This window comes from Meles meles, chromosome 2, assembly GCF_922984935.1.
Source record: "Meles meles chromosome 2, mMelMel3.1 paternal haplotype, whole genome shotgun sequence".
NCBI classification, from domain to species: domain Eukaryota; kingdom Metazoa; phylum Chordata; class Mammalia; order Carnivora; family Mustelidae; genus Meles; species Meles meles.
In genome coordinates, this window is record NC_060067.1 from 25,096,743 (window position 1) to 25,240,921 (window position 144,179).

General features: G+C 44.7%; 1 protein-coding gene across 4 annotated transcripts; it reads right to left on the reverse strand.

Moving 5' to 3' along the window:
• Nucleotides 1-7,821: 7,821 nt before the first annotated feature.
• Nucleotides 7,822-92,943, reverse strand: KIT (KIT proto-oncogene, receptor tyrosine kinase). Of its 4 annotated transcripts, none has more exons than XM_045997700.1 (21): nucleotides 92,794-92,943; nucleotides 56,526-56,795; nucleotides 53,472-53,753; nucleotides 51,795-51,931; nucleotides 47,091-47,259; nucleotides 42,594-42,783; nucleotides 39,606-39,721; nucleotides 25,425-25,539; nucleotides 23,613-23,794; nucleotides 22,050-22,156; nucleotides 21,829-21,955; nucleotides 21,444-21,548; nucleotides 21,247-21,357; nucleotides 19,891-20,041; nucleotides 17,693-17,784; nucleotides 17,071-17,198; nucleotides 15,867-15,989; nucleotides 11,994-12,105; nucleotides 11,780-11,879; nucleotides 11,287-11,392; nucleotides 7,822-10,158 (listed from the first exon to the last, which is right to left on the reverse strand). In XM_045997700.1, exons 1-21 carry the CDS (start codon nucleotides 92,858-92,860, stop codon nucleotides 10,030-10,032), a joined length of 2,919 nt encoding a protein of 972 aa, XP_045853656.1. In that variant the 5' UTR covers nucleotides 92,861-92,943; the 3' UTR covers nucleotides 7,822-10,029. The 4 variants fall into 4 exon arrangements, with proteins under 4 accessions (XP_045853656.1, XP_045853654.1, XP_045853655.1 ...); XM_045997698.1 differs by having other exon boundaries at nucleotides 23,601-23,794; XM_045997699.1 differs by having other exon boundaries at nucleotides 47,091-47,262.
• Between the last annotated feature and the right edge of the window lie 51,236 nt (nucleotides 92,944-144,179).

A 144,179-nucleotide genomic window follows, 5' to 3' on the forward strand; every position in this document is an offset into this window, starting at 1 on the left:
TCCCTGTTACCTTTAGACATTATGCATTTCAGAGACCTGGGTGAAATGATCACCAACATGTGTGCTGAGCCCCTGTTCCTCTTCCCCTGTCTGAAAAAGTCGTCTCCTTTTGCAAAGTTTCTACCTGAAAGGCTCATCAGCCTGGGAGGAAAGAAGGCCATTAGGACGGGATGCTCCTGTCTAGCGATCATCACGGGGAAGACCCCTTCTTGGATCACAGGCCAGGACAAAATGCAAGTCCCTTACTGACCCAGGTAGTCGATCTCGATCAAAACAGGACAATAAATACACAGAGAGGCAGTCTGACATAGTGTTCAGAACCCAAACTCTGAGACTAGACTCCCTGGATTCAAATCCTGCCCCAGCCACGTACTAGCTACGTGGCCTTGGTCACATTACCGGACCTCTCTGTGCCTTTGTTTCCTCAACCATTAAAGAGTAACTTTATGGTTGTCGAGAGGATAGATTTGTTCATGTATGCAAAGCACTCAGGACAGAGTAAACACTGTGCACACGTGCGCCATGAGAGTTAGCCCAGACGCTCCGTTTCTCATACCCATGTCCGCGCAGGCGTACATCAATGACAGCCTTCTTTTTCACTGAATCTCTTTGAGGTCTCTGTATCCTTCTGAACAAAGCCCCTCCACGTGGTTGTTAACTGATTAGCTCGCCAAATGAAAACTATTCTCACATCATATGATAATGTCAACTAGAACATTTAGAGGTAAGCAGTAGAGAAAGTTCACCCATCAGGTTACCCATCCTAATCTTCTACACTGAACACTCCACAAAAGTAAAAATGTATTCTTATTAGAGGCAAATGATGCCCTATGAGGGAGATTCGGCACCCAAGCCAGGCAGCCTGCTGTGTGGACACAAATGTGTTCAGTTGCCCGAGAATGCTTATTCATACCCTGAGATGGGCAGCCATGAAAACGTCCTTTTGCCTGTCCTCATTCTTCATTTGCTAGAGAATCAGAGCGGCTGCTAAGCCACAGACCACAAAGAAAAAGGTCAGTCTCATAAAATACACTGCAGTCCTGCTGATGTGCTCGAAAAAGCACGCACACTTCAAAGCCAACCATGGACGGAGACACATGGGAGAACCACTCGAGAACATTAATTTCAACGGGGAACGTTGACCCCGAGGACCCAGCCCTTGTGAGGTTAAACCCCTCATAGAAGAACCCACATCATAAAAGCTGTATTTAACCAACAAAAGTGGAATCAACAGTGAAGGAGACATATGGGTAACAGATTGTTAATTTATGACCAACAATAACAACTGTTTGAAACAAAGGCAAAGTGGAATTTGCACCCCCCACTCTCACTGAACTGAAATTCTTGATTTGCCCTCTCTAATGCTTCTCTCTGTACTCTCTGCACTTTAGATCCCAACCCCTCTGCAAACCCAACATTTTGTTTTTCTCACGAGGCTCAAATGAACAAGACTCTTCTTTGAAACATAAAGGGAAAAATGTTCCTGGAGGATATGGGGGAAGTTCACGTGGCACCTAAGGGAGTGGATAGATAATTCTGGAGCCTCACATTAATTTTTACTTCAACCACCATTCTCACCAACATTTAGAAGAGTTGGTAATGAGTAGCAAAGCAATTGATTTGATTTCTTTACCTTTTCTTAGTTTTAGAAGGTGAATGAAATGGCCAAAAGATCATTGAAAGCCCAGAAAAGGACAAGAAAGGACTTGCCCATATACCAACTAGACTGGTGACCTTACTGTTTAAAATCCTAGGATTTGGGGGTCAAACAGACTAGTGCTTGCCTCTTGGTTCTAGTGCTCTTAAACACGAAGTTTATGGCAAGACCATGAGCCCCTGAAAGGCAAAGGTTTTTTTCATCTTTTTTATTTTTTAAGGTTTATTTATTTATTTGAGAGAGAGAGAGAGCATGAGTGGGGGAGGAGGGACAAAGGGAGAAGCAGACAAGCAGACCCCCTGCTGAGTAGGGAGCCCAATGTGGGGCTTCATCCCAGGACCCCAGCATCATGACCTGAGCCAAAGGCAGATGCTTAACTGACTGAGTCAGCCAGATGCCCTAGTTTTTTCATCTTTTTTTTTTTTTAAGATTTTATTTATTAGAGAGAGAGATCACAAGTAGGCAGAGACACAGGCAGAGAGAGGGAGGGAAGCAGGCTCCCCGCTGAGCAGAGAGCCCGATGTGGGGCTCGATTCCAGGACCCTGAGATCATGACCCGAGCTGAAGGCCGAGGTTTAACCCACCGAGCCAACCAGGTGCCCTGTTTTTTCATCTTTAAATGGAGAGAAATAATAGCTACCTCCTGGTTGTAAATATGTGTAGAATAGCCAATATAGATCCAGGTATATGGTAAACATTCAATAGCTATCTTCATCATTATCATCGTCATCATCATCACTGATAATGATCCAAGCAAGGTAACCTATCCATTATCACTGTTATATGACCAAAACATCTAGAAAGATCCCAGAGACAGTAAGTGAGACTCAGTGAGTATATGTGTGCTTTAAGATTGGATGTGTGGTATCATCTCACGAGGCAAGAATAATTGGAAATCAATTTGCTGAAATTATATTAGTATCTTTTTTTAAAGATTTTATTTATGTATTTGACAGAGATCACAAGTAGACAGACAGGCAGAGGGAGAGGAGGAAGCAGGCTCCCTGCTGAGCAGAAAGCCCAATGCAGGGTTCGATCCCAGGACCCTGGGATCATGACCTGAGCTGTAGGCAGAGGCTTTAACCCACTGAGCCACCCAGGTGCCCCTATATTAATATCTATTAACTACAAACAGGTATGAGAGAAATGGCAGGGGGATGATGGCAATGTTCTGAAACTGCCTCATAAAGATGAATGCACAACTTTCTAAGTTTAATAAAATCACTGAATTATACACTTACAATGAGTGGATTTTATGATATGTTAATTATACCTCAATAAAAATGCTAAAACAAATTCTCCACGGACAGGAGCTGAAGAGGAATTCAGATAACAGGAAGAACAGAAACCACCTTGCATGCAGTACAGCAGAGAAAGACAAAAAGAAGGAAAATATGAAAGTTGGATTAAGAGACAGAACAAAGTTAAGGGTCTCTGTGGTACACTGAACTAGAATTCCGGAAGGAGAGAAACATGACATCACAGGCAGAGGCAACTTAAAAAGGGCTGAGGACATCCCAATATTGATGAAAGACACCAGTCCACAGATTCTAGAAGCCAAAGAATCCCTAATAAGATAAATGGAAAGAAATTCAAGTTAAGACACACTACAAGGCCCAAAGACAAGGAGGCAATGTTAGAATAAACAAAGAAAGAGCGATAACTGTCTCCAAAAGAACAAAGTGTCTTACTTCTCAATAGCAGCGATGGAAACAAAACAAGAGTGGAAATAAATGGGCTGAGATGAATATGCTGAATATAACTGCCATTCTTAAATTCTATTTCCAGTGAAAACACTGTTCAGGGATGAGCGACGCTTAGGTGGCTCAATTGGTTGAGAGACTGACTCTCGATTTTGGCTCAGGTCATGATCTCAGGGTCCTGAGATGGAACATTGGGCTTCGCATCAGCAGGGAATCTGCTTTGCTCTCTCTCCCTCTGTCCCTCCCCCTGCTTGCACACCTTCTCTCTAAATAAATATTTTTTTAAAAAAAGGAAGGTGAGGTAACGCATTTAGACACCAAAAACTAAGATTTGCCACCTACAGACCTTCATGAAAATAAAATTCCTCCTGTTTTGTTTTTGTTTTTCCTATCACTGAAACTCTACATTCTTTCCCTGGGTTGGGCCTTGAATAGCCAACAATTAATTAAGTGCAATCCCTAACTTCAAGATGTCCCAAATCTAGGCAAGAGTTATTAGATTTAACAAACAAAATACAAGATACCTGGTTTAGTTTGTACTTCCGATAAATGATATTTAGTTATCTGTGTGTCCCAAATAGGACACAGGACATTTAACTGGATATCATCTGTTTTACCTGACAACCACTATTGAGGGGAGGGAGGTCAGAGAGAACACTGGAAATTGTGAGCTTGTAGGTGACATCCACATCCCAGGGTGGGGACTGGATGAGACTGACCAGAGCTTGGTAAGACCACGTCAGGTGAAAGAAGACAGTAAAGGACCAGACCCAGCGTTCCAACCTTCAAAGGGTGATGACAGAAAACAGAAGAGGAGGGCAGGCCAGAAGGCAAGTTCCAAAAAGAGGGAGTTTTCCATCATATGAGGCTGCAGTCATTCAAGTATTGAGTGTCTGCTACAGACCAGGTAGTGTTCTAGACACTATTCTAAATAATAGATACATTGAAAAGGATGCCCTGAAATTTGCACTTTGGAGATCATATTCTTAAAGTTTTTAGAGAGCCAAATTTACTACTCTAGTGAGGCCCTGGTCACCTGCTACAATATGGTGGGGTTTGGAGGCCCTTCTGTTATGGATTGAATTACGTCTCACCAAATTCTTGACATCGTAACGGTAACTAGCCCCCAGTACCTCAGAATGTGACCTTACTTGGAAATCAAGTCATTGTAGATGCAATTAGTTAAGATAAGGTCATAGGGGAGTCGGGTGGGCCTTTAACCAACATGACTGCTATCCTTGTAGAAAGAGAAAATTTGGACACAGACATACACATGGAGGGAGAACACCATATGAAGAACGCAGTCTACAAGCCAAGGAATGCTTAAGATGGCCAGCAATCACCAGAAGTTAGGAGAGAGACTGGGACAGATTCTCTTGCAGTGCTCAGAGGAACCAACCCTGCCAACACCTTGTTCTCAGACATCTGGTCTCCAGAACTGAGACAAGACATCTCTGTTGTTTCCATCCCCCAGTGTGCAGTGCTTTGTTACAGCAGCCCCACAAGACTAATACTTCCCTGCACAAAAACTCTCTTGAATGCTGACCAGCTAATACTTCCTGCTACAGCCCAACTGGCCCCAAGCCCCCTCTTTGGGGGGAGGTGTTCCCCCATGCAGACGTCTGCTGCCCCCACTGACCCTCTCCCAAGGTCAAGCCTGGAATGGGGGAGGTCTTCTGTCTGCAGTTTCTTGTCCTTCCAGCCCAGGGACTTGTCGGCAGCTTCAGTGCCTTTCCCCATTCCAACCAAGTAAAGAGAACGTCTGCCACTTTCCCTCCCTCCTCACCCTTCCCCACCCCCCTTTTAGCTACTCATCTCCTTGTTCCCACAAAGCAGCTGTGCATGCCTCAACAAGTCTGCCCAAAAGATCTTTCCTAGCTCCCCTTGCCCCTTCTCCCCAAAGCCTCACCCCTAGTGTGTGTAAAATGAAGCCCCGCCTCCCGGGTCCCACTCTGGGTAAAAGTTTCATTTTCTACGATTTCCTGTCTTTCCAGGCCCCATGTCTTCCCAGACGGTTCTCTCTTATGGGGTGCTTAATTATTCATTCAAAAGTATTAATTAATCACTCAAGAAGCACTGTGCTAGAAGCTTCAGGAGTGTCTGAGACAGAGAACCACCTGTGTCTCATGGAAGTCGAAACGTGGTAATCATCTACATGTGACAGGATGACTCTCCTTAGGCTAACTCCAAAGATTTGCATGGGCTTCCTGAAGAAGTCTGGGATTTCTAAGATGTCATCTTGGTTCCATGAGAGTGATAGATACAAATGTGTCTATGAGGACATGGAGTGGGGGATGCCCGCATGGGAAGACCATGGTATTTGCTACCACCAAAGTAGACTCTGGTCTCCGTGTCTATCTACTAAGTGAACTTAGACAAGTCTTAACCTCGCACAGCAATTGAACGTCTAACTGCTTGGGCAAGTATTTTAACAAGTAAATGATAACCAATAAAATGAGCAATCCTAGCGCATATAGGTATTTTAGGTTACCTGATTTTAAGACTAGATAGAGTGGGGGTGGGGAGGAGATATGAGAACCAAAATAATTACAGGACAAGGGAGAAGAGGTTTTAAGAGCAGTAAGAAGTACAGGTACAGAATGCCATGGGAATTGAAAGGCAGCTTCCAGCTGAGATCATCTCCCTGGTCTTGAAAGGTGGAGGCAGAAAGTGGGGGCATATTCATGGGTCTACGGTAATGTAAGAGAAGGAAAGCTTGATCAAGAATAGGGAGCCCTGAGGTGCCTGGGTGGCTCAGTGGATTAAAGCTTCTGCCTTTGGCTCAGGTCATGGTCCCAGGGTCCTGGGATCGAGCCCTGCATCGGGCTCTCTGCTCAGCGGGGAGCCTGCTTCCCCCCTCTCTGCCTACTTGATCTCTGTCAAATAAATACATAAAATCTTTAAAAAAAAAAAAAAAAAAGAACAGGGAGCCCTGAATTCTGGGCTAAAGACTCAGGATTTTAGTAAAACACGGAAATCTCTGAACAAAGTCAAGTTTCCCAGCAAACTAGTGTAATACTGTTTGCATTTAGGAGAGAAACCACTGGAAGCAAATTCTGACTGTACGGTTCCACATAGGATACCAACTGGGTTATGCTGGTACAGGAGCATCTTCTTTGTTCCTAGTAAGCCTAACTAGCCATGAAAAAGTTACCATTTGTGAGCACTGTTTATGTATTAGGCATATGAGATGGTCTTGACAGCTTCGTATTAGTACGTTCAGGCAGATCATGCCATTATTCAAGAGCCAGTCTGCTCAGTATCACAGAGCAGTAAGTGGTCGAGACAAGGCTGGACCCAGGAAATGAACCCTGTTTGGGCCAGGACACCAAGCATCCCGAAGCTAGGTGGGCCAGTGAGGGAACTAACTATGGGCTAATAATGCAGCGACCATTGACTGCTTTTAACTCAAGATTTCACACACATGAGCAAGTCTCAATGACACGGAAAACCTTCAGAAAGAAAGGACTTCTTTGTTTTTGGTCAATTAGCACTCATTCCTGTCTGTAATACAGTAACGGAAAACGCTGGGCCGACATGGGGTTGTTTTTCACAGACTCTTGAAGTGTTCCTGGCCACATGATTCCTCCTGATGGCAAAAGGATTCCTCTTCATTACAGATCACAACTCTCACCCCTCCTTCCCTTTCCTTTCTGGAGATACTTCTTTGGCAGGTATAGATACGTCAATAAGGAAAATCAAAACTCAGGGTGTTTCATGAGCCTAACTCCTCTGTAATAGGATTCCGTGGTTCAGGGTTGTTGTTTCCAGGTGGGAAGATTCTCAGGCCTTCGGCAGGTTCCGCTGGTCTGGACGGTACTTCCTCATCACAAAGGATGCTCCAGCCACAAGAAACGACTCAACTAATGGGCACACATCACCTTCCTCCAAGCAAGTGATAGGCTCAACTCTTCCAGAAGCAAGGGAGAGTAACCGTTAAAGGGTAGAGCAGGAACACCTCGGGATGGACTAAGCTCTCTTCAAAATCCAAGCCAACAAGAACACAAACCACTTTCTGGGGAGCCCTCATATCAACCCTGCAGATTACAATTCATTTGTAGACAATCTTTTCTAGGAAGAAACACGCCAGTTATATTAAGACTAAACCACATGAAATTGCGATTTAGCTATCATTTTGCCCAAAAAAACAGTCATTTCACATAAATCAACCTAATAATAATCGTAGCAAGGTGTAGTGTTCTCAAAATGTTTCCTGTATTTCTTTTTCAATTTAAATGGAGACCTTGGGTTGTAAAAATAAATGAGAGAATACAGCACATACTAAATTCTTCATAAATATCTGTTGAATCGTCAAGTATATAAAGCCTAGTGATCTGATGGTCTCGCTTGTATCTAGGGCATACTAGGAACAAACTTTCTAATGTCAGAGTGAATGCACTTTAATGCTTCAAAGTTGAGTTTCACCAAAGCTTGAAGAAATAATAAAAAAATTCCACTTGATTTATATATGTACATTTTTATTAGAATTCTTCAGAACTGTCAACAATTGGACAACATAACGGGAGGAAAAAAACACATGGAACACCAACATCCTTTAAACCTGCACCGCTTACATATTTACACATAATGTTACTGTATATATAAAAAATATTTTCAAGGACTCATGGGCTTGGGAATATTCAAAAGACATTATTGCTACATTTCAATATTTACAAAAAAGCCATAAAACAATTTCAAACAGTAAGCAACGGCAAAGAAACATCCAATGTAAAAAAAAATTATAAAAATATAAACTTTCAAGAATATCCAAGACAAAACTCTCAGTGAGGTGCCCCTGAAGTACCTAGACATCTACAACGAACCACCACTTTTCCTACTATAATCAAAGGCAAGAGAAACACAAAGGAAATGTTCCGACAGAGGATGGCAAACAGCGACAATCTCTCAGGTGACAACAAAACCCCAAAATCTGTTACCTTTGGAAAGGTGCGAGAGCATACAACTCCAGTGCAAATGGTAACTTCCAGATAAATGACCACAGTTCTCTAAGCGGAGTCTAAGGGACCCAGGAGGGGGAACCATGTAGGCAGCACACCCGAATCTCGCGAGACAACATACAAACCTTGGCGCACACCCATGGACCTCTGACAGTTGGGTAGAGTTCTCAAAAAAAAAAAAAAAAAGGGGGGGGGTGAACTCCAAGAATAACATTCAGGCTACAGCCTAAAGGGTAACATTTAAATATGCTTTAGCAGGAGAGCAGCCTTAGGTCTAAGGAACGGGTACAGTATGCTGAGTATAAACACCAGGATGCTTGAGGTGTCGGTGGCTTGCAAATAAATAAGTACATAAGCACTCTGCTTCCTATTAGACGCTACGTGAGCTTTGGGGAAGCTCCTCTAGACAGCGAGGTGCAGAGAAACAAGCAGTGAAGATGATGAAGGCCAAGCTACTTCTGGAGTGCTGAAGGACCCTCTTGGGCTGGAGGCAAAAAAAAAACCCAAGATATTTGTCTACAAGCATGTGCGCGCGTGCACACACACCACACACACATACACACACACACACACACACACACAGGTACTGGCCTGGCGTCCGGGACATGCCTGCAGAGGAGGCTGAATCTATATTTAATTCCGGCTACCGAAGAATCCAGACTAACACAGCACTGTTCAGTCCCTCCCGCGGGAGTCACGCAGTAAACCAGTCACTTTTTCCAACGGCATCGAAGCCATCAAGCACAATGCCTTTCTGAAGCTGGTAGGTTTGCTCTGGAGAATCTGGGGAGCAAGGTTCGTAGGCTACAAAAGGGAATTTTTGTTAAGATTGTGCTTGGCAATTATGGTTTCTTTTTCTTTCGAAACAAAACAAAACACTGTTTCCTTCCAACTCGTCTGGCTCTTCATCTATTTCTAAGCACATCAGACCTGAGCCAGGGTCGCATCCAGAAACAACACCTTGGGGGACGTCCCCCCGCAAGTATACGACCATGTACAACGTGTAGATGAGTATATACAAATGCCGGCTGGGAGGCCTCCTCTCCGACTCAGCGTCCTAACAGCAAACTCTATTTACAAACCCGGTCAGGAGGACAAAGACTTGTGCCCGGGTTTTGATTCACACACGGGGAGCACTTTTCCATGGCCTTGGTCTCACTCCCAGCATAAAATACTAGATTGCTTATGCCTAGATATTCATAGACTTCTGCCCTTTGTTCTAAGAACATTCCATTTTCCACATCAAGCCATCAGGTCTCAGCTTCTCATCTTGCAGCATCACCGTATCATCAAGGATGGTTAGGAGGCCCGCAGGCGACCACTGTCACTTATACAAATAAACAATCGGTGATGCTTTTCAAACTGAAATCAGAGAAGCCTTGGAAAGGACTCAGGGTGCCCAGCCCAGCCCACCCTCCCTTGCTCCAAGTCTGTTATTATTATTATTATTTTTTCATTAATGGGGGCTGCCTGGCTCTGGGGAGGAGAAGATACAGTTGGAACTCTTACAACGGGATGCTGGCTGGTGACAAAAATCACCAGCCACTCGAGTGTGCGTGTCAAGATGGGATTACAGTGGCGTGTCCACTACTCTGGGACAGGATGCAAGCCGAAAGAGAACAAAAACAACAAGTATAGAAACCAAAAGAGCAGGGATCATTCCTGTTGGGGAGGACCCCCCCCCCCCACCCCCGCTGGCATGCCTCCTGCGTCAGACATCTTCGTGCACCAGCAGAGGCTGGGTGGAGGACGCGCTGCTGCCCACGGAGTTGATCCGCACGGAATGGTCCACCACGGGCCGCTCCTGGTGGGGGCTGCCGTTCGCTAGGTTGGAATAAATCTGAGGAACACAAGTCCACAGTTAATACGCCGGTCCCCGTGACGAACATGGCGACAGAGGGACACGTTGGCAGCTTCGGGATCACAAGCAACTTACAAAGCCTCTTCAAAAAGAGAGGGGATGGATGGGACTTCCATGGCCAAAAATGCCGATCATAGTGACAAAAGGAAACATAAGCTCTGTTTGATCCCTCATTTCCCCCAAGGTCTGAACCGTAAGAAGTGATGGCAATTAAAAAAAAAAAAAAGTACTTTTCAGTTGGGATGTATCTGGGAACAAGGACTACCTAACCTATTAAAAAGGGTTTCTAAACCTCTCTGGCCAACTATAACCCAGTGGCTGAGGTCATCTGCTGGGACACCGGTGGCCCTTCCAGGGGCTTCTGCTGAGACGTAAACATGTGAGTGGGAAATGCTGTTTACTTTGAAACGTGCTCTGACACCCAGAAGTGCTAGCTTGAACCCAAAAATATCAGTGGTATACTCTTAGAAAGGATAGCTCCAAGCACACAATCCATTAAAAAAGCAGCTTAAAAAAAAATCTGAGTTAAAGCAAGGATCACTAATTCTTCCTTAAGAGCAGGAGAAGAAATGGCGGCTTTGAGTTCAGAATCCCCCCCGCCCAACCCACCCCCCCCACCTCCTCAAATCACTGGCAGGGATCTCTCAACCTCAAACAGCTCTTCATTCTATATGGCTTGTGGGCATGACAGCTAGCTGCCATTTTCTGGCTATGCCTGTTTGAGCAGAAGGCTTATTTCCCTGCCGTAACAGCTGTCTCTTCTATGCTTTTATTCTAGTTCCCATTACCCCAACTGTCCAAAGGCTGAATGGCCCCAACATGTGAGACAGAGAACACGCCGACCCCATGACCAGCATCTGCGGCGGGGGAGGAAACACGGCAAATCCGTACGGCAGCATCTGCCTCCACGCTTTGCTGACAAAGCCTTCCCCTTTTTCCTCCTCATCCCACATCTTTGTGCTCAGAACGGGGGTCAGGCAGAAAGAACTTGTTGCCCCTGCTTTCCTTGCCCACCCACAGTCCAGTATGCCACCTAAGCCAAGGAGAGAAGGGATGAGCCCGAGAAGGAAGCACCTAGGACCAAGAGCGGGGGCCGAGTATACTCACGTGATTGGAGCTATCCGAAATCTGCTTCTCGATTAGCTGCACGATCTGCTTGAACGTTGGCCTTTTCAGGGGATCAGCATCCCAGCAAGTCTTCATGATGTCATACCTGCGAAGCAAGGGCCATTTCCTATCACTCAATGCCCTTGGCCTGGCTTCTCAGTGTACGCTATGTGACCATCTCAAAAATCATTCCAGGGCCGTGCACCTGGGCATACTGAATGGCGAGGGCATGAAATAAAACACTGGGCCTGTGGAAGATTGCTGAAGCTTTCTGCGTTATTTGGTGACAAGAGATTATGAAAATAAGCTACAAAAATGACACCTGATCAGGAGCCATCAAAAGGAACCAGGAGACGCTGATACTCAGACCGTTCTGGTAAAACACTGTTGCACCCCTCTACCCCCAATACACACACACCCACCCGGGTTTCTGTCTTTGAAAAGGAAAACAAAAGGGGAAGCAGGACCTGAAGGAAAACCTCTCAACCCTTACATTTCAGCAGGTGCGTGCTCAGGGCTGAGCATTCGGAACCCTTCCTTGATCATCTTGTAGAACTTAGAATCGACGGGCATCCCAGGGTAGGGGCTGCTTCCTGAGGCACAACCGGTTTACAAATCAGTGTTACTAATAAGCAAGCAGGACGCTGATAACAATCTTAAAGAAGATGCTCAGAGTCTAACCAAGGTGCCTCTGAAAAGCGCTTTACCTAAAGAGAATAGCTCCCACAGAAAAATCCCATAGGACCAGACATCACTCTCGAATGTGTACACACAGTTAAAAATGCTTTCCGGTGCCATCCACTTCACAGGCAGCCGAGCCTAGAATGCAAGCACAACACATTTGGCGATGTTAATTAATAAGTTCAAAAAAAAAAGAATAGAAAATATTCCTACAGTCATCGCTCCTGCTGAGGGGGTGAGGGTGAGAAGGTGACTGCCATCTTGGTAAAAGACGAAGGCCTTTTACCCTGCAACCTCAGACGACTGCCCCTACTTCTGAAATATTTGGTTCACAGAGTACTATCTACATTTTCTTTTTTTTAAGATTTTATTTTGACAGAGAGATCACAGTAGGCAGGCAGAGAGAGAGGGGGGAAGCAGGCTCCCTGCTGAGCAGAGAGCCCGAATGTGGGGCTCGATCCCAGGAACCTGAGATCATGACCCGAGCCAAAGGCAGAGGCTTTAACCCACTGAGCCACCCAGGTGCCCCTACTATCTACATTTTCAAGAAGGGGGCATTGAGGGGTGCCTGGGTTGCGGCAAGAAGGAGGGCTACACCAGCGATGGTAAGAAAATGGAAAAGCAGAAGAACTGGGTCCTGGCGTTCCACACCAGCCCCAGTCTGCTGCTAACCACGCTTCTTTTCCTTTTCTTTGGGGTTTTCGGTCATTTTAAACCCAAATGATCCTTTATGAATACGCTGGAAATGTCCCTTAAGTATCTGTAATTAAGTCTCAATATGTTCTTCTGTAAAGCAAAAACAGTGCTTTCAATTTCATGAGCTGTTTTGTGGGTTAAGTGAGCTCATGTGGGCCGAAGTGCTTAGCACAGCACCACTGATTCACTAATCTTACAACAGTCGCCTTGTATAAGCAAGCGCACAAGGAACAGTAGCGGCTTCCGGAGACCATCATGGTTCCCAGGCAGAGAGCAGCACATCTGGGCTTCAACTTCAACAGCTGAGGTTCACATCCTGAACCCTTTCCGTGAAAATCAAGCTAAACTTGCTGGGACTATTCCTCTTACAGACATTCTGGATTCTTCGATCTTAGTCTACCATAAACGACTAGATCAATCCTTCTCTTAATCCATTTAGGATTGAAAACTGGGAAGACAATTTTTAATCTAGTGTTGAAGTACTTTAGCCAGCAGGAAAAAAAGCAAGCAAGCAAGCCTTCTAGTATTCCCTCCCCAAATTTATGCTAAAGCTCCGATGGGGGCTTTCGATTTATTTATTTTTTAAGATTTTATTTATTTATTTGACACAGGGAGAGAGAGCACAAGCAGGAGGAGTGGCAGGCAGATGGAGAGGGGAGGCAGGCTCCCCAAGGAGCAAGGGAGCCCCATGTGGGGCTTGATCCCAGGACCCTGGGAGCATGACCTGAGTCGAAGGCAGACGCTTAACCAACTGAGCCCCCCGGGTTAGCTCTACTACAGGGTGTCCTGGATTCAGGGGCCTATGAACTTGGAAGGGAGAAAGAATGACATTCTTGTTTTCACCAACTTCTATATGAAGTTTAGCATTTCCTTCAGTTGTGAATGAAGGCAGTAACATCCAGTGATCGTAGCTGTTCCTGTGACTTTGTCACCAGCAGGAACCACAGACACTTTCATCATCATCATGTTCCCATCACCACCAGTCAGAAATTACAGCAGTGTTGAGACCCACGCCCAGCATGGGTTGCTCCACATAACAACGCAGCACAGGACATTAAAAATGGGCTTTTTAATTGTGTGAGAACTATATTCCAAATGAACTGTGTTTCTTGATAATCCTACAGATTTTATGTTAGACATTTAAGACAATGTCCTGACAAGGGTTCCAACTGGCCTCACCGGGCTATGGGAGGGGCCAGGGCAGAAAAAATGACTCAGAACCTATGTGGAGTGGAAGAACTTTCTGAGAAGCTGACACAGGGAGACGACACATGGCTAAGATGTAGTCAACTTGGGGCGGTAACACGTCGTGTGAGCCTAGTGAAGAGAGATCTGTAACTGGTTAGCTCGACGGGCCCGAGTTGGAGCCCTCAGTCTAGAAGTCTGGTGGGACCTAACCCACCCTTGTGCATTCCAGCTAAGGTCCCCAACCAGTAACAACTTATTAGGAAGCTGAGGCATAACCGCTGTCATGATTATTTATACTCCAAATCAGACATCTACAAAGAACAGAAGAAAAGCGCTGTTGGGGCGCGTGGGTGGCTCAGTGGGTTAAAGCCTCTGCCTTTGGCTCAGGTTATGATCTCAGGGTCCTGGGATCGAGCCCCGTGTCCGGCTCTCTGCGCAGCAGGGAGTCTGCTTCCCTTTCTGCCTACTTGTGATCTCTCTCTGTCAAATAAATAAAATCTTTAAAAAAAAAAAAAAGAAGAGAAGCGCTGTATTAGGAACAATATGGCTGTCACTGTCCTAAGCACGTCGCCAAGATGAACTCATTTAATCCTCACAACTTTATGAGGCAGGTGACAGGATCATGCCCAATAGGAAGGAAAAAAAGCAAGGTTGAGAGACGCTGGGTAATTCTCGCCAAATATCCCGCCACTAAATGACGGAACCAGATGCGAACTTGGCAAGACTGGGTCCAGAACCCGCTGCTTTCCTCCTCATGCCCTTCTGTGAATATTCAAAGGCCCAGATAAGGAACCACCCCTTGTTCCTTCTTCCAATAGTGCATGCACCAGGATGGAGAGAACTTGGTTCCATTAACCCTCATAATGATGAAACTTAGTCTTAGAAGAGCTTTATTAGAAATACATCTTTGAGGGGGCGTCTGGCTGGCTCAGTCAGTTAAGCATCTGCCTTTGGCTTGGGTCATGATCCCAGGGTCCTGGGATCCAACCTTGCATCGGGCTCCCTGCTCAGCGGGGAGCCTGCTTTTCCCTGTTCTCTGCCTGCTACCCCCTGCTGCTCGTGCTCGCACTCTCTCTCTAATAAATAAATAATCTTAAAAAAAAAAAAATACACAGTTTGATCAGGACGTAAAGCCAGCAACATTTCTACAAAACCAAGTCAAGTACAGCCTACCCATAGAGATGCTATGGTGATGGAGGAGAAAATACTACATTATCATAAGGGACAGAAATAACTACTTCCAGGAATAAATCTGGACTAGGGAAATGGGCCTGGGCAAACAGACATACAAGAATGTGTGCACAGGACTCGATGGCTTCCCATAGTAATGGGATGCTGCTTTGGAGATCACGGGCTCTGGCTTCAGGCTTTACTGACCTGTGACAGCTCTTAGAGAGGAGATTTATTACTAAAACATATAAAACATACTGAGCTTTCGTTTTTCCAACTCTGAAAATGTGAGGACATGGCAGGGGGTTGTTCTGATGATATAGTGAGAACTGGCAGGGAAATAAAGCACTTTGAAATAAAATCACTATGTTCTCTAACCCAATTATTACTTATGAACCTATTTAATATGCTCGCTATTGATGAGAAGATCAACATTCTACATACCTAATTCTGAACGTGATCTTAGATTTTAATCTTTTTCACATAGCATGTCAATCTCCAAATAAAATTGCCCTGCTGTGACCTTCAGGCCCACATTCGTTTCACTTGAACAAACTAGAGTTCATTGCTATTCTCAGGCTACAATGAAAATTAAGGCTATTTCTGTTTCTTTCACATGCCCCATAATTACACAATTAGAATTAGGAATTCTATTATCGGAATGTTAGTTGTAGTAATGTTCAGCATACCATGCAAATTTTGCTGAAGTACACTTAATTTGACTGCTAAAATGCATGATATCTCAAAGGTAGGATTTGCATTAGGAAACTCATAAAAAGCAATTCTTAGAAAAACTTGCAACTAAAATCCTTCACTGGACTGTCAAGCAGAGAGTGGGTACTCACGTTTCCTTTGACCACATAATTAGAATCATTCTTGATGTCTCTGGCTAGACCAAAATCACAAATCTTTGTGATTCGACCATGAGTAAGGAGGATATTTCTAGCAGCCAAGTCTCTGTGAATACACTATTAGGAGAATGGGAGAGAAAAGAAAACCATTTACATTTATTTTAAACTCTTCAAGAATGAAAACTATGTCCAACACATTCTAGAATGCTGCTCTGTCACACAAATCGAGTACCTCGGCTTTCCAATGAAACTATTCGGTGCACCAAAAATAAAGATCCAAATTATGCTTTGAATGATGTTCAGAATTTGTGTTTCACATCGTTAGGACCTTAATTACGATAATCACTTTCCAAACCAACTCAAATGGATTTTTTTTTCCTCCTTAAGACTGCTTTCATTCATAGAAAAATACGTTATAAATAGTCCTATCATATTTCTTAAGCTGAAAACTCATTCTGCATGCCTCTCTCTGAAGGTCCTTTTATAGTTTTTAAAACGTCTTTGCAACTCCGATTCGATGTTTCCCAAGGACACAGGGAAGGGGTTCTTTATTGCAGCCATCCCGTATCACACTCTTTCCGTTTGGTCACTGTTGGGAAATGTCACTGATGACACTGAAGGGTGGGATCCGTTACCTCCTGCTAGTCTGCTAGTCCCATTTGCTAAGGAATTCCCCTCACCCTTCCAGAGACTATGTTCCTTGCTTTGGTTCCATCATTCTTTTCCCATCCTTATCTTTTCCCCAAATACTTATTATTCTCTGATTCCTTATTCCGCCTCCCACTTTCATGAACCCACACCATAGCTGAGGCCTTTCAATAAAACCCAAGTGCGTGCTTCACCAAGCCCAGCACCTGCCATGAGGCAACCCCTCCTTTTGCCGATAAAATCATGATCTATTTTCTAGGAGCAGCTCTCGGATCCTGAAAGCCAAAATTTTTAAATGAATTCATTGCATAAAAAAAAATTTTCATAGAAAGCTCATTTAGACAGGCCTGCACTTTGAAGCTTATAAATGAGAATAGGAATTCCAAAGAGAGAGCAGTTGGAACATGAAGAAACTGAATTTCCTCTGTTGTGGGTTACCACACTTCCAAAGGACACTGTGTATTCTAACCTGGGCTCTAAAAGGCTCGGTGGGGGCTGGGGGCAGGGGCTGGGGGCGGGGCGTTCTGCTCAGAGAACCACGCCGACTTACGTTCTTGGAGGCGAGGAAGGCCATGCCCTTGGCCACCTGGTAAGAAAAGCTCAACAAGTCCTCCAGGTCTAGAGCCAACTCGTCATCTTCCATGATAGCGGGAGTCACATCTCTTTCTATGTATGAGCCTGTCAGGAGAAGGAGGACTTTCTTAGCAATTAAACCTCAGAGCTTGGAAAACAGAAGACAGCGACAAGGATACCAAGGCTGGTAATGAAGGAGCTGAGGTGACTATGCAGGCAAGTCACCTGCCCCGCGTTGACGAAAGGTAAGTGCCCAAACTAGTATTCACTATCTGGGGCTTCAGGTGAGAAAGATGGTGAATAAATATAAAAATCTATTTTTTGATATGCAAAATACGTATCTGATACACAGATATAGTATATATATAACATATAATAAAATGTTATTTTCATATATACAGTGAGACACTCCTATACAGTAACGAATGCTCTGACCCCAATACCCACGTGGAACCCTAACTGCCACTGACCGGTGGCACTGGGCATTGGGCCCTACTGGAAAAGAGAACCAATCACTACGGGGCAAACTGGTACATTTCACCATGGTATGAGAAATCCTGCGTAAATGAAGTTGTTTTTATTGTTTGATAGGTACACACCTATTCTTGCTGATCTCCTTTTGTCCGCCTTGGTCGGCACAACATAGGAAACTCCGGGTTTCATGTCCATGTATTCATTAGTACTGTCATTGCTGTGAGAGATGAAACATCCTACCATCAAATCAGGACAGAATAAAACGGGAGATGGGGAGTACCCACGGGGCAGGCTCTATCTCCCCACCACCTTTTTTACATAAGAGGCTGATTCTGTTCAAAGAAAGTATCGCCAAGTTTGAATGCAGAAAATCTTGCTTGTAAGATAGGAGTTTTTAATATTCAACATTAGGGTCCAACGCCCGGGAATGAGACTATCTTTTTTGTGTTCAATCATTGATGGGACTCGGGTTAGAAATTTCCCATCTCTTGACACCAGGGATTTAATGGGAAACAGAGAGCCAAAAACATTATCCCCCATTTCCTCAAACTCTCTAAATTAGCCCCAAGAGACAAGATGAAAGAGACAAGAAAGATACAAAGACCAAGAGCTTCCGAGATGTAGGATTGCCGGGGGGGGGGGGGGGGGGTGTAAGGCAGGGATCGTTAACATATAGCGACTGATGGAAGAAGGTTTGAAAAAACCAAGTTTAGTTCAGATAAACACCAATAATTTGGATGATTTTCTGAACCATCTGGACCTCTTGAATCTGCAACATTTGGCTGGAAAGTCTTCAAGATTTCTAGTACTTCCTGCTTCTGATTAGCATAGAAACACTATGACAACAATCTCCTTCGGAGTATGCTGGTGGTTCCAGTCCCATATGGGATCCCAAAACACAAAGAACACCACATCGGATTGAACAATTTGGGCCATTATTTCAGAAAGTTGAGAAACAGATATGGGGCCAAGGTTTCAGAAATAAGGCAAAGTGGCTCATTTACTCACACAAAGAGCATATGCTCTGGAGAAACTAACAAAAGGTGGTTTGTTTCGTATTTTACTCCCACTTGACACCACCCAAGTCTATAGGACTTTTAAGAAAAGGTAAAATAAAAAGGCTTCATCTGGGGTTTAAAACTCTAGCCAGGGGTACAGCAAAGAGCTTTAAGAGGTAACTGCCCATCAGTAATAGTTGCTAAGGTCTTCTCGAGGGCCTGGAGTGAAGTTTAAGAAATAAAGTCCTGCCGTCTCAAAATGCAGGGGACAGAATGAACAAAAAGGAGGAGAAACCCTCCAAACAACTTCAGAAATACAAAGTATAAGGGACTGGGCATGATGAAAAGGATTTCTGTTGGGTGGGGTGATCTAAGAAATCTTCCTCAAAGGTGGCTCTAACCTTTGGAAAGAACAGGCCAGGCACAGCAGAAAAGAATGTTATTCTGACTGTAAGCCACACTAGTTGTTCTTAAAGGAATCTGAAGCTCTTTATCCACCATTCAAATTCAGAACAATATTAAAGATGAAAGTGATGAAAATAAGGTACAGAATTGTTAAAAATGTGCTGGAATCACTGTGCCTTTTTATAGCATGAGGAGTTTAAAAAAAAAAGGGCAAGGTATACAGAAATAATTCAGAGGTAGATGGTGAGAAACCCATGTGCTGAGATATGTTCAGAGCTCTCTTGCCACTCTGTTAAGTTTTCAAGAAATTTACCAAGACAACTTGACAGGCTTTAACATTTTCCCTATAAGCAGCGTCTCACTGTAGAGATACATAAAGTAGCAAGCCCAACATAATAAACAAAATGACACGTAAGAATAGAGCCATGGGCGCCTGGGTGGCTCAGTGGGTTAAAGACTTTGCCTCCGGCTCAGGTCATGATTCCAGGGTCCTGGGATCGAGCCCCACATCGGGCTCTCTGCTCGACAGAGAGCCTGCTTCTCCCTTCCCTCTCTCTCTCTGCTTACTTGTGATCTGTCTGTCAAATAAATAAAATACTAAAAAAAAAAAAAGAATAGAGCCATGATAAGAGAAGCAGGTATAGAATTCATTCCACCGAACAGAATTAACACTTACAAAAAAATGAAAGATGCATCAAAAAAAAAAAAATCAATAAAAAAATCTAAGTTTAACACTACTTAAATCTTTACAAACACTATTCAAACTTTCCAAATTGTTGATGACACCTAAATGATTTAATAATTCTGATCTGGCGCTTCAAAGTACCTCTGTTCGTTTGTTTAAAGAATCAACCTTGATTGCAAACCCTTATGACCCCACGAACTGCCTATCAACAGCTATTTATGTAAATCAGTCTTACCACGAAGACTCCTTTGAATGCAGAAGGTTCTTATAAAGTGCCACTTCGGCGTGATCTTCCTGCTTTGAGCAAATAAATGAATCACGTTTTCTTCGCAAAAAATTCAAAAGATCACCATAGCAACAGTATTCAGTAATGACCAGGGTGGGCCCTGCAGGCATATAAAGGAAGGTTAAAAAGAGGTGAGTTATAGAAACAATACCCATAAATACACTCAGGGGTGATCATAACCGTTCTCATTCCGGTTCATTGCTAAGCCTACCGAGAACCAGCGTTCTGGGGAGCACAGCTCTCCAGGTAAGCCTCCTTGGACCTGATGTCCTAAGTGACGTCCGTCTCGGGGGGGCCCAGCACGACTGCCATGGTCACACACAAGAGAAGTTACTGCTTTCGACATTATACTCTTATCAAATTTCCTGCATGAATCCTTTGAGTCGCTTGTTTGTAGCGGAGCTTCACGCGTTCTCAATGTCATTATGGAAATGACGAAGGGCACAAAGTGCGGCATAACAGGAAAACCAACGGCACAGAACAGCCAGCTGAGACGAGCCCCAGGGGGCGGGCGAGCACCTGAGTGGCAGAGCGTCACCTGCCTCCTCAGTGCGACCTGTCGCCAGGGTTTTGCATGCGGTGAAGATGCCTCACGCTGCCGCTCTCAAGAGCAAAGGCAACAAACCGACTTGGGCAGAAACTTCCGTGAACAAGTCATGATGTGGAAGCCACGTGTATGGGGGCTGTTTTAAGAAATTCTCTAAGCCGTCAACTTGACCGTGAATCCCTATACATTCTCGAGGAAGAGCTCGTGTTACACCTCTTTGCTCCTTTAAGACCAAAATGTGAAACATCACAGACCTCCTTGATGGAAGGCTCTGCTTCAGAATCGCTTTCAACTGGAAATTCAAGTTTTCTACAGAAGTGAAGTGTTCGCCTCATCTGGTGTGTATTTGAGAACTGGTAGGCTTCAAAGTCTATCTTTGATTACCGTACGCAAATGAACAGTAACCCTTTAGTGACTGACTACGATTTGGCAAACTATCAAGCTTGCAAAAGAAGAGCTTTCTGGGTGAGAGGAGAGACGTTCTCAAGATACTCAAGAGGGCCCTGTGGATGCAACGTCTATGACAGTAACCAGGGTGTGTCCTGGGCTGTCCCACCCCATGACGATAAAACTAAAAGACACATTCTTAAGAACAACAGCTTTTGGGGGGAAGGGATGTGAAATCTAGCAAGAGGTAGCAACCTGGGTGAAAATCTGGCAAGAGTATGATATAATCAAGCACTGCTGAAATCATATTAAAATCTCCCCTCTTTTGATAACTGGAAAGATAATAAAAGTTCATTTGGTCACAGTCTTACCTCCAACGGTGCACGCCCCAAGAAGATTCACGATATTCATGTGATTACCGAGGTAACTCAAGACTTTGAGCTCAGACATTAGGGCTTCTCGTTCAGTTAAATGGGCACTTGCTGAAATTAGAAAAATGTTTCATTTCAGCAAAAAGCAAACCCCGCAAGCCAATGCCGAGGGCATGGAGGAGCCTGGGAAAACTTACGTTTGAGCATCTTAACGGCGACAGTCATGGCGGCATCCGACTTAATGAGGCCATATGCGGTAGCCTCAACCACTTTCCCAAAGGCCCCGGCACCCAGAGTTTTTCCTGCAGAGAAGAAGAGAGTAAATGGTGGTGGTGGCACCAAAGGACCATCTGGGTAATTTCAAAGTCAACAATTAAGGAATTGTTAAGGAATTAAGGACAAGTCTGTCTAGAGACATTTCTCCATCAATGCACTTTATGCGAAACCTATCAAAAGCAGTGAAATGTCACAGAAAACAGTCACTGGTCTCGAATGAAAAGAACAAAGGAAGCTAGTGGGGTTCCTAAGTCATTGTCATGTGCACACAAAAAGGTTACATGGAAAGCCCATGTTCATACTGACCAAAACTCAGCCTGTTTCTGGGAAACTCCCATTTATGATCATAAGGAAGTTGTGTTGGGTCTATGTAAACATAATTGTTTCCGTTTATCTCCTCAACAACCTTCCACTGTACTTCATACATGGGTTTCTGGTCGGGGGAAGAAAGGGAGAGATACACCATCTTTTAATGATTATGTTTCAATCACTGCAGCCTTTAGGGTGGAGAACAAATGAAGGATTACCTGTAAATATTTGTAGGTAAGAATCATCACGATAATGCACATCATACCAGCTGCGATCACAAAACCAATCAGCAAAGGTGTGAACAGGGTGTGGGGATGGATTTGTTCTAAAATGAAAGGGGAATGTGGAATCACAACCTATTAGCAGGGATGGCTCATCAACCACAACCGCCTAACCCCAAACTCACCCATCCCCCCACTTCCTTACAGCCCATGGGCAAGGTTCAAAGCCAAGCACATCTCATCAGCTCCTTGCCTTGCTAATATCACCTTATTCTTATGATTCAAAGGAATCTTTTGAAATAACCACTTGAAACCAGACTGCTGTGGAAGCTGAGATTTCTATAGCACAAGAAGAATTTTATGCTGTTTTGTCCATAAAAAGCAGCATTTGATGAACTTTGTACTTCAACCAAATTCCTGCCTCAGACAACCTTAAGAAGTTTCCTTTGTGGATAGTTTCTATTTTCTTCTTTATGCTTTCCTGTATTGTCCAAATTTCCTATACTGAGCAAGAATTTCTTCTACAACCAAGAAAACATGTTTAAAGTGTTCTTTTCACTGGCAGTCCAAGGAAAAAAATCTGGATGAAGAACAATGTAAGATTCTTCCCCTCATTACTCAAAAACTGGAAGTGTACCACTCACTGGCACACACCTTCGCCAGTTCGAGAAAACAAAAACTACGCCCCACACGGGTGGGTGTCCGGTTTCTTTGTCCTCTAACTTCATACCAATTCATCAATTTGCCCACAAGGATCATTTAACTTATGTTAGGAGAGCTAGTCCTCATGAGTCAAATTTTACAGACATTAAAAAAACAACTCAAAAAAAAAAGAAAGAAAGAAAGAAAGAAAGAGCTCAGTGACATAACTTCATAAAAGGCAGTGTTCACTTTCGGACATAGTGTCTGGCAATGTGTTAAAATGCCTGATTTTCAATAACTAAAATCTTAAATTGAATTTAATTTTGGGGCGCCTGGGTGGCTCAGCAGATTAAAGCTTCTGCCTTCGGCTCAGGTCACGATCCTAGGGTCCTGGGATGGAGCTCCGCGTCGGGCTCCATGCTCAGTGGGGGACCTGCTTCCCTTCCTCTCTCTCTGCCTGCCTCTCTGCCTACTTGTGATCTCTGTCAAATAAATAAATAAAATCTGTTAAAAATAAATAAATAGAATTTTAATTTTTAAGTGGCCTTAATTCTCATTATATTTGGCTATAAGGCATATACACTTCCCTATTTTCTCTCTGTACCCCTTTTTTAAAGAGAATGACTGGAAATATGCAATTCACTACACACACATACACACACACATGCACGCATACATACATATGGGCGCACACACGTAAATGCATACGTGTGTGGTTAAGATCACTGCATACGTGTTATCAATGAACTAGTACAGAATGGAACTTAGTGAGTTTGATGACAGCATGGGACAATGTCGAGATTACCAGAAATGACATGGCCATTGATGGAATGGACTTAAAATCATGACTGATATGGTAGGCAGAGCCTAAACATCCCCTTAAAATTGGATTAAAAAGAAATATACCTTTGCTGTTACCTTTAAATGCAAAGTTAAAAAAGGCAGAACTCCTGCCCACATTGTTGTAAGCCCTACACTCGACCGTGCCGTTGTGTTTGAATGCGCTATAATCAATGGAGCTCTGAACCACGAGTTTTCCAGATGGTGAGACAGAGGAGTTTTGCAACTGCACATCCATTGGCCCAACAGGAAGGGAACATCTAGAGGGAAGAAAAGAACAAAAAAATCAATCGCTCAATCACACACACTCGACCTGGCATACTTTCACAACAAAGCTAGCGGGTCATCATCAGAAATTTCCTCTTACAACCAAGAGTGTGAGGACGGATGTGCCCTTCCTGGATGCCGTGATCAAAAAGGGCATGGTGGAAAAGAAGAAACAGGGAGTGAGACAGGAGTCTTAATCAAATACCTGTTCTGGAGACCAGATACTTAAAACTCTCCAGGACTCAGTTCCTGCAGCTAGAAGATGGGGATGGTAAGACCCACGTTAGAGGGTAACTGAAAGGGCTGGAAATAATGAAAGAAAAGATGGCTGGCACACAGTAGACCTGATAAAGTCACTGTGAAAGGAGACAAGAGGGCTGAAGAAAAGACCCAAGAGGAGGCAAGAGTTCAAGTCTACAAGGATGAAGACAGGGCGGCTCCCAACACCCCAGCAGTTGAGATCCTGAGCCAGGTTTTATGGAGGAGACAGAGGCTAGACCACCGGCTTGTACTCCAAGTGGCAAAGCCCATCAGGGGCAGGGCCCAGAGGACCCCATTTTAAATTATGTCCCTCATATACCTAACACTTTTCCAGTCCCTTACCTCACTTTATTTTCCTCGTTAGCACTTAACTGTTTATTTCGTCTTCTGCTCACCTCTACCCCTTAGATATGAACTCACAAAGCAGGGACTCAGGTGCGTTTTGCTCACTAGACCAGCGTCTGGCATACAGCTGGCGCTCCATAAGTGTTTGCTGTATGGGCAACAGTGACTGCTGAGGTAGCCTTCACGGTACAGGCTTTTCCAGGGCTCTCGAGTCCTTCTCACTGTTTCCCAAAGGAAACATTCTACTAAAACTCTGCGGAAAACAACAATCCTATGTAACCTCCTCCAAGTTGTTGTGATAAAAAGGAAGACTCCATGAAAAAATAAAATTTCTATTATTATCCTGACTATTCAATTGTGATGTTACACTAGGCTTTTAAAGCCTGAACACAAAATAGCATCTGATGGATAAAAACAGCCAGGGTGACCCCATTTTCATCTTCAGGTAATGTGAAAGGACAATTTGAGGCTTAAGTGCAGACCGGGAGGGAGAGAAAGCACAATGCCAGACGTGTTCTGCTCAGGGGCTGGGCGCCTCATCAAGGAGAAAACCTTTTAAAAACATGGAGCTTACAAATGCCGGACGTATGTTGTAACTGCACGATCATTACTTTTTGGTAACTTGGCAATTAACTTCTGAGGCAATTTTTTTTCATGATAACTACAGCAGCATTTCCCACACACATTGCCTCTTGTGTATAGAATGGAAATCTAATTACTCTGTCCTGGAAAATTGCTTTATCTACCTGCAGGCTAGAAATTGCATGATAAATCCAAAAGATAACCACCAAAAGAAGAGAAGTCACTCAGTAATCATTTTTCAGCAAACCAAATTAACGTCTACCACAAAAAACACAGCAATTATGCCCCCCCCAAAAGCCACATGTATAGAAAAATATAATCAAACAAATATAATCAAACAAATTTTAAAAAGAATCTGAAAATCTATCCGACACGCAACTACACTATAGCCCTTCCCTCACGCGTGTCAAGGAGTACCCAAAACAATCCTCTCACCTCGGCTCGGTTCCTGGACAAAAATACCAATCTACTGTGGGCTCTGGGAATCCAGATACCACACACTGGAGCATGCCATTCACGAGACTTTCATGACTCAGGATTTCTGGTTTGGCTGCAGGAAGAGAGAAACGGCCATTCGTCAGGCTGCTGGAAAACTTCATCACAACTCCCCCTGTACACACACACACACACACGCGCACGCATGCACGCACACACACACACACAGTTTTCGAATCTTCAGAACTTTCCTTGAGGCTGAAGAGGACGACCCTGTGGGAACACGTTCAAGGGGGTAGAAATCGGCAGCTGTGAGTGGAAGGCACAGGGAGGCAGAGGTGAGGATCAGACCAGGAAAGGCTTTCACAGTTAGAGATGCCCGGCCCCAGTGTAGACGGTCTACAATGCAGATATGGGGGTCCCTGAGAACTTCCTGTTTGGGGACGATGGAAGTGGGGTTCGTAGGACCCCTGGCCGGGTTTCTGTCTCCAGTGAGGCAGAATCTGAAAGACTGCTTCTAACCCAAACTTTAGGATTCCAGACTGTTGTGAAGGTGGAAATCCTGTTTAAGATTCCTGCCATCAGAATTTCAAATGACTGAATCTGCCACAGGAATTTCAAGTTATGGTGCAGACTGGAGTGGATAAAATTAAGAGGACTTACAGGAAAAGAGAAGCGCCCCCTCCCCCGCCATCCCCTCCTACAGGAATGTCCTTTCTGGGGTGGGGAGGGGCAGAAGGGAGTGGCTGGAAATAAAAGAAGTGAATCACCCTATTTAGAGAAGGCAAAACACAAGCGTGAAATACAATATGGGCTTTTAACTCCAAATTTGTATTTCAAATGCAAAATATGGACAGAAAATTATAACAGGAAACCAGCCCAAGAGTTTTATTCATACGCACATCTAAACCTGTGTACAATCACGGAAAAGCTAAGTTGTATCAGCAGGAATGCTCTAATTTGACATTTCTGGGTAATGACAATAATCAACAGGTATTCAATCAAGAGTGCCTGAAGCACTGCGAATTCCTGAGATTATTTTCTAAAGGGAAAGGAAAATGAACTTAATAATTCAGTTGTTCTTTTTTCTTTTTTAAAGATTTTATTTATTTATTTATTTGAGAGAGAGGGAACACATAAGCAGGGGAGCAGCAGGCAGAAAGAGAGGGAGAAGCAGACTCCCCGCTGAGCAGGGAGCCTGGGACTGGATCCCAGGACCCCGGGATCATGACATGAGCCAAAGGCAGAGGCTTAACCGACTGAGCCACAGGCGCCCTATTACGTTCAGCTGTTCTACTGGAAATATACCTGAAGTTTTCTAACCCTTTAAGAGTAAGTAAGCTAAGTTGTAGAATCTGTCAGCAGGGGCGGGGATGTGCTTGCCCCGAGTCCTCAGTCCAGCATCAGGACAGAACTCTGGGACCTGCACGCAGGGCAGGCGCACCTGTACACGGGCTCCCACGCTCGCCAATTCTCTGCCCTCCATCAAGTCTCCTCATGTGTGATACGCGAGCAACAACAGTACCATCTCACAGAGATACTACGAGAATTCAATGAGATCGAGTGCACGAAGAAGCAGGATTCTCAGACAGGAAACAGATTTATTCATTATTAATTTATTAACGATTCAGTTACTATTTTCTATTCAGAGTACCTCCCTTTGGTTAATCAAGTCTGCTACCAATTAAATTAACTGTCTTTGCCCCTCTGAATATTCTCTTCAGTGATCTAAAAACGGCTTAAGATGGGGTGAGAATTAATGTGCTCGTGTTTTAACCCGATGCACCGGGACTCTGACCTCGCTCGTGTTGCAACGGATAGGAAAACCGGAGGTGGTGAGAAGGCAGGACTGACAGATCAGAGGCTTAGGGGCTGATTTCTTCAAAGCAAGGGGGGGGCACTGTAGAACAGCCTCTCAGCACCTCACCTCCTTGCAGGCAAAATGGCTTGGCGGGGAGCAGAGTCCACACGCGTGGCACGCCCACCTGTCACGGAGCCTGGCCCTGGGGACAGCCAGGCCATTTGGCTCACACACACACACACACAAGAGCAGCACTGCAAAGCGATCTCAAGGTAGGAGCACCCTTGAGAGTTTGGATGCAATGCCAGCTTTCACAAATAGAGCAAGAAGACGAGCCACCGTCTTGCGAAAGCATCCATCTGGCAAGTCTCATTTAATTATCATGGGCAACTGTGTGATGGGGCTGAAAAGTAGGACAGAACACAAAAAAACAGTGGAACTTTAGGAGAATGCTATTTGCTGAGGACGGCAGGCGCCATAAGGCAGGTCTCTCTGTGACTCTTCTCAAGTGTCACCTCCTCTTCCAAGCCATCCTCAACTCTCCAAAGCCAAGTGGGTCGGTCTCTCCTCCCTATTCCCGCAGCGCGTGAGAGCGCCTGACCCTCTTATACAACATCCTGGTCTGCCTCCTCCATCAGACTCTATGTTCTCCAGGGAAGAACCCCATTTTACCACTGGTACCTCGGAGTAGAGTCTGACCTGGGGCAGAAACAGGGTAAGAGCTGTCTGAACGATGAAGTCCCCTCCAAAGAACCAAGATCCTCAGAGTTGAAGGAATTCTATCAGAATCCCAAGAAGGGACCTGGGAGAAGAGCCTGATGGCGACTTTGCTGGGTAGGGACGCGATTTCCACTTTTCTATCAGTGGGCCATCAGACTGCCACAAGTCTACCTGGTCATGTGACTTTTGCTTAAACACCGACATTAATGGGGAGAGGGGGGTGGGTCAACACAGAGATGCCGAAGATAACTGGAAAGGACACAGATGGGAATCAAGGTCCTAAGACTGATTCCCTCATATCGACATTCCCTCCTAATGCCACACAAGAGATTTTTCAGAGTGGAATTAAATATAAACTCAATAGGAAAAAAAGAAAGCTGAAGGGGTACCTTAAGATGTTAACAATGGTTACCCCCGGGTACTCAGGTTATGGATAGTTTCTATTCTATTCTTTTGACTTATTTTCTAATTTTTTTTTACCATGAACATGCAGCTAGCTAATAATGAACCAATAAAACATTTTTTAATTAAAAAACTTGGACCAGCTCAAAATTACATAATCAGTTACATTTCGCTCTGGCTGTAAGTGCTCCAGATCCAAGCCTTCCAGCGTGACACCTGGTAGCAGTTACACAAGGGCCAGCCCTGGCGAGTGGTGCGGTCCGGCTGGCCTACTTGTTCCCGAGTGCTGGTTAACTGGGCAGGTTTTTAAGTTACTGTCTCGGGCCAGTTGTAACCCGAGGCTAGCAGAGCAGCTTCTGTCCTGTTGGTCCTTAGCCTGGCCAACCAAGCTCAGAAAGTCTTTAAACCTTAATGTGCATTCGAAGGACTAAGAAAAAAAATTAAAACAGACATCCGTGCCCCACCGTCCCCAATTCCAGAGATCCCAGAGATACAGAACGCTGAGGATCTGACCCAGCAATGTGCCTTTTTACCGTACCTACAAAAGACCCTGATCAGGGTGGGGACAAGGGTGAGGCAAGAGAAGCACGTAGGGTGTGGAATCTGAGAAGGCACCCACCCTCCTCAAGGTCTTACAAATACAGGGCTGGCACCGTGAGTGAGCACCTCCTTAACTTTACACCCCAGGCGCCTCACCCTAATCCCAGCCGAGTCCCTAACATCGGTGATGACAGACCTCGTTTTGAAAAGGCTAAATTACATGAGTACGGTTTCAGCTGTACATGGCAAGTTGCACTATGAAAATGTTTAATGCATAAAGAATGAGCTAGGTACAAATCTGATTCCTAAAAATGAAAATCTGGGCTCATCTGCATTTTGTAAGTGCCTCAATGCACTGTGTAAGGCATTAAATATGCATTTTGCTTTTAAAGATACATAACTCTGCCACTCTCCAGGTTAAATCTGAGCTGTGGTTTTGGAGATATTCTGCAATCAGCACTATACCAAATGACACATTCCCCTAATTCCTCCCAAGTTGGAGGTTCAGATAAGCCTAAGAGGTGCATGAGTTATGTATTTCCTGCGGAGATTAAGAAAATAGCCTTTTCTCCTTTCAAAGCATTGTGGACCTGAGTCATTCCAGTGTCTCCAACAACACTGATCAACTCGTAGGCTGATTTTAGAGTGCTTATGACTCCACAGAGAATTTATGGCTCATGCAATTAAAAATCCTAACCATTTGCCGATTTACCCCCAAAGATATGTGATCTTGAAAAATATTCCTTTTCGCCACCATCAGGTCCATACGGAAGGCAAGAACAAAACAAATTTTTAAGAACACAGCACAGATAATGAGAGCTGGGGCGGGGGTGGAAAGAGAGGCACAAGGAACGGAGGGAAGGAAAGCATTTCTGAGCAGAGCTCCTCTCGCCCCTGACCACCTCGACCAGCTCCTGCCGTAAATGCACACTTGCCCACGCGCTATAATCAGCAAAGAACACAGACTGCAGTCTCCTAACAATAAAACACTAAACGAGGAGGGATCGTGAGGATGCATTTTGTTTTTACAACTGAGGGTCGGCGGGCGTTTAACAGACGCACAGCAATGCTCTGCAGCAACTGGTCACGATCCGGGCCTGCGTCGATAAAGGAACTTAAATCAGCTGCAACAGGCGTACAAAAAAATGCAGGTTGACTTTTACTTATATAAAAGTATACTTTAAAAAAAAATCCCCAGAATAGATATTTTGAAAATGCATTTTGTTTATACACATTCCTTTTGGTTTTTGTTTGTTTGGTTTTTTTTTTTGTCTTAAAGATTGCCAGGAGGGGGTGCCTGGGTGGCTCAGTCGGTTCGGCTCTTGGTTTTCCAGGAGATTCAGCCCCGCAGCACGGAGCCTACTTAAGATTCTTTCCCTCTCCCTCTCCCACTCCCTGACACCCCTCTCTCCCTCCCTTAAGAAAAAAAAAAAAATTGCCAGAAACTGGCATATGGGCACTTTGGTAGAGTTTAACAAATGAAACAAAACTTCAACTACAATCACCTGTATCCAGCTGTCTTTAACAGGAGTGTTTACCATTAAAAACAAACAAACAAACAAAACCCCACCCTCCCAATGAAGTGATATTCTAAACTAGGGGTAAGCTAACTTTCATTGTAAAGGCTGAAGCAGTAAATAATTCAGGCTCTGTGGGCCTTAGGGTCTAGGGTCTCTCCTGCACATATTCGACTGTTCACTGTATACCACAAATGTAGCCAGACATGCAAACCAATGTGCACAGCTGTGTTCAATAAACTTTACTTATGGACACTGACATTTGAATTTTATTTTCATGTCTCACAAAAATCCTCTGATTTCTTTTTTCAACCATTCAAAAAAAAGGTCTTAGTCTAGGCGCCCTTCAAAAACAGGCCGCAGGCGGAATCTGGACCCAGGACTATTCTGTCTATAGAGCCATTAAAGATCTCCCAGTCCTGAGATTACATTAAAACAGTAAAGGGAGGGGCGCCTGGGTGGCTCAGTGGGTTGAAGCCTCTGCCTTCGGCTCAGGTATGATCCCAGGGATCAAGCCCCGCATTGGGCTCCCTGCTCAGCAGGAAGCCTACTTCTCCCGATCTCCCTCCCCCTGCTTGTGTTCCCTCTCTCGCTGTGTCTCTGTCAAATAAATACATAAAATCTTAAAAAGTCACCATGCATGATTTCCAGGGGCACCACGGAATGGATGCACGTGACCCAAACAGGTGGAGAACGGATATGGACACACAACATGGAGGGCAGCCATGGGTTAAATGCTAGTTTTCTACTCAGGAAAAGCAGTGAATCCATTCTGTGACATGATTCAAAAATGGAGGATAAGGGTTATGGACATAAAATACTTGGAAGAATTCTGCATCTCTTCTTGGGTTAATTTAAATTTACACTAAATTATAGGTGAACCTGTGCACACGTATCCACCAAGGGGGCTAATTTGATGTAAAAATCTATCTAGCTCCACTGGAAAGGAAACTTCCAAATTGTCCAGGTTCCACTCACAGGAAGGAAAGTCCTCATACTCTTTTTAGGAAACGATGCCCCAAGTTCAGGGTCAAATCCTAGCAAAAGTTGACCTGGTTACAGAACTTAAACCTGTTTCTCCTGCTTTGCTGCCATAAACGTGAAACATGGGCCAGACCACATCAACAAAGGGCTCACCATCTAGACAGGTCACCTGTCGTCAAACAGGCTCAGGGTTTTACTAGATCCCCCCAAATCAGCAACACCAGACCACCTTTTCTCATGACACACGAAGGAAGAAGAATACCGACACATTTCCTAAGTGTTCTTCAGAATGTAAGAGAATCCAATTCTACTTTAAAAGTAGGCTGCCATGAGATCCCTTTTTTTCTTTCAACTCAAATGTCTCCCGCAATTCTTGTAGCCACAGAGATCTTCATTAGGAGGAAGAGATATGAAAGGGTCACATCAAAACAACACTCATAACTCCCGAGCAATTGAACAACAAAAACTCATTTCAAATTCAGTAATAGAGAATAAAAACAGAGCTCAGATCCTGTCAGGTATCACCAATGAACACACACTACCTATAAAAAGATTAATGTAAAAAGACAAGTGCCTATTTTTACATGGATTAGCAACCCCAGGAAGAAGATCTGAAAATTATTCCTTAATTTAGAACTGTCCCAAAAGCCAGTACAGTGTATCTTCTGTGACATATGTTTGAGACATGGGAGCATGGAAGATAATGACAGATGATAACCTTATTTGTTGCCAGGCACTTAGGCAAGGTCGCTCAGTTGAGATTAAACAAGATAATTATAAACCTTAAATAAGCATCTGATGGGTTTCTTTAAAACCCCAGTCACATCATTTGCGACCCAATCCGTACTCCACAATGTTTCAAAACTGTGCCAGATGTGGGGTAAGAAAAATTATGCACAATCCATGCAATGAGATACCAAAATGAGGTTGCAAAAGAATATTCCGTATCATGGAAAGGTGTGCACAATGCATTCAGCACCAAAACACAAACTAATGAAGCAATATGACCTCATTGTTGTTTCAAAAAAAAAAAAAAGTTTAAAAAAATGCTCAGGAAGAACATATACAGTAAGGGATATATTAGGAATAATAATCTATAAAATGTAAATACTTTAAGAGGTACAATTAAAACTTGCTTATTTTTGCTTATTTCCACTTCCTATCCCTCACGTTAACATTTTTATAATAAGAAAAAATTGTTTTAAGAACATATGTATATAAATGTTTGCACAAACCAAGCTACATTTCTGGTTACTATGATAGCTTTATAGCAAATTTTCCAAGGCAAGTAAATAAATCAGAAAGGAGTTCTAGTCGGCACTGATTGTATTTTAATGTTTAAGAATTCCAATAATTTGGGGGTGCCTGGGTGGCTCAGTCGGTTGACCATCCAACTCTTGATTTCAGCTCTGATCATGATCCTGGGGTCGTGGGCTCGAAGCCCTGCATGGGGCTTTACTCTGGGCTGGGTGTGGAGCCTCTTGGGGCTTGCTCTCTCTCTCCCTCCGTCCCTCCCCACTGCTTGCGCTCTCCCTTTCTCCTAAAAAAAAAAAAAAAAATTCCAATAATTTAAGAGTAGATATAATAGAATCCATCTTGTAGAAAAAAAAAACCCACTGAAAATCAAAGCCTCTCAAGCAAAACTCAACAGTGGTGTGTGAGTCGTAAGCCTTAAAATGTTTAGCCTCTAACTCAAATATGGTTTGGACACCCAAGTATCTGGAAGGTCCTATCAGCCCTAAAAAAAAGGGAGACAGAAGGTAGAAAACATTCCTACCATCCGAAGAGGCAAAGTTCTAGTAACTATGCTCTCATCTCATGGTGATCCTAAAAGGCACAGACCCAAAGCCCCCAGACTAAGCCATCCTTGAGGGCCACCCCACACTACCATCTAAACCTGGGTGAAGATCCCTGAGACCTCCAGCCAGGTATGTGACCGAGAGGGCTGGCTGGCAGGCAGTCCAAGCCGTTTCTCCACTAGGCCGACTTGACAGAACGCCCTCCCCTTCCGCAAAAGTACTCCTTTGTTTGCAAGGTGTTACCCTTCAAGGGTGGCTTCTCCTTAGAAGGAGAGCTTAGCCACCCACACCTAGATTGAACTACCACCAAAAATGCATAAAAGGCAGCCCAAAGTCTCCCAAAGTCTGCAAATGCGGTCCAAGAGAAACTTTCTCATCAAGAGACCTCATTCTGGGTGACTTATCACTTGGACGGATGCGGGTACACACTGTGCGGTCTATAAATAATTGCTCATACCAGACCGGATATTAATTACATGATATGGTGATTTAGAAATGATGCATTATTTAGCATTTCCTCAAATCGTTTCAACCCCCTTTGAACACTCTGAAGTAGAGTCGGTGACTTTGAGGGTTAATCTGGTGCAGTTCAGCAGTCATTTTGGATGGCCAGTCTAGGTTAACATTAGTGTTCCACGTAAGCCCAACAGTGCAGGCAAGCCCCGGGTTCTTGGTATCTTGCTCGTCCCTCCTACCTTCCTGTTACCACAGCTGAGCACCACAGTCCTCTGACTCAACCCGCTAGCTCTGTCGTTAAAGGGTAGACCTTTAAGACTGAGGAGAGACCTATTTATGACCCCGAGAGACCATGTACCACAAATTTTAGATTCATAACGCTGATCAGGAAATGTTACAGATAATGTTTTAAAGAGGCATTTTAAGGTTACCAGCAAATCAAGACCAAAATGAGCTTTCACCCACAGTTAGCGTGTCTATTACCAAAAAAAAAAAAAAGAAAGAAAGAAAGAACAAATGTGGATAAGGGTATGGAGAAGAAGGAACCCTCACGCACTGGTGCTGGGAATGCAGTGGTACAGGTGATGTGGAAAAGAGCATGGAGGTACCCTAAGAATTAAAAATAGAACTACTCTATGATCCAGCAATGAATCCCACTTCTTGGTATGTATCCTAAGGAAACCAAACTATCACCCTGAAGAGAGATCTGTGCTCCTATGTTCACTGCGGTGTTATTCACAATTGCCAAGGTATGGAAACAACCTAAATTTCCTTCGATGGATGACTATAGAGAAGAGGAAACAACCTAAATTTCCTTCGATGGATGACTATAGAGAAGAAAATGTGACACACACATACACCAACACACTGGAATATTATTCCGCCTTAAAAAGTAGGAGATCAGGGGCGCCTGGTTGGCTCAGTTAGTTAAGCATTTGCCTTCGGCTCAGGTCATGATCCTGGGGTCCTGAGATCGAGCCCCGCATCGGGCTCTCTGCTCAGCAGGGGGCTTTCTTCTCCTTCTGTCCCTACTCCTGCTCATGCTCACTCTCTGTCTCTCTCTCTCGGATAAATAAATAAAATCTTAAAAAAAAAAAAAGGAAATCCTGCCATTTGTGACAACATGGATAAAGCTCGAAGGCATTATGTGACACGAAATAAGCCCCACAGAAAGACAAATACTTAAACAAGTTCATCCCTTAAGCAAGTTCATCAAAAAAGAGCAGAACAGTGGTTATCAAGGCCTAAGAGACAGGGGAAATCGGGAGAGGCATTAAAGGAATACGAACAGGCAGAAGACGGGTAAGTTCTAAGGAGCTAATGAATTACATGGGGACTGTAGTTGGTAACACCGAAATCTGATATAACTGAAAGTTGATATAACCGAAATTTGCTAAGAAAGTAGAATTTAAGGGTTCCCACAAAAAAACCTCACTAAACACCCTGCCTCCCAAAAAACCCAGAAAACCAAAACCAAAAAGGGTAAACATATAAGGTGACAAATGTGTTAATTAACTTGATGGGGGGGGCAGGGGAGTCCTTTCAAAATGTTTACATGTATCAAGGTCGTCATGTATACGCTTCAAATACTTTACAGTTTTGTCAAGTGTCCCCCAAAAGAGCTGGAAAAAAAAAAGTCTACTGGATCTTCTTAAAATCATTCCACGTGTTTGAAAAACTGCTTTATCATATTAATTATACTTTCCACAATTATGGACATTCCTTCAGGATTCACATGGGATTATTTGAAATTATATGCCAAAATAAACTTGTAAAATATGTACGTTACTGATTTACATTTAACTCCACTAAAACGTTTGAAATGTATCCCAGAAATATTGGGTGGAAAGGGGAAAGAGCACGTGTGTCATTTAGAGTAAAATGTACATTTGGCCTTTATTTGTCCTGGATCTGGTAAAAACCTTACTGTGTGACAGTGATTGTTAAGCAAGCAGTCCATGGGTTTCTAACTGAGTATCGCAGGCTACCTACAGAATCTCGGTGGTGTCGCTTTTTCTAATACCTCCAGGAATTTTGGAAAGAGTAGGTCCTATTAGGAAAGCACTTTGCCTATATTATGTCACTGTAGCTAAATATACTTAAGAGGAAAAAAAAGCACTTTTGCGTGGTTGTGTAGATTTCAGAATTCTACTTTCCTCCCCATTTTGATCTGCAAAGCCAACAAATGGTCATTTTCACCAAGGATCTCCAACTTCTTTTTAGAACTAAGAATCCAATTTCTGTATACATCTTCCACAAGCCTGGCAAGGGTGATTGTAGTAATGTAAATTCAATGCAAAGAATCACTGGCTTTTGTTGTTTTTTAATGAAAACTCCCCCACCATGTCCCCTTCCCAAAAAAAGGTGGGGGGTGCCTGGGTGGCTCAGTCAGTGAAGCATCTGACTCTTGATTTCAGCTTGGGTCATGATCTCGGGGGTGTGAGACCAAGCCCCACGTCGGGCTCCACGCAGGATGTGGAGTCTGCTTCAGATTCTCTTCCTCTCTCTCTCCCTCTGCACCTCTCCACTCCCAGCCCACACTCTCTCTGATTCTCTCTAAACGAAATCAAAAAACCTCCCATCACTTTCCACTGGAAGTTCTGCTGAAAAACAGCAAACATGTTATACAGCTCCTGGCCTTTATAAATCACCTTTAATGCCACAGAGCCAACTGAACAGACCCAGGGAAATCATAGCTTGGTTAGAGAAGGTAAAAACAGACTTAAAACATTTTCAAGTTTAATATGCTACATATTTTTCTCTAACACAGAATATGGCATTTTTTAAAGCCTCCCACATAAGCAATTAAAACACACACACACGCATACGCACACACCCAATGTACTCAAATTTGCATGTGGAGTTTTTAAAACAAATGACTTTTTCAACCATCAAACATTCAACCATTCAAAATCACGGATTTTCATAAGCATTTCTCAGCACTGAATCTATTAAGCAATTATGCATCAATGTCACTGAATAAAAGTCACTGAATTTCTGCACTAATATTATGCATTTATTATTCTGATTTTTATCAGTTCTAATTTTTGCACAGCCGAATTCCTTTCATCCTTGGGGCTAAGCTTATTTACAGAATTAATCACACAGCAGATCTACGGAGGCATTTGGCTCAGCTAAAACATTATGTCAAAATGGACACAACTGCTCCAATTTTAAGTTTCAAAACTGTTTTTGAATACTTTGGATTTTGCCATTCCAAAATCTCTTTCAATTTAAAAAAAAAAATCAAAAAGTAATTAGCTACCTTTATCTGTAAAGACCAATTGGACACACTTCACAAGAGGTAGATGTTTTTAAGTTTCACACAAAATTACCACCCGTCAAGGCCTTTGGAGCTCCAGAAATCCGACGGGTTAGGTAAGTGAAGAAGTGCCTTTTGTCAGTTAGTGTTTGTAACAAACTGAGAGCAACGAAAAACTTCCTGAAAAACTCACCCTAAGTGGGGAGACTCTTCACCACTCTTATCTGTGTGCCCTGTGTGACCCATAGGAGCTAGGCAAATGCTGGGTCTGAGACCCAGGCCTCGGCATAAGCAAAAGTCCTTCTGCCCCAACAGGGAATCCAGGGGTAAAAAAAGTCATTTGAGAAGCTTAATGCTGGTTCCCATCTTGTTTCAAACAGGCATCAGTTCACCAGAAGAGGTGACCAAGGGGCGCCTGGGTGGCTCAGTGGGTTAAGCCTCTGCCTTCTGCTCAGGGTTCTGGGATCGAGCCCCAAGTCTGGCTCGCTGCTCAGTGGGGAGCCTGCTTCCCCCCCCCGCCCCCCGCCCCCCGCCTACCTGTGATCTCTGTCAAATAAATAAATGAAATCTTAAAAAAAAAAAGAGGTGACCAACACTACTCCTGCTGGATACCAGAGAAAAAGAATGGTGACTTCAGAGACATCTTTCAAAATTCAGGGACTTGCAGCCAACTGGCAGTTCACACTAGCAAACGGAAGCATGAGGAGGAGGAAAAGAGACAAGTGCTTCATGCTTCCTTGACCTTGAAGCCAGGGAAAGAGAGATGCAAATAGCACTAATTTTATAAAATTTCCAAGTGCTGAGCTTCTCCAAGTGAGGTCTGTGGAGCCGGCCGTGGCCGTGATCCGATGTTATCGGTCCAAAGAGGGGTGAGTGCAACCAACCAGCAATAAGTCTTTACAAGGAGAAATTGGACAGAGTAATTTTTCTAGCTACTGAATCTCATAGTTAAAAAAAAAAAAAATTAAATTTGGATGTTGCATATGTCTGTTTTTACTCACTTCACCTTCCTAGGGATTGGTTCTTACTGTATTTTGTAGCAAGTACTGATCCAGAATAAATCAGAAACTTTTAAAAAAAGGCCCTTTACCACAGTTGGATAAGCGCTACACTAGAGCACCCAAAAATCCAGTTTTGTGTGGAGAGTAAGCTTATGATGCTTGTAAGGATATTGATTTACCTGTAATCGCCTCTTAAATTACTTGAATATTGAGATTTTTCAGAAGCCGGTAATTTGGCCCTTGTGTAATATGCTAAACGTCTCTGATTAACATCTGAATTAATCTAGAGATATTTGAAATGAAAGCCAATGAGATACCACATCATCAACAGTGTTCTGAGGAACTGAGATGTTAATTAACACGATTTCCTCAAAAAAGGTTGGGTGGTCAGAGCCATTTGAGCTGTGCACCCCACCCCAAGGCCCCCCTCCAGGGAGGCGTAATACACCAGCACACTAAGGATCCTGACAAAGCCTGGAGTGAAGAAACTTGTTTATTAGTTCCATAGATGTGACCCTCTTTATCTAACACCTAACAACACCTCTTCTTGGAAATGAGGGTGCTGTTAAAAGACTCCAGATTAGCAATCAAATCCCCGCCCTGAGTATCACTTTCCTGTCTTCATTTGTAGTTGGAGCTCTCTCCCCACCCCATACCACCCAGCTGCAACATCAAGGAAGTAACTTGCACAAGAACGTCACAGCAGGTAAGCTCCTTGAGGACAAGAAATTGACACCCATCCTTTGTTCCCACAGCCCTCCTGCTGCCCAACACACACAAAGGGCTCAGCAGAGTTTCTACGTTGCTCCCTAGGGAATGTTCCAGGTTGTCTCCTCACCCCCAGCCCCCCAACACACACCCAGGATGGCTAATTCCCATGGTCATCTTGTTGACCTTTCCTCTGGAATTCTGCCTCTTTGAAGGTCTCCTGTCCTGGTACCCTGGCTGGTGCGGTGTGGCAGATACCTGCTCTCCTTCCCTGAATGTGCAGCTAGGCCCTAGAGTACAACTAGGAAGCAGCTTTGCACAGGGCAGGAGTCCCTGCTGGTGAGCGTGCTTCCTCCGTCTCAATCTCTGTGCAAAGACATTTCTCTACGATGTTGTGCAGCAGGGCAGAACCTAGGTGTTTGGGTTCCCCCAAGCTCTGCTCCCCCCTAAACCACCTGCTCCCTCTCCCACAGTACCCACGTGCTCTGCAGAAGGGTCCTGTCGAGCCTGATCAATACTGCATTCATCCTAGTGGGAGAACAATCTAAACACAAATAATATCACAACCCCGAAAGAGAAAGCACTGTGACAAAGAAATCAAGTCGGAGCCTGATAGCATCTCTTTCCCAGCTAACATCACCAGGTCCTATTCAACCTCTGGCTCCCCGTTTCAACAATCAATAATAATACATTTTCCCACAAACGCCTGTTATTTTTAACTTCTATGGCTCCTCTGTTTACTTCAAAGGCAGCACCCAGAATCTGAGTGACCTCCACAAGGTCGTGTGGTCAGTGAAATGTAGGCCAAGGAACTGGTCTTCACACACATTCTTCCAACCACCAAACCGCGGGGTCTTTGTTAAGGTCAAAATTATCATGAGACGTTATTTACATAGTACACAATGAGCTCGGTTCTGCAGCTGTTACAAACACCAGCCACGACTTAAAATAATAAAAAATAAAAAGATAAGGAACCATTCGCTTTACTCACTGTTCACATAAACATTAAAAGTCACGGAAGAGCTGACATCGGAATTGGACACTTGAAATGTGTAAGTGCCTCCTTCGTTCCCTTTTAATCTGGTGAGATGCAGTTCACTCACGTATCTACGGAAAGAGGAGAGAAAAGAGAAGATCTCAATCACCTGGGAACGGTGTGCCTCGAGTGTGAGTCTTTTCCAGTTGCTCTCTGGAAATACATGCCTGTTCGAGGACGAACAGGACTCACTTCACTCAGCATTAACAAGACCCACATTAATAAATCCAGACACAGACGCGTGTATTTAATTTGGGACAAATGGCTGCATGGGGAGAGGCTTCCTCAGCCCAAAGGCAACCTCGTGGAGACTTCAGCCTCTTCCCCCTCCCTGGCTGTCCTCATGCCCACGTCTCTCTCTGCCCTCAGTCCTTCACCAGCGTCCCGAACTCACCCGTCCTGCTGCGCTTTACCATTGAGCACCTGGCCAGGCCGGCAGGTGTCCATGTGGAGGTGTGGGACCCTCGAAGCCAGGTCAACACTGGGGCCCTCAGCTTCCTTCTCACAAGGACCATAAGCTCCTGGTTCTCCCTTCACCTCACTACTTCTTCCCAGTGTCTTTTGCAGGATTTGTTCTTCGAGCTTCCCCTTCACTGCAAGGACACCAGCTACGGCCATGTAGACTAAGCACGTAGGCCTGCCAGGGGAGTTACGGACATGGGCACGGAGGGGATGGAGCGCCCCATGCAGCCCTTGACCCACCGGAGCCACACAGCCATCCTGACATACACAGCGGCCTAGTTGGCCTCTCCTCTCATACTGCACCATCCCGAGCAAGCTACTCTCCCGCTCAACTACTTGCTGTTTGCTCACAACTTTCCAACCTCTACCTCTAGTTCAGACTTCTTGGTCCTACGCCTCTTCTGCAAAGCTATTCTCATGCCCCCAGGCCCCTGCCTCGTGGGTACAGCTAAGAATGACTCACACCTGCAACGTCTTCCTCCCAAGTCTTGCCCTGGGAAACCTGACCCCATTTGAAAATCGACTGCCCATCCTGGTCGACAGCCAATGAGTGACTGCCCGTGGGAAGGGACTTGCTCCGGAGGGGCCCTGTGCTCAGCCTGCCACTCACCCATCCATCCTTTCTTTCCTCTTTTACCTTACCCTCCCTGCCCTGCTCTCCTACTGCCTGGCAGCTCTCTCTCCCTTAATGAAGCCCTTGACCCAGAATCTCTCTGCTCTGCTTCTAGGGAACCTGACCTGGGATACTTCCTACCTGAATGTCTCCACTCCAGACAACCTCCAATTTAACAAACCTCCAATTTAACAAACCTAAGCCAAACTCACTGTCTTTGACCCCATAACCCTTCCTCCTCCTTGAATAGAATCCCCCCTCACCATCCAACATGGCTGACAGACACAGAATCCGAAGGGCATCCTCAGCTCCTACCTCTCTCTCCCAGCCCTGCAATCACTGAGTCTTACTACAGAGGTAGCCGGATGCCTCCCAAATCCACCCCTCTCCCTCCAACCCTTGAACTTTGGTCCGGGACAGCATCACCTCTCACCCACAGCCCTACAACAGCCCACACCTCCTGACAGGAAAAAAATACGAAGTCGATCTAGGCATCTAGATCTAGACATTTGATCCTGGTCAAGTTACGTAACTCACTGTGCCTCAGTTTCCTCTTCTACAGAAATGACAGAAATCTAAGAGCGCCTGTCCATGGGGTTTGTGAAGACTAAAATTATTGACTTAATATATGGAAGGTTCTTAGAACAGCACAGCACCGCCAAGAGCACCTGCAGCCTACAGAGAGTAAGCGACTTGAACAATTTTACTTTTTTATTTTCTTATTATTTTTATTTGCTATTTTTATTTCACTTTCTACTATTTTACGATTGCTACTGTTTTCATTTAATGTCTTGAGGACCAAATGAAAGGTGTGGGGGCCCCTGGGTGGCACAGGTGGTTAAGTGTCCGACTCTTGGCTCAGGTGGTGATTTCGGAGTTGTAAGTGGTGATCAAGGGGTTGTGAGATTGAGCCCCGTATTGGCTCTGACCTCGGGAGGGAGTCTGCCAAAGTGTCTTTCGGCCCCTCCCTGTGCTCTCAATCTCTCTCTCTCTAAAATTAATAAATAGGGGCACCTGGGTGGCTCAGTCAGTTAAGTGGCTGCCTTCAGCTCAAGCCGTGATCCCAGGGTACTGAGATGGAGCCCCAAATTGGGCTCCCTGCTCAGAGGGAAGTCTGCTTCTCCCCCTCCTTCCTGCTTGTGCTCTATCTCTGTCTCAAATAAATAAATACATAAATAAGTAAATCTTTAAAAAGAGAGAGAGAGAGAGGTGATGTGACGGAACTTGACTTCACTGCCTGCCTGGCCCAAAATTACTGAATGAGGCTTAGCTTTCTTTTAGTTTAGGGTTTGTTTGTTGGTTTTGGGGGTTTTCTTGTTATTGTTTTTTTTTTTTAAGTTTTTTTTTTTTTTTTTGAGAAAGAGAGAGAGAGAAAATGTACTCATGTGAGCTTTGGGTGGGGGGAACAGAGGGAGAGAGAGGAGAGAAGCAGAAGCCGACCAGCACCGGGCTGGATCCCATGACCCTGAGATCACGATCTGAGCCAAAATCAAGAGTCGGAGGCTTAACCTAGACTTAGCCACCCAAGTGCCTATTTTTCTTACAGCTGTTAAAAAAGGATTCAAAGCGTCGACTTTCCTCTTTCCCTAAAAAATTATGTAATGGGTCCCTAGTATATGCCAGTCCCTGCTCTGAACTATCCTCCATACCAGAGATGCAAATACTGTTGCCCAGACGTTTTTGTGTGCTTTAAACACATAGCCAAAGGCAATACTGGTCTGAGGGCTCAGGAAGGAGCCCCAAACTTCTTTTATCAGGGTTTCTTTCCCATTTATGGGTCACAGAAATAGCATCTGGCAAGCCGAGGGAAGCGGGGGGGGGGGGGGGGGGGGAGATGTCTAATCCCCAAGGCAAGGCTCTTTTCTTACCTGATATTACTTTCATTGTCAGACTTGGGATAATCTTCCCATTTATCGGTGAAGGTTCTGTTCATATAAATCCACTGCTGGCGTTCAGGTCTGGGATATGCCTCGTATTCAACAATCAGGTCCACATTCTCGCCATCATTGACAAATATTGTAGTATTCATCATGGGGAAGATATTAATGAATCCTTTATCTAATTAGAACAGAACAAAACAGGAAGAAACTATTACCCACAACTATGCAACAGAAAACACAACTTCATCTCTGGATCACAAATATAACTGACTGGTTTCAGGTTATTAATTGGCAATTACAAGACGATTTTAACTGGCCATTGTACCTTTTTTTTTTTTCCTTTTTGCTCTTGTAGAATCACAGCCATAAGAGGAGGAAAGACACACCTGAAATGTTTATTCTCCCATCTCTGTCTCTCAAGCAACTCTCTTAAAGATCTAGCTCCATATCATATATCTAGAATGACTCATCCTGATGCTTCCTAGGTTAAAAAGCATTTGGACTAAATACTTAGCCCCTACCCAGACCCAATATAAATGTATATGTGATAGGAAAATGTCATAAACCAAGAAGAGGAAGACAGCCCTAATGGTCAATGAAGATGTTGAAAGAACACCATTCACTATTTAAAGAAAAAAAAAACTTACATCTTCTCATCACATCGTATGTCACAGATGAAATCAAGGATAGCATTTTAATAACCATACCGTATTTTTAACTGAACAACAGAATTCGCTCCTATCAAACTTCTTCTATAGAGGGAGGAGCAGTTTTCTAGGCTTTTTAGGAACTACAGAAGAAAAAATAATTATAAAATCATAAAAATCCTAAGACTCTGAATACATAAGCATTTTTAAATGTCTCCTATAGTAAAATTAAGACAGTAGGAAAGAGAACATGAAAATATAGATGGAAAAATATTGAAACTAGTAATTAAAATAAGGCTTCACTTTTCACTTATTAAAAATAGCAAAACTTCAATAAAGCTGCTAAAAAATAAAGTATATACATCCTATGGAAAAACAGCAAAACTAATTTGAAAGAAACTCAGTAATTTTGCAAGTGTGGTAAAAGTAGCACACTGAACTACACACGTAAATTGGCACAACTCTTTCAGAAAGCATGTAGCAATAGAGATTTTCTATAATTACCTCTTCTCCCATTTAACCCTGTAACTCCCATCTGAGAACACTTCTCAGTGGATAGCTACATACAGAAGGAATGGCCATCTACCCTGGAAGTAGTAATTTTTTACATCAGAGAACTGGTTAATAAAGCAGCCCTCCGAAATGGCTATAATATAATAATATGAGGAGGAGCTTGAAAAAACTGTACTAAAATAATTTCCAATATAATTTTTATAGCCACAATTTACAGAATGTTTACTAGGGGCCAAGAACTGCCCTAAGTACCTTAGTATACATTTAAATGAATAATTATGACAAATATTTAATTTTATAACAATACTGAGAGAGAAAGCACATAAATCCTAATTTATAGATGAAAAATCTCCGGTCCTGGAAAGCTAAAGAGCCAGCTAACCAAAGGCAGAGCCCAGATCTGAACACACATTTGTGAGAAGCCAAGGCCAGCCTCTTTTTACAGCTGCATATACCCTAGATTCTCTATATACTTTGTTAGAGAGAAAGAATAAAATCATATGTATAGGGGCGCCTGGGTGGCTCAGTGAGTTAAGCATCTGCCTTCAGCCCAGGTCACGATTCCAGGGTCCCAGGATAGAGTCGAGTCCTGCTTCCAGCTCCTTGCTGAGAGGGAAACCTGCTTCTCCCTCTCCTTCTGCCCCTTCCCCCACTCATACCCCTTCTCTCTCTCAAATAAATAAATAAAATACTTTAAAAATCTTATGTATAACTGAAACCCTGCTGTGTGTAAAAATATAAGCAATACACCAAATCTTAAAAACAGTTAAATCACATTGATGGGATTATGGAAGGGTTTTCATTTTATTCTTCCATTTGTTTTTTCAAAATTTAAGAATTCTAAGATTTAAAATTGTTAGTCATTATTTTTGGCACTATTAGGTTGACTATATTAAGGTCTCACATGAGTTGTCAGTCTAGTATTTAATGCTCGTCAGTTTCCTATAGATTCAGAATAAAAGGTGTCCAACTGTACCGATGGGAAAGGATCTGAGACAGGTGGGAATAAAAAAATCAGGCGCCTGGGTGGCTCAGTGGGTTAAGCCACTGCCTATGGCTCGGGTCATGGTCTCGGGGTCCTGGGATCGAGCCTCATTTCGGGCTCTCTGCTCGGTGGGGAGTCTGCTTCCCCCTCTGTCTCTGCCTGCCTCTCTGGCTACTTGTGATTCTCTCTGTCAAATGGATAAATAAAATCTTAAAAAAAAAAAAAAAATCATCCAGGCGAATGCTGAAGATGGAAACCACCACCCTGTTCTAATACCTGCTTCATAAATGAAACTCCCCTTGCTATTTTTAAAGCAAATTTAGCTTAATTTGGAGGGAATAAATGCTTCATCTGAGAGCTACATTACATTTTCATGCTCTTAAGGTCCTAAATCCCCAAATTCCACACAATGCAAAATATTCCAATATTACAGACAACAGTATCTGCACTGAAAAGAGTTCTCTTATCATCACCATATGTAAAATACTTAAGTTCCTCCTGAGTTTTCTAGAGTCCTTTGGCTCAATATACTTTAATGTCCTGTAGTGGAATAGAGCTTCAAATGCATGAAGTACAGGAATTACGAGGATCCAAGAACTCCATCAGGGTTTTAACCGAAGTAAGATCTTTTTCAGGTGCTTCTGCATTAAGGAATTGGTGATGCCTTAACACTGAGTCAAGTACAGACATAATGCCAGGCACTTCTATAAACCAAATCTACTGCCTTTTCTCTTCTCTGCAGCCTCTGGAGTTAGAGGCTGTTTCTCGGAGGAGGAAATGCAGGTAAAGGTGAAGTCAGGTGCCCTCGAAAGTCAGGCGGCACAGCGCCGACTCAAAACCAGGTGAGGACCAACCCCAAGCCTCCCACCCCCAGCTCCCAAAAGAAATCACTTTTCTCTCTGTCTCCTCCTGTTCTTGTCCCATCCCAACCCATCCCAAAACAATACAAAACCAGATTCAGGTTTCCCAGCCACAAGTCCTTCCAGTTACACAGCTATATTCTTGGAAATTGATGAATGGGTTTTAAAAATCTGATTACATACAATAATACGCTCAAAACATCCTTACTAATTGCTTTCTGGAGCTGAAGCTGATAGATCAACATGCTCCCTAATCAACTCAGCAAATTAGCACTTATGGAGTTTAATATTTTAAAAGCATCGCTTTCTATTCAAATTAATAAATGGTTCCCAATCACGTTTAGGGAAAAAGTAAGACTCTCTCTGCCTGCGGAATCTAACTGCAAGTAAAGGGTGTTCTCCACGTTTAGTCTGGTGAGATGATTTCCATTACAACATGGGCAGAAATGCCAAAATTATATGAGATTATTGTGGGATAAATCACAGACCTCCAACACTGCTTGATGAATTATTGAAGAAACGCGGGGAAAAGAGGAGAGACAAAAACAAATAGCACATCATTTTATTATCCCTCGTGATGAAGAAATCTGCCACCCTATAAGTACTTAAAAGTCAAGCACTAAGACTATAATTGCATTAAAAAAGAAAATAGATTAAATTCAAACGATACTCAAAAGACAAAAATGCATAATTTAGAAATTATTATTATTTCCAGTAAATCAAAAACATCCAGGACATTCACTATGTTCTGCGCTCATTAAGTAGACCTTAGAAAGTAAGTGTTTAGTGAGATTTCCAGACTAGGAAAGAAAAGGCTAAACCCACTGTGCACATCAACTACGATGGGGTTAGGACTCTAGGGAACCATGATCTAGTTGATGCTGTCTAGAGCCAATGGGTCAGCCCCTACTGGGTCTCTTTCCTGAAGGCTTATGCTACGGCCTATAAGGTTGGCGGATGGAGTACAGTAAGGGGTGTACTAGGAAGAAGCCCAATCCAGTCCTTCCTGCAACAAACAAACTAGGCCCATAAATGATAAAAAGAGAAACCAAAGGCCTAGGTGACTCCCTAAAAGATTCAGAGAAATATTTTCAGCTCCCAGCATCTGCACTCCTCCATACAGAAAGTCTACAATCCATTTCCAAGCTCAAGTCATTCAGCAAGGCCTAGAATTTTTGAAAAAGTTCCACTTAACATTTTATTTTTGTTTGCTAGGGAGGTGGATGGCAGAAAAATGACCCATTTAAACAACTTCAGTTACAGCTTTCCACTTCCCCTTTATTAAAACTGGTAGAATTTGCTTCTGTGCTCTTAGTTGGAAAAGGCGACAATGATCACTTTCTTTCATTCATTCATTCATGTGGTGACAATTAAATTTCTAGTCATCTCTCAACATTCTCTTAACACAAAAAGGCAACTATCTAGCAATTTCTTCTTTCACTACTGCCAGTAATTTATACATTCCCATAGAGAGATTTACCGACAACTTCCAAGGTGGTTGTGACATTCGCTGATCCGAAAGTATTATTGGCGTAACACATGAACACTCCAGAATCATTGACTCTAGCTGAGTGGATAGTCAGCTTTTCCTGACGTACGAAATTGAAGTCACCCTGATGCCAACTATTACTCTGCGTCTGTGCATTAGTCTGCTGGTTTCGGAAGGAGAGAAAAAAAAAAAAAATCAAAGATTACCATAAAATTTAGATTCAGGATCTTTCCTAGATAAATTAAAAATAGCAGCAATTAACTTCTCCATATTAACATTCATTATACGCTCCTTAAGTAAGAACAATAAAGCATCATGACAAGTCTGTCATTGGAACACTTCATGTTACAGGATTATATTGAAAGATAGTCATTATTAATGATTGAAAAAAAAACATGCAAACTCACTTCATAATAACCGTGGCATACATAATTCCAAATTCTCTGCGGCACTATTTTTTTTAAACAGGGCCAAATTTTACAAGTTACTCTAGAAGAAATATTACAGAATACTGGTATTTTACATTGAGTCAGCATAGTGAAGTCATATCAGTATCTGCTGTTAGGCATCTTTTTTTATTCTATATCCTAGTGATTGAAAGATAACACCCTGCTAATAATAATATTCTATTTAATTAACATTTATATTATTTTCATGAAGAGAAATTGAGTCACAATGTCTAAAAGATTTTTTATTTATTTATTGGACAGAGAGAGAGAGCGCACAGGTAAGCAGAGCAGCAGGCAAAGGGAGAGAGAGAGAGAAGCAGGCTCTCTGCTGAGCAGTGAGCATGATGCAGGGCTCGATCCCAGGACCCTGGAAGCATGACCTGAGCCGAAGGCAGCCACTTAACCGACTGAGCCACCCAGGCACCCCGAGTCACAATGTCTAAAACTAACTTGGAAATGCACCCTACAGTTCTCACCCAGCAGAATTTTGGCTTCTATTAAAAGACGTTCCAAAGTACGTGAGATATGTTAGACCAGCCCTGAATTATTTAAGCATGAGTGGAAGAGAAAAAGCTGCAAATTTACTCTTGTGATGTCACCATTCTACTCCCTTTATTTGTCTGCAGACAAGACATGGAGAGATTTTTTTTGTATGGAAAACATCATGGGAATAAAACATAATAAAAACCATAGCCACTCTGAAAATACTAAAGGAAGTACCATACAGCTTTCTGCATCTTTCAAATTTTCTGTAAAAAAACCATATTCCTATTGAAAAAAAATAATAACTGAGAAAAGAAAGTAAATAGGACCTGATATTGACATGGAATGAGATCAAGGGTAATTCACAGGCCAAGCAGTGGTGAACTATTAGCATTAGACCATTCTGACATTATTGTAAATCAGAACAATCCTTATGGAAAGTAACTGGGCAGTTTGTTCTTACCCCTTTATTAATTCCAGCAAATTTATCTCAAGGAAATGACTCAAAAAAAAAAAAAAAAAAAAAAAAAAAAAAGCTCCAAAATATTTATTGCAGTAAAATCTTGGAAATGACCTAAAGGTATACAAGTATAAAGGTATAAAAGTATCGAAATTACAAATGTGAAAATAAGAAAAATGTTTATATTACTTAAAAAGCATAAATTAAGTATACCTTAACACTTCAAATGTGGTAATACATATGTGCGGGGCAGAGAGAAAAGAAAAATGTAAAAAAAAGTAGGTAATAAAGCATTTATAAAGACGAGCCACATAAAGATACGGAGCTCTTAGAATGCTTGAGGTCCAAATTACGTTTTAAATATACAGTATGTCCCAGATTTTGAAGACTTAATATGAAAAACATAAAATAACCCATTGGTAACTTTTTGTAGTAATTACATAAGATACTATTTTAGCTATATTAGGTTAAAAAAATGTACTATAATCAATTTTACTTTTACCGTCATGTGCCTACTGGAAAATGTTAAAATTATATAGGAGGCTCACATTTTATTTCCATTGCACAGCACTGCTACATGCATTGGTGGAATTATATCTGTTTCTCTCTTTTTTTTTTTCATGTTATTATATTTTTGGAAAATTTTTTTTTTACATTAAAATGAGCATACATAAGAGCAGACTGCCAAAACCGAATGTTTTGAAATAAAAAGAAGAGAAACCTGCTTTGTTAAGTAACTGTGAGATCTTGAGCAAGTCAAGGATACTACTAGTCTCAGCTTTTGTTTTTAAAAGGGAATGAGAGGGGGGCGCCTGGGTGGCTCCGACGGTTAAGTGTCTGCCTTCGGCTCAGGTCATGAACTGGGGGGACGGGGATCCTGGGATCGAACCCCTATGTTAGGCTCCCTGCTCAGTGGGGTGTGTGTTTCTCCCTCTGACTCTCCCCCTTGCTCTCTCTCTCTCTCTTATAAATAAATAAAATCTTTAAGTAAATAAATAAAAGGGAATGAGAAAGCAAAGGTCTTCAAAGGCCTTTCCAGTCTGAAGCACAATGCAGATACGAAGATGCTCTCTTTCAAGAGATTCTTCTAATAATTGGCAGAATCTGCCATTTCACTGCAGAAGAGCATTGGGGAAGATCACCAGCAAGGTGAGGTGGCACTGTTCTGTCCTCTCCCAGTCCATCAGGTCACAGACACCTCTGCCAAGACAGAGTGACAACGGACAGGGACAGGTAACGTACCACATTCTAGATTTATGGTATATCTTCCTTCGAATTCTTGCAAGAGCCCAAGAGTCTACCAGAGGGAGCTAAGCAGGAACAAGGAACACATCAGTGCTGGGAGAATAGCTTGGTCCTAAGTGAGACAGTATCAACACCTTCAAAACCTGAAGACCTTAGTTCACGATACTATCAAACATCATAATAAAAAGTAAAAATACAAGGATGTAGACGCATTAGAAAAGCTAACCAAGATTCAAGGGTGTTGAATAAACTCCAAGACTCTGACATTTTAAAACAAATGACTGTAAAAACTCTAGAACAGTCATTTTATCGTCCATTTCACTATGAGTTAAACTTATTCTAAACAGTCAGAATCGAATACCATGGATTTTTAAGATAATTTTGATAGTGTTAACAGTGCTAAGTATTCCAAATGAAGCCAAAGGATATCAACAAAAGAGTCATGGATGAACCTTGGCATAGAGCCATGAGCCCCATCTGCAAGTCACACATTACATATTGTTTGCATGTGATTTGGTTTTCCTTAACCCTTGAGGTGCACACTGGGATTTCCCCAAAGGGCTCCCAACACTGAAGGCTTATCTACCAGCGCCAGTGCATTAATTGGGAATGGCATGTGGGACTCCTGGGAAAAATGGTTCAGAACAAAACTGCCTGGGGCAATTTAATTTCTCATCGAAAAAAGGCTAATTTTCAAGTTATACAGAGGCTCAAATATGCACATGGTCCAAACTGTTCTCTCATCTGAAATCAAGGATTATAGAAAGCCAATTAATATAGGATTGTGTCCTATAAGTTAAGTCAAAAATCCCTATATAAGCTGTTGTTCTTATTAGCTTACATGATACGGAAACCAAAACTTGTTTCTCTGAGCCACTGGTTTGAAAGAACAAGTCTCTAGTACAATCCATTCTCCTAGTCAATGGCAGGTTTCATTAGCAAGGTATCATCCATCACAAGTCTACGTGAATACCATCATAGTACTTTGCATTATGCTAATCACCATGGTTACTTATGGAGCAAAGAATTCTTTAAACGGGCGTGAAATTGCCAATGTGGAATACAGAGCATGAGGAGGAAGAAGAGGAAGAGGAAGAGGAGGAAAATATACTATTTCTTTTCTCCAGTGCAATGCATATATGTCTCCTGAAGAAAAACCACCATGACAGCTAATTAACTAGATGGCCAAGATTATGCAAATAAAAGTTACTGAATATTCAGATGATGGAAATTTTCAAGTGAAATATTTGGGAGATCAGACATCTGAAAGACCTTGCTACTAATGAGTATTTAGAAAGAGAAAGAGGGGGAAAAAATCATATAACTGGCTAAAATTTACTTAAGATATGCCCAACACAGCACCTAATATAGAGCAGACATTCATTATACATTTGTTAAATGAATGAGAACTTAAACATGTCCAAATGTTTCAGATTAAAGATAACCATTTTATTAATAGTGACTAAAACAAATAGAAAACCATTAGCAACTTGATCTCAGGTAACCAGCCTCGGAGGGGGTAAGTCAGATCAATACAAAAAGAAACACATCTCTCAAATGGATAGACCACTTTGTGGGAAAGGAAAGAGCTCCCTGGTTGGTATCTGAGACCATTTTCTTGTTTTAAATATGGAAAGGAAAAAAAAATGGACAACTTTCCCCAATATTTTAAATCATCTGGCCTGGATGTATTTAATAGTCTTAAAAATCAAAGGTTATGTGGTTAACCAGAAGTTCTCTTTAAAAATTTCTCTACGAAAGTGAAAGAAACAGCACACGGTAATAATAGGAATCTGAAGTCCTCTCTTAGATTTTCTCAAAATAAATTGACAAAATGACATGCATTTGTCAGGAATAATGACTGTACACATCCACATATGGTGTTCTGAAAGGGGGGAAAGATGCATCTCGACACACGCCCAGATAGTCCCACCTCAGACAGGCACACCAGCTGAGCCTTGCCAGGACAATGAACAGACCCATTAAAGGGAAAACCTTATAATCTCCCACATGGAGAGAATGATATATTCAGAAAAACAAAGGCAACAAGCCACTCACCTGGCTGTTTTCCTTGATCCACATGGAGTCCACGGAACTGGACACATCCTTGACCAAGCACACCACAGAGAACTCCTCCCCTTCCCTAAGAAGAGAGCTTGCTTTGGACACCGACACCACCGGGACAGCTCTGATGGCTGGAAGAAACAGAAATGTGGCCTTCCAGTCATGTGTTCTACAATCATATGCCATTTTCACTTACCATGTGCCCTCAAAGGCACACGACTTGCGTGGTCGTCTTTTAAATAAAATTATCAAGTATGGCACTAACCTATCTGTATCACTTGCAGATCCGAAGACATTTGCAATTAAATCTTGCATTCTTTTTTTTTTTTTTTAAATATTTTATTTATTTATTTGACAGAGATAGAGGTCACAACTAGGCAGAGAGGCAGGCAGAGAGAGAGGAGGAAGCAGGCTCCCCGCGGAGCAGAGAGCCCGATGTGGGGCTCGATCCCAGGACCCTGAGATCATGACCTGAGCCGAAGGCAGAGGCCTAAACCACTGAGCCACCCAGGCGCCCCTAAATCTTGCATTCTTCAAACAAATTCATCAACAGTGAGTGAAGATGAGAGGACTGTCTGCTTTGAGATGATAATGCTATGGGACAAGGCTGTTTTGAAACAGGGAGAAACCCTGGCATTGCGAAGCGGCTTTAATCTTTACTTCACACAACCTTGAAGCTTTCATGAGGACGTGACCTACGACCAATCATATTCTTTTAACCAAACAGCCATCTTTCTCAGGGGCCTGGGTGGTTCAGTTGTTTAAGCAACTGCCTTTCCCTCAGGTCATGATCCCGGAGTCCTGGGATCGAGTCCTGCATCAGTCTCCCTGCTTAGCAGGGAGCCTGCTTCTCCCTCTCCCTCTGCTGCTCCCCCTGCTTGAACTCTCCCTCTCTCTCTCTTTGTCAAATAAATAAATAAAATCTTTTTAAAGGGGGGGCATCATTCCCATGTGCCACAATAATAACCTCTTGCTCTTTTCTTAAAAATCTCCATTTCAAATAATCAATCTTTCCTTAATTCCAAAGAGCACACATCTGCAAAAGCCTTAATAAAAACTACTTGGTAGCTGAATGTCAGCTGGTGTTGGATTTGATGATCTCAAAGAGATCATGTCAAAATGATGTCAAAATCTAGACATTTTCCAGCAATGAAAATAATCTACATAATGCCACCGTAATAACAAGGTCCATACACAGCTGGTACTTCCCTCTTCAGATGGGGAAGAGATTGGGAATGCATTAAAATCAAATCACTATGGAGAAAAGTCAATTCCTCTAGCAATAGTCCATCAAGGAGTGAATCGTGTCTATGCTAATCTTTTCAAACCGGGGAAGGGAAGCCTCCCAGTGAGGTTCTCTTGGGAGGAACAACTCAGGCAGTGCGGAGACTCTGGGTGTCCTGAGGTCGGGAGGTGTCCCCTGTAGGGTCGGAGCGCCAGTCTCGGCTAGACGCGGCTGGCTGGAAGCAGCCGTGGACCGGGGGTGCCGGCTTGGGGGATACGAAAGGAAGACTTCACAAGCATTTGGCTGCAGCTGGGAGTTGGGGGAACCACGGGGAAGAGCCCGCTGCCTGCCTGCCCACACTCAGATGACCAGGACCGCCTGGAGAGAGCCGCCGCCCCTCCCCACACAAGTCCGCCTCCCCGCCGGAAGACAGAAAGGGCCCCTACCTGCCCTCACTTTCAGGGTGAATTTCGCTGATAGCACGGACTTGCCCTTGTGGTCCGCTGAGCAGTGCAAGCAGAGCCGATGATACTCGCGCTTCACGTTTCGGATCGTGATGCCGGCCTTGGGATCGGCGACAAATGTCAAGTCCTTGGGAAGCGGCTTCCCCTCGCACCCCTTGAGGGAGTAATTGGTCACCTCCGGGTCTGTCAGAGGACAGCGGACCAGCGTATCATTGTCCTCTTTCCCGTACAAGCGAAGGTCATCGAGGAAAAGCCGTGCGGGATCTAAAGCGCGTCAAAATGAGCAGTTTGAATGGCCGGTCCCAGGCACTGACAACATTTTTAAAATGTCAGAGGACTCCGATTTTTTTTTTTTTTTCTTTGCAAGGAAAGGTAGAACTTATCCACATATTACTAATTAAGCCACAGTGAACCTTTGTTAACTCCTTTCAGGAGTCAGACACTAAGCTTGGACCATTACACTTTATCTCATTTAATCCTCAAAACACCCCCATGGGATGGGCATTATCGTTACCACCCTTTCAGAAATTAAGGAACTGAAGTCTCAAGAAAGTGACTCCCCTACCAAGTAAGATGGCCCAGAAATGGCTGAGCGAACTCAAACCGCAGTCCAACTGATACCGCGCCTTGAGCTCTTAAACTCTGAGGATATTTTATCACAATAGTTACTCTCCTTCTACAGTGGGGAATGGTCTAAGGGGGATGAGCCAAGACTAAGCCAGTGTGATGATGCCTACCAGAATCATGGAAAGGTGGGGGTCCCTTCAAGAGCCCCCAGTCTCCAGGATCTTTTAGCTTCTGCATAAAATCTACAAAACTATTAGCAGACCACCCTATACCAAAGGCATGTGGGCCTCACTCTTCACATTCCTTGAAAATTATGTATAAATATAAACTTCTGGACATCAAATGAAGCCATATTCCCAAGGGGAGCTTATGAGTTTTGGGAATATTATGATAAATATCATCCAAACCAGGACACTTGTGAATGAAGGGGAGTGCCATTAATAATTATGCCAGGACACCAGGTGTGAACTGGAAAGGCCTCAGGCAGACTGGGACCTCCTATAAGCAAAGACAAAGACAAACCTCATTCTGTAGACACAATATACAGCCACCTCTGCTGTGTAAAGATAATACATATAGATGGCAAGGCCAACAGATCATGTTTAAAATGTTTCTTCGCTGTCCTTTCCACCTGGAATTCAGGTGTTCCATAAAAATCAACTTGACATCATTGAAATACACTTACCATTTCATTTTGGGGAAAAAAAAAATTTCCGGAATGCGTTATGCACCCCCCAGCCTAATGTGTTCTATGAATAAAGTCCATCATGATGGCAGAACCGAGGCCACTGGTTGTTATTTTTCCATATTGCTTAAGGCTAGATCCTACAATGCCCCGGGTTCCTTCACTGCTGTAACATAAACTACTGAAGTATCCAAACATCTTAAATCAGTAATAATTCACTGGAGTGGGGGCACCTGGGTGGCTCAGAGGGTTAAAGCCTCTGCCTTCAGCTCAGGTCATGGTCTCAGGGTCCTGGGATCAAGCCCTACATCGGGCTCTCTGCTCAGCGGGGAGCCTGCTTCCTCCTCTCTCTCTGCCTGCCTCTCTGCCTACTTGTGATCTCTGCCTGTCAAATAAATAAATAAAATCTTAAAAAAAAATTATTAAAAAAAATAAAATAAAATAATTCACTGGAGTGGTAAGTTACTGAGGAAGACTTTTCTTCTCAAAAAAAAAAAATCCACACACTCTGCGAGACCGACCTGGCTAATTCAGCGATTTTCCCCATCTATTCAGTCGTCTACCCACTGGACGAATGTGCAGAATGACACTTCGAGACCACCTGGAAATTCCAGAGTTCCTTCTTGAACGTCAAAGAACAAGCCCCCAGGTTAGCTCAACCATTATGGAACCATACCCCAAGGCTAAGCTGTGCCTTGCCAAGGCACCGACCTAGGAAAGAAGTAACAGATAAACTAAGAAGAGGCAGAGTCAATTCCACGGCAACCTTCTTTACAGTGAACACCATGGGCGTCAACTTTATAACACCTTGCTAGAGCTCGAATCTGCACAATTCTGTCTCCCGAACAACAGTTCCATGAGGACGACAAGGCAGGTTGATCTTCTCCAAATGTTTCAGTAAGAAACTGAAACTCTGAGCTTGCTCATATCTGCCATCTAAGACAAATGTATTCATTATTCTTCCATGGTATCATGGGTGAGGCCTCCTACACTGGCCTGTTTCAATGGCAGCCCCAGTCCAGGCACAAACTCAGGACGAGAACCCAGACTTCATTTCTCCTCCTATAACCTGGGTCTGTCTCTTAACGCGTGAAGTACTTGTTTGTACACCAACAGAAAGGTTCTTCCTCCCTCCCACTGTCAGCAAACCTCCTCTGGACAAGGATGTGAAAAGCACAAACACAGATGAATCACTGAGTTTATCATAGGAAATGAGATACGGAAATCCAACGATCATATTTTTCTTCTGTTTCTAAGAGGTCACAGTTTAAAAAAAAAAAAAATGAATCAAATGACAACCACTAAGAAGCTAAGAGGGGACGTGGGGTGCTTAGCTGACTGGCTTATTTTTCTGGAATTTGCTCCCTCAAAGTGGGTCAGTTCTTTTGAAGTGTTGGTCTGTTTAGGCCGTCAGAGGCCTTTAGTTCCCTGAAGTGTTTTTACTAAGTGGGAGTATCTAGGATCTCAAGGCATTAAAATGCAGCTCTCCCAAAGGGCCTAATTTATTCTCAGGGTTTACTCGCAGTGCCAGGACAAATGGGCTAACCATATTGTAATCTCATTAGGAAGAGTATCACAGCCTTGCAGACCTTCAGCTGGAGTCATACCCACAGCCACGATGTATCAAAAGATGGGGGGAACTAACAAAGAAAAATTTGTTTCAGGCGCCCAAGACCGAGCCAGTAATATTTTCTCTCTGGCTCAGCCATCTATATGTCATCCATAATTAAGAACAGGATATTAAGTTCTCTAAAGCATAGCATGAAAGAAAGCCACACATTTACCTCTAACAAACACATAAATGGACCTGCTTAAGCCGTCTCTGTTGGTGCACGTGTAATTGCCCGTGTTGGCGGCCTCTGCTTTCTCTGTGATCCATTCCTTGTGCGTGTCCTCCTTCAACTGACCCAGGGTCTCAAAAGTCCATTTGACAAATCCTGGATCAGCGCATGACAGCCTAATCTCGTCGCCAGCACTGACTATTAACTCTGATTTTGCTGGATGGATGGATGGTAGAGACAGTTCCCCTGGACTCACAGATGGTTGAGAAGAGCCTGCCAAGAAAAGTAAGAATCGTGTTGAGTATGATCTTTTTCCTTGGCGAAATAAAGCATTTCTTCCAATATTGATTTCCATCTTCTGTGTGCTTGCTTTACAATAAAAATAGGACAAAGCTGCCCTGCTATTTATAGTTAGAAAGAGTTCTGTTTAAAGTTTCTTAAGTTCATCTAGAATATTATTTTCTGCAACTCTCCACTGATCCGGAGGGTCACACTTGGTATGCGAGGAATACTTGTGGGATGCCATGGCCTTCTCTGGGTTAAACACACAGCTGGGTCAAGTTTCTACTCTGAATATGGGCCATCGCCATGGTACTGACATGCTGACACCCAGCTTAGAAATAACAAAAACAAAACCTCACACTATTATTAAAAACAACAACAACAACAACAAAAAAAAAACAAAAGCAAAACAAAACAAAAAAACTACTGGCCTGTTACTCTTCTGGCAAAATGTACATCACCTTGACATAGCGTGGCTGTGAATTCAGTTATTTGTATGCAATTCTCCTTATATGGTGATGTTCATCAAAAGCAGAACTATTTTGGAGTTTCAAACAAGGCAGCAGAAAATGAAAATCCCATTTTAAAGATCAGACCATGAGCGGTTTTATGACACACGCTGTACTGCTGCCTAATCAAACCAATGCCGCGACAGGTTTCCTGGACTCTGAATGTGAAACTTGAACCTTAGAAAATTCACGGCAGCCAATTCATTCATTCGTTCATCTACCTGTTGCATGACTGTAAATAACGGTTTATTAATTATGATCTGCAGAGCCTCAAGCTTGGTGCTGGAGAAAATCCCATGTAAGTGCAACACAGGGTTGGTACACACACTCCAGAGTTTAAAGGACACACTCCTCGTGTGTCAGAGTAAGTGAAATACAGCTACAAGTTTTAGCTTTAAGCTGAAGAAGGCGGCGGCGGGCTGGACCTTTACCATATGGGAAAGGTGAAAGAGAAGATAGACACGTGCCACAGGGACCACCTAGACCATGCAGAGACACTATACGTTTTGGTTTTATTTCTTGTTTTTTTTTTCACTATACATTTTTTCAGCAGAAAAGTGGCACGTGCAGTAAGATACTGAAGACCTTCTAGATTCCAGGAAATCTGTGAAGAGTTCTGGTCCTCTGGTAGGCAGAAGGAATGAGACATTTGGTAAGGATCTGAGACCAAAAAAATGCATTATTCTACCAAAGGAAAAACACATTAAAGGTTATTATAGTGTAATTAAAACTACAAAGACTGACTCACATATGACCTGGATGAGCGAGTGGGAAGAAAGGGTCCCTGGGTAAGATGGGCTAGAGCAGCGGGGTAACAGAACTCCCCCTCGGGGGGGTGGGGGGGCTGTCAATCACTTCTGCAGGGTCATGGGGGAAATGGGGTATCTATCCCCTCCCCACACATGCAAGGTCGGAGACAAGAAGTGACCTGATTTCTGAAGGAGGAGTAAAAGGCAAAGGCAGCGAGTAAGCCACGCCAGGAAGCTCTCCACAAGTCTGGCAGGACTGGAGGTGGGGAGACACGATCAGAAACAGACAGAGAGGGGCGCCTAGGTGGCTCAGTGGGTTAAACCTCTGCCTTCGGCTCAGGTCATGATCTCAGGGTCCTGGGATCGAGCCCCGCATGGGGGCGTGGGGGGGTCTCTGCTCAGCAGGGAGCCTGCTTCCTCCTCTCTCTCTGCCTGCCTCTCTGCCTACTTGTGATCTCTCTGTGTCAAACAAATAAATAAAATCTTAAAAAAAAAAAAAAAGAAAGAAAGAAACGGACGGGGACAGGAGGGGCAAGTGCCCGGCTCCCAAGGGTCCACCTGGCCCGTGGACGCACTTCTCACCTTATGGCCTGCATTGCAGATGGGGGAGGAAGAGCAAACACGCGTGAAGTTAAAAGACAGGATCAGACAGTCAAGGGTATGGGCTTGTTGAAAAAAGAGGAGCACGGGGAGTTCCAATCTTGGAGAGCTCTTCCAGCTAAGAGGGCATAGATTTGAGATTTAAAAATCAAATAAAAATGAACAAGCAACCAAAAAACCATTGCCGGAAAGGAAGGGAATGGGGCACTAAAGAGGGAAGAAACTTTCAAAGAAAGAGTGGCAGGTCCCAGGGCAGATGCTGAGCAAGACCAAGGGAATGAACGAAAGTGATCAAGGGAAGGAACCGATTAGATTTGGTGAGAAAGAGACGGCAGGAAACCCAAGAGTACAATTTCAGGTGAGTGGAAATTTCTGTATGCTCCGAGGTTAAAGGCTCTACGTGTAGACCTCTCCCTGAGGAGCTATACGGCGCAAGAAGGCAGAGTAATAAACCTGCAGTCAAACAAGGTTAAAAGTTACAGATGAGACCTGTTGACATGTGAAGATAGAAGAGAGTCTGGGAAGAGGGACAGACCAAGGCCGTTTCTAAAGAGGCAGGGAAATTGTCCCCTGCAGGTGCACAGAGATGACGGGTCTCAATTCCAAATTGTTACCGAGACAAATATCGCCTCTGGGCACCTTTTGACCGTGGCTTCAATCGTACCTCCCCGAGGTCATGCCAAGTACACCCCAGACGGAAGACCCTCAGCAAACCTCAAGTCGCAGAAGGTTAACAACAAGGTCAATGACAATCATCAAACATTCTTAAGCACCAACAACATAAGAAGTGTTACAGACAAGGCCATCCGTACCCACTACTCTCAGCATCGAAATGGAGGGGCCAGAATATGGAAACAAAGTGCCTGGGATTGTTTTTAAAGTCTTAAAGGGTGTTAAATAATGAAACTGGGCACAGCAATAAATGGAGACACCAATATTTCAATTATTGATCCCCTTTTAAAAAGGGAGTAGTTCCAAGCGGATAGCAGTGACGTTGACAGAAAGTTTAGTTCACAAATTCTTAAAGAATTTATATTGCAATAGACTTCGATCAGTTTAGCCTTCTCAGGAGTGCATCTGTGGACAGAACAATCCAGCTGAATAAATATTGCTGACTTCCGGAGACCTACCCCACCAAGGCACGCCACTCAGCTTCTCTGCGCCCCAGCTTCCAGATTTGGAAAATGATTAAAAAAAAAAAAAGACTCATCTCACAGAGTTTTTATGGGAATCAGAACTGGCTCTGGAGTTAAGACTAGATTTGCATCCCGGCTCTGCCAGGAGTTAATGTATGATCCTTAGGTAAATTACCAATCAACGCTGCCTTGGTCTCCCCATTTGCAAAGCGGGGACGGCAGGAGAACCTATTTTATAAGGCTACTGTACAAAGCTGCTTGTATTCAGAACTGTTTGGGGGCCCACAGAAAATACATAATACATGTCAGACACAATTATTCTAAAAACAGAACCTCTTATCACCCCTCCAGTCGGTCCTAACTTACTCACTTCCTATGAATATAAATGCTTCCATCATTTCCCAAACGAGTTCCCGCCTGACTTCTGCCTCCTTGGCAGCAAATCCTAGCCATCCTTCCTTTGGAGCCTCTGCATCTCATCCTTGTCTGCCTTTCCGCTCCTGCTGTCCCACCCCAGACTAGCCACTTACTAGCTCACAGAGAGATGACATCCTCTCCTAAAAGACCCTGCGCCTCCAGCCAGTCCACTCCCAAGTCATCAAACCCTGAGATGCATCAGCCTAAAAAAACAAGCATCTTTCAACAACCCACTCCCAGCCTCAAAGACCCTTCCAGAAGTGGCACAGCTAACTGACATCACCTACAGCTTACAAAACACTTTCACGGGACGAAATTCTAGCTGCTTCCACCAGACCCTTACCTGCCTCGCCAGTAAGACAGATTCTCAGGTTGGCTGGCTCTGGAGCCTATGAACAGCTTCCATTCTTTCCTGGGTCCCTCTATCTGCCCGTGTCCCCAGAACACACCTCCTCCATGAATTTACCTTCTTGCCATGCAGAAAACCCCGTTTTTCATGGGTGCTGGTCCCTAATCACGATCGCCTGTCTTCACTAATTCCATCCATCACCATCCGTCTGTCCTGATGCTCACTCATGGTCTAAATCTAGGTCTCACCTCCCCCGGGAATCTTAAATTGTAATTCTCCCCTGGCAGAGTCATGAAAACATTCTCATGGATCCCTAAACACAGAAAAGACTGGAGGAGGGACAGGTTCCTAAACACCCAGCCCCTGTAACAGGTGTCAGCAGTCCACTGGGCTATCCCCAAGAGAGGACACATGTCATTTCTGCTACTCCACTAAGAAAAGAGAGTGGCTCCATTCATCCATTAAACTTTTATGGATACATCCCAAAAAGGAGCCTCCAAATTTGAGCTCTCCGGTTTCCACTTTACTTCTGGAGTTTTAAAAAATAAATTTTAAAATAACTGCCACCAGAGGCATTAAGGGTTTTATTTTCAAAATAAATTAGAAGTTCAACCCTCAAACTCACCCTATAATATCAGAGTGGGACTCTGGGTATTATTAATCCTCTTTTTTCCAAACTATCTTGAACGTTGTTATGATGCTCTCACAATAAAAAAGACTAGAGATTCATGTTAAAAGGTCTGTACCTATTATATTTAAAGTTCAATACAAATAAGGTATTCCAACTGAGCTTTGAAATTGCTCTGAAATTACACATCTTAAAATGCATCTGGTACATAGCAAGTTCTCAACAAATGTTTGTTGAATTGGGTTTTATCTACATCGGGACTCTTTGCATTAGAGAATGTACTTCCCTAATTATGTTTGGCTAAGGCTAATTTAAGAGTTGTTTTCTATTCTCTGAACATGTGTTAATTAATGAGCCAGGGAAAAAAAAAAAAGATGGCCCAACCCCCCATTCTGGGGACCACCTACCATAGTGTATGACGGCTCTGGACTAGGAACTGGTCAAGTATTTATATACGTATCCTGGGTACCTGGCTAAGTGCCGAACATAGGAGGCAGTCCTTACTCTCAAAGAACATCAATAAGGGAGAAAAGGAGCACTTACATTGCAAGATTTTAACAATATGAAGATAAATGCCAATATACCCTCTACAACCTCTCTCGTGGGTATAAAATTCAACCATACCCAAAAGAACTGAAAGCAGGGATGAAAGCAGATATTCGCACATCCATGTTCACAGTAGCATCTCCTACAAGAGCCTAAAGTGGAAACAACCCAAAAGCCCATCGACAGATCAATAGACAGAAAAAAGGTGGCAGGTGCACGTGATGGAATATTACTGAGCCCTGAAAAGGAAGGAAAGTCTAACCTGGGCTACCACATTCATGAACTTCGAAAACATGATACTATGTGAAATAAGCCACAAACAAAGGGACCAATGTGGTGTGATTCTACTTACACACAGCACCTACAGTAAGCCAGTCCACTGAGACAGAAGTAGAATAAGATTGCCAAGAGCGAGGGAGAGGGAAGAATGGAGAACTAATGAGGTTAATGGGTGCAGCATTTCCATTTGGGATAATAAAAAAAATGTTCTGGAAATGGACAGTGGTGATGGGTGCACAACACTGTGAATGTACCTAATGGCACTAAATTGGACACTTAGAAATGGTACATTTTATATTATGTGTATTTTACCGCAATTAAAAAAAAAAAAACAACCTAACATTGAACAAAACAAAACAACAATTCCTCAAAGGCCCTGGCCAGTGAAGCCTCCTGGCTCTTTCTCAGCTGCCACTCTGACCCCCAGTATTAGACTTCGTGAACACCTTGACTTTGTTTGAAATCACGTCATTTAAAAAAATTTGTCATTATTTTGATTTGTCCTACACCGCTGTGCTTGAGGGCACGAATGGCATCTTGGCTCCCATCTCCCTGCTATTTTACACAGAGCAGGCATTCATAAAAGCACTTTTAACTTTCTGGGCTGAATAAGCTCTAAGTTTCAAACCACATGGACTCCAGCCCAGGGGATCCTGGGTGCTCATGACTCCTGCTCCCACCGTCAGGGTCACGTGGTCTTATTCTCAAACCTGTTTCTCAAAGTTAGACTTGGGGCCTACTTTACACACAAATTAAGAGCATATTATGAAAACTGATGAAACAGGAGTGTGTGTGTGTGTGTGTGTGTGTGTGTGTGTGTTGGGGAAGAGCTCCCTATTCTCTGATAACAAAGTAATACGCTAAGCATGGCTCAGTTAAGACGAGTGTCTAATTAAATGTGGGTGAAACACAAGAAGACTGGGGGAGGGGGGATCACACACTAGGGGGGAGGGGGGAGCTCTGCCTCCCCAGTGCTGTTTCACAAGCAGGACACTGAAGGAAACGGCAGTTAGAAACTGCAGACCTTGCTTGGATTCTGGGTGTGGTGTACACGGAGAACCCCTGCCAGTCATCCCAAACCCAAAGTCAACCAAAACTCAAAGTCAAGGTTCTGCTTTCTCCATTAGAAAGAATGCAGCTATCCACCTTACTTAAGGGAAAATACACTACTCAAGGTACATCTGTAGTCTTGTACCCTGTCAGTGAGGAGACCCATTGAGAGTCCAGGCTGGGCTTGTCCTGTAGAAGGTTCTTAACCACCAGCGCAAGGGAGAGCCACCTGCTGGAGCGCGAGGCCCTACCTGGGCCCCTCCGCAGTGACTGGACCGCGTCGACCGACCGTTACTGCAAATCTTTTCTCAAAGATCCTCTTAAGGGCTTTGTACACTTCACAAACGTCTAAGCTGCAGAGACTGGGTTTAAAGCCAGGGTTAAAAGTAAGGAAGTCATTTCAAAACCTTTTCTCCTCTGGACACAACTATAAGGAACCAGGTAAAATAACAGCGGGGAGGTGGGAGGCAAACCCAGGTCGAGAGGCCTATTCTGGTCTTGAGGAAGTGGAGCGGGAACCGCAACTAAGACAAAGCTCCAAGCTCCACGGTAGCCAAGCGACTCTTAAATTCACGTACTATTTTACCACAATTCGTGATTTAAAAAAAAAAGCTAATGATTTGTATATCCTCCTGTTTCTGACATACTTTTATATCCCCACAGGAATAAACTGGATAAAAACGAAGATGGAAGGATCCTAGTAATTGCCCACAACCCCCACGAGGCCTTAAAAACAAGTAGATGATACTGGAAATAGAAAAAAGCTGGGGTGGGGAGAGTGGCAGGGGGAGTATGAGCTCAGTGAAAACCCAACAAATCTGAAAAAATGCTCTTGGCCCACTCGAGGGACGGGGGAGCCTGTATACCCACTCGGGATCACCCACACGAAGTGAAGGAAACCGCGGGATGGAGTATCCCAGAACGGCCCTGCTCTACTGCAGCGAGTTCACAACACCATAACCACGGAAGTCTCACAAAGCCAATACAAACAGAACAAAAATACTGAGAGGTGATCGCCCCGTCCCACGTCTCAAAGGGGGCAGCTACTCTACTGCCCAGAAACATGATGGAAAGTTCCAGAAGGAGGGACCATGAGAGTTGAGCCAGCAAGCCTTTGTCCATTTGCAAACGTATATACGTGTATAAGGGTATTCAAGGAGCGGAAAGGGGAAGACAAAGTTCTCAGACTAAGGTGTATGGTGGTCAGGAAAAGCTCACCCTACCAGCCCTACCACACCCCCAAAGGGATAAGCTCTCAGATTCCAAAGCAAAATCTGTTACTATCTCCATCCTCCAAGCCTCACAGACCGCCAGGTACACAGACAATGACGACAAATGCACGGTGAAGGAAATTGCTAGATTCATTAGCTGGGCAGGTGCAGGACAGGGGAAGGTAATGTGGGACATCGTCCTACAGAACAGTACTTCTCTCATCTTGGATGCTTTTTAACCAGCATTCCTGAAGCTGTCAGTGACAATTTCTAAACACTATTACGTATCATCAGATAGAAAGTTAAATAAATTCGGGCGGAAAAACATGAGCTTTCAAAGAAACTAAACTACCTTACAGCTACATACTCCCAAACATACCACCCAAATCCCTCGTACCCCCAACCTGTAAGAGCACCTCCATGGACAAGTTCCAGAACAGTCCTAATACATCACATGATTCCAGATTCACAAGTCCGCTATTTCCAAAGGATTTTCTGGGTAAGAGAGAGTTCAGATGGATCTTTAAGCTTGTAATACAGAGATTAAAGCACTTACCCAGGAAGGGCTCATGGTTAAAATCTCAGGTTAGACACAAGGTAAGCAGTCAGTAATTGACAGGCTGTCTTCACCGTCTTAAGTCTTTCACTGTAATATCCCTGTGTCTGTGGACTCAGACACCATTTCCTTGGCATGGTGCAAATTTGTACTTAGTTCTTCAAAATGAAAGAAATTTCCTTTTTGCAAGCCAGGGCTTGGTACTCTGTTAGGTACAGGATTTGTGGTGGTATATAAAATTTCAGTATTTAAGACTGTACGGTCTCAACCTGTGGCAATATACCATTGTAAAATGATCGGCATCTGAAAGTCAGTTTAAAATCACAAAATAATGAAAAGACTTCACTGAAGCAGAGTTTTTTTAAGAAAGCAGCTCCATTAAGTATATTTCCATGTTGGTCTAATGATTATGAACTAATTGACAGAAGGGAACTAAAGGACAGGGAAATAAAAGCTGGCGCATTAGTCATTACTGGCAGAGAGACGGATCAGTAACAAAGCGAGCACTTCTGAAACTGTCTTCATTGATGAAATGGTAACTGAGCTCCTACTATTTGTCCTGGGTGGGGCTGGGGGCCAGGAAGACAGCATGGGCTCAGGGCCCAGTGGGGAAGATAGACACACAGAGAATTACCGAAGAATGAAGGCGGCACAGCCAACAGGGAAATGGGAGTGGGGAGAACAGGGTCAGGAAAGGATTCTCAGAGCTCCAATTAAAGAATATGTGTGACCTGTTCAAGTTCAGAGGGAGAGGAGGAGAAAGTTCTATTAGGTAAGGGGAACCACAAGGTGCATTCTTCTTATCACAGTTATCCTTCTGAATCTGTACAGCATCAAGGTGTGAGGCCAGAGGTCCTGGGGGGGCAGGACCACAGGAGGGTCCCCTTTGTCACAGTAAGGGGTGAGCCCACCTTGATGGGGAGCTACTGATGTGTGCATGGGGGGGCCATCAGGGAGCAGTGAAGGATAGTACTGATGGATCAGGGTTCTGGGGTGGGCTGGATCCGGGCAGTGAAGAAGCAAGAGGAAGAAGGCACACCTGATTTTGGCTCAGGTGATGGGGACATGGCGTGCCAACAGAATGGAGGAGGAAGAACAGATTTAAAAGCACATCTGGACCAGTGCGTGGGTGGCACTGAGACATCGTGGGAACTGGGCTGGGGTCGGGGGGGGGGGGGGGAGGGGCTGTGTCAGGCCACAGACACACTCACCAGCACACAGCAGGTGATGGACAGCAGGGGAGGTATCCAGCGGTATCCCTGAAATTATCCAAGGAGAGAGTGGGGAGCACAAACAGAGCCCCAAAAGGAAATGACAAGGAGGCTGGAGGAGGGTAGAGACGGCAATGCCTCTGGTAAAGGAGAACCAAGAGACTCCAACACAAGGTGGTGGAGAGGGCCTTCTAGACGAATGCCAGAGTCTCCGAGGACATGGCAGCAGGGAGGGGAGCAGAAGTGGACGGAGAACCAGCTGTATGGCCCTGAGCACACAGGACTGGTCACTGACAGACATGAGGGTAGAAAGAGAGCCAGGCCAGGTCCTGCATCCCTCATGACAACCGTACGGGGGAATCACCAACATCCCAGCTCCACTTCCACACCCATCACACCGGGATCTCCCAGTGGTCCTGCAGTCCCAGGGTGTGGGAGAATAGGAGCCTTGACCGCACACTCTGCTGGGGGAGAGCAATCTTGGGGCCAGCCGGAGGCAGGCGGGGCACGGAGAGGACAGGGAGAGGACGACTCTTGGAGCTGCAGAGCACGGGCGGCGGTGGCTCCCAGCGGACTCCGAGTTAGAACAGGGGATGAGTAGCCACGGAGGCAGGAGACCACCACAGAGGAATGGGAGTCAGGGAAGGTCAGAAAGCAGAACCTACTGGAGGGTCCCCCGTTGCTGACACCTGACCTCGGGGCTTGATAATGTGCGGCCATCAGGTGCATGAGCCCGTCTGGGGTGTAAAGGCACAAAGCCAAGGTGAAAACGCTATGTTCCAGGGTCCTCTTTTCAGAAAAATACCTGAAGGGGCCAGTGGTAGGACCCGTGGGTTCTGCATCGTCATGGACAGCCAAGAAAGAGTGGCTCCTCAGGCTCCCCAGCGCTAGACAGGGATGGCCCGCCATAAACGGGGTGCTCTCCTCTGGGCAGACAGGGTCAGGCCGCAACGCCCCCCTCCTACCTTCTCACCCACTCACCTTTCTGTGGGCTTTGCAGCCTGGGTGCATTCACCTGTGGTTTGGACCCTTCCTGCCTGTGCTGCCGAGAGTGGTTTCCTCCTAGGGGCCAAATCAGCTTCTCTATTCTCTGCCTTAACCACAGAACCAGTAAGGTGCGTGCTTGGAGAAACCCAGAACTGCCAAGTCACCTGTGTTGTTTACCCCTTCCTGGAGTACTGGCGTTTCCTGCTGTTCGGGCTGTTACTGGGATCCCCAGTTAAGGCATGCGCACTGGTCCTCTGCTGTAAAGCACTTCCCCCCTCAGATCCCTCAGCAGTGACCGGACCACCCGGAGCATCCCTGTAGTTGGACCCTGGATGCCTTCCTTCCGCCGGCTCCTGATTCACAAGGATGCCACCCATGGCAAGACAAGACCCCACCCCAGGGCGCCTGGGTGGCTCAGTGGGTTAAGCCTCTGCCTTTGGCTCAGGTCATTATCTCAGGGTCCTAGGATCAAGCCCTGCATCTGGCTCTCTGCTCAGCGGGAAGCCTGCTCCCCCCCCCCCACTTGTGATCTCTGTCAAATAAATAAAATCTTTAAAGAAAAAAAAAGACTAGATCCCACCCCCACCGCTGTTTTTGCTGTTTGAAAAGCATACCCCAAGATCAAGCAGATGTTAGATATTCTGCTTGCTTCTAAGGAAACTGACTAAGAGGACCTGGCAACTAAGATTCAAACTTCCCGTAAATGCCTTTTAAAGACGGGACATCTGTCAAAGCTTCTCTCAGGTTGAAGGAGGCTAGCAAAATTATTATTTGGTTTCTGCTAAAATATGCAGGATTTGTACGCTTTAGATAAAATGTAGAACAGCCTCATTTTGCTCTTAAGCAGTTAGTGAAGGGTGTGAAGAGGCAAAAAAGAAATATATCACGGTGAAATACACAAGTTGTAGATTGGGAATCTTGGGCAAGCCACCGAAGTTCTCTAGGACTCAGGACTCAGGTTCTCTAGGACTCCTCTTCTGAAAAATTATAAAGCGGCTATCAAAAAACTTCCAGGATTCTCAGATCTGTTATCAAATACTTAGGCCACATGAGGGTCAAGGTCCAGGGGCTGGACTCAGCTAACTGTGTGGCTAGAATGGGGAGCAGTGATTCTCTTATGACATAAACACAACAAGTCTCATACTTTGTTTTAAAACTACTGTGTGAACACAGAATTAAAATAAGGTGCCTACTCCTGGCCTCGGATCCCTGGCTCTGCCGCCTTATAAAGTGAACAGGAAATGTGGAGACGTGCGGATCATTCAGCACTGAAAGAGGGGCCCTTCTCCCCGGATCATTTTGCACACTTTCTTCTAGCCAAGCATAGAGGGCCAGCAGCAGAGGCTTTTACCAGGCTACTCAATATACTTCCTACTCCCTCCTCCTAAGAAAATTACAAGCCAATGCTGGAGGAAGCAGGACTTCCTCTTTTGATCTCAAAAGACACACAGGGGGAGGAAACCTTTCTCCGCCTTTATGAAGCCGGTCTTTGGGGAATCAGATAAGGTCTGCATTTGACAAACACAATACATCAGGATCCATTCCTACAACAGAAAAGAGGAACTTTCTCATTTCCAGGGGGGGCGGTTTCCCAATAGCCCGGCACAGCTTCTATTGTAAATGGGCAGATTTCTGTGTTTCTGAGTTCTGGAAAGCACTAACTGAAATCAGAATCAGATAAAAAGCATTAAGGATCTGAATACAATAACCATCCCAAGAATCCTGCCACCTGTGACTGGGGGGGGGTGGTGCGGGGCAGGGGAAGCTCTCGACTTTTTCAACTTTAACTTCCTTAACTTAAAGCAGGATTGGGGGAACAAAGTGAAAAGCAACAGCACAAGAAGAGCATGGGGAGGGTCAACCACACCAGTCAGAGGCCAGCTGTACCCCAAGACCTAGCAGGCACCCAGGAAGAGCCCCGCGTGTGAGTCTCATCTCTAGCCCACCCTCCAGGCTACGTGCTCCCGCCACAGAGGCTGAAGCTGATCCTTGCTGGATTTTGCAGACGGACCCGCTGGACATGAACTGCCTTCTGCCTTCACGTTAGCATTGTCCTGGGTACATGGGGCAGCGTGGGCACGGGGATCCCCAACGCTAACTCACCACCATACCATCTCCTCCTGCCAGGGAACTCAGAATTCCTCAAAACAGCTCCCCGGTTCAGGAGGGGACATGGGGTTGTGCTCGAAGCAAATGAAAACCTGAAGAAATCACAACACATGCCAACCATAAGCTCTAGTTCTAATTCCACAGCATCTACAAAGGAAGGGGCCAGCTTGTCAGTATTTACACACACACACACACAAATATATGCCAGTGGGGCATTTAAGTTTTGTTTTTGTCGTGGCAAAACACATGTAACACAAAATCTACCATTTTAATCATTTTTGATTATACAGTTGAGTGGCATTAAACACATTTACAACGTTGTACAACTAACACCATTTTCTACCTCCAGAATTTTTTTATCACTGAAACTTTGTACCCACAGAACAGCAGCTCCAATCCACCACCACTGGCCTCTGGCAACCACCATTCTATTTTCTGTCTCTATGAACTGCCTGGTCCAGAAACCTCACAAATCGAAATCATAAGTTTCCATAAGTGGAACCATAAATATTTGTCCTTTAGTGTCCTGCTTATTTTTTTAAAAAGATTTTATTTATTTATTTGACAGACAGAGAATACAAGTAGGCAGAGAGAGAGAGAGAGAGAGAGTGAGAGAGAGAGAGAGGAGGAAGCAGGCTCCCTGCGGGGCAGAGAACCCGATGTGGGGCTCGATCCCAGGACCCTGGGATCATGACCTGAGCCGAAGGCAGAGGCTTTAACCCACTGAGCCACCCAGGTGCCCCTGTGTCCTGCTTATTTAAATCAACATAAGGTCTCCAAGGTTCTTCCGTGTTGTGGCAGGTGTCAAATTCTCCTTTTGAAAGCTGAGTAATATTCCACTGTATGTACACACCACATTCGCTTTTATCCACTCATCCTGACATTCGGGTTGTTTTCCTAAAGCATCTTGTCTTCAAATGTGACCTCCATTTTTGAAAGGCCTCCCTGATTTTCTAGTTCTAAAAAAAAATGCTAGGAATTAGGCTTGGCTCAAACAGATATTTTAGCTCATTTTCAACAGAATGGGTAAATCAATAAATTTTACTGGTGAATACATTCTAAATCCTGCTTTTAATGGACCTGTCAGATAAGGGAAATTGCACCTTCTCCTCCATCCCATACACAGTCCAGACAGAACATTTTTTCCTTCTGTTTCCACTTTCAAAATGTCGTTTTATAGCCACAGGGCTGGTTTATACCAAAGGAAGTAAAAACAAAAGTATTAATTTTTTAAAAAGGGACTTTTATCTGAGACAGTGACCGGAGAAAAGGTTACCAGCATTGGTTAACTAACTGTCTTGCAAACAGACTTGACTTAGCGGGGATGAGTTTAGCTACAGCTCTGGATAACAAGTGGGGGGTAATCCCCTCTCTCCCCTCTCCACAGACTAGACAGAAACCTACAGAAAGCCCCTTTTGATTTGCCTTTGTGTTACCTCGCCAAGAAGAGGTTCCGTTTTTTTAGGTGCTAGAGAGAGCCAATTTCCAAGAAGGCTGATGAGTTTTAGGGTCTGCAATGAATTTGAAAGACTCGGATTAAGGTGGAGGTTGAAAGCAAGATCAGAGGTGTATCTCCTTGGAGGGAGGTCCTATGTTGGGGGGTGGGGAGGAGGGGCAGAACCACACTTGGGTGGAGGGCAGAAGGAAGCATTCATTCTGGGTGGCCTCAGGGCTCTCATAAATTACAAGGCAGAGTCTCCTTCAGATGGCTCTTCAGGGAGGCCTACTGGCAACTTACTGTCAAATACTTCAGAAAAAAAATAGTATGTATATACACAAAGGGAATGTGTCAAAATGTTAACAATCAGAGAGCCTAGGTGAAGGGTATCCTGGAGTTCTTTGTACTGATCTTGCAACTTCTGTAACTTTATTCAGCACTGTTTTAAAGTCTAGAACCCAGCTCAGGGCCTGGAGATGATGGTGCTTCTCTGACCTTCTGCGAGCAAGGGAAGGAAGCAACAGAATGGAATGGAAAAAGGTGTTGTTGGCTTTGGAGCCAGAGAAGCATGGATTCCAATCCAAGCTATGTGAGACTTTGGGGGAAACTCCTTGACCTTTCCGAGCTTCCGTTTTCCCGTCTCTAACTGGGGGTAATGTATTTCAGGATTCCTACTTCATCTCCAAATCCTACCTGTTATCTTGCAGCAGTAATTGGGGCTGTTCCTACTACTTGCCACGATGACTCCACAGCAACAGAGGAGGACAAGGGAGTACCAGAGAAAGCATTAGAGCCACGCTGGGATCTAGAATGGGCAGGAGAGCAAGCAAGGTAAGGCAACAGGGAGGATGTGGAATGATTGCAGTTAGGAGGGAAAATGGCATCTGACAGACAAAGGACATGCACCAAAACATAGAATTATAGCCATGTGCGCTCTCCACGCTCCTGGCGGGCTCGGCAGATTATAGCTATCCTGATTACAAGTTACTGGAGTGAGAAATTGTGTTTATGACTTTTGTTCCCAAACACGTTGCATTTATTACATTCACTTAATCTAAAGAGAGTTTATAATAGGTATGAGAGAGTATGTTGTGCTCAAATATTTTAAAAAAACAACAACACACAATTAAACACACAATCAACAACTCTACGAGCAGGCAGCAGATCAGTTCTATTAAAAGCAAGATTCCCAGAAGCATGTCAGCATCTTTACCTGCTAGGTCTTGAGAACCCTACCTTTAAAAAAAAAAAAAAAAGCCCTTGTTCTCAATATATGTATTTTTTTTAAAGATTTTATTTATTTATTTGACAGACAGAGATCACAAGCAGGCAGAGAGAGAGAGGAGGAAGCAGGCTCCCTGCTGACCAGAGAGCCCGATGTGGGGCTCGATCCCAGGACCCTGGGACCATGACCTGAGCCGAATGCAGAGGCTTATTAACCCACTGAGCCACCCAGGTGCCCCTCAATATATGTATTTTTATAAATTACACACATGTAAGCTATTGGCCATCCTATTAAATATCAGCACAGCTTACTTACTATCTTATTTGAGAAACGCCCCACCTTGAAGCTGCTGCCTCAGGGAAGCAAAATGCCATGCTCTGTCCTTCTGGAACAGAAATGAAAAATCTGACTTTATCCAGGGCAAGACAAACCAACTAAAATAAGGCAAAGGAGGCCATCTCTGTTCTTCTATTAAACGGACTTGGAAGTGGGTGGGAAGACATCCAGCGCCCCTTCATCAAACTCTGTGAGCAAAGCAGGCAGCCCTTCTTGGAAGCTCTAAGGGGACAGGGGAGGGACAAGGGTCATTTCCCTGAAAATTTCTCAGGGGCGACCTTTACCACTCCTGCTGCTGGCTTCTGGCACAGGTATTATGAACATCTCCAAGTTCAGAGGATTTCTCTCCTTTTCCATACCCCAGGGTAGTAATACTCAAGACCTTCTCTTGGGTGTCCCAAAACCTAGACCCCAAATTCGAATTTGGGTTATGAGACTCTGCTGCCCCTGGGCAGGCCCTTCCAGTGGTTAGGACTGGATGGCGGTAGCAACTGAGACTATAAATAAAACTTACTAGGTGACATCTCTCTCCAACTGTATACATTAAGCAGCCCTATGACCCAGGGATAAAAAAGGGGACTGCCCTCCCCAATCCATTCATTCATCCATCTAAAAATATTTACTAAATGCTTGCTCGTTGCCAGGCCCCTGGGCAGCAAGGAAATAAGCAAGGTCTATCCCCCTCACTGAATTTCGATTTAGCTCCATGGATGAGCAATGAACCAATAACGATACAATTGTATAATTATAATGAGGACGGTGAAGTGCACCGTACAGTGTGAGAACAGACCTGACCCACCCTGGGGGGGAGGCGAAAAGAATCACAGAGGCAACACCAGTTGGGGTTCTGAAGGGGGGGGGGTTCCGCACGACGGTCCCTGTGGATGGGATGCAGGCAGAGGGGCAGCTCCTGCAGAAGCCACCAGGCAAAGAGGCAGGACACCTACAAGGAGTGACGAGAGTCGTGACAACCAAGGATGCGGCTGGTGCTGTGTGCGAAACAGAGATGCGAAGGAGACCCTGGATGCCTGGGGTGGGATCTGCCTGGACGGAATCAGAGAGGGACACGATCCTATCTGTCCTTCCAAAAGACCACCTCAGGGTGCCTGGGTGGCTCGGTGGGTTATGCGTCTGACTCTTGGTTTCGGTTCAGGTCATGACTTCAGGGTCCTGGGGTCAAGCCCACATTGGGCTCTGCTCAGTGGGGAATCTGCTTCAGGTTCTTTTTCCCTCTTCCTCTCCCTGCTTGCACACTCTCTAAAATAAATAAATGAAATCTTCAAAAAAGAAAAGAAGTACAATACCACCTCTAGCAGGGCCGTCCCCGCACCCCCCAGGCACAGGCACGGGTTCTGAAGGCCCCTTGCAGCCCGTACAGCACAGCCATCGTCTGTCTTCCTGTCTGGACTCACCGAAATTCATATCTATCTTTTTAGTGCAACAGAAACAGAACTGAGAATTGCACCCTGGTCCCGCCAGTCAAGAGGCCACAGGAGCTTAAACTTCTCAACGACCACTGCCCTGACTGTGACAAGGCCCCAGACACTGGAACAGGACTGGTTGGCAAACTTCAGCCTGGACCGGAGTCACCGGGAAAGCTGTTAAAATGGACCCCGCGGGGCCCTGCTCTCAGCTTCCCATTTCAGTGGGGCTGGGGTGGGGAAGGAGACTCTGCATTTCTGAGAAGCCCCAGGTGATGTGGTCTAGGACCACACATGGAGAAGCAGTTACTCCCCATCCCCCACAAGGCCATCAGCTACTGAAAGAAACCCGTGGCAACAGTACAGCAAAAACAAACAAAACAAAACAAAAAAAGAGAGAGGAAAAAAAGAAAAAAGAAATGGAAAAGAAAGGAAGGGAAGGGAAAGGAAAAGGAAAGGGAAGAGAAGAGAAAAGAATAAAGAAAAGAAAAAAAGATTCTATCAGTCTCTGTATCTTGGAAGTCAAAGCAAACCTACACAAAACAGATTTTCTTGAGTGAGCAAATCTGCCTGGCTTTTACACCTAGAAATCGGCCTCGCACTGGGTCCCCCTGACAAGCTTTGGCAGCAACTCGGGCACAGATTTCTCGAATCCCCAAGCTTTAGAAGTGGGAAATGTTGCAGAATTCACCAGTCACAGCTAAAGGACTCCAGAATAGTGACACCGGGTGGCAAATACAACTTCTGCAGCACATCAGACTTCAATCTGGTGCACTCCATCTGAGGGCCCAGAGCCCGAGTCCATGGCCCCTGCGGATGCAGCGCAGGGCTCGAGGTCCCTTGCGCAGTGGGCGAGAAACAGAGCAAACAGAACAGGCCTCTCTCCCGAGAGATGACATGCATGTTCTTGCACGTGGCCCAATCAAATAACAGACGTGTCTTGGTGAGGAGTCAGATACCAGCCACCGATTTTCTAAAACTGCTACTCAGAAAATTGCTGCCATAGTTAATTCCGCAGTCATTCTACATTTGAATAAACAAAATAAAAAATAATTAGACCAAAACAATCACATTGGTCTAAAAGCACACTAATGGACAAAATTAGTTTATTCAAATTTGTTGCGACATTCATCAGAACACTTGCTGGTCAATTTGCTTAATGAGAGCTCACTTTTCCCTTAATTCTTCTTGGGTGACATTCACTTACAACAACACATTAAGCCTGCTACCCTTTAGCAAAGAATTCTTAATGACCAGCTCTGTTTTCAAAATGATTTCATCTCATCTCTTCGTAGAAAATAAGAGGGAATATCTGAAGTGATCTTACTCTGTTTCCCAGAATTTTTTTTTTAAGTTTCCAATATGTCCATTGAGAAAGGTTTACTCTTTCCTTATACGATTTTAAAATAATGGCTATCCTGAAAAGCAGGGGGGGATAAAGAGGCCAATTCTAAAATTGTAGCCTTCTAGTAGGTAATTTAAATCAATGGCCAACTGAAGGAAACTCAGTTGGAGGAAAGAAATTTAGTATTTTTGGAAATCTAAATTAATATTATGTCAAGCCCTAGCAGCACTTTTTTCAAATGACTATAATTAAAGATATGCAAATTTTCATGGGAGAAAAAAAGCTGAAAGTGAAAAATGCACCTAATTAAGTAATGATTTTATCTTTATTAGATGGTATTAAAAGTATTAATGTGGCTTAATGCTTTTAAAACCATAAAATAGCATTCTCTCCTTCAGAACTCAAGGAATATTACACCAAACAATGGCAAAAGTGTGTCACTTCTTACACATTTCCCTCAGAAACAAGAGGTCAGAGAGAAGCTTCCTGGTACTCTGATGATTTCAACCATTACATTTTGCCATAAAGAAGCTTGGAAAGTTAATGCCAGATAAACCATAAAGAGTTCTGTTCCAGTTTTCAGATGGCTACAACCACTAACTTTTCTCTCTACAATCCATTTTTAATAACTTATTTTGGAAGAAAATTATTTTTTAAGTCAGCTACCAGTGACATTTCAAGACATTGTGGCTTTGATTCCAATCTGGTAGACCGAAAGTTTACAAATCTAATTTAAAAAGTCTATGTAGGGGCACCTGGGTGACTCAGTTGGTTGAGCGTCTGCCTTCAGCTCAGGTCATGACCCCGGGGGTCCTGGGGTCGAAGAATCCCACATTAGGCTTCCTACTCAGTGGGGAGTCTGCTCCTCCCTCCACCTTCCACTCATGCTCTCTCTCAAATAAATACAAAAAATCTTTTTTAAAAAGTCTATGCAGATTCTGACAGTAGAAGCAGCCTAATTATTGGGACCCACCCCAACTGTAACAGACAAATAGAGCAGAACCAAAAACCCAGGAACAGCATCTACAACAGAACCAGGTGGTAACGTATTCCCATGAACCCTATATATGAGAAGACGAGGACAAGCAACAGCTTCCAGAATTGTCATTACATTCTCAGTGGACAGAGTGCCATTCTGAGAAGGCCCACGCCAACTGGCAAGATAGATGGCTTTGCAGGTTCCTATTTCACAAGTAAGTGCAAGGGGAATTGTGACCCATGTATGTCTAAGTGCTGGAATGTTCTGTGTAGGGGAAGGTCTGATTTTTAAGAATGAACAAGAAAGGAGAAAGCCTCATAGGGAGGGGAAAACTGCCGGAGATGAATCTGAGATGTGCAAAACGAGGGCAGAGGTTGGGGTGGGCAGTTGGGAATGGGAACCAAAAATGGAAGACCTTAGACTGCCGAAAAGTAAAGTCCACACACCACTCCATGAAAACAACGTAAGTGGTACTCTAGAACTGTGCAACTAGAAAAGCTATTCTGGCCCTATAAAAAAGTACAGGAAAACTCATAGTGAGCAACAGAGAAGAACCACAGCTGAATTCCAAATAGTTATTTAAAGAAAAAACATGGAGCAGAATGATATCCCCAACCTAGACAATAAAATGATGCCAGAAAGAAAGAAAACAGATGTAAACTCCAACCCAGCATTTCAAAACAAGCTAAAAGAAATTAAATCAAAGAAGCTACGAGGAACCACATAAACCAGAAATCAGATGATTGGAGAAAATGGAAGTTTTGAGGTAAAGAACTAAGAAAAGAATTAGACATAAAAAGGGGCCACCTGGGTGGCTCAGTTGGTTAAGCAGCTGCCTTTGGCTCAGGTCATGATCTCAGGTTCCAGGGACTGAGCCCCGCATCAAGCCTGCTTTCTCCCTCTCCCTCTGCTGTGCTCTCACATACTTTCTCTCTCAAATAAATAAAATCTTAAAAAAAAAAAAAAAAAGAATTAGACATAAAGGGAAGAAAATCATTTCAGAAATCAAGGGTGACACACACATAAAGAGCAAATAAAACAAACGTTGCCTTAAAAAAACTGGAAAATGAAGAACCAAATATTTTAATTCACAGAAATTATGAAGATACCCAAAGGATTTGGGAGAAAGTGATCAACACAGAAGACAAGCAAAGAAGACCTAACACACGCCTAACGGGAGGTCCTGAAGCCGAAGACAAAGAACAGGACACACGCAGCGGAAAGCTATGCCACAAGAAGACCTTCCTGGGTGATTCCATATTTACGCAGCATGTCACCTCCCTAGAAAAAGCAACGCAGGGCAGCCAGCACTGTGAACTATGAATGGACTTCAAAGAGTAAAAGTAAAACACATTCCTCTGGCTAGCGAGGCAAACGTACCAAGTTAAACGTGAGGAAAAGAGAATCAGATTGTCAGCGGACTTTGACAACACTCTATGGCAAAAGACAGTACCATAAAATATTAAAGAGACTTGAGCAAAGGAAAGATGCGCCAAGGATTTTATATCAGCCAACCTGACTTTGAAGTATAAAGGCGACAGACGAGCTGTTATGAACATGTAATTCAGGGAATACTTCCCCTGAGTGTTTCCTAAGGCATCGAGCAGAGGACGAGCCTCAGAAAACCAACCTGCCAGGAAAGACAGGACATAAACCCCAGTGGCCAGCATAAAACGTGTATTGGCTAGTAGGACAAAGACTGGTAACAAAGGACACAGCAGAATGTAGGGTTACGATATATTCATTTTTTCTTTTTTAAGATCTTATTTGTTTATTTGACAGACAGAGATCACAAGTAGGCAGAGAGGCAGGCGGGGGAGGGGGGCAGGTGGAAAGCAGGCCCCCGTGAGCAGAGAGCCCGATGTGGGGCTCGATCCCAGGACCCTGAGATCATGACCCGAGCCGAAGGCAGAGGCTTAACCCACTGAGCCACCCAGGTGCCCCATGATATATTCTGATAAAGCAATTTTAGTATAGCTATCAGTAAAATTAGGGGAGGGAGGAGTAGTCAAAAAGGAGCATATGCTCACTGATTGTATAGATAGGAGCTGGGGTGAAAGGATATTGTTTCAAATACCAAGCTGGTGGGGAGAGAGGGGAGGAAGAAGAACAGGCTCCTAGCCAATTTCTTTATTTCTTTTTAAGATTTTACTTATTTATCTGACAGAGAAAGACAGTACAAGCAGCGGGAGTGGCAGGCAGAGGAAGAAGGAGAAGCAGGCTCCCCTTGAGCAAGGAGCCTGACACAGGGCCTGATCTCAGGACCCTGGGACCATGACCTGAGTCCAAGGCAGACGCTTTACCGACTGAGCCACCCTAGCTCATTTTAAATGTTACTCACAGTAGGAAACCAAAAGAAAATGGTACCCTCCCACACAAGGTGGGGTACTAGGGTATTATAAAAGAGCAAAACAAGGGTATTATAAAAAGGTACCAGGATAAAAGCAACCAGCAGAGTGAAAAAAATACAAATCTTTGCCAGTATTCAAAGGTACACCGAAAAAGGAAGGTAACCAAACAATATACCAAGTATTAAGTAGTCTTACGGGGGGGTGGAGTGGAAATCAAACCTGCGTATGATCAAACCTCTAAATCACAATTTTACTGGAAATACAGGGACCAGAGAGCATGTGAGCCATCACCACAGGAATGCAATCAGCAGAATCAGCAGAATCCAGACTGTGAAAAATTGCACAGGACAAGTACTAGTTTCTTCAACGAAAATGGGGGAAGAGGACCTATAATAAATAAGAAATGACTTAAAGACCACATCAACCAAACGCTACATGGGAATCTCGTTTGGATTCTATCAAATGTGTACATATTTGTGTGTGTGTGTGTATATTTAAATATTTTTATATTTCTTCTATATCAGTGGGGAAAATATGAACACGGGATAATCAACAACACTGTGGAATGATACTGACTTGGAAGGCTGTGGCTCTGACATCATTATGTGTAGGGGAAGGGAATCTTTGTACTTTAGAGCTACACACCAAAAACGTCTATAGAGGGCGCCTGGGTGGCTCAGTGGGTTAAGCCCCTGCCTTCGCCTCAGGTCATGATCTCAGGGTCCTGGGATCGAGTCCCGCATCGGGCTCTCTGCTCAGCAGCGAGCCTGCTTCCCTCTCTCTCTGCCTGCCTCTCTGTCTACTTGTGATCTCTCTCTGTCAGATAAATAAATAAATAAAATCTTAAAAAAAAAAAAAGAAGTCTATAGATGAAATTCCACGATGCAGGAAATACGCTTCAAAGTAACACAGGGATGAAGGGGACAGAGATAAAGCAGGAAGTCTGGTTGTTGATCCCACTGTTGAAGCCTGATGATGGGTATAGGAAGGTTCATGGGACTATTACCTATGTCTGAAATGTCCCCATGACTGATGTATTTAGACAGATATTCATAGTTTATCTTTTTAAGAGAAAGAGAGCAAGTGAGAGTGTGGGAGGGGGTTTGAGGGAAGGGGAGGAGAATCTTAAGCAGGCTCTGAGGTGAGGTTGGATCTCATGACCCTGAGATCATGACCTCAGCCCAAAATCAAGGGCTGGGCACTTAGCCAACTGACCTACCCAGGCACCTCTATAATTTATTTAAAGTTAATGTGAGGTTCAACTGCTCGATCTTTTAATATTTATTTATTTTGAGAAGAGAGTGTGTGTGTGTGTGTGTGTGTGTGCACACACGCATGCTGGAACAGGGGGCAGGGAAGAGGGGTGTGCAGAGGGAGAGAATCTGAAGCAGAGTCCCTGATTACGGGATGAGCACGGAGCCTGACACAGGAGTGATCTCACCACCCTGCGCCGAAACCAAGAGCTGGACACTAAACAAGAGATGGACCCATGTGCCCCTCAATTGCTCCATCTTAAAATAAAATGGCTACTACTAGTTTTTTTTAAGATTTTATTTATTTATTTGACAGGCAGAGATCACAAGTAGGCAGAGTGGCAGGCAGAGAGAGAGAGAGAAGGAAGCAGGCTCCCTGCCAAGCGGAGAGCCCGATGCGGGGCTCGATCCCAGGACCCTGGGATCATGACCTGAGCGAAAGGCAGAGGCTTTAACCCACTGAGCCACCCAGGCGCCCCTACTACTAGGTTTTTAAACAACCCAAGGAATAGTCTAAAAGTTCAGGCCTCCTATTTTTTTTTTTAACCCTTCTCTAATTAACTGATAGCAAACTTAAACAGGGTCTATTTAAACTAGGCCCTGAGGGGAGCCTGGGTGGCTCAGTGGGTTAAGCCTCTGCCTTCCGCTCTAGTCATGGTCTCAGGGTCCTGGGATCGAGCCCCGCATCGGGCTCTCTGCTCGGCAGGGAGCCTGCTTCCTCCTCTCTCTCTCTCTCTGCCTACTTGTGATCTCTTTCTCTCTGTGTCAAATAAATAAATAAATCCTTTAAAAAAATAAAAATAAATAAACTAGGCCCTGAAATTCTCACCCTAAAGAGTCGGTACTAACCAATGATGACGACACCGGACAAGAATTCTCAGATTTACAAACACTAGTCTTTTGTCAAACCTGGAGCAAGTACCTTACAGCAACTGAGTCCATCATTACTTTGGTACCCACACCTGTATACCCAAAGCTGGTCATTTGGTCAAAATTGTTACCTGACATCCTACCAAGCCCCTGAGGGATCTTTAAGGCCTTCCGCCAAAGCTGTGGTCACCAGGGCCATGCCTTCTTGGCCGCAAATCAAAGGGGTACCACTCTCCACCGCCAGACCGTCTGCACCTTGTATTTCTTCCTGAGGATCAACACTAACAATTCCGAAGTCAGCAAACAGTCCTACTCGATGCCCAAGAGCTGACGGAGAAGGACCTTTCCAGTCCTCAGGAGTTTAACAGGGTCAATTTTCATTTGGGGGTGTCCTTGATTTGAAACTAGAGAGCTTATCGTTTCATGGACCTTGGAAAGGCCACTCTCGGGCCAAGATGCAGAAAGTCAGATGAAGCCAAGCAAGCTGCTGTCACCACCACCACCCCCCAGGCCACCTACAGGAACAGGAGAGCGGGCCACAATGCTCAGAAAACCCGTCAGCAGCTGACCGGCCCGGAATCAGATGCAAAGTGCCATCAGGGGAGCGTAGTTATTATTAGACCCAAGCCAGCCTGATTTTAGCAAGGAAAGGATGAATTTTAAAAGGTGAAGACCCTCTAGTCCTTGGAGACATGCTGAAGAGCACTCAGCCTGGACCCCTGAAGCATGTCTCTCAGCTGTGAAAAAACATTCTGGTACGTTCTGAGAAAAAGGATTCCAAGCCTCCAGACTGACAAGGCACTGTGGCACAGGGAAGGCTCCGTGAAGTCCGGAAAGCCAAGACACGTGTCTGCGTGCCCCCGTGTCTCACACACTTGATTCAACCCCCTCTGGTGGGTCCTTCCTGGAACCCCTGCTCAAGTGGCCCAACACTCTGGCCTGCTGTCCCTCTGTCACACTGGGAAGGGGGAAAGCTGAGACCGCAGTGAGGGCTCAGCCCTTCCCAGGGCAGGCAGCACTCAAGGGACCAACATCTTATCTTCAAAAGCTCCCACTGAGTCGACCCCTGGCCCCCCTCCCCCCTTCCCTGTTTCTCTTCTTGCCCTGATCTGGTTTGCCTTCTCTGGCCCCCTCCGTCCCCATGAACCTAGTCCCCACTGACCGTCTGAGAAAACTTACCTTTCTCTGCTTCCTTCCTTAATTGACCATAATGCAGAACTGAAATAAATCTAAATTAAGCTGCTTTCTATGAGAGACCCTGGGCTTTCTTCTTCTTTCTGGGCTCTTTGTGGGCCTGGGCTCATGAGACAAAAAGAATGCACTGGAACAGAAGCCCCAAGATGACGGAGATTTTTGCTTGGTGTGTTCACTGCTATACCCCCTCCCCCAATGATTTCATAATTACTTCTGAACAAATCTGTGAATTCCTGCTCTGTAAGGTCAGTTTAAAAGATACTTGGAGGGACCAAGAGAATGAAGCTGTGAGACTTAAGCATTACAGTCTGATGGCCAGAGCTGCTGTCCCAGATTTCCGGTAGGGAGCTAGAAGCCGGCTACATCTGGGGGCCAGGCTGTCCTCACCTCCAGACTGGTCACCGCCTTCGCCCTCCAGCGTCCACTCCCTTGGCCAGCCTCTCTCCAGAAGGCAGTCATTCTCAAGCTAAGGTGATCATTTTAAATAATATCCCTCGAAAATGCAGAAATGTAAATTAGGCTACACATTCAGATCTACTAAAAAATTCATAAACCCTTCTACATATGCTAGTTTATTTTAAAAAGCAAAAGGGGGGGTTCTTTTTACGAAAGTGCTGGATTTTGGTTGAGCTAGACACGTGTCTACTATTTGCCTGCAGTATATATCCCGAAGATACTATGATAAGTAGAAAAAAACACTGCCACAAGAGGCTATTCAAATGACATATTCTGAATGAAGAATCTAGGTTTAATTTAATGAGGACAAAAAGCCTAATAATGACCCTTCCATGTGGTTCTCCCAGGCCATTTCTTAAAATGAGGATCTTCCCAAGGTACACAGGCTCAGCGTTGCCCATTAAAAAAGAAATCCGTGAAAATGAGAATGGAAATGCATTTAAGACATTTTACACACCCCCAAACCGAGTCACTTTAAAAGTACCCGTAGTCTTTCCAAGTAGAATAATTTCCATTTTTTTTAAACATGTTCTTGTTTTCTCCCAAATGAGCACCAGCCAAGTAGAGTAACAGAGAGCCAATGCACCCCCACCCATGACACTTCTAAAATCACCAGTGTTTTCCCCAGAAGCCAAATCTATATTAGATCCCTTTCTATAAATACCTCCTTCCAATAAAAAGACACACCAAATAATTTCCGAAGTTCTTTGTGCTAAAGACCTCCCCTGCTCTAATTCTGTTAAGCAATCCTGTGGCCTACGTAGGTCATCCTACTGACTGGCAGCCCAGGACTGTTTTGAGGAATTTTTATAAACACCCTTTGAAATAACCTGAGTCACCTGGGGGAAATCCAAAGGAAGCTAGATATTTTGCCTCACTCAGGAACTTAAAAGGTACAAGAGAAGGAGTGAGTAAGGGTTTCTTACTCATTTTCCCTATTATTTTGTTATCACTTGGTCAGGAACAAGGCCCTCCCCTGTTTTGAGAGCCACCATACACCTTTTCGTGAAGTGATTGACTTCTCCTCCCTCCCACAAAGAGTCACCTGCCCACCCAAGGATCACTGCTTTGGGGAGAGCAGTAACCAGTGCCCCTAATTCCCTTCTCACTGCCCTCTAATGCAGGGCTGGTGAACCCAGGGCAGTATCTTACGCTATCCTGAAACATTCAGGACCCTTCAAGGTTGGGAGGTTTGGCTCCTTGCTGGTTTTTTGGGAGTAGTTTTGTTTTGTTTTTTTTTAAAAAACGAATGGATTTATGCAGACAGCTACATATGCCTGGATTATCATTTTACTAAATATTTAAAATCTGTTGATAAGAACCAAAATCATCTACTGCCACTTCTGGATGTTGAGCCGTGGAAATCTGCAATCTTGGCTAGTGGCGAGGAGGTAGGAAGGTGGGGGAGGGTAATTAGCCTACTTAACAGCACCTGGAAGTGCGGGTCCGTGGCCTTGCCCTGGACTGGCTTGTACATACGTTATGTGTAACACATGTGAAAGTGAGATCTGCACTTTTCCATTTTTTAAAGTTAATTTCTCTGAATAAGTAACTACTTGACCAGATTACACTTAACAAAAATCTCCTCACATATGGCACCGTAGGAAATACTGCAATTACTGATGAATTAAAAAAAAAAAAATCCTAAGAAATTACCCTAACTCATCTTCCAGTAGATTCTTTCCATGGGGGGGGGGGCGCCTGGGTGGCTCAGTGGGTTAAGCCTCTGCCTTCAGGTCAGGAGGCTCTCTGCTCGGCAGGGAGCCTGCTTCCCTTCCTCCCTCTCTCTCTGCCTACTTGTGATCTCTGTCTAATAAATAAATAAAATATTTTTTTAAAAAATCTTTCCATGGGAGTCTTCTGGCTAATGGAAACCCTTTCCTTTCAGACTCGCACCTTTACCCAATTCCTGAACCAAGATTTAACTCGGGCCCCAGATCTTCCTCTGCATCGGCCTCTCTCCTCCAGAAATGAGGCCTATTCCTCTAATCCAATGGTAATGAATATGCATCTTGGCTTCTGGACCAGGACTGTTATTTAAATCTTATTATAAATCCTATTACAGGAGCATCCACCCCCCCCACCCCAGCCCTTATCTTCCCATAGCTCCCAGCCTCCTTAATAAAGGCAGGGATCACATCCCAGACATATCCCACATTTTCAACAGGACAAGTGAGGCGGTGTCATCAACTAGAAGCTGTTGAACTGCAACCTCACTGCCACCACCTTCCCCTCCTGGACCGCAGGCTGATCTGGTATGTGCCATTGAGCCATGACCATGAAGTGACCAAAGGGAACAGGCAGGTGGGAAGGGAAGTCAGCGTGGTGGGTAAACCACAGAGCAAACAATCCACCCAGAGCAATCAAGGGAAAAGGACTTCCTTCACCCTGAACAGTTTTCTCTGCCCACGTGGGGCATGGCTGGCATTCTCGCAAAATCATCAGTCAGTTGGGGGATGCCACGGCACGATCGTCCTTTGGGTTATGATCAAGGACACACGCCTCTAGACCTCGAAACTTCTTTTGTGTCTCTCACGTTCGCACTCGTCTTAAGTGATCACACCATGATCATCCACTCTGTGGTTGGAAACCCCCGGCCCCCAGCAGATCAATAACCCATGTTTAAGCTGTGGGTTCTTTATTGGCTATTTTCAGTACAGCCCAAAACTGTGAAGAGTGGTGGATCGTGTTAGGGTCGAACCAGAATTTAGAGAAACACTCTGCCCAAAGCCCAGGCAGGGGAGAAGGGAAAATGTCTAGGTATTTTATTTAGAAAAGGTTTCAGACAGGCCCTTAAAGAGTCATCAGACCAGCTGAGGTAAGCAGGACCTAACCATTCAAAATGACAATATTTGGCTTTCCTCATACTTGCAGCAAAGACCCTATAACTAGTTCTGGGAATGCAATAAAGTATTTTCCAAGCCTCCAATCAAAGAATTTTCCCTAAAAAAAAAAAAAAAAAAAAAAAAAAAAATCTCAATTTTCTTCTGGGGCAATTTAAACTATTCTCATTTTGTCCCATTCCTCACTCACATATTACAAATATTTGGAGACTGTCATTCCCTAAAACTTCCTCACCTTATCTTCTCCAGCTTAATAAATCCAATTTCTTCAAGTTGCCTGCAAAGAGCCTATTTGCCAAAGCTTTAATCAACTCTGTCCTCCCTCACACCCACAATACCCATTTCTGTTCTCTGAGAAAGCCAATAAACACCTTTAAAAACGGCTTAATGCAGAGAATAAATGCAGAATTATCTTCCTTTTCATGAAAATTTACTTTTCATTTTATGACTGATACACAACACACAATTCTTTAAAATCCCCATATCCTACCCCTGATATTACACGGCCATGTTCTGGTGACTTCTGGGGTGTAGCTTTGCCCTTACATGGACCTGACCCTATGAAGAATCTCATTTGTACCTACCATCATGTCTGCGAAACTGAGTTTCAAATAAACGCAGCCCATAAACAGTCAATAAATAACCACAACAGAGACGGATACCCTATATTCCTCCCCTCAAACGGTGGGCTCCTCCTCTGACTTTATTTTCCATTTATTCCACAGTACCACCAGTCCTCCCAGTTACCCAGGCCTGCGGGGAACTCCCGCTCCCCCCTTCCCCTCAATCTCACCCATGCCTGGTACACCCAAGATGCCTGTGAATTTGCCAAGTGAATGAAGTCGACCACCTTTACCTTCCTGTCTCCTATGTGTTCTCCCTTCTTCCTAGAGCACGCACCCTCACACCCAGACCCCATCCCTTCACCCAGATGCCATGCAGAGTCTGAGCGCCCCTCTGCCCAGCTCCCCATCAACACACAGCTCGGCCATGAGCCTGACTGTCCTGAACAAGGCCCCTGAGAAACCCTCCCGCAGATATCTGCACACCCATGTTCACAGCAGCATTATTCAGAACAGCCAAAAGGGGGAAGCAACCCCGGCAGTGTCCATTGATGGATGAACGGATAAACAAAATATGGTATACATTAACACATACGCATACACACATACACACAGCCATACACTTCCCTCCTTAAAAAGGAAAGAAACTCTAACATATGTTACAACGTGGATGAACCCTGAAGACGTTATGCGAAGCGAAACAAGCCAGTCACAAGGACAAATACTCAAGGATTCCATTTATAAGAAGTCCCTAGAGTAGTCAATTCATAAATACAGAAAAGAGTGTGATGGTTGCCAGGGGCTGGGGGAGGGCGAATAGGGAGTGTTTAATGGGCTCAGAGTTCGTTTCGCAAGATGGAAAAGTGTTCTGGAGATGGGTTGCACGACAACGTGAGTGTTCTTAACACTACTGAACTGTACGCCTCAAAATGATTAAGACAGTAAACGTTATGTGTATTTTACTGAAATGTAAACACACACGTGCAAGCGCATACTCCTCACTCAGTCTTGGTTACCCACAGCAAGGGGGTGTCCAAGTTTTCGGGGCAGGTTGGGGACTGGATGAAATGGTGGAGCGAGCCGCCTGGGCTTAGTCAGCAAATCCCAGAGAGCCACTGCTGGGTGGGGTTCACCTTAGCCCTGACCTCCAAGCTCTTTTCAGAATCTGCACCAAACTCAACACTAGATGATGCCCTCCCTTCCAGTGTTCCCGGAGGTTAATCAAGTTCCCGGAGGCTTCCCAGCCCCTTCCCTTCCAATTCCCTATCCACCGCAACCATCACACCACCTGAAAGACCCGACAATCCTCAAATAAGATCTTAAGTCTTATCCCCTGTTCCCACAGCTTGCTTCCAACGGAAGCCTCAGCTGGAGACCTTCTACTCTCTAACAGGCAGAAATTAACCTTAGATATTATGTCCCACCTGGATACCTCTACTGATCTCTGATCTCTATCACCTGCCCACCAAGACATAAACTCCTCCCCTCTGCACTCCCACCTGACCACTTAGCACTCCTTCTGATGCCAAATTCGCTTGAAATCAGAGGCTGTGCTCTTAGTCCATCCCTCCCCGAGCTCTTGCCCACACCTGCAGTGCTGGCAAGGACTAAGGCCTGGGGATTGACAGATCTTCCTTCGACTCTTTCTGAAATGTTTACTGAGCATTTACTATGTTGAAAGCGCTGTACAAGTCCTAGAGAACAGGAGACGTTCATATATACCAAGCTCCTTTGTATGTCTAGCCTGGGGCAATGGCCAAGGTCAGCCTGGTCCCTCACTCCGAGGGAAGGCCGTCACAGAAAAGTCCCTCTCTCTTACGGTGACATCAATGCCACTTTATAAGGTAATAGGGTTCCTAGACTCTATGTGAGCTACCCTTACCGGGCCACCTTGAGAAAATAGCCATTTTCCCCTCCTCAACTTTCATCTAGAAATCTGTATTCACCGAAATGTGCAAAAAATACAGTGAAACAAAGAACCAAGGAGAGAACAATGCACTGCCACTAATAGTAGATTTAAGAAAAAAAAAAAACAAAAAAACTAGACGTTAAATGTATACATTTCATAGTACTACTAAAAAACAAACACCCACCACTCTATATAATCTGATTTTAATCCATTTTCAATTTTTTTTTTCTAAGAGACAAAGCTGAAAGAGGAACATAAAATCGCCCTGTTGTGGAGTCCCCATGCTGTCCCCATGAGGGACACCATGATAGAGACATTATTACGTGGATAATTTCATTTACTCCTTTGGGGAGCCCATGCCACCATCCCTGGGTCACACATGGAGAACTGAAGCTTCCAGAGAGGAAGAGTTTTCTCCCAGAGCGGAGAGCTGGCAAGGGGTCAAACTGGGTAAAAACCCTTTCAGAGTCCCTTTCAAGGTCTTACCTCTGACGCCCTGAACCGTGGCTAACAATTTAGCTTAAAGCTTGCAAGTGTTGAAAACCTAGCTGTCAGGAAAGGAGGCACGAAGTGTGCAGAAACCAAAATGTAAGCACAAAAGCTGAAGCGTAAGATGAATGGAAGAGTCCGCTGATGTGACTCTTTGCCCTGGAGAAATGGGCTGGGCTGTTTGTCTTTCTGGGGGGAGGGGGGAAGTCCAAGATCTGTTCGGTCTGAGAGCAGTGATTCCCAACTGTTAGGTCAAAAGCTATCTAAAATGCAAAACAAAAATGAAAGTTTATTTCACGTTAAAAGCCATCATGTTAGCACTTACTGATACCTGCACGCAAAGGTGGCAAAGCTTAAGTCACATTCTACACACTCACAGAGCTCACTCGCTCATCAGGTGCCCATCCCAGACCCTGAGCCAGGTCGTCTGTACAAAAATCTCTTTCTGATTTGCAGGACAACCAACCATATTAGAGTGGGCATGATTTCCACGCTAGGCATAACGAGAATTCCTATCTTACAGATAACAATCATGACTGACATGTACGGAGCTTGTACTAGAAAGCGTGCTAGGCAGCACCATTCTAAAAACTCTCCAGGTTGAAACACATTTACTGGCACAGGATGGCACAGAGTGGTTAAGGAATTTGCCAAAGTCACACAGCTGAAATTAAGATGGAAAAAGTAAACTCAGCAGGGCAAGCGACTTGCTCCAAGGCCCCAGAGGGGTCAGCCACGAAGCCAGCAGACTGATACAAGGCTGTCGTCCCTCCTTGGGCCTGTGCTCTGCCCACCAGGTACCTGTGTGGTCCCATCTACGCTCACCAGGGCCTAAGGCTAAATGTCTACACGTTTAAGGGCTGACAGGAGAGCGGTATTTCTTAGGGCTTCCTAAACACCACAGGTCCATCGAGAGGGGCAGAGTTCTCAGTTCTTCAAGAGAACAGACAAACCGAGATCTTGACATAAATTCTCCAGATTTTTAAATATGGCCTGGATGTTTTCTTAAAAAGATGGGGCGGGGGGTTGGGGCAGACAACAAATGCGTGTTTGGGCTATCAGCCAGTAACCCCTCTCTACTTATTTAGAGTCTGAAGTCAAAAGATGAGCGGTCTCCGGTGCCAAACATCCAAAATCAGAGGGACTCGGCCAGACTTCCCTCCAAGTCCCCTCCCTTTCAACAAAGATTGGCCCTACACTCACACTTGGACCTCTGCTTACTCCCGGGGAGGCACTCCTCCCTCCGGCTTCGAACTCACACACTACCCATTCAAGTTACAGAAGCCACCTATAAAATGTTGCACATTTAAGATCCCTTCCCATGTCTTTCAATCCCTTATTCTGAAAGTCAACCACACACGAATGCGGCAAAATAAAGCCCTTCCCTTGTCCCAGCCCGTCCACCGACCGATCAAATAAATGCATTCTGGAGCAAAGGTGGCTACGGCCTTGACCACTGCCTTTAAGGGGTTCCTGTCCTGCAAGGCCAGCTTCAAGAATTCCGCCTGGACACCGCGGCTCATTTCCTGGTGTCCTTCTTTAATCAGCTGGGGGGGAAAGATTTGAGGAAATGAGTCAAAATCCTAAGGGTAACTTCTAGCAGCCGTCAACAACAGCAGCAAAATTCATCACCACAACATCTGTCCCTAAATGACCAGCGGTATTAACTCATTCCTGGGGGTCTGCTCTTACACACGTATGCCACAAGTATGTAATAATGCTGAGAGTATTTTTTTTTTTTAATTTTCTGGAGTGGGGGATGGGGAAAAAAGGCTCGACTGATTTCCACCATCACCTTAGAGACAGCTTATCCTCATTTCTGAGGGCCTTTGGAATGGGACAGCTAACACCTACCGTCTTCTTGCCCAGGGTCCATTGCCTACACACTTCCCAGGGAAGCAGAATTTAATGATTCCCCTTCGCAGTGAATACTTCTCTTCAAACGGAGAACACTACCTCAGACATCCTAAGACAGGCAATTCTGGGTGTTGTTTGTTTGTTTGTTTTTTACCAAAATTTGGAAGGTAATGACCTTGACCATCCTGTAGTCCCAGAACCTCCAACAATACCCTGGCATATAAATATGTGTTCATTGCATAGTTTCCAATGAATCACACAACTGATTCTGTTAAGGCATGTGAATGGATACACAGTTGGGCATATATGAGGGGCTAATGTCAGGCTTCACCACGGATTGATTTTGGTAACTGACTAATCCTCAGCCAGTTTCTCCAGCTATAAAACGGTGGGGATGGCAAGAGTACTACCCACACCCCCCAGGGTTTATTGGAAGGACTAGAAATACCAAGTATAAAGCACCACCCCACCCCTCAACTACCCAGCATGGGCCTGGCCCAGTTCCGAATAAAGAACAACTATGTACAACACACAAAGTGAAATTTAAGGCGCATCAGAAAATGTGTTGCAATAACACAGCATACATAATTTATCAAGTCCTAAGGAAAAAAATCTGCGGATGAGTGGGAAAGACCAGAATGGGGCTAAATGACTTTTCTGGACTTGACAAGACCATCATATTATTCCCAACAGGATAAGATCCAAAATGTCCCAGGGTCAGCTGCTGGGTATGACTTCGACCTCACACCTGCAGGAACAAGGGGGAAAAGTATGATTCATTATTTCCTTCAGGTTCACTTCACTGGGCACAGGAGTCATAAACACTGAGGGGAGTGGTGATGGAGAGTCCTACAGAATTGGTGCCTCCTTGAGCGAATTCAAAGGCAAACTGGGCAGACGTGCTTGGATCCTGGAGGGAGCAGAATAAACCACAATTTCCTGCTTTAGCCAGAGGCTGACCAGCAGTATACCACGAGTGGACCCTGTGACCAGGGGAGGCAGAGGAATTTCAGGGAGACAGAAAGGAATCAGGGAAAGAATTCAGAAAAATTGCAATCTACACTCAGAACACTGTCAGAGGAGAATTTGGGGTCCCAAAGATGCTTCACCATCCTCTTGAGGAAATTGGGATCTCCAGAATTTAAACGACCTGCCAAGGACACACGGCTAATAAATGCTAGAAAAGGAGAACCAGAAGGGCAGCTCAAGGCTCTGTCACTATACCATACTGCCCCCCAGGAGCCAGACCTTAAAATTCCCTCTGCCAAAAATCTACTGGATGGGCAGGAATAATTACGTGGAAGAAGGAAGCAACGGATTCATTTAATTTTTTAAAAGGTTAACTATTCTGTGTGGTCTGTCGTGCCAGCGCCCTATTTGGGTCCGTACACATACCTTAAGTGAAATTAAAAATGCCAAGGCATTTGTGCCTTCATTTCAAGGCACAAAGACGTAAGGACAAAATATGTCATCTGAAACTTGAATGGTCAAATCCGCCGCGGAATCCGGGCACTCACTCATGATTATCCCTCCTCCCTCCCCACCACCACCACCACCTCACAGGGTCCAGATCCAGGTGCGAGGCCTCCCTTCCTCCACAGGAAAGCCTTCACAATGCCTTTCCAGCCGGGGAGTAGGGAGGCTGCACCTTGAGACTTTATGGGAAATGGACCAGTGGTCAGTGGAGGACCACGACAGTTCACAGCGATGCTTCCTTGTTTAGCCCTCAAATCCCAGTTCAGACTCACTTTCTGTCTTTGCATCACTGGGGTAGGCTTAAAGGTTTTTCAAAAAATGACCTGGGAGAGAGCAGGCTTTCAAAGGCTTTGCCGGGCGACCTGCTCTCGCTCGCGCACCAGCGACACCCAGAAAGGGAAAAAAAAAAAAAAAAAAAGGGAAGAAGGGGCAGGATTCTGACCGAGAGCTTCCAGGAGCCCGCAAATCCTCCTCCTGCACCTTCAGACCCAAGTTCCCGCGCAGACAGAACCGGATTTTCATGACAGCTTCAAGATCCAAGGAAGATTTACAGAAAAGTTCCACTCCATCTCCCACCCCCGCCCCAGGCGGGCTTTAAGTAGTGTGGCTATCACGTGGGGAAGGGTGTTGCAAATCTCAAAATTCCCAAAGAAAACGGGGACCCGAAATTACAGGTCGCAGACACCGATTCGAGCGGCTTGCAGAGCCCCGCCAGCCTGTCCGGGCATCCCGGGGGGGCCCGGGAGGCGGCCGGGGGGAGGACCTGAGCGTCGGGCGCACCGTCCCTGCCTCCTCCGGGAGCAGGCGGCATACGCAGCCACCAGCCGCTCGGAGGCGCGTGGCAGGAAAGAAACGGCACCCCGGCGGAAAGGGGCGAGCCTCTGGCACGGGATTTACAACGGCAAAAAGTCTGCAACCTAGCGGCTGCTTTCCACACGCCCTGCCCAAGTTGTCCCCGTAGCCTCAACCTCTAGGTTCGCGGGGTCCGGCCCCAGAGCCGCACGCCGCGCGCTCCCCGGGCAAAATGCCTCACCGGGGGGCCCGGGGACGCCGCGAGGAGAGGCGGCAGAGGGCCGGTCCCCAGCTCTGGGCCAAAAAGAGCGCCCGCGGTGTAGAAAGCGGCAGCCGCAGAGCGAAGACAAGGCTCTCCAACTTTGCCCTCGGCGCGGCTAGGAACCTGCGGGCTGCTCGTCCAGTGCACTGGTCACACACGCGCAACTTTTAACAAAAGGAAGCGGCGGCCGCGCCTCGCACCGCGGAGATAACGCGCTGGGTGCGGACCCAGGACCCGCCCGCCTCGGCCCCCGTACCCTCTACACAAAAGCAGCCCCGAACTCGCACTCAGCCTGCAGCCGGCGACCGCACCTCGCTCACTGCTGAGCCCCCTCGCCGCCCTCCTTCCCTCAAGACCCCCGGCTCAGCGCCCTCGCCACCGCCGCAGGGGCTCCCCGCGCAGGTGAGCGAGGCAGGGCGCAGGAGAGTCCCGGGAACGCCTCGAACCTTCCCGGAGCCTGAAAAGCACGGGCACTGAAGGGCCGTCCCCTCAGCCGACGAACCACCCCCCACCCCAGCAGGTTCGAGCCCTCGGGGGCACAGGCTACAACGGGGCGGGGGGCGCGGCCCGGGGGTCCCGCGGCGCTCTCCCACCTGTCTGGACGCGGAACAGGAGGAGCAGGACGCAGAGAAAATCCCAGGCGCCTTGGGCGCCTCTCATCGCGGTGGCTGCGCTGGGATCGGAGCTCCGTTCCACGTTCCTGCTCTCGCCCCAGTGCACGGAGCGCGGCAAAGCCAAGCCCCCAGAGCCGCGAGCGCGGAGCAGCGGCCCCTCCTCCCAGCGCCCTCCCCCCACGCGCTGACCACGCCCCTTCTCCGCGCCCCTCCTCGCCTCCCCTCCCTCCCTCGCTCCCGGGTCTAGCTCTCTCCCCGCGGCGTCTGGCCTCTGCTCCTTCGACGTGCTAATCCCAGGGGACTGAGCCCGCGGGGAGGAAGAGGGCGTGCTGGCCCTCGCCGCCTGCTCCTGACCCCCGAGGCCCTTCATTTCTCTACCTCTCCGCCTTCCTTGTGATGTGGTCGGGGGCCCGAGGCGGTTCCCAGATGAGGGGGGTTGCTGCCCGCGCGCTTTGTGAAGCCCGGCACCCAGCGCACATTAGTGCACGGGCCCGCCACCTGGCAGGTGCTCCCCAGACAATAAAGGTCCGCCGCCCGGCCCTCGAGCACGCTCCCGAGGGAAGAGAGACGCCGCTGGTGGCGGAGGTGGTGCGGGAACCGACAGGAGTTGGGGCGCAGGGGATTGGGAGCTGGGCCCCCACGTTCTTTTCCATTTATGTTAATCAAGGAGGGCCAAGCTAGGCGCCTGACACCGTGGTGAAATGCTGAGCCCGGGCGTAGGTGATTAATGCTCCGTTTCTCCACCTGCTCTTAACTGTAAGAACACAATTGGTTTCTATTGGTCGGCGTGGCCTCCGCCAAAGAAGCCCCTGCCTAGACTTTCCTGGGAACCCAGCTTGGCTTGCGAAGTTTGATCGGGGATCCGGAGTTTTTAAACCCATTTCCGCCAGGGTCTCTGTGCTAAGCTCTTTGCGAGCCTCCCCCTCCAACCCCACCCCACCCCCTGCCCTGTAATTTCCCTGCCTCGGTACCAGAGGACAGTTACTGCCACAGGAGTCCCAACGGTCCTCTTAGCTGCCTTAACCTGCACCAGGACCAAAATAATAATAAAACAATCATCTTAAACCGGGTTCCATTGCCTGGGAATTGCTTTATCCAAGGTAACAATAGTATTTGACGGGATTTTATAGTTCCGTCTTACTCTAATATTATTCCATGCTCACCACAGCAGCCGTGTGAGGTGGGTAGAGCAGAATGTTTATTACCCGAGTTTTAAAAGTGGCCCAAGACCGCACAGCAAATAGAGGGGATAGCCAGTCATTTTAAGACTGATTCCAGATACGATGACCTTTCCCGCTGCGTTGGAATAAACCAAGAAAACACCTTACCAGAGAGCTTCAGAGTGGAAAATAAATAGGTGCCCATCAGAAAAAGTGGGGGAATCATATAGATATACCAAGACTCTTCCCTAGCATAGCTTCCAAAATGTATAATTAACCAGCTCCTCACCCCACTTTTTTTCATATTAAAAACTCTCCTGTTTGATATTCATAGGACCTACGTTAGTTTTTTTAAGAAAGGATTTTTAAAGCTAATCACTTAAAAATGATCACTTCTGGGGCACCTGGGTGGCTTAGTTGGCTAGGCAGCTGACTTTGGCTCAGGTCATGATAACAGGGATGAGGGTCCAGGGGTGAAGCCCCTCACTGGGCTCCAGGCTCAGTCCTCTCTCCCTCTGCCCTTCCCTGCACTCATGCCCCCCCTCCGCAAATAAATAAATAAATAAAGTATTTTTTTTTAAATTATCATTTCTAGGTCAATCAATATGTGTGATTGCCTCTCCTTAAACTCATGTATTTATTCAACAAGCATGTAAGTGTCTACTCTGAACAAGGAAGACCTAGTACTTGGAGTACCACTGTTAACTGACAGAGGTGGGCCCTGCCACAGTCCTTACTGTCAAGACTAGGACCCCTACCCCAATGTCTTAGCAAATGTGTCATGTCATACAGCTGTGGGAAAACTGAATTTCAAAGGCCTCTGCTTGTGCTATGGTGCTATGGGCCATCAGACCACATCTTTTTCTTAGGATGACAGAGATAAAAGATACCACTCAAAGCAATCATAAGTTTCTGGGATCTTGATTCATTTCTAAAATCCATTTTGTAGTAAGAAAAAAAAATCACTGGGAGTTAAAATATCAACATTATGCCTGAGAGAGAAAATTTACAATTTTCTTCTTCAATCAACTGATATTGGAGAGGATAACAAGTCTTCAGAAGAGCAGGTGAAAAGAGAGCATATTGCAATTTAATTCTAGGCAGGAAACTTCTATCAGGAAAAAAAAAAAAAAAGAAAGAAAGAAAAAGAAAAAAAAAAAAAACCCAGAATAGGGAATCATACAATGCTGGACTGTCAGTCATGTTTACCATCCAACAAATATCTACTAACTGAGCACCTGGGGAGGCACAAGACCTCCAAAAATCAGTAAGACAAAGTCCTTGCCTGGGGGGGTGGTTCACAGTCTGGGAAGGTAAGCATGTACCCAAAAAGAAATTCTCATGCCTGCTGACAGGGGCTGTGTTCAGCCAATAAACACAAAGTTGGCCACATAGGTTGGTAGAATATTGAAGTTTTTCTGTATTGACTGGAAAAAAATCACTGCCCTAAACACCAAAGTGTCCCTTCACTCCAATCCCTTTCTTGAGATATCCCAAATCTCTTCAGATCCAGCCAGTTAAGGTTTAATGCCAGGCATAGCAGAAAGCCTGCAACACTGTGTCTTTAGGGTGACTAGCTATTTTTTTTTAATTTTTTTTAATTTATTATTTGACAGACAGAGATCACAAGTAGGCAGAGAGGCAGGCAGAGAGAGAGAGAGGAGGAAGCAGGCTCCGCACAGAGCAGAGAGCCCTATGTGGGGTTCGATCCCAGGACCCTGGGATCATGACCCAAGCCGAAGGCAGAGGCTTTAACCCACTGAGCCACCCAGGTGCCCCGTGACTAGCTATTTTTAATAACACCTCATGGCAGCAAAAGAAGGCATCTAGAAAGTACTCTAAGTGACCTGTTATGGGAGTGAACTACATTTTAGAACACACCCAACAGAAACACTTCCAACGATGGAAATGTTTTCCATTGTCAGGTAGGATGTACAGGGCCAATTCTGTACTCTTTCTTATGACAGCCCTAGAGCCTTTTATAAATTATACTTTACATAGTTCATTGTTTTCATAACCGTGTTAGTGAGGACTCTTGATTGCAACTTGTAGAAACCCAGCTCAAACGGACTCAGACAAATAAAAAAAAAACAAAGAAACCTCAAATGTAAGGGTTCTTAGAACTGGAAAGTCCAGTGAGGCTAACATTTGAGACTTTCCTAGAATCAAGAATTCAAAGTCATCAGGACTTGAAGGTGGTGTGTGTGTTGTGAGTGTGTGTGTGTGTGTCTGTGGGTGGGTGGGTGTGGGTGTGGGTGTGTGCACATGCGTCTTTCTCCAGGTCCATCCTTCAGCAGCACGCTCCTGTATGACTGCCCTGTCTTCATACACAATCGGGCAGCTCTAGGCTTGTAGCTTATTAGTATCAATGTGAGCAGAGCTTTTCTGTCCCCGTGAACATCTCCTATAAATGTACGGACCTGGGTTAAGTCACATGTACATCTGGGACCAGTCACTGAAGCCAGATGGGGAGGATCTGATGATTGACCGGGACTGGATCCCACATCCACTCTGAGAGCTGGGGGCTGAAGGTTCATTTCATCCACACCATGAGATATAAGAATGAGGGGGGACGTGTCCCCAAGGAAAAGCTGAGACACTCTCACAGGAGGCAGGAGGAAGGGTGCCACACAAACGGAACAGAAGATGTTCATTAAAGCCACACAGTCAAAATTTCTAACCTGCAAATTTTTATGTTTCTGATGGTAAAAGTCAAGGAGCCTTTGTAGAAAATTTAGGCAATACCAAAGATTACAAAAAACAAAAATCACTCAAGATACAATTACTGAAGAGTTAATTTTGGGTATGTTTCTGTTAAATCCTATTTCTCTGCTTATTGTAAAGGTTTCTTTTGTTCCTTTGTATCATTTAAGATTTTACAATATTTGTTAATTTTCCATCCATCTTTTTCACTATGCATAACATTAGCATTGTCCCAGATGATTAAAAATTCTCGGGCAGCAGTGGATAATGGCAGTATAATGTTTAGTTGTATTACATACCATAATTTTTTTTAAAGATTTTATTTATTTATTTGACAGAGAGAGATCATAAGTAGGCAGAGAGGCAGGCAGAGAGAGAGGAGGAAGCAGGCTCCCTGCGGAGCAGAGAGCCTGATGCGGGGCTCGATCCCAGGACCCTGAGATCATGACCTGAGCCGAAGGCAGCGGCTTAAACCACTGAGCCACCCAGGAGCCCTTACATACCATAATTTTGAGGGTTTCATTATTTTTCTATCTTTTCCATGTTTTTCTTTTCTATCACAAATTACTCAGTGATGAGCAGCATCTTGGTGAATAAAGCTTTTCTGCCTCTGATTATTTAGGAGACATTCCAGAGGCGGGATTACCACCCAAAGGATATATCCCTTTCCAGGTTGCTCCTTCACAATCCTTGCTTCCCCAGAAACTGTTTGAAAGTCTTTTGTCCATACAGTGGAAGAAATGAACATATGATCCGTATTGGTAGGTTCTGGTCTAGCGATAAGCACCTCACAGTTTATGAAGATGAAAGAAAATAATGTATGTTCTCGGCTCAAGCTTCCATTCAGTATTTATTGAACAACCTCCATCGGCCAGATGAGTTACAGGTATAGGAATGCAAAGTGAGGTAAGACACAGGCGCTGCCCTCATGGGACTTGAGAGAAAGAAAGGATGATGCCTAAGGGGGTCAAAGACTAAACTGTCCTACATCCTCTAACAGAGGGTTAGACAGAGTGATGTTGGAACACAGAGGAGCAGCTACGTCATGTTGTATAGTGAGGCTCCCCAAAGAGGATGCACTTTGATTCTGAGGTATCAGAAGAAGAGGAAGACACAGCAGAGAGGGGAGGATGTTTAAGCGGTAGAAAGCACGGGTGTGAAGGGCCAGAGGAAGAAACAGCATCGGGGGGGGGCGGGGGCATGTAGATCAAGAGCTCTAAGTCCCTGTGGCACAGTACAGCCTGGGAAACTGGGCCCACAGGGAAGGGAAGTCGAGAGCACAGAGATAAACAGGACCCATGGGTGCCAAGAAACATGAACTTCATCCTCTTAACTATGAAGGGTCATAGTTCATATAGTTCATAATTCACAGTTACCCTATGAAGGGTAAAGGACTTTAGGCTCGGATGAGGTAAGATTTGCATTTTGGAAAGCATTTGCATTTGCATTTTGGAAAGCTATGGGGATGCTCAGAGGAGGATGAGTTGGAAGGGGACAAATCTTGAGACCTGAAGAAAATGGCAGGAAGCCTGATGCAGAGATCCCTGGGAGAATTGGTGAGCGGAACCGAGTGGGTGCAGGTGAGAATGGGTGCGAAGTGGGTGCGAAGAAGAGAGAATGCAAGTACTCTGAGTCGGCCTTGATCACCAACGTTACCGCAGAAAATGAGTTGCAAGGAGGAGCTCCAGGACGTGCCTGGCTTCAGGGGTAAGCTGCCACGCGCTTGCCTTCGGCGAGCTGGGAAGTGGGTTTGGAGTATCTGGTGAAGAACTTGTAGTCGAGCATGTTGAGTTCAAGGTGCTTGTAGACTTCTTGCAAGCTTGAGATCCAGGCCTGGAGCTCAGATAAGAACAGGCCATAGGGAGGTGGCTGCCACCAAGGACTCAGTGAGGTCACCCCCGACAGCACACACCACCAGGAAAGCAGAAGGCTGAGCCCACACCTAGACAAGGAGCGACCAGCAGAAAAAGGGATTTGACAAAGGAACTTGAGAAGCTAGGGCCAGAAAGGCAAAAACAGAGAGGGCGGTAGCAAAAGGAGATTTTCGAGGAAGTAGGAGAATTCAGTTGTATTCTCTCTCTTCCGGAAGTCAAGTAAGATAAGGACAGAAAAGCATCCCAGGCAGTTTGTAATCATAAAATCAACTGATAATGCCTAGCCAGTTCCAAATTCTTTATACACGCCAAATCACTTAATCTTCCCAATAACTCTACCAGATAATTTCTGTCTTTCCACTTCATAGTTCAGGAAACTGAGGCACCGGGAAGTTAAGTAACTTGTACCAGGATTTGAACGTGTGGCAGGCTGAGTCCATAGGCCCTGGGCTTGATTACCATGATAACTCACTTTCTTAGTCAACCTAGAGGTTTTTGGTGACTCAACGTGTACTCCCACTCAGACACACACACACACACACACACACACACACACACACACACACTTAGAGTTTGTGGGGCCAGAATCCAGGCTGCAGTGGAGGGAACAACACATTTGAAGGGATGAGGCAGACCCAAGGATTTAGTGCTTGATAAGTTTTCAAGAAATGTAATGGTATAGGGGTGCCTGGGAGGCTCAGTTGGTTCAGCAGCCAACTCTTGATTTCGGCTCAAGTCATGATGATCTCAGAGTCATGGGATCGAGGCCCACATTCAGCTCTGTGCTGATCTGATGGTGGAGTTGGCTTGAGAGTCTCCTCTCCCTCTGATCCTCCCCCAGTGACTCACATGCTCTTTCTCTCAGAAGAAAGAAAGAAAAAAAGAAAGGAAGGAAGGAAGCGGGGGAGGGAGGGAGGAAGTAAAGAAGGAAGGAAGGAAGGGAAGGAGAAAAGTAATGGTAGAAGAAAGGAGGGGTTGAGGGAGAGATGGAGGGGAGACTGGAGGGTCTTCAGCAGTTTGTGGCTGAGGTGGAAGCACCAGAAGGAGAAGATTTTGAAGATCTGGTTGCTGGCAGAGAAGGGTCACAAAAGGGACGTGGAAACAGAGTGTAAAGCCAAGATGGAGGAATGAACATGAGGAAACAGAAGAGCCAAGACCAGTGAGAAATGGGAGAAATGTGGGAGTCAATTTGAAAACCCTAGAGGCAGTCACATATGACACAAACTTTCTCTATGTGTATATATATAAAATATTAAGCATATATACTCTCTGTATACGATATAAGATATATATATATAAAATATTAAGTATATTACTCTCTATATAAGATATATAAGATATGAAGTATATATACTCTATATAAGATAAAATATGTATATTATATATGTATAATACACATATTACATATATAAGTATATATGTATGTGTACGCATAAATGGGTAATATATATTATATGTACATGTATCACGTTATGTATAGAATGTAGATGGATATAGATAGATAGATAGATAGATAGATATAGATACAGATAGATATAGTACTTAAAATAGACCACTACAAGACTGCTTTATTGTAATTATCAGCAACCATTCCTGAGAACTTCACATGCCTGGGCCACTATACAAACATAAATTAAAAAAAAAGCAACATGATAGGGCTGTTTATCTAAATCTATGCTTACTTCCCAGAATTAGCAGTATTTCTAAACTTCAGAGTCACATTTGCGTTCTAGAAATCCCCGCAGCACAAGGTTCAGACATCCCTGTAGTCATATATCTTTCATTGCTTTATAATAGAATTATTCATAACCTTGTCGTGGCCTCTCCACTAAATGATACATTCTTTGAGGAAACAGTGCTGTAATTCCACGGTGGATCTTACTGAAGGGCTTGCCCAATACAAAGCCATGAAACACACAGTAGGCACCGACTGTCTGCAAAATAGAATTACTGACCAATTATGCATCTGAGTCCTTTTTCTAGGATTTTTATTTTATCGGGATTTGTTTTGGCTCCAAGAAATCCAACTTAAAAAAAAAAAAAACAACTTATTATTGTCATACAAATCTGTCTTAATCTCATACTAAGCATCATGACCTTTTCACCTTTTTACATATTCCTAAGGATATGATAAAGAAGTCATATCGTAGGAGTAAGAACAACTTGCTTTAAGATGAAATGTATTAAGTGGTTTAGTAAATGCGAGGAGTAAGAAATGCATTTGACACACAGTACATATAAATCAGGTCTCTTGATTGGTAAGGGCGGGAGGAAACAGAATTTTTTAATCTATTTGCAATTCCTAAAATTTGCAACTAAATGAGCTCAGATTAGGGACCCACCCCTCATTCTTGATTGATAATTGAAGGGGTAGCAATAGGAGCTAGGCCCTGGTGACATCACCCAAAGCTGTGGCATAAACCATTGCTAGTGACTGAAGGAAGTAGCTCTGGTCATAGGTTGCCCCTAGGTCCCAGGTGGTCATAAGGTGACCGTGGAGGCCAGGGCATACACTAGGCAGGTGGGAATGGCAGGTGCACTAGGGGGAGGGGGGAGCAACAAGACAAAGAGGGGAAGGTTGACTCCAAACCATATGACCATAGAACATGCCTGATGTTCTAATTTAGATATAGGTCGGGTGACCTTATATTTATCATCCAAAATGGGATGATTTGGGGAGTGAAAGGCGACAACAGGCACAAATCCAGCCATCCAGAATGGATGGTCAGCCTGAGCATAGGGAGTGTAGCAATCTCTTTTCTGCTACCCCATTTTCAGTTAGGAATCAGATTTCTTGTATCCCTTAGGTCCTTTAAGGAAGAAACGCCTTGGAGATGTGGCTTCCGGGATCGAGTCCTTATGACCTCAGCTTGGAGAAGGGTGTGAGCAGGGAGAGAAATAAAAAGAGAGAGAGAGAGTATGAGTGCAAAAACACTCCTACATTACTTGTAATTGACAATTAAAGTCAATTAATTTTAATTGACTCGCACATTAAAAAAATAAATCCTGGCAGAATCATCATCATCATCATCTTCATCATCCACAATAATTATTATTATGTATTATTATTCATGGCATAATAACCAGAACTATCCACCTTTCACTATCCACTACAAAGTGACTTTAAGACTTATTAATGGGTCATAACTATGCAGGGATATTATAATAATATCTAGTGTTTAGTCCATAATTATCACATTTCGTGTGCTGATGTAAGTGTTTACCTGCGTTACTGCATTTCTTCTCCAAACCACGTTTTGAGGTTGGTCTAGTTATCAGCCCCATCTTACATGGAAGGAGTGGAGGGCACTGATAGGCCAGGCACCTTACTTAAGGTCACCTGGGGAGTTGGTGGTGGAGGTTGGCTGAGGCCCAGCGAAGTTGGTAAGCAAGGCTTCACCCCATACTGCTCCCCCTGCCCAACACCTCGGTACACATTTGATCCACTTTAATAGTCGGGTTTCAGGTTCATTCTTGTCCGTTCAGAACCAAAGGGTAACGATTTTTTTTAACCATCCCTGTGTCCTCCGCAGTGTCTTGCATTTCCTAAAAGTTCAAAACTTGCTTGCTGCAAACCAACTATTAAAAAAAGTGTGTGCTGGGGCGCCTGGGTGGCTCAGTGGGTTAAGCCTCTGCCTTCAGCTCAGGTCATGATCTCAGGGTCCTGGGATCCAGCCCCGCATTGGGTTCTCTGCTCAGCAGGGAGCCTGCTTCCCTCAACCCCTGCCTGCCTCTCTGCCTAGTTGTGATCTCTCTCTCTCTGTCAAATAAATAAAATCTTAAACAAACAAAGCGTGTGCTAAAGGGGGAAAATGAACACTATGAAGATATTTGATGATATGAAGCAATGTTGTTATTTTTGAGGTCTGGTAACAGTATTGTGCTAACATTAAAAAGAGAGTCCTTATTGTTTAAATTTATACTGAATTGTATGATACCTGAGATTCCCTTCACAATTCTCCAGTGGGGATTGGAAGGCGAGGAGTGGGCAGGAATATAGATAAAGCTAGAGTGGCCGAGTGGTTGATGGCTGTTGAAGCTGGGTGGTAGGACATGGGGTTCCCCTATGCTATTGTTGAAGTTTAAATTTCTCCCCAAAAGACAGTTTTTTTAAAAATTGCTTTAAATGTGGACAACTGAAGGCAATAGGCAAAATCTACGCCCCTCCCACACACACTCATTCGTTTGAACCTTGCCCAATTCCCTTAAATTCTCTGGGCCTATGTCTTCCTCTTTGGAAAGAAAAGGTGTGCCCTTGACAATTTCTGAGATCCTATCCAGCTCCCAAATCTTCATGATTTTCTGAGGGCAATAGCCCAAAGGGGGGAAAAAAAATCACCAAATTCTTGCCCTAGTGCCAAGGAGAGATGCCCAAAGCACTCATTCTTCTTTAACCTTCGAACATTGAACCTCTTGCTCCTGTTCCTCTTACTTTCTAGCTGTGTGACCTTGGGCAAGTCATTTAACCTCTGCACCTGTAAAATGGGGATAAGAATAGGGTCTGCCATGACAATGTCAATGACAATGACACAAGTTAATTTATATAAAGTGCTAAAAAGCAGAACCTGGCATAAAGTAAGCACCCAATAAATGACAAGATATTTTTTACTGTTTTAATTGTATAACCTGTAAAATGAATTGTGATTCACTGAGGAGAAGGGATTCAGTTAAAGACCATCAGTTTTAATAAATAATAGAACCGACATTTAAAGGCAAGTTTTCTGGGGCGCCTGGATGGCTCAGGGGGTTAAGCCTCTGCCCTCAACTCCGGTCATGATCTCAGGGTCCTGGGATCAGCCCTGCATCGGGCTCTCTGCTCAGCGGGGAGCCTGCTTCTCCCCCCCCCCCCCCACTTCTGGCTGCCTCTCTGCCTACTTGTGATTTCTCTGCCAAATAAATAAATAAAATCTTTAAAAAAATAAAGGCAAGTTTTCTGACCATGAAGCCAATGCTGCTTCCCCTCAAACTGCCCTCCGAGAGCATGATGATGAAAAATTATAGTAACAACAATCTGGGAGGATCAGGTACTATCATCCCACTCCCACTCCCGCAGTTATCAGAAACTAAGTTAACATTTATTGTTAACACAAAAACTTCGTCTGAGTTGCAGACTACAGCCTCTGTGTCTTGGAGCCAGCCAGCCTCTCTCCCAGACAGCTTGGAGCCCAGCCCAGGGCAGGGGAGGCTGCGCGGCTGGGAGGTCAATTACCCGAGGCAGCAGGAGTCGCACAGCGAAGACACTGGGGGCGGGTTTTGGTTTTTGTCCTGAAAAGCCTCTTCACCATGTCCACCCAGGGCCCCATGGAAAGAACGGGGTCTTCTGGGCAGGCTGACCCGAGGTGACCAGTTTATTTGCCAGATGGAGTCCTTTTTCCAGCAGTTCTATCCTCCTAAGCCTCTCTGCCTCTCTGTAGCCCTAATTGATCTTCTCAAGATGATTTTCTTAATAGCCCTTTTAGAAATGTTATGCACAAAAACATCAACAACAACAAAAACCGATCTCTATTTGTTCACATCAAGTGTAAGGATTTATGGTTAGAGAAAGAGAGGAAGTCGCAGGAGAACATGGGAAGGTTGACTCAAAGCATGTTAAATATTAGGTGGAAGTGGAGTTGGCCATTTTCGACCCACAAAACCAGCCATTTTCCATGGTTCCACCTAAAATCTAACCATATCTCCACATGGGTGTGCTCCAAACCATCCAGTGGCCGTCTTTGGCAAGTGGGGTAGATTTGGGAAAGAGGGAGGGTTAAGTAGGGAAGTTCGCTCCTTCTCCCTTTTCCTTCTGTGCCCTTGGAAATTTTCTTCAAGGATGCTCATGTATGACTTCTACAATTTAAAAAGAAAACAGTAAGTTGGGCTTTCTTTGGCCAAATTTAGCTACGTCAAATATTTTCTGCAGTGAACTTAGGAATTAATAAATATTTATGTCAAATTAAACATTCCTATTCTCAAATATTTTTGCCTTTTGCATACACCAGGGCCACACATGTCTGATGGCACAAACTTCCAGCGTCTCTGCCTTGACTGAATTTTGTCTTTTTCTCTTCGCTGTGACTTTATGGAGGAAGCGGGGTAGTGGGGATGGTTTTCTTTTCTTTTGTTTTGAAACAGAGACAACATTTCTAACCCCTGAAGACTGAGTCAGGGACCCCACCACGTGCTTTAATTGGTGACACACCTGTGTCTCTGCACATCCAGTTCTTTCTCTGTTGTGCTTCCCCCTGGACCTGCTGTGTTTCCCGGTGTGCCCCTCTCCCTTCCCCACCGCCAGCAACTAGAATCCGAACACCACATCTGCTCCCGAGCCTTCCTAGCATACAGCGTCTGGCACAACCCAGGCTGGGTGGCTGAGTTGGTTAAGCATCTGCCTTCAGCTCAGGTCGTGATCCTGGGAGCCTGGGATTGAACCCTCTCACCTGCTGGGCAGCGAGTCTGCTTCTCCCTCTCCCCTTGCATCTCCCTCCTGCTTGTATGTGCTCTCTCTCTCTCTCTATCAAATAAATAAATAAATAAATAAATAAAATCTTTTTAAAAAATTGTTCAACGGATGAAAGCTTGCATACATCAGGGGGACACAGTCTTTTCATGAACTTCATTTTCATCTCCGAGAAAATACGTGCCATGGTTACAGCAAAAGCAGAGCAGAGCTTTAAAGAATTACTCATGTAATGGTACAAGGGCAAAGAGCTAAAAGCAAGTCAGAAACTTCTTCATGTTTTGTTCGAAGCCCACTAACACTTCGACATGTATTAAATGTTAATAAGCAGCTCTCTGGGTCAGTGGGTTAAGTAATAGCGATGCTGGAAAGCTAGAGGTGAAGAAAATACATGGAAATTACATTCGGGGACAGCAGCAAAGCGCGGCTCACGTAATAGCATGCAAGTGACTTACCCGTATTATCTTTTTCCCTTTTCTCATACAGCAGGACTTAGGAAAGGGACAACATTCTCTTGATTCAGGCATCTGGTAAAATCTGGAAAGTATCAGGGAGGATCCAAGGGTTCGGTCACCTTCTTCGCCTTAGTGGCAGGGAAAAAAAAAAAAAAAAAGAAAGAAAAAGAAAATCACTACATTTAACAAAACTGTCAGGAGCTGATTATATAGTTTGTGGCCATCCTTTCCTACTCCTTCCATCTGACCATTTCTTTTCTGCACATTCTCATGGAGGCCAAGGAAAGGAACAAAGAGATGTTGTAAGCCAGAGGCTGCTGCTTAAAATCAAGACAAAATGATAATAATCATAATAGAGAATGCTTTTGAGCACTTGCTATGTGTCGAGTAATTTACCAAGATCATTGCTTGAGGGGAGGGAAGTGGTTTGGCTCAACAGGGGACATTCAGCAATGCCCAGAGACCGTCTTTGTCACACCTGAGGGAGGTCAGAGCTTGGAGAGGCAATACTGGCATTGGGTGGATGGATGGGTCTGGGATGGTGCTGAACCTCCTGCAGTTCACAGGACCATCCTCCCACGACAAAGAATTATCCAGCTCAAAATACCGAGAGGTTAACAAACTGTTAATAAACTGCTGTAGAGGAATCATCTCATTCAACACTCAAAATAGCTCTAGGAGAGTCTTGTCAGTGTGGCACAGATAGGGAAACTGAGGCACAGGCAGGTTAGGCAGCTCTCTCTAGCCGCCCAGCTTGTAAGCCGCAGAGCAACTGCTCACCCACGCCTGTCTGACTCTGGCAGACTTCACCTTGATACTGTGTGTTGGTGGGAAAGAAGCTGGTGATCTTGGATTAGCTGTGGATTTTATGATTTCATCACAGGGAATCGCTACCATTGGGCCCCAGGGGCCATCACCGACACTCTTTAGGAACGTAGAGACTCCACCTCCCCTCTCAGCCCAAAATGTGAACTCTGTGAGTGTACTGACTGCTCTTTGCCATTTTTCAACTAAAATGATCTGAGAGTTGTTAAGCATCTGCCTTTGGCTCAGGTCATGATCTCAGGATCCTGAGATCGAGCCCTGCATCAGGCTCCCTGCTCAGCAGGAAGTCTGCTTCTCCCTCTCCCACTCCCCCTGCCTGTGTTCCCTCTCTTGCTGTGTCTCTGTCAAAGAAATAAATAAAATCTTTAATACATATATATATATATAAATTAAACTGTCTGAGATTGTGTTATTTTTAGTAAGACAGAGTTATAATTAGTAACAATGCTATTTAATAAAAATATTGATGAAGCATTTTGTGAACAGTTCTCTGAAATAGTAGAAGTGTTAGCAAAACAGTGAAATATGAAATCCAGCCTCTCCTTGCTCCAAGGAATTTCTCTATAGCCATACATATCAGTGGGCAGAATGTGTCCTAAGTTATGTGACATCATGAAACAGCCTTATATTCCTTCCCAGCTGTCATTTTCCATATTTTATAAGATTTGAACATTAAAGTACGTCTCTGCCAGTGCACGACCAGAATACCAGACCCAGCAATAAGATATTTCACATGGCTGTAATTGTATTTTATATGTGAGGGCTCCCTTTCCTCTTCAAAAACCCCAAAGGCCTGTCATTGTAGATACCACTGAAAATCATCCATTTTCCATGAGGCCAACACGAGCTCCATAGATAATGGACCAATATAAAACATATTAGAAGTATTAGTATGTGTGTTGTGTTTTTCCCCTTGTCAGTGGGCTATGCTGCTTTTTTATTCCTACTTCTGGTCATGATCAGATTTCTTGTTTATTGGCTTCTTACCACATTTGATTTGATAGTTTCCATCCCATACACCTTATAACACTTCAGCTTTCTGTAGCAAAAGAGAACAGGGATGTTGAGGTCCTTCAGACCCCAAACTGTATCCGAAGCCATCCTTGCTTCAATGCCCAGACTTAGTATTGCTGCCCCAGAGACAGCACAGAACAGTTTAGAACTCAGTGAAGGGGAAAGTGGAGGAAGGAGGTAAAGATCCTAGAAAAGTCAAGAAGAAGAGGGGGATATCTTTAAATAAGTATATTTATTTTTTCATTTATACTACCTTTTTAAAAAATATTTTATTCATTTATTTGACACAGAGAGAGAGATAAAGAGTGCAAGAGCAGGGGAGAGGGAGAATCAGACTCTCCGCTGAGCAGAGAGCCTCATGCGGGTTTGGTTTCGATCCTAGGACCCCAGGATCATGACCCGAGCCAAAGGCAGACGTGTAACTGAATGAGCCACCCAGGCACTTCTCATTTATACCACTTTTTTTTTTTTAAAGATTTTATTTATTCTTTTTTTTTGTTTGTTTATTTACAGCATAACAGTGTTCATTGTTTTGGCATCACACCCAGTGTCATTTATACCACTTTTTAATGAAAGATCATATTGGAACAAAACATTATGTATATCCTTCAACCAAATAATGCACTTTGCTAGGGGTACTATTCCTCAAATATAACATTACGTTAGCATTAAACCACACCACAGAACCAAGTAAAATTAATGGGTATTTTATCTTTTAGACTTAAGGCAGAAGACAGAGACGACCCCAACTTAGAACCCTAAAATAACTTTGACTCTTCCAGCCCCACACCCTTCTCTGCAACCCACGCTACACCATGCACAGAGTTGTTTTTCTAAAATGAAAATGTGATCCCTCCCACAAAGCTTAGTGGCTTTCACCACTACCTAGAAATAATGTTCCAAGGCCTTAGCGATTTGGCTGTCCTATAGCCTTCTAACCTTATTTCTGATCAATTCTCACTTATTCCTTTTATTTTTCTTATCACTCAGGAAGCTTCCCCTCCAGTCAAAGCTTACTACTCAGGGTTTCTCAAACATGGGTTCCTACTGGCAGACCCTTTGTACCCAAAGGCTCCTTGTCATCTCACCACCCAGCTCAGCCCATCCTTCCAGGCCCAAACTAAGTGATGCCCTCCTTCCTTTCCCATTGCCTGTTGCTTATCTCTCAACAATGGAATTCCTTAGAGCAGCCAATAGGTATTTTTCTCACTTGCATAGATATCTGTAACATACAATGGCTTCTGGGGTCAAGTGTGATTCCTCTTCTGTAATCTAGAATCATGTACCTAATTAGGGGGCGAGAAATGTTTGCTTTGAATTAAGGGACCCTAGGGAGTATGCTATTAGCCCTAATTGACCTTGGCAGGCTGAGAATAAATATCTACCTGGGCCATCCTTTACCTTTGGGGTAGTTTGAAAGAAATCAGCTGGAAGGGGTGGGAAAACCATATCCCGAATTGCTCAATCCCTCCAATAACCGTGAGATGAGAAGAATTCCTAATCAGGTTTATACCAGTTCAAAGGCCTCTCCTGAGACCACCCCCCATAACCCCAACTGCCCACCTTGAGGCTGAAGACGCTTCTGCGAAACTTGAAAGAATCTTTCCCACTTGTGTTTTCCCAGAAAAGCCACTTCCTTTCAGTAATTCCAGTCATACGGTAATTATTATATTGATACAAGGATTTTGGACGCCGTGCCATACAATTTTCATTATAATTTGCAAAAACCTGGCAATTTAGGAATGTCTTTACTCTTGCTGGAATTGCACATAACCAGGGATACAAACATTTGGCCTAAATTAAGGCCCACTTGGGTATATTGTACTTAGGAATTTGTAAACATAGAGATTTTAGTTCTTTGGATCCTTTCTGGAGAAGCAGTCATCACATTCCCTCAGGCTCCTACTCCCTTGTTTCTTTCTTTCTTTTTTTTTTTTTTTTTAATATTTTATTTATTTGACAGAGAGAAATCACAACTAGGCAGAGAGGGAGGCAGAGAGAGAGGAGGAAGCAGGCTCCCCGCGGAGCAGGGAGCTCGATGTGGGGCTCGATCCCAGGACCCTGGGATCATGACCTGAGCCGAAGGCAGAGGCTTTAGCCACTGAGCCACCCAGGCGCCCCCCTTGTTTCTTTCTTAAAGACTCCCTATGCCCTGAATATGGACTAGCAGAAACTGCTTTCCTGACTCAAAAATTAAGGAAGAATGAGCGGGCACAGGCCTGGTTAAAGGGTCTACCCCCTAGAACGTAGTCTAGAGAATCAAAGGATGCTAGTGTTGAAAATGACCCTGGGGTAAGTTAAGAGCCAACAGTTGGACCATCTCCAGGAACCAAGCAGAAAACCACATATGAGCAGGGTGGTGGGTAGAAAGCATGGCTGCTCTTGGAAAACAAGAGCTTGTGGCTCTTTTAAGAGGAACAAACCCTGATTTTTTCAGGAGACATTTGCCAAGGAAGAATGAGGGTCCCATTAAAGTCCAGAATTTCCAATTTTCCAAAAGAAGCTGAAAATCTAGATTTGGAGGGAAATCTGCCTGCTGGGAAACTAACTGAAATTTATTTCTGAACATCACGTAGGTCTAAGTAAAATCAGCCTGCAGGCTGGAGGGGGCCCAAATGCCCCCCCTCGGCTCCCCCCTCCCCGACCTTTTAGCCCACCTCCTTCATCTTACAGACAGTCGTGGTGCAGGAGAGAGAGAAATTTCACACAGTTGGGTGGGAATAAAAAGATGACTAGAACCTCAGGTCTTCTGATGGCCAGTCCCCTTAGAATCATTCCCCTCTGATCAGTCATTTGAATCTGAGACAATTGGGGTAGAAGGGTCGAATCAACGTGGAGGGTTCTTGCCTGGTTCAAACCGTGGTTCAGAACTCAGCTGAGTTTGAAGGACAACAGGGTGACGGATCATGTCAGGTATCCTCTGGAACCAGACCAGCCCTTTCCCTCATGTGGCCAACTGTCAGAGAGACCCAAGGAATCTTCAGAACAGTAGATTTCCAGTTTCCTAGAACAGAGCAGTCTGAAGCTCCAGGGACATGTCTATTTTTTAATAACTTCTATCAGTGATTCTCAATGAGTCTAAAGCTTGGCCAATCTAGGTGGGGAGTCAGTGTGAACGGAATTCCAGATGAATCCCAACCCAAGCCTGTGGTCCTTGAACGTGGGGCAGTGTGACTCATCCCATGAGTGACTACACGTTCATTTCTTCCATATTTTAGCATGCTTCCCTCCAATTTCCTAGATTCTTGTGCCTCACACTTTTAGGAGGGGGAAAAAAAAGAATAGTTGTTGTGGTAAAACTTTTGGTTTTCAATAGTACTGCTTGATGCAAGATATTTTTATTCCAGCGTGAACCTGAACAGCTGTGGTGAACTACGAAATGAAATCATGAATGATAGATTTCCTCATAAATTATACTTAAACATTTTATAATGTTAATAGTTCTTTTTTTTAAAACTATAATCTGTAAACATGGAAGTGGAAGCTGTGAATTAGATTTCAAAATAGAGGAGTAATTTTAGACTGCAACTTCCATTTTCATAGCACTCCAGTTTATTTTAAGGGACAATTAGTAACACTTGGGAAAAAAAATCTATCTAATTGCTAGACTAAATCAAACTGCACAGTACTTGGATGTTTTTGCCCTCATTAGGCCTATTTTTTTTTTCATAGTGACCAAAGCAATAAGGGAATAGAGGGAAAAAATAAAATCCAAGGGAAAATGCTTATAATAAACATAATTATCATTTTGAAATCAGCCCAGATTCACTTAGGCCAATAACTCCTTTCTAGGTCTCATAAATCATCTGTTGTTTCGACCCTAATGGCAGACACGGCCAAAGTGTTTTCCTGATGAGATGTAACTCGAACCTCTTTATGTCAAGTTCAGACAGTTGCTTATATGTGACGGGGCTTAACGTGTTTCAAAAGCCCTGATGAAAGCTCAGATTTCATCAGCAGGGATATAATACCAAAGCTCTGGGGCTACTAACGCATCATCAATTGATAAAATATGCACTTTGACTTGTCTTGTCCAGCCACTAGTTTTTTGGGCCAATTTTCAATACATGTGGCCCAGTAACACATTTAAATAATGCCTATATTTGTTTCTTCCTTTCTCTGGATATTGGGGGGCATGGTGTCCTTGAATAATTTTTATGAGCTGACTTAGCTTGGTCCTAAGATAAAGAAATCAGTTTCCCTTCTTCCTCCATGCCCAGAATTTCACAACACAGAGGATCTCGAGGGTAAATAATTTCTATTCCAGCCACTTGCAGAGAGCTTTAAACAAATCTCCAAAGGACTAATCAGGCCTAACTCCATCTCAATCTTGCACAAATATTCCCCAAGTTGGTTCCTCATTTCTGGTGGGTTTTCTGCTGAAACTCTCTATTTACCTACTTTAAAAATCCCCCACTACGATTTTCAGATCATGGGAATGGGGGCAGGATTCTCACATCAACACAAACTATAAGGAAAAGGAAATGGAGAGGATGTGAGCTTCCAAAAGGGGCAACTTCTACCCAACCTCGACCCATGGTGCCGTGTGGGCAAAGAGGAGCCTGTGTGACTTGATCTCCTGGCGTTTCAAGAAAAGTTGACGTATGTGAAATCCCAATTTTAAAATCTAGGTGACTGATTTAAAACGATTTCAAACACTCTCCAAGCCAAACAGTACATTTCTGTTAAGATATCTCTAGCCAGTCTGCAAATCCTCTAAGAACCATTGCTCTGTGGATTTATAGTCTCAGTGCTAAATCAGTTTAGAAATCTCACCCTGGATGGTTCTTATGTTACCACAATACATATATAATGCTACAAGTGTCAACCACTGTTAGACGTACAGCAGGAACAGAACAGACAAAAATGAAGCTTACATTCTAGCATACATCCATTTTTGTGGAATTCATAAAGGACGAGACAATGAAACGTGAGAAATCAGAGAATGGAAGCAGTTGTGATGCAATTTAGAACTAGGTGACTTTACCAGACACTCCTGCATGCCATCCAGAATTTAATAAAATTAAAACTCTAAAAGCAAACTACTTCATGGAAAACGCAGCCATGTTTAAAGCCCCCTATTCAGAATAAAGTGTTTCTTTGTTTAACAGGTATCTGTGTAGTCCCTACTTCGTGCCAAGTGCCTTGCTCGGTAAAGGTGTGCAGTGGTGAACAAGAATAATGTGCCTTTAGCCATCTACATTCAAGGGCCAGAAGCAGAAAATCAATCAGAAAAAAAGAAAAATAAATAATAATAAGTAAAAACAGTGACAAATCATGATAAATGCTGTGATACAGTAGAGATCGATGGTCAGAATGAGAAACCTAGTTTAGAGAAGATAGTTAGGGAAGCTCTGCCTGAGGAGGTAGCATTTCAGGTGAGATCTGAAGAATGAGAAGAGAGGGTCACTTGGAAGAAGAGGATAGGGGAATGTTACTTAATAGAGGAAAGAGCATGTGCAAAGGTCCTGAGGTTTGAAAAAGGTCATTTAGAGAACTGAAGTCTGGTGAGCCTAGAGGACAGTGGGCTGAGCTTGGAGGGACAAGCAGAGCATTGTATCCTTAGTAAGAGTCTGGGGTTTACTCTAAATTATGAAACAGTTTCAGTTGGGGGGGTGACATGCTCTGATTTACACTTTTTGAAAATCACCATGGTCATTGTGTGTGCAAAAACCACCCAGGGGTCTGGCAATTATTGACACAGGGAGATCGATTAGGAGGCCATTGTAAATAGTCATCATAGTTAGAGAAAATGGTCGAGTACCCTAAGACTGTGGCTTTGGAGACAGAAAAGACATAGATTTCAGATACATTTTGTTTTGGGGCTTTCCCCTTAAGTCCCATGACTCTCTCTCTTTGCCTAGTCTTATATATATATATATTTTTTTTTTTTTTTTGAGAAATAAAGACACAAGGTTAAAGTCAACTATGCTTTCTGATATGAAAAGTCAGTGCAGGAAACCACCAGTCCATTCTGCCCTCATAATGACATCTCTGTGAACTGACATTCCCGGACTTTAAGTCCACAAAGATAAAAATCAAGGGCATGATCCTGTCTAAATATCTCCCTTAATGCCAAAAACTTGGGTCATTAGGAGTTCTTTGGATTCTGAAAGATATGAACAGCATGATTGCTCTGCTTATCAAAATATTTTATGTGTTGTTTTATTGCTTACTTGTTAAAAAAAAATCTGACACCATAATTGCCAAAGAAACGTCACTGTGACTCTTAACCAAATAAAACGAATGGGGAGTTAGTCTTGGAGAAAGTTTAAATGAGTCCATCAAACTGATCCGTGTTGTGACTTGGGATTCCCATGCCTTATTTTCTTACTCCATGTGGTTAAGAACTCAGTGAAGCCAGCGTGTGCCCAAGGGAGGCAGTGTTAAGGACAAGGTGGGCTTGGAAATCAAGCCCTTTTGAAAAGGTAAATCAAAATAAATATCTGATTTATTTATTTATTTATTTTTTTAGCTCAAAGCAGGGAAGGGGCAAAGAGAGGGGCAAATGGCAGGAGTTCTTAGCCTCTCCAAAAGGGGAATTTCTCTGAACTCCCCTCTCTCTGCCTCCAAGCCCCCCCCCCAAATTCATCCTGATCATTCCCATTTTCTGCAACCATTCCCAGCATAGCTTTCAACTGGGGAGAAAGAAAATCGGGGAATATCTAATACAAGAGGGCACGGTCGATTTATTAGGATTGGGGTGTGGAAAGTTCCTCAAGGATGAACTTCCCAGGTGAACCAAGAATTAAGAAAAGGTTATAAATGCATAAAAAGCACAGCCTACCTCACCGTACCTTCTGTACCTTGCTGGGGACCCAGGATTCTCAAAGAACACCACTTCCTTTAGCTGATCTCTGGAGCCATTTGTTCTAACCTCTCTTCTCCAGCCAATCCCCCCTCAGACTAAAGTCAAGGTCAACAGTCTCTCGGACCGTCCCGTTACAGCTGTAAAGGATCCAACACTTAAACCAGTGCATCCGGGGCTGCTATGGGGGCTAACCTAATAACAGAGGAAACAGAGTTTGCATTTATTCAGTCTGTCCGTCCCCCGGGGTTTTAAACAACGTGGGAAACCTGCAAGGTCTGAATCCAGGGCTTCTTCCCTCAGCGCTGCCTCTGTGGACAGGCCATTGTTTAAGGATGAGAACAGCAAACAAGGCGTCAGGCAGCGTCCTGAGAGCGTAACTCACACCACCTCCTTTAGTTCTCACAATGGCTCTGCGGAGCCAACCAGCTGGTCAGTGAGCAGGCTCCCTTAAGCAGCAAGGCGGCAGGTGTCTGCCCTTAACGCCCCTCCTCCCCTCTAATCCCCAATCCCCGCCTCCTGCAGGCTTTCCTGGTAGGTATATTAACTGGTGATAAGTATTCTTGTAGGATTTTCCCCTCTCCTTTCCAGCTTACACCTTACACATTTGGGTTTGAGTCAAAGGGATAAAGTAGGGAAAGGACTGTGGGAATAGCATTAACCACAACATCTAACATCTAGGGGATCCCCCAGACGCGCTAAGAATTCTACAGTGACGGTCCGTCTCACCCTTGCAACAAATCTCAGAGGGCAATGCTATTACCCCCAGTAATCATGAGAGATGAGGAAGCCAAGACACAGAGAGCTTGAGTAAAGGTCCAAATCACACACAGGAAGGAGCAGAGCTCAGATGGGGAGTCAGGCTGACCCGCTTGGAGGAGCACAAGCTCTCAGCCTCTTAGCCTGTGCCCTGCATGCCCTGCAAGGACTCATCATCCTTGTTCTCTCTGGTCTTTGCTGTAAGAGGAGAGGGCTCCACTGGGTACCTAATGCACTCCCCGGATCCTCGCTGCAGGACCCAGTGGCTGCTACGGATGCCTCTCCAAGATTTCCCTTGGTGGGAAAGAGTCACCTGTGGTCAATGCGGTATCCCTCCCCAGGCAACCTGCATACAATGACTACATGTAGAGATAGGGAAGATCTGGCCCCTCGTCCTACGCTTGAGTCAACCCTGAGTTCCCTACTGGGTAGATTGAGGTCCTTGCTGCATCTTCAATGGCAGTCTCCTTCCTCCCTATTCAGCTTCCCTTCCTCCACCCATCACAACCCAAGAGTTGTTGATCCTAAGACCATGTCCAATGCACTTCCAGCACACAAATCTCAAAGTCTGTTTTCCCAGGAATTCAGCTCGTGATGACCGCCAAGCGTCCCCGTGCCCTCTCCAAGCCCCCTCTCCGGACCTCATGGATGCCTGTCATCCTGAGCAGAGAAGGGGGAGGGAATGAGCACCAGGCATGCCCTCACACTGTGCAGGGAGCTGTCGTGGACACTACGGTCTAGCCCTCTCTCCAGCGTTCATACACCAGCCCCTACCCAGGGTGGAGGGGGGAACGTAGGACTGAGAAGGGGATACTCTGATCATGACGTTTCTAGTGGACCCCTGCTATATTTACCCTTGGGAGTCAGTTGGTTTCCTCTGACCTGGGGGTGCTTGATTTGCTGCCTTTCAGGCATTCCTATCCCTTCACCTGTGATCAGGATGGAGCTCTTTGAGGAGCTAAAGCAACTTGAAAGGAAAAAACAGGGCAGATACGACGTCTTCATCCCTCTTTAAGATCAGGGCTTTTCATCAAGGCTAACAGTTAATTGAGTATTGACTTTCTGAGGTTTGGGGTGAAGCAGAGAAGAGAAGCATTCGTGGTCTGCTAGAAGGGAAAGGAGCATTTATTGAGTCCCTGCTCAGGATTGGTATGATCCCTGTTTTATCAAGGAGATAATTAAGGCACTTGCTCAGGATCTGCTAAAAAGTGGCAGCTCTGGATACAAACCCGTTTCATTCTGTTTCACTGCAAGCACGGGCACCGGGGCCCTTTCTTTCCACGCTGCCCTTTCTATCAGACTTGTCTTTTAAAAATGATCAAATTGTAACTTTTCTTCTTTCTCCAATATCATCTCCTAATTCACAAAAAAACACAATGCCAATTTCTAACTATTTTAAAAATGATATTCCCACCTCCCTCTACAGATGACTCCTCCGGGGCGCTCCACACATCTACAACCCACACCAGCTCTCGCCCTCCCCAGAGCCCCAACACCACTCCTTTGCCAAGTGCTTGTAACTCCTGCGAGGCTCACCAGCACCTCTGGCTTCTAGTGTCCCAGGGCTCCTGAGCAAAACCCGAACTGGTAGAGACCTCCTGTCTCTTTTCCAATTCCTAAAACCTCACTGTCCGCTATCCACTTGTTCCGAAAGCCCCGATGGTTGTACTCCAGACTCCTACTGAGAAATGCAGACATGTTAAAGTCTTAAAGACTCTGAAGAACTTAAAGAATTACAGAGTTGGCAGGGTGTTCATCCATTTTACAGTTGAAGAAACTGAGGCACAAGATCACACAGTGAGTTTAGCGGTCAAGTCTCCTCCTTGGGTCAGTAACAGGATTCTACAAGCACTGTACTTTCAGTCACTGATGGGGCTACTCACTGATCAGGAGCTCGAATTCTAGATTCAGACTGCTGGGGGGTACAAAGCCAGTGTCTGCTCCTTGCTCACTGTGTGACCATGAACAAGCTTCTCAACATCTCTGTGTTTCATCCAGAAACTGGGAATAATATAAGTACCAGCTTCATAAGGTTGGTTGAGAACTAAATGGTTGAGTATGTGTAATTGTCCAAAGTAATTGTTCAACAAGTGTTCATTATTCATTATTATTTCATCCAATGCGCTGAAGATTTTAATGAAACAGAATTACCTAACTTTCCTGCAGTGGTTGGAGAGACTTCCAGATGTTGGTGGGCATTACAGGAGAGTAGGCAAGAGGAACCATGAGAATGAGTTGTCAGGGTCCATACCTTGGTTCTGGCTTTTTGTGCTTATGAGACTCAGGAAATTATTTAACCACTGTGCCTCAGTGCCCGCATCTCTAAAATGGGGGAAATGAAAAGTATTGAGCAAAAAGGGCTGCTGGGGAAACTAAATGAGACAATCTAAGCTCAGCACCCTGTACATAAAGACTTAATATTTGTCGGCTCTTATTCTATAATAAGGTATTTATTATATATATCGTACATTTTATATATTATTACAGAACAAAAGGGACTTCTCTCCATTGATTTTAGTCCAGTCGTTTGGAAAGCCCAGCCAAAGAATTATTCAGTCTTTATAAAGCTTTGCGTTTACAAAATGATTGGTAATCACTGCATAATTTTCTTAACCGGTTAATGTGCATTCCTCAAAATAGCCCTGGGAAGTTATCTGAGTTTCTCTGTATTTGTGATAAGTCTTAGAAACTTGAGGTCACAGAAGGAGTTGACTGTAGAATTACAAAAGGAACTTGCAGCCATCTCCCTGAAATGTACTTCTCTATCTCTCCTTGATCATTTATCCCCATCAGAAGCAGACACAGTGCTCCTGCAGCTGGGCGTCAGTGGGTGACCTGACTGCACACGGGCTTTAAGGGACTCAGTCCACGAAATTCCCGTTCACACCCTGGCAAGTGCGGCTCAAGTGGCCACTGAGGGTACCAGGCGGGCAACACACTCTGATCTGGGGCTGATGGCTAAGAAGGGGCCCAGGGTAAAAGCTGGGAAGTGACGCTAATGAACGCGGGATTCTGAAAATACCTGAAAGACAGAGGGAAAGGGTGGAAGTGACTTCTGTGCTTGAGACAAAGGGGAAAGCATGATTTTGGCAAAAGGCTGCAGCGTATCTGAAGAAATGCAGTATTACTTAGATACCACCAGCTGTGTGTCCGCACGGAGCTGTCCCGGTGTTCACCGCCCATACCGTCCCAAGGACAGAGTCACCTGGCAGGAGCCAGGAGTAAGTTTCTGGAGTCTGGAGCCAACCTCCCTCAGGAAAACAAAAGCAGCCCTGGTCTAACTCAGGAGCCCAACCAGAAACCGTCCCCGCCCCCACCCCCGACCCCAACTGCCTGTGCCTAGGACTCCGGGGCGGGCCCGGACAACCTGTCCCCGGGCAATAGACACACCTCATTACAGCTGAACGGATCACTTCACAGGCAAATGCACCCGATAGGAATCAGGTCAAATCAGTTTTATATCCTGAAATCCCTGTTCACTATTCCGGACAGATGAGCCCATTTCCCCTATTAATGTTCCATGTGCAAATGGGTGGCCAGAGTTTCCTTTTACACAATAGCAAGGAACCAGGTGGCAAAAATCAATCAATCAATCAAACAAACAAATATATATATATATATATATATATATATATATATAAAATAAAAGCAAAAATCCCCTTGTAAATCGAATTGTATGTGTGAGAGAGTGTGTGCGTGCATACTCGTTTGTGAGAACTGCATCGTTTTAAATACAATAGGAGAGCTTGCAGGATCAAGGACTCCTTCCTTTGGGATGAAAGAGGTTCCGTGTTTTGTTTGTTTGTTTAAAGAATGAATTTTTGCCTCTTGTTTCTTGAATTAAAACATACCTTTCCACTGAAAGGACTCTACTGGGAGATGAAAATGATGCTCAGGAAAGACAATGAATAATTGTGGCAAAACGGCATTGATAGGTAATCGCCTGTCTTTCTTGACCTCTGGCCTAAAAAACAAGGCCTGCAGTAAAAGGCCCCCAGGAGTCTTTGTTATAAAACAGGTTTATTTACATAACACAACAGAGTTTCAGGAAACACTCCAAGGCTACTCTTTCATTCCAACTAAAGCAAGGAGGATAGAAGGACACACCGCAAACCCAGTAACTTTGAGTCCAGTGAGTTTTAGAGACATCCCAAAGACCCCTCTCCAGAACAGCCTTCCTGTGTGATGTGGGGGCTGGGTTTCCGCCTTATTTCTTTCCCGACATGTTTTAGATTGCTCCATGCTGGCTGAGTTCGAATTCAAGCTCCATCCATAAAATATCACCTACCCGTGTTTTTATCACATGACCACACAATGTGGGGTCCTCCGGGTGTGATGGCTCATGAAAACGTGCCCTTTGTCCATAGAAATCGGCCCACCAAACCAAAACACCAGCCATCCAGAGGATGGCTGGCCAGTGCAGGCCCTGAAAGTCAACCACCAGGCATTTCTTTCAGGCTGAGAAAAGAGGGGCAGGTATTCTAAATGTCAAGGCCCTCTATTTTGAATACCCAGTGTCCCCATTTTAAATCTGGGAGGCATCAGCAAAGAGCATCCTGGCATGTCTTAATGGCTGCCAAGGGATGAAGGGTGATTAGACAGATGCTGGTGCCCAGCTGTTCCCCAGCTCCACTGAGGTCAGAGCAAAAAATACCATTTTAGATCAGTATGGGAGGAGGGCAGGTCATTTAGAGACAAGAATAGAAAGTATTTAGGAACTAGAAGCTCTCACAAGGAAGGTGCTCAGTGTACATGAGCTCAGATGCTTGGATGAATGAACAGTTGGATGAGGTTGTAGGACCCTCTGCCTTCAGTGGACCGGGCTCACTCCTAAATATATCTGAGGCATGGGCAACACGTGAGCAGCCATCCCCATTAGTTCTTTAAATCCCTAAGATGTTACAGTCCCAGAGACATTTTATTCAGAGTCTCCCCTGAGCCAGGCCCTGAGAATTCCCCTGAGGAGCTTCCGCCCAGTGAAAGAGAACAAGACCTAAACAGAGTCATGCCAACCAGGAACCCCTTATGAGGGGAAGCTCCATAGAATTCTTAATTCAGAATAGGAAATGCTGCTTCCGGTTCAGCTTGTAGACTGAATACAAGCATTTGTTGACAATTTTAAATGAATTCTTTCAGCCATCAAATATTTATTAGATGCTGACTATACTCCAGGCACATTCTGCACAAGGGAGATAGAGTAGTACATGTAACAGAAAACCTTGGCCGGGGCGCCTGGGTGGCTCAGTGGGTTAAGCCTCTGCCTTCCGCTCGTGTCACGATCTCAGCGTCTTGGGATGGAGCCCCGCATCAAGCTCTCTGTTTGACAGGGAGTCTGCTCCCCCCTCTCTCTCTCTGCCTGCCTGCTTGTGATTTCTCTCTCTCTCTCTGTCAAATAAATAAATAAAATCTTTAAAAACAACAACAACAACAAACTGCCTTCCAGGGAGAAGACAGCAGACAATATACAAATACATAACATGTCAGGTGACAATAATACTGTGAAAAAAAAAAAGCAAGATAAAGAATATAGAGGGATAAGGGGTGGAACAGGTGTCAATTTATATAGGCTAATCAGGAATAGTCCTCCCAATAAGGTGACATTTGAGCAGGAAAGACTAAATTAGAGAAGTAAAAGAGTAAGCCATGCGGCTATATGAGAGCAGAGCATTCCTGATGCGGAAAGAGCAGGTGCAAAGGCCCTGAGGTTAGAATGAACTTACAGGGTTCCAAGTATGGCAAGGAAGCCAATGGTGATGGAACAGAATAAGCAGGGAAAGATTGAAAGAAGATGAGGCCAAAGACATCGCAGGGCCATATCTTATAGTACCTTTTATCTGAGTGAGACAGGAAACCGCAGGAGAGATTTGAGCAGAGAAATAAGGTGATAAAAGGACAATTTCAGCTGCTGTTTGGACAATGAATGGGTGGGAGAACGATGGCAGCAGGAAGACCAGTCAGGAGGGTTCTGTAATAGCATAGTTGAGACATGATGGCATCCTGTACCTGAGATGGTAGGAGTAGAGCTGGTGAGAAGTGGTTGGATTTGGGATATATTTTGATGGTAGGGTTGACCAAATTTTCTGTGGATTGGATATAGGGCATGAAAGGGCAAAAAAAAGGAAACAAGGGATAATTCTAAGGTTTCAGACTTAACCAACTGGAAGGACAAAAGTGCCATTTCCTGAGATGGGGGAAGGTTGTGACTCCAGAGGGGAAGAAGGGGTTCTGTTTTGGACAAGTTAAGTATATGGTGCCTGCTGGACATCCACATAGAAATGTCAAGTCAGGGATGCCTGGGTGGCTCAGTTGGTTAAATGGCTGCCTTCGGCTCCGGTCATGATCCCAGCGTCCTGGGATCAAGTCCCACATCGGGCTCCTTGCTCGGCAGAGAGCCTGCTTCTCCCTCTGCCTCTGCCTGTGCTCGCTCTTTCGCTTTCTCTCTCTCTATCTCTCTCTGACAAATAAATAAATAAAATCTTTAAAAAAGAAAGAAAGAAATGTCAAGTCAGCAGTAGACGACAGGAGCCTGGAATTCAAGGGAAGACAAAGCTGGCGATCTAAGTTTGGGAGTCATAAACGTTTCAATAATTTTTAAAACCATCGGGATGGGCTAAGGAGTAAGTATCAACAGAGAAAAGAAGTGGTCCAAGGCCTGGGCCCCAGGGCACTCTCGTGTGGGAAGATCGGAGCTAATTTTCTTGGTTCAGAAAAGTAAAAGTGATGTTTGTATATTCCTTGACTCAGCAGGGATGGATTTGACCAAAAAGTGTCCATGTGCCATTGTTGTAGGAGGAAGGAAGAAGGAAGAATAGGTACAGGTAGAGTGAACAAAGTGGCCTGTGCTCATCTTCCAAAGTAGGAATATAATAAATGTCTCAACATTATAAATAAATGGCTCTATAAAGATGATATATGGCAACCGGAAGGAACGTACCACGAGAAATAACCGAAGAGTAGAAAATGGCTTCTTGGGGGGGGGGGGGCGGTAGGAGAATGGGGAAGGAAAGAATGGAGCAAGAGATTTTTTTTTTTTTTTCATTTAAACTTAATACAGTTGACCTTTGAATTAGGCTACCCGACTCCCTGCACGGTACGAATCTGCACACAACTTGTGACTCCCCCAAAGCTTCACTGCTGAGACCCTGCTGTTGACCAGAAGGCTGAGTGATAACATAAACGGCTGATGAACACAACTTTGTGTGTTATGTGTATTCTGCACTGTGTTCTTACAATAAAGCAAGCCTGAGAAAAGAGTTAGCAAGAAAATCCTATATATAGTCCTCTACCGTATTTATTGAAATAAATCTGCACAGAAGTGGACCTGTACCATTGAAAGCCATGTTATTCAAGGACCGACTGTACTTCCAGAGCTGAATGGATGAACAAAATGTGGCATACCCAGACCATGAAATATGATTCAGCCATAAAAAGGAATACAGCGCATCCTGCTGTATCCAATACACACCTTGACACGTGATGCTGCGCATAAGAGGCCAGACACAGAAGTCCATATATTGTGTGATTCCATTTATATGAAATATCCAGAATGGGCAAATCCACAGAGACGGGAAGATTAGTGGTTGCCAGGCGCTTGGGGCTGGTCGGGGGCGGGCGGGGGGGGGGGGGGTGGTGTGGAGAAATGTGGAGTGACTGGCAATAGGTACGGGTTTCTCTTTGGGGTGATGAAAATATTCTAGAATTAGATGGCTGATGGTCGTACAACCTTGTGAAACCAAAAAACTGTTGAATGGTACTCTTTGAAAGAGTGAATATTGGGACCCCTGGAAGGCTCCGTTGGTTAAGTGTCTGACTCCTGATTTCGGCTTAGGTCATGATCTCAGGGTTGTGAGATAGAGCCCGGCATGGGCTTCATGCTGGGTGTGGAGCCTGCTTAAGACTGTCTCTCTTCCCCTCTGCCCCTCTGTCCTCCCTCTAGGAAAAATAAAAGGAAGAAAGAAAAGAGAAAGTGAATGTTATGGAACACAAGTTAGGTATATAATTTAAAAAAAAATCATACTATTTGAGGGGCGCCTGGGTGGCTCAGTGGGTTAAGCCGCTGCCTTTGGCTCAGGTCATGATCTCGGGGTCCTGGGATGGAGTCCTGCATCGGGCTCTCTGCTCGGCAGGGAGCCTGCTTCCTCCTCTCTCTCTGCCTGCCTCTCTGCCTACTTGTGATCTCTCTCTGTCAAATAAATAAATAAAATCTTAAAAATAAATAAATAAAAAATCATACTATTTGAATATTATATTATACAAATGAATTCCCTCAGTAAGATTTAAAATTCATTAAAAAATACTACTACCCCTCCCCCATTCCCAGCCTTGAACTGCCTTGGAACTAGGTAGGGAACCCCAGCTGATTTCAACTTTAGGATTCCCATTATCCTTACCTGGTGATGAAAGCCCCTAAACAGGAGCCGCGACTGACCTCAAACAGTGGCAGTGAACTCCCTGGAGGAAGGTGACATCCTCACCACTGTCGCCTTTCCCACCGCACATCAAGGACTCAGACTGGTGGAGAAGGCCTCTACCTGCTACGTGGGACCCACAGCAAAATGAAAATGCAGAGCCCTTTGTTCAAAAAGAAGGAAAAACATGCTGTTGGCATTACTGAAATACAGACCTTTTTCCTTTCTTCTGGCATCTCTTTGAGCTTACGGTGTTTTTTTATTTGCTATTAATGCCTTCCTCAGAGAGGAAAAATTAAAAATGTAAATTATTAGCATGAGTCTTACCATTTATCTTTACATTGTGCGATGCCAGTTTCAAATACAAACAGAACAGCACTTAATTTGCATATAGAATCACTGAAATCCCCCGATTTGTATTTTGTAGCTTGTATATGCATATGTATGTTGTTCTTATCAGAATAATGAAAACACCGCACACAACTAACTGGGCTGGTTTTAATTCACTCTTTGGTATGCACACATCCCACCAAGATTCTGCGCCTTCAGCTTGTTGCTGAGCAAGGAAGGACAGAAAAGGAAAGAAACTTCCGCCGCCCTGTCTTTCCCTTTCCTTCCACGGCTTCATTGTTAGCACCAGTGGTTGGCCAATTACAGGGAAGTGAAAATATGCAAATAAAATAAGATGCGATACACGTACCTTGGGCTTTCGTGTTTGTTTTTTTTTTAAATGTCTTGACGTCCTTCCTGTGTTCTAAGGAAATTCGGTCTCAAGTGGAAAGTGTGGCCTCTCAGGGCTGTACTATGGATTCGGTTGTGTAGGTCGTACACTCACTGCCTACTTGTTTTGCGTTTTCTTGAGCTCCCACACACTGGAGGCCTGCCAGATTCTGTGCTTGTGGGTCGCCCGGAAATCTACATGGGAGCCGGACAGCAAGGGACAGCAGCAGACACTCCCACTGTGGGTATCTCATCAGCTCAGGCATCCACCCCCATGGTCCCCCCCAATGTCACTTACAAAATACAAAGTCAAAGCTAACATTATTCAGAGTCTCAAGACTGGGAACAGAAGAGCATGAAACCAAACCTGGAGCCCTTCTGAGCAAGGGGTCTAGGCGAGGGCACAGGTCACAGGCCCATTAGCTGGCCTTGCTGGCGGAACCACGACCATGCCTTCTAGATGATGGAAAATGTGCAGAACCGTTGGTCTTGCCGGCAGCTTCTGCACTATGCATGTCCAGTCGGAGGCCATCAACACAAATTCGGAATGCTGGTCAAGTGCATGGGCCGCAGACCCTTCTGGATTTTCTGCCCAGAAAGAATATCTGTCCAGAAGCTGCAAATATCTGTCTTTTGGCTTCGGTTTTTTCATTTATTAAACTGACACAGTTTGGGTGATCAGCTTGCTTTGTCCAGGACAAATTTGCATCATTAGCCCAATTCTTAGAATCCACTGGGAAGAAAGAACTATAGTCGTACAGTGCCTTACCATATCCTTTCCTTTCAATACCCACTGGGATGTCAGAGGATGTGAAAATAATATTTAAAGTATTTATTTGTATTTCTATTAAATCAGTGCTATAGCCTTAGTGAAAAAAAAAAAAATCACTGACCCTACAAGTATAAAAAAACCCCAATTATCCTGAACTTCAGTATATCTTGGGAAGTAAGAATATAGCTCTAGGGGTGCCTGGGTGGCTCAGTTGGTTTAGCATCTGCTTTCAGCTCAGGTCATGATCCCAGGGTCCTGGGATGGAGCCCCTCGCCCCTTGCCCCACATTGGACTCCACGCTCAGCAGGAAGCCTGCTTTCCCCTTTCACACTCTCCTTGCTTGTGTTCCCTCTCTTGCTGTCTCCCTCTCTCTCTTTGTCAAAGAAATAAATAAAATCTTAAAAAAAAAAAAAGAATATAGCTCTAGTTCATGGTATTTCACCAGTTGTACTAACTTTTCTGTGCATAATCCTGTTCCCCAAATCCATACCCTGTATTATACCTTAATTTAAGAAATGCCTCAAACACAAAAGAAGTAGAAAGTCAGACAGACTATCAGTATTGCTTGGAAATGGCAAAAAAAAAAAGTATGTATTAAATTTATAGAAAAATGGGTCCTTCTAATGAACTTCCAAGGACAGGCGGATGACTTGCTGAAATGGCCCTGTTCAAGTGTCATACTTTGATGGTGTGACTGAGTTAGCCTTCCACCCCTTCTTCCCACCCCTCCCCCCCCAACACCAGTCCTAGAACACAGCGTTGGTCAGTGTATGTGAATAATGCCAATTCCTCCCTAAAAGAATCCTCCAAGAGGGATCCTAGTGTGAATGCGTATGAGAAATGATGGAGGAGATATTTCTACTTTCTGGGACCAGATGTCTTGGTGGAGCTCTTGTGTGTATTTTTAATTTACAATTAAGGGACGCTGGGGCTCCAGGAAGCTAACTGACCTGCCCGAGGACACATAGCTAGGATATAGAAGAGTTTGAGCCCAAACCTTCTGTGTGTTACACCAGTCGGCTTTCTAGTACCAGCACTTACCTTTCATTCATAAAATGGAGGGAAAGGAAGAGGGACTATTGAAATGTATAAGAATTTGAAAAAGAATTCTACATTTACTGTCGGCTTTTACCAGTTTTGATCCCAAATATAAACCAGCCATCCAGAAACATTTGGAAGCGAAAACCAAAACAAAACAAAAAGACACTAATGAAACCAGTTGTCTTCTTTCTCTGTTATTCACACACTTAAAAGATGGGAACGCTGATAACTTAAACCCCCACGCTTCATAAGTTCGTGGGAAGACGAGGGTCAGAGATTCTGTGCACTAAAATGACTTTCTTCTCTTTCATTTCACAGCTGGACTTCATTTCCCATCCTCTCTGGCGACCATGTCACTGAGTTCTAGCAAACAGGAGCATAGCAAAAGTGATGCGTGCTCTTTCCAGTCCAGTTCATAAGTTTCCGCGTGTCCTGCTCCAACCCCCTGAGCAGTCTTAGAGGGTAGAGGGTAGATGCTAAAGGTGGCAGAACTGCCCTCTGTCTAGGTTCCGGAACAATTGAAGAGTCCTTGGAGCCACACCCTACTTCGCAGAACTAGACCACTCTGGACTGTCATGTGGGAAAGACATAAGCTTCTGTTATGTTGACCTGTTTGGGTCTTTTCATTACAGCAACCTGTCCTAATGAATACAGGTCCAAAGAGTTCCTTCTTCTACACTCAGGCAATGCCAAAGTGCTGTGGTCTTATTCCTAAGTGCAGTCTTTATTCATAACTATAGACCAAAAACAGATGGTAGGTGAGAAGCAGGCAAGAAAGAAGAGATGGGTATTTGATGACTTGGGTCTTGGGTATCCAGCAGTGATTAATTCCCTGCATTTCGCAGAGTAACTGCTGGTGTGCCCCACCATTGGTGGGTTGGGGTTTCACCCCGGCTGTGTCATTAACTAGCTCTTAATTTCCACTTCTGTGCAAGGAACTGAAGAATAAGGTATCAAAGGGCCTTTCTAGTTCTGTTAAGAGATACGTCCCAACTCCAAGGCCGAATTAAATGTAGTCTGAGAAGCAAGCAGGATTTTGTAGGACTCTCATTCAGCTTGAATGGGTTAACAGTCATCTGCTCTCATTTACTGGAAAGCATGCTGGACTTCTTAGGTATTTTGAATATCATCCTTGTTTCTTTCTGACAGAAGTCAAATTTAGAACTTTCTCAAGCTCCCTGCTTTCGTCAGATTATGTGAAAGGGGAATGAGTAAGACCAGTGTGTTCCTAAATCTGGATCTGAGGAATACGAGTTCTGAGATGTTAATAGGTGTTACAAGAAAAGAAAATAGGGTTTGGACAAATAAATTTGGAGAATAGTGAGTTGAACGGATATAACCCAACTGGACAGATAGTTTCCCCGCACCCCCATCTTTTTAGGCTGATACCGTGTCAACTCCATTGCTTAGTGGCATTCAGCCCCTTCGCCATTTTCCACAAGATATTTCAATTACATGCAGCCAACTTGTGGTTTTATTCTTTCCAGTCTTTGATGAGGCTTTCTTGGGGAAAATGGAGAAGTCTGATCCTTCCACTCACAGCAAGCTAATCTTGAATAGGCTCATGATATATACCTCTTTTCCAAGATCGCTTTTTCTTGGCTACATGGAAGTCCCCTTTGTCCTTCCTTCCTCCACATCCAGCTTCTTCACTGTCTTGAAAATGTTGGCCCCAAACCCGAGTATTGCCTTCAGTAAAACAAAAGTCCTATAGTCAACTGGCTCCCCTTTTCATAGAAGTCATTCAGAGACCATCTGTTGTTTCTTAAGCAGTCCGTCATAGACTCAATGCCACCTTGATCCTTAGTTGATTATTAAAATACTCCTTTCAACAATCTGTAGGGTTTTCCCAGGGAGCAGTTAAATTAAAATGCATTTTAAGAAACTACTGGATGCAATTTCTTTACTGCAGGACTTCTCAGAGCCTTTAATATGCTGATTTGTAATATAAAACTTCTGTGAAGAACATAATTTGCAGTGCTTCTTAGTTTGACCATTGGAAATACATTTTGAGAAATATGGGGTGTAAGTCAAGCTTTCTTTGCTTTGGATCAGGATGGGATCCGTACCTCTGCCTTCCCATTTTTGCCATAGAATCCTATAACCCTTTAGTTTTCCACTGTGTCCCCCTTTCTAAGGGTTCTCTGGACTGTCCTGGGGAGCTAGGGAGAGTCATCCAGGTCTACTGATAGAATTTGCTCAGTATAATCTTAGCTTGGCTTTAGGCTGCTCATCACTCCTTTTACTCAGCCCTGGTTGGTAGGACTACATTTTTAAATTCCAAATTGGGCATAAAATCTGACCAGTATTCATGTCCACATGAGTGTGCTTATGAAGGGGATTATGGGAGAGGATCCAGAACTTAGGGCTGTGCCAGGGAGTCTGGGGTGTGTGGTTGTCCTGGTTAGAGGTCCCATGGAAGCCATGCCCACACTTCCCAATCTCCTCCCTCTCCAGCCCCCTTTTCTTCTCTCCTCCCCATCAGCAGCAGCTTTTTCTCCAGCATTGGGATGAGGTAAAAATTCAGTCCCCTAATTTTCTTCCTTCCACGTGAAAATATGCTGTTACCTGCTACCCATTCCCTTCTTTCCCCCATTTCAGAGGGGAAAGCATCTTTCCCCCATTCCAGGGCTGAACTTCTCACGGGTTCCTGATAGCCTTCCTCCAGGACCCGGAAGCTCTTCCGCATTGACCAGCTCCCCCTTTCCCTTTGGACCTTCAGCTTCTCCTCTTCTACTTACGGTTCTTGTCTTAGTCAGCTCGGGCTCTTACAACAAAACATCACAGCCTGGGTGGTGGAAACGACAGACATTTGTTTCTCGTGGTTCTAAAAGCTGGGAAGTCCGAGATCAAGGGGCTGGCACGTTCAGTGTGTGCCTAGAACCCTCCTCCTGGCTTGTAGACCGCTGTGCTCTTGCTGTGTCCTCCAGTGATGAAAAGACAGACGGATCTCTCTCATGCCTCTTTTTAGAAGGAAGCTACTCCCATCGTGACAGCTCTACCCCCATGACCTGATTCTCCCCCCAAGCCCCCACCTCCAAATACTATCACGTTGGGCGTTAGGGCTTCTGCATATGATTTGGGGGGGGATGCAATACAGTCCATTGAAGTCACGATTAATTAGTGACCTTAAAAACAAACTTTCCATCAAACTTTCCCATAGAGTAGTCTATACCTCCCTTCACTCACTCCCTGTCATTTCCCAAGCTCCTGCCATCTGTCTTGGTCCTTCCTCTTGTCTGTCCCTTTATAGTCACCGAAAACCCTCTGCATGCAGACCCAGTTGCTTCTATCAAAACAATAATTATATCTTAAAAGATTTTATTTATTTATTTGACACGGGGGTGGGCAGCGCACAAGCAGGGGGAGCAGCAGGCAGAGGGAGAGGGAGAAGCAGGCTCCCTGCCGAGCAGGGAGCCCAAAGTGGGACTCGATCCCAGGGCCCTGGGATCACGACCTGAGCCAAAGGCAGATGCTTAACTGACTGAGCCACCCAGGAATCCCAACAAAACGATTAATCACATTTATTGGGCAGGTCGGGTGTTAAGTGCTTATAAGAATCATCTCATTTAATCTCTACACCCCTCTGAAGACAGACTAGAGTTACTAATGGAAGGTCACAGCACAGAGGTCATGCAAAGCTTCCCCCGGAGTAGGATGGACGTGTCAGCTGCTATAAATAGTATACAGAATCGGCTTAAATTTTAGTACTTCCATTTATTATTACCTCTTTGACAGTGGATAAGTCATGTTCCCAGTCTATGCCTCAGTTTCCTCATTTGTACAACACAGATAATTAGCATTAGCTTACAGAGATGCTGTGAGTAGTAACAAAAGCAGGTGTCACCCACGAGGGACCCACAGACCTGGGCACAGAGGAGGTTCTCGAAACATACTGATCTCCCCAACCTTCCCTCGTGGGTCATGTCCCTTCCCCATTCATGACAAGACCACATCATTGGCCCAGCATTTAAAGGACAGAAGTTATAACTATAGCCAGAGGGGAAAGGGGACCACAAATTGTCTGGAAGCAAGTCGTGGCCAAACAGGTTTGTGCCTTTCCAGCCTCCAGAAAGCTTTGCTCGGTGTCTTGCAAGCCTGAAACTGATGGGCCAACTCTTTCTATAACTTAGTATTTTTATTTATTCTCACCTTTTTTCTGACCTCATTTCCCTCCTCTGCTACAAACTGGAAGCAATTTCTTTGAAGCTTCATGTATTCCTAAAGAAGAGAGGGTTTTCATTTTTTGTTTTGTTTTGTTTTGTTTCTCTTGAACGGCTCCTGGCATACCAGACTCAAGCACAGGTATGTATATCCTGGGGCCACGTGTGTCCCTGGACCCTGATGATACAGGTTTTGTGAAGAAGCCAAGCTTTTCCGTTATTCCAAGCATTCTGAGTCTCCTACATGTTGAGGGTTTTTGAGTTTTATGACCTGTCTTCCTTTTGCGGATTATCTGAGGCCCTCATGTCCCACCGCTGTTGAAGTGTCTTTGATCACCCTGACCTTGTGCTCACATCCAGCTGGAGGCACAAATCTGGCCCAGCAAGGTGTTTGGTTTGGAATGTACGACAGTCTCCATTTGGTTTCGGTGCTAGTCCTTGAAATGTACTCGTTCCGCACACAATGACAGATCTTGCGTCCCTGTACGTTCACATCAACGACTGGCCACAGCCAGGTCCCTGCTGTCCACGCAGCCCCCTTCTCTCTTGCACCAAGGAGCAAGGTCTCACACAATTCCGCCACCGCCCCCAGCAGGCCTTTGAACCTCCAGCCCCGCTTCAGATGCTTCCAAGCCGGGGCATCGTCAAACCATGCTGCTGGGGTGGAGGCAGGGGCATTTGCAACCGCGGCATAGGAGGACCCTCTGCTTGGATCCTGTGCTCGTGCTGCCCTAAGATCGGCTTCCACACCCCATCCCTGGCCCTCTGCAGGCCCTCTGGCCTCCTGCAGTGCCCGGTCCAAGGGCACGGTCCCTAGCCCCCAGCCAGAGCCATGCAGTTTCCTGTGGCCCTAACCACCCCCCAAGGGCCAGAACGAGTTGCCCCTATGTACTGCTGGATCCCTCTAGTCCTTACCGTCAGTCCGTCCAACCAGGGGATTTTGAAGAGACATTGCCCTAGAAACACTCCCGAAAGGCATTAGCCAAAGTGCCCAGAATAGGGTCTCCACTAATTTTATATTTATTCAGCTCTATGAATACAGTAGCAGCTGGCCCTGATGGAAACCAAGGCTTGAAAGGCTTTAGCAGAAAAGCTGGTGCCCCCCAAACCCATCCCCCCAAGGCATAGGCAGGCCCTTACATACAACCAGGACGCCTATGCTGTGTGGTGAGCTGGGGAAGTGTGAAAGGAGGGCGTAGGAGGAAACTTGAGAACTGTCCAGTGTTAGAAAGGACTCCAAACTTCATATAATTAGACTCTCTCTATTAATCTATGAAAAATGCCACCTGACCTTGTCAAGGCTGTTTTTTTCTCTAAATGAAAGCCACACGTGTGCCTTTGTGAGCTTCAAGAGCAGCCGGGAAGAACGCGTGCAGTAGAAAACCAGCGGTCCCCGAGCGGGATTGCATCGCGGGTTGCGAGCGCCAGAGTTACCCAGAGCAAAGGTAGAGTGTGTACACTGTGGGCTTGGGGTGGAGGGTGGGGGATGGGGGGTACCCAGGCAGGGCGTGGAGGGTGGGACGGCGGGTATGCAGGGATTTAAGGCTCGTAGAACAATTTAAGTGGAAAGGCTTTATTTCCTATAACAGAGCGATAGAAGAAATGTCTGAATGAACGCATTGGTATATTTCAGAATCCATTACAAGCAGCCTCGCGGCGATTGAGCAATACCTTCTCCGAAGGCTTACTCGCCTGATTGGCTGACACCACCCAGAGAAAACAAAAACTAGGAGAGGTCTTTTGATTTTTCGCTGCATGGGGAGTGTGTGCTCTTGGGTTTATAAGTTTTATGCAAATAGGATGCATGAGCCTGCCATAAATGATATTTTCCCGTTGTGCTACATGCTGGCAGTCTTGGAGTCTTGATCTCATTACACTGTGGATACTCGAAACCATCTATTTGAAAACTTCTATTGTGTGGTCTCAGAAATTGCTTGCAGGCAAAACTGCGGCTGGAATAGCAATTTGCATGTTCTCGTTTCACCCTCCTGACCCAAGCTTTGAAGAGGGGCCTGCTGGGGACAGCTGCTGGCTGCAGGTGGAGAACTCAGGGGGCTCCTTCTGCGGTACCATCATGTTATCAACCCCCTTTCCTGGGACTCAGGTTGGCCAGCCCAGCAGTGATGAGCAGCACTTTTCTCAAAGACTCTCGAGGAGACCTTGAAATGTCTTTTTCTTCGAATGTCCTTTTGTTTCCCTGGGAGGCTCATCTCTAACCTCTCTCCTGCCAAACTTCTCTCTTCTGGCCATCCTCTTCTCACCCCAATTCTCTATGCCCTCCAAGAAGGGAGCTCCACTTTCTCTTGTCCCAAATATTCTGTGAAAAAATCTGAAAAATACTGTGAACAGGGCTCAATGGCTGACCCCATGTTAGGTACTGGGGCCCTCAGTCAGCAAGACTTGGCTGCTGACTCACTGTCTCCTAGCAGAGACAGGCTTGTGAAGACACCATTATAAATGGTAGGATAGGAGCAATCCTAGAGAAATGATGAAGAAACTCAGAGGGTCCACAAGACAGAGTGAGTTCCTGGGGTGAGGTGGGAACAGGGAAATTTGTCAGAGGCAATATAGAAGCTGAGTTTTGAAGAATAAACCATAGTTTCCCAGGCAGACAAAGGGGAAAAGCATAAGGAACAGCATCATGCTTTCAGCGTGCATCTCTGAAGTCCCTACTATGCATTAGGTACTATGCGAGGTCCGCTTTCATTGGAACTTATGCACTCATGGGGAAAGACAATCCCAGGTTTAAAAAATAAATATGGAATAGCACATGCAAAGGTCCTGAGGCATAAAATAGTATGGTGTGTTTATAAAACTTCAAGAACTGTGGCTGGAGTGTCCCACTCGGGGAAGGAGGGAGAATGGCAAGAAAATAAGTATTTTCTTACCTCTCATTACCTGTAGAGCTGTTGCAACTGACCACTCATAAATGCTTGTCCTACTGAAACCCAAGTCTTCAAAAAATTGGGAAGATCACGGCAGCCTTCTAACTTTGGAAATCTCCCTCTGCTCATTTCATTTAAACCTGACTCCATGGCTCTCGGTCTCAGATTCAGAGAGGAGAGGATAATCTTGCTTGAACCTTCCTCTAGCACCATCCTTACAGTGAATTCAAGACTCAGCCAGGCAGGCAGAACACAGGGAGTCTGAGTCCAGCTGCCCTGTTTTATCTTCGGTCCCTCATCACCTATCTCTCTGAGCACATGGGTGTCTGGGATTAGCACATCAGCTTTTAAGACCACCCCCCGCACCCGAGTTCCCGTGTTCTCAGCGTGAGGGCCAGTCCTGACCTCTGTTCCAGCTAGGTTCTCAGGAGTCACTGGAAGATTGAAACCAGTGGAACAACAAGATCAGACTTGAAGAACATGGCCTCGGTGGTGTTGCACCGGAAGGACTGGGGTGGGGGGGCCGAGACGTGGTTGTTAGGGGAGAGCCGGGAGACCATGGGAAGGATACTGAGGAATGCTACCTGCCCAAACGAAGGCACTGGCAGCAGAGCTGGCCAGCAAGGGGTAGAGCTGAGAACTCTCTGGAAGGTAAAATCAGCAGGATCTTGTGACCACCTGGATGCAAGGGCCAAGAAGAGGGAGGCCCCTAAGATAACTTCTAGGGGGCTGAGTGGGGTGGTAATGCCATTAAGTGGATCAGGAAATTAAGAGAAAGAACATGTTTTGCCAGGAGAAGGGCTTCAAGGAGGTCACTTTGGGACACATTAGACGTGAAGCTTCTCTTGGGTCTTCCGTAAGAATACAGATATGGGGAATCAAAGAGGTATTTTTCAAATATCTTCACATGCCAAGGACCCCACTAGGCGTGTCAGATATGTTTTCTCATTTAAAAACCAAAGAAGCGATATGCTGTGGCTTATTTTACACATAAGGAGACTGAGATACATAATGTTGAGTAATTTACCCAACTTCATTAGCTGGGAAGGCAGCGCTGGGGAGCTCCAACCCAGCTGCATATGATTGATCATTCTGGACTAAATTGGCACGTCTACACTACAGTCAGAGAGGGCAGCCTCATCTCGTGGGATCTTCTGTCTACATGCCCTTCGCCCATTCAATAACACACTCCCTGAAGTCGGGAATTGGACCGTGTTCTCCTTTGCATCCCGGAGCGATAGCAGGTGATGAACGGGTAATCTTAGGAAAACAGAAAACGTTGAGCAAGGGTGTCTTTCCTACTTGGTCCTTGCTTTCTGCCTGCCATCATTGTCCAGCTGACGCACCCTCTTCTCAGCCCATCCTCCTGCTCTGAGTTCAGTAATCCCTGCTCGTATTTAATAAATCGCTACTACGGGGGCGCCTGGGTGGCTCAGTGGTTTAAGCCTCTGCCTTAGGCTCAGGTCATGATCTCAGGGTCCTGGGATTGAGTCCTGCATCGAGCTCTCTGCTCGGCAGGGAGCCTGCTTCCCTCTCACTCTCTCTGCCTGCCTCTCTGCCTACTTGTGATCTCTCTCTGTCAAATAAATAAATAGATTTTTTTAAAAAAAATAAGTCGCTACTACGTGCACTGATGCACAGGTTTTATTGCCGTTAAGGCTCTCTTTGATTTCCCAGGGCTGTTGTAACAAATTACCATCAGCTTGGTTTAAAGCAATAGAAATTTACTTTCTCACAGAGCTGGAGGCCAGTATACCAAAGCCACGGCGTCCGCAGAGTTGTTCTTCTGGAGGGAGAATCTGCTCATGCCTCTGTGCTTCTGGTGGCTGCTGGCCGTTTTTGGCATGCCTTGGCCTGGAGATGCCACACTCCAGTCTTAGGTCCGTCCTCATGTGCTGCTCCCGCTTTCTCACATCTCCCTCATCTTCCTCGTGTAGGGATGATAGTCATTGTATTTAAGGCCCGCCTGAACTCTGGGATGATCTCTCCTCCAGATCCTTAATTTCATTACATCTATAAAGACTCTTATTCCAAAAAAGGTTACATTCTGAGGTTCTGGGTGAACGTGGCTTTTGGGGGGAGGGGGTCACATTTTAACCCACTGCGCATGTGTAACAACTTCATGAGTTAGGAAGAAACCTTGTTTTTTTTTTTTTTTTTTTTTTTTTTTTTATCTGTTTTGCAAGTGAGAAACTGAAGGGAAGATGCGAAGGTCTCTGTAGAGGAGCGCAGAGCCAGGATTCAGAGCTGTGGTCGGTCTCCTGGAGTCTTGCTCTAATCACTTTGCTCTTCCTCCTCTGCACCTGAATCTAAATGGTCTATTGAATTTGGCTAGGGCTTTCCTATCTCCTTCTCCTACTGGCAAAAGTGCATTTAAAGGATGATCTTCAAGAGATGATGTCAAAAAGAGCTCGGCAGAGTGTGTACTCCCCAAATAGAAGGGGGGCAGGGTAGCAGACCTCGGGGGTGGCGGGGTGGGGAAGAAAGTGTGAGAGAGGCTGGGGGAGCTTGTAGGTGTCCTTCAGTCACACCAGGTAGAGAGCCACCAACTGGGTCACCAAATCATGGCAGCCCACGTAGAATACTCTGGAAACCACAGATGCCCTGCGCGCAGTGTGCAGGCTACAGGGACCAGTTTGTCAAGAGGTGAGCTTGGCTCGTCACAAATAAAAAACGGGAGACGTTTCCTTTCTTACACTCAAGGAAATCACTGGATCTCACAGGCGACTCCTTTCCCAGCCCCCTACATCTTTCCCCTGTGATGCTACCATGCGCACACGGTATGAAGAGCTCCTGTGTGTCATGGCGCACCGCCAAGCGAGCAGCTCACACATGCTCCTGACTCCTTCCCTGTGCCCTGTCGCACCAGAAGGTTGAGCAGCCTGTGCGCATTTCACTCCGCACACCAGCGCTATGCCACCGCCGCCGAACCAAAGGAGAGGGCCCCTCCTGCTGCCCTCATCACCCGTTTCCCATCCTCAGCAGCTGGGAGCTGAAAGCAATTCCTCTCACCATCCGAGATGCGAGATTCGTCATTACACTTAATCTCCACACGTCCTGGGCTTGAGCTCAGCAACAATTTTAAAAAGCTATTTGGGGTTCAATAGGTAATGCGAGGGATGTGGTGTGGAGAGAAAATTTAGAACGTTCTATCCTAATTAATCCGGCTTCTTCATACCATCTGTCCCTGGCTTTTCGGATCCTGCCCCACCCCCACCAGTTCTGGAATTTGAGGTTTAGGGTCATTTGGGGGGTGATGGGCGTGATTGTGTAGGTCGACGGTTTTGTGGCTCCAGGTTAAGTGCCGATCTGGGAAACCTTAAAACACAGTGTAGGGGCACCTGGGTGGCTCAGTGGATTAAGCCACTGCCTTCGGCTCAGGTCATGATCTCAGGGTCCTGGGATCGAGCCCCACGTCAGGCTCTCTGCTCCGCAGGGAGCCTGCTTCCTCCTCTGTCTCTGCCTGCCTCTCTGCCTAGTTGTGATTTCTCTCTGTTAAATAAATAAAATATTTAAAAAAAAAAAAAAAAAAAAAAAAAACCACAGTGTATGAAGATAGTGTTCATAGAATGTTGTTTTTCATCTAAGAAAGGGAGAGATCACTACATGTAGTAATTGCTTTTATTTTCAAAAAAGAAACAGTGAGAGAATAAACAAGAAAACTAATGATAATGGCACCTCTAAGGAGAGAGGAGAGGAGAGAGGGGAGATAACGTGAAGGAGACAAAGCTAAAAGAAGCTAGGCTTTTCTGTGTTTGTCGCGTGCGTGGCTTTTGGTTTGGAAACAATGTAAATGTTTCCCATACGAAAATAAATTTTAAAAGAATTCCTCAAAAGTTGAAAGCAACCCAAAACAAATGAATTTAACTCTGTGTCACATTGATAGTTAACCACACAGAAGACTAGAGAATTTCTTCCCTAAACTAGGATGTCCAACCCTCCTAGTGCGACCAGGACTGTCCAGGTTTTGGCACGGATCTGGAACCCCCTCTCCCCAAGTCGGGGGCAAACCAAGGTAGCTGGGCACCCTAGCCGTAATTGTAAAAGCCACTCTTTTGACTGTACATCACCAGTGAGATATATTCTAAAGACAAATAAAAGCCACAGAGAAATATTTAACTGCATTGGGTAGACTTAGTATGGCCCAGACTTAGTGTTTTATTGGAGTATTGCTATTCCGAAACCATTATAGGATGTCTGTAGTATATTATAAGAATAGTACAATACAGTATAAGATAAATAAATATGTTCAGATTGCTAGCAATCAAGGTTTTCAGCATATGGGGAAAAGGATAAAATCAACGAAGTTATGTAAACCTTGTAAATACCTGCGTGAACTCCTGATTTCATACATATGTCCTAGCTCTGCCCACTGAAAAGGCTGGAATTAATGACAAAATGGTAGCAACAAACACCTGTAGCTCTTAGATCTCAGCCTCTAAATACTAGCTCTCTGCTAAAGGAGTCAGACTCCTTGGAGAAAGGGCTAATTTCAGATCTGGGCAAGAATTGTCCAAGATGAACCTGCAATATTGCCTTGTGCCCAAAGCAAGGCAGCAATCAAAGAAAAACAAAATCATGACAAAGGGACATTTGGTTAATCATAAAGGTGCTTGCAATGATCTGAGATGGGCAATTTGAGCATTAAAAGGAATAATGACTGCAATGGATTGAAAATACTAAATTATAAAAATTACATGCTCATCTGAAGCAAACAAATGATCAAAATAAATTTCCTTGGGGGCGCCTGGGTGGCTCAGTGGGTTAAGGCCTCTGCCTTCAGCTCAGGTCACGATCCCAGGGTCCTGGGATCGAGCCCCACGTCGGGCTCTCTGCTTAGCTGGGAGCCTGCTTCCTCCTCTCTCTCTCTCTCTCTCTCTCTCTGCCTGCCTCTCTGCCTACTTGTGGTCTCTATCTGTCAAATAAATAAATCTTTGAAAAGAAAAAAAAATAATAAATAAATAAATTTCCTTGGTCACTCCCAAAGCAACAAATCAGTTACTTTGGAAATAAAGGGACAGAATCAAGCATTTTTTTCCCCTCACTTTTCCTGTATAAACTTTATCTCAGGAAAACCAAATAGTTGAGGAGAAAAACATTCTTTTTTATAGAAGAATTAAAGGTAATAAATTCAGAAGGAATAATTGAATTAGAAAATCATTTTTCTTGGCATCTCCGATGAAATAATGAATCTAGTCAGTAAACATCAATAGGTGCCAAACCTACAAAGTTAATAGTCAAGAGAATGAGGCTATATACCTCAGACTGAGAGAAAATATTTGCAAAAAAATAAACAACAATAAAAAACCCACCTCATATCTGATAATTGATTGTTATTTAAAATATACAAAGAATTCTTAAAACTCAACAATAAGAAAGAGCATCCCAATTTAAAAGTGGGCAAAAAACCTGAACAGACACTTCACCGAAGGATGTATACAGGTAGCAAAGAAGCATGTGAAAAGATGCTCTACATTACATGTCATGAGGGAAATGTAAATGAAAAAAACATGAGACATCATTCCAGTCCTATTAGAATGACTAAAATCCAGAACACTGACAACATCAACTGCTGGTTCGTATCTGGAGCAGCAGGAACTCTCATCCACTGCTGGTAAGAGTGCAAAATGGTACAGCCACTTTGCTTGGCAATTTCTTTCAGAAGACAGCTTGGCAATTTCTTCTAAAACTGAACGTATTCTTACCCTATGATCTAGCAATTGTGCTCTTTGACATTTACCCATTTAGTTGAAAACTCATGTCCACACAAGAACTTGCACATGATTGTTTACAGCAGCTTTATTCATAATTGCCAAAAGGTGGAAGCAACCAAGATGTCCTTCAGTAGGCGAATGGAAAAATACACTGTGGGCCATCCAGACAATGGCATGTTATTTAGCACTAAAAAGAAATGAGCTATCAAGCTACGGAAAAACATGAAGAGATCTCACACGCTATTACTAAGTGAAAGAAGCCGATCTAAGAAGTCTACTTACTGTGTGATTTCCAAATGTATGACATCCAGCAAAAGACAAAACCATGGAGACAAAAAAAGGATCTGTTGTTGCCGGGTTGGGGGATGGAGAGGGTGAGGAGTGAATAGGCTGAGTACAAAGGATGTTTAGGGCCATGAGACTATTTTGTATGGTACTGTAATGGTGGGTACATGCTGTTATACATTATACATATCCAAACCCACAAAATATATAACATCAAGAGTGAACCCTAAAGTAAACTCTGGGTGTTGGGCAATTACGATGTGTCAGTGTATGTTACCCCATTATAACAAATGTACCCCTCTGGGGCAAGATGTTGATATTGAGTCTGTGGGAATGTGGGGGTAGGGGCTAAATGGGAAGTTTATACCTTCTGCTCAGTTTTTGCTGTGAAACTGGAACAGCTTTAAAAAATGAAGAGTATCTAGGGGTGCCTGGGTGGCTCAGTCGTTAAGCATCTGCCTTCAGCTCAGGTTGTCATCCCAGAGTCCTGGGATTGAGCACTGCATCAGGCTCCCTGTTATCCCTTTCCCATTCTCCCTGCTTGTGTTCTCCCTCTCTCTCTCTGTCAAATAAATAAATAAAATCTTTAAAAAATAAAAATTAAAAAATGAAGACTATCTAAAGTTGCTTGGGAACTTTTTTTATTGGACAGGTCAGGCACCTGAACCCACTGATGAATCTTAAAAAAAAAAAAAAAAAATGAAGCACTCTTAAAAATACAGAAAAGTCCCACGTTCAGTAGAGAACCTTTTTTTGTTCTCTAATAGTAACTCACTCACATGATGCCACATCACTCCTAAAGACTTCAGTGTGTGTTTTCTGCAAACAAGGACATAATCCTATTAAACGAGCACACAACCATCTAAATCAGGAAATTAACATCAGTTTATTACTGTCAAGAATTGAGAAGGGCTTGAGTTTTCAACCCCACTTGCAAAATCAGCAGTTTAGCCTGTCATGATTTCCTGGGTGCTGGCAGAAGTCATGAGACTCCTGAGTCAGATACAAAGGACTTCATTCTTCGGTCACAGCAAGTGGTACAAGCAACGTATTTGGGCAGCTCTACCTGTCTCCAGGTCCTAGGGGGACAATATGGACAACCCAGATCACTGCAAGTGTGTGTAGTAAGCTGCCTTATAGGAGAGGAGACTTGAACTTAGGGAACGCAAGTGTTTTATCATGGATGGCGAGCCTAACTGCTCTTTGCTTTGGAGGGAGACACTATCTCTATCCTCTTAGGCTGATCATTCTTGAAAAGCTAGTGTGGAGCAAAGGGCTCTAAGTGCTGCTGCTTGTAAGATGTATGTAAATGGGAGAGAGCCCAGAGTAATGGTTTCCCAGGACTGTAGGATTGGTTGCAGAGTTTTGTTTGTTGCTGTTGTTTTTAAATCTTATTTATTTGTCAGAGAGCGAGAGAGAGCCCGCATGAGTGAGTGAGACAGAGCACAAGCGGGGGAGTGGCAGGCAGAGGGAGAAGCAGGCTCCCCACTGAGCAAGGAGCCCACTGTGGGTCTCAATCCCACAACCCAGGGATCGTGACCTGAGCTGAAGGCAGGCGCTTAACCGCCCAGGTGGCCCTGGTTGCAGTTCCTTAATTCAGGTCTTTCGAAGGAAGTTGGGTTCAATGGGAGCCGTAAAGTTGAGCTAGCAGGTGTTTGGCGATGGAAGGCTGGCTAGGCAGGCCTGCAGGGTAGGTGGGAGGTATAGGAGGGAAGCGTGCCCAGCAGAGGGAGCGGCATGAATAAAGGAGAGCCCTGTGACCACTTAGCAGCTAGGAAACATGGAGAGCTAAGTGCAACGGGAGTTTAGGGAACAGAAGAGTGGGGAGGAGGAGTGGCATCAGCCGAGGTCAGAGAGGCAGGCCCATCCTAAGGGGCCTTGAAGCCCTGAGATGCCGTTGGAACTTGATCCCGAGTCCTTGAAATGGTGTAAGCTGGGGAGTGGCACGATCAAATGTGTGCTTTTAAAAAGGCCACTCGGGCTGCAGCTGCAAGCGGACTGGATTCAGCCCAAGGTTAATTTTTTCCACTTGGTTTCCTGCAATCAGGTTCAGGGAGATGGGGATGTATTGAAATTCTGCCACTTGGTAGTTGCCGATGTCCTTGAATATGAACAGATCTGGGGCCGATCTCATTGCTCCTCCCCCAATCCCGCCCCCCAGCATTTTGATCCAGGTGCCCACAGTTCTGATGAATGTCAGAAGCAGATGTGGAGAGGAAAGAGGAAATGATGAGTCCCGTTTACGCCAGGTCAATTCGCTGAAGATCAAGTCTGCAGACGATGAGCCAGATTTTCATACGAGTTTGCTCTGTTTATCAATGTACCTGTTTCTTGGTTGTTCCTAATGTCTACATTTATTTTTTTGGCTAGAAATATTTTTAACAGATGTAAAAGATTTTTATGAAATATTAGTTGATGAGTTTGAAGTTTTACTTTGGTTTCATTTTAACTAGTTTTAGTTTAGTCTAGCTGTTTCTCTGTGACCAAACATATTCTAGATTTTTCTATGTTTTGGGTCAGTGACTTTGGGGAATGAGAATGTCTTCAGTATTTCAAATTAGGAGGCATGTTTTTTGGATGAGAAGGACTTTATGAATGGTAGAGCAGGTTTCTCTATTCTGAGACATTTTATTCTAGTTCATTGCCTTTTATATACTTTTTTTTTAATTCGCAGATTTGTAAATCAGCCAGTCCAAATACATATTTTCTTTCTATATTTCAAATGCTCGAGAAGGGATTAGCGTCTGAAATGTGAATCACACACAAAATTGAAATTCAGCTGCGCTGAACTGACAAATCTGTTGCAAACAGGTGGGGTGAACCAGCTGTGGGGAACCTAAGCTACAACTTTACCGGCAAGCGGACAGTCCCTGAAGCATTCAAAACCACGTCATAGAACATAATTGGCTATGAGATTTAAAGAGTTAATTATATTTTCTTTTATTTTGGTTCTTACAGCAAACTGAGTAAGTCATTCTCATAAAACATTGTCATCATTCACCCATACAAGGTCGCCCTTATGTTTTATTTTATTGTACAGATTCCCCTTCATCTCCAACATCCACTCCCATTCCCTGTCTCCATGGGGACTCCTGTGATGTGTTTGCCCTGTGTCCTTAAAATGTATGTATGTACCCTCAGTAGGGTTTTGGATTTTTTTTTTTTTAAGATTTTATTTATTTATTTGACAGACAGAGATCACAAGTAGGCAGAGAGGCAGGCAGAGAGAGGAAGCCGGCTCCCTGCTGAGCAGAGAGCCCAATGCGGGGCTCGATCCCTGAACCTTGAGATCATGACCTGAGCCGAAGGCAGAGGCTTAACCCACTAAGCCACCCAGATGCCCCAGTTTTGGATGTTTTTAATTTACATACATACAATGGTGCTGTCGATCGCCTTCTGTTTCTTGCTCTATGTTTTAAAGTCGTGTCCGTATTGATGTTTGTACATTTGGTTCATTGCCTCCAACTGCCACCTAGTATTTCCATAGGATACATCTGGCTCATTTTACTAACCATAGACTGGTGATGGACCTCTAGGTTGTCCCCAGCCCTCCTCGATCCTAAACAATTTTCTGCTGCACACCCTCATATGTGTGCCCTTACAGAGGGATGAGATCATTTTTTCTGAGTGTATACCCAGGAGCTGCATCACTGGGCAAATGCACCTGCATGTCACTAAGTTCTGCCAGCTTGCCTTCCTGCGTGGCTGACTCATTAGGCAACCCCAGAAGCAGGGCTGGGATTAGGATGAGGCGAGTGAGGCAAAATTTAAAGGAGTGCCAACAAACTTAATCATTAAGATAATACTTTAATGCAATATTTAAAAAAATCTAAACTAATGCAAAAAATCGGGCAAACAAAATATCAAAATTTGAAAAATAAATATAACATCTGACCCGACATTTGCATGACTGTCAAACCCCACCCCCACCCCCAGGAAATGAGGAACTTGGTCCTCCAGCTTTTGGAAAAGGGGCTGAAATACAGCTCAGCTGTCAGCCCTCTTTAGGACTGTCCTCAGCTGGAAAGACTCCCAGTGATCGATCATCCAATTCGGGGGGATATAAATGACGGGTTCTCTTAGCTGTGTCCTGGGTCGTACAAGAACGAACCTGTATGGCTCTGAGTGGTTACCGCAGTTCAGTGTTCCCTGCAGGGCTGGCTGAGGCTTTCTTTGGGACAACAATGCAGCCACCCACCCACTGGTACCACCAGCCCTTTCTAATAAATATCTTGCATGTTAACTGTAAGCGAGTCTGTTGCCTGGAGATTCCAACTTGTATCATTTGCCAATATTCGGTATTATCTTCCTAGATGGTATCTGCCATCTTGCTCTATGTAAAGTAGCATCTCAGTGGTTTTTAAAATGTGCATTGCTTTGATTATTAGTGAATTTGAACATCTCTTTATATACTTTTTAGCCATTGAGACTTTCCCTTCTGGGAATTGCCTTTCCATGTCTTTTGCCCATTTTTATCATTTACACTAGAAACTTCTTCATGGAGAACTGATGGTTAAATTGATCATTTGCTGGGCTGGCCGTTCAGTTTTACGTTAGCAATTTGACTCTCAGCAGATTAGCTTTCGGTGGATTCCATAGAAACTTTTTGGTGAATTGAAAAAATTGGTGAATTCGGTGAATTGGTCATTTGGCAAATTGTATTTTGGTGAATCTGTTTCGAATAATTTGTTCTTGGTGAATTCGCCTGCGTCTTCTAAGGACTTCTGCACAACTGGTTCTCTTTAACAACATTCCTTGAGACCTTTCTACAAGGCCTCTTGACTTCCGCAATGATGAAGAGAATGTCCGTGGAAGACCTCTGCCTCTTACATTCCAGACTCCTACTGTTCTTCCTCCTGTCCTCCTTTCTGCTCCTGTCCCAACACTATGCTCCTCTACCCAAGACCCTTCAGTAGTTTCCCTCCCCTCTTTTATAGCACAAGGTGCCCTTTGTCTTTTGCCATGAGACCCTGTGGATCTACATTCGCTGCCTCTCCCTGCCAGCGGTCATACACTTAGTATTACCTACATTCGGCCAACCCCACTGTCCCTCAGACCCAACATGGCCCTCTCCTCTCACAGAAAAACTCTGAAAGGTTTGGCGAGAGCTTTTGCTACACTTACTGCCTCATGTTCTCTCCTCAACCTGTTCTCAATGGATTCCATTCCCAATGCCCAACAGAGAATGCTTTTCTGAAATGCTCAATGGCCTCCATACAGTAGAATCCATCAGGCACAACCCTCAACCTGCCTAACCCTTTGGTGACACGCCTTCACCATGCTCCTGGCTCCTCTTGAAAGTCTCAGCTCCTGGCCTCAGTGACGCTGCACTCTTCCTAA

Coding starts and splice junctions, on each gene's coding strand:
- KIT (XM_045997697.1), bottom strand. CDS start 92,860: ATGAGAGGCGCCCAAGGCGCCTGGGATTTTCTCTGCGTCCTGCTCCTC. Junction 56,796..92,793: donor CCTGTTCCGCGTCCAGACAG/GTGGGAGAGCGC, acceptor TTTTCTTGGCAG/GCTCTTCTCAACCATCTGTG. Junction 47,263..51,794: donor GGATCAAGGAAAACAGCCAG/GTGAGTGGCTTG, acceptor TTCCGAAACCAG/CAGACTAATGCACAGACGCA.